At 43.5% G+C, this 124,743-nt stretch overlaps 11 protein-coding genes across 26 annotated transcripts in view; 3 read left to right on the forward strand and 8 right to left on the reverse strand.

The window, feature by feature from the left end:
• The window catches only part of rtn4rl2a (reticulon 4 receptor-like 2 a), a 7,344-nt gene extending 6,435 nt beyond the window's left edge, over window positions 1–909 (reverse strand). The window contains exon 1 of the mRNA XM_012836964.3: window positions 1–909. This exon is cut by the window's left edge and continues 1,406 nt beyond it. The gene's annotated coding sequence lies outside the window, so the exon portion shown is untranslated.
• Window positions 910–6,869: 5,960 nt separating this feature from the next.
• crybb1l2 (crystallin, beta B1, like 2) lies at window positions 6,870–10,960 on the reverse strand. Its single transcript, XM_012836948.3, has 7 exons — window positions 10,340–10,960; window positions 9,654–9,757; window positions 8,973–9,091; window positions 8,484–8,616; window positions 7,992–8,134; window positions 7,459–7,626; window positions 6,870–7,043 (listed from the first exon to the last, which is right to left on the reverse strand). The coding sequence occupies exons 1-7, from the start codon at window positions 10,410–10,412 to the stop codon at window positions 7,031–7,033; spliced, it is 753 nt and encodes a 250-aa protein (XP_012692402.2). The 5' UTR covers window positions 10,413–10,960; the 3' UTR covers window positions 6,870–7,030.
• Window positions 10,961–14,842: 3,882 nt separating this feature from the next.
• Window positions 14,843–19,151, forward strand: cryba1l2 (crystallin, beta A1, like 2). 2 transcript variants are annotated; one of them, XM_012836947.3, is made up of 6 exons: window positions 14,843–14,904; window positions 15,353–15,467; window positions 15,849–15,967; window positions 16,753–16,894; window positions 17,299–17,441; window positions 18,203–19,151. In XM_012836947.3, exons 2-6 carry the CDS (start codon window positions 15,357–15,359, stop codon window positions 18,348–18,350), a joined length of 663 nt encoding a protein of 220 aa, XP_012692401.2. In that variant the 5' UTR covers window positions 14,843–14,904; window positions 15,353–15,356; the 3' UTR covers window positions 18,351–19,151. The 2 variants fall into 2 exon arrangements, with proteins under 2 accessions (XP_012692401.2, XP_042558948.1); XM_042703014.1 differs by lacking the exon at window positions 14,843–14,904 and having other exon boundaries at window positions 15,112–15,467.
• Window positions 19,152–19,183: 32 nt separating this feature from the next.
• On the reverse strand, window positions 19,184–29,335 carry unc93b1 (unc-93 homolog B1, TLR signaling regulator). Of its 2 annotated transcripts, none has more exons than XM_012837068.3 (13): window positions 29,028–29,335; window positions 28,331–28,444; window positions 27,932–28,073; window positions 27,542–27,695; window positions 27,033–27,194; window positions 25,927–26,056; window positions 23,645–23,738; window positions 23,409–23,533; window positions 23,108–23,290; window positions 21,717–22,011; window positions 21,302–21,420; window positions 21,005–21,127; window positions 19,184–20,165 (listed from the first exon to the last, which is right to left on the reverse strand). In XM_012837068.3, exons 2-13 carry the CDS (start codon window positions 28,442–28,444, stop codon window positions 19,902–19,904), a joined length of 1,905 nt encoding a protein of 634 aa, XP_012692522.1. In that variant the 5' UTR covers window positions 29,028–29,335; the 3' UTR covers window positions 19,184–19,901. The 2 variants fall into 2 exon arrangements, with proteins under 2 accessions (XP_012692522.1, XP_031415341.1); XM_031559481.2 differs by having other exon boundaries at window positions 28,331–28,503.
• A 124-nt stretch (window positions 29,336–29,459) lies between these two features.
• timm10 (translocase of inner mitochondrial membrane 10 homolog (yeast)) lies at window positions 29,460–37,519 on the reverse strand. 5 transcript variants are annotated; one of them, XM_031559480.2, is made up of 7 exons: window positions 37,307–37,519; window positions 36,213–36,328; window positions 34,719–35,947; window positions 33,918–34,314; window positions 32,129–33,769; window positions 31,444–31,836; window positions 30,017–30,144 (listed from the first exon to the last, which is right to left on the reverse strand). In XM_031559480.2, exons 2-6 carry the CDS (start codon window positions 36,313–36,315, stop codon window positions 31,505–31,507), a joined length of 3,702 nt encoding a protein of 1,233 aa, XP_031415340.1. In that variant the 5' UTR covers window positions 36,316–36,328; window positions 37,307–37,519; the 3' UTR covers window positions 30,017–30,144; window positions 31,444–31,504. The 5 variants fall into 5 exon arrangements, with proteins under 5 accessions (XP_012692523.1, XP_031415340.1, XP_042558947.1 ...); XM_042703013.1 differs by having other exon boundaries at window positions 33,918–34,176; window positions 36,213–37,519; XM_042703012.1 differs by having other exon boundaries at window positions 32,129–33,766; window positions 36,213–37,519.
• A 135-nt stretch (window positions 37,520–37,654) lies between these two features.
• ctnnd1 (catenin (cadherin-associated protein), delta 1) lies at window positions 37,655–61,907 on the reverse strand. 7 transcript variants are annotated; one of them, XM_031559295.2, is made up of 21 exons: window positions 61,800–61,889; window positions 54,460–54,611; window positions 51,914–51,985; window positions 51,576–51,701; window positions 50,868–51,145; window positions 49,687–49,962; window positions 49,121–49,373; window positions 48,587–48,809; window positions 46,936–47,134; window positions 46,096–46,213; window positions 45,745–45,898; window positions 45,134–45,151; window positions 44,404–44,469; window positions 43,487–43,614; window positions 43,069–43,219; window positions 42,452–42,647; window positions 41,818–42,008; window positions 41,653–41,706; window positions 41,332–41,411; window positions 40,819–40,873; window positions 37,655–40,126 (listed from the first exon to the last, which is right to left on the reverse strand). In XM_031559295.2, exons 2-21 carry the CDS (start codon window positions 54,604–54,606, stop codon window positions 40,065–40,067), a joined length of 2,847 nt encoding a protein of 948 aa, XP_031415155.1. In that variant the 5' UTR covers window positions 54,607–54,611; window positions 61,800–61,889; the 3' UTR covers window positions 37,655–40,064. The 7 variants fall into 7 exon arrangements, with proteins under 7 accessions (XP_031415155.1, XP_031415154.1, XP_012692454.2 ...); XM_031559294.2 differs by having other exon boundaries at window positions 61,524–61,848; XM_012837000.3 differs by having other exon boundaries at window positions 40,773–40,873; window positions 61,524–61,848.
• A 2,091-nt stretch (window positions 61,908–63,998) lies between these two features.
• slc43a3a (solute carrier family 43 member 3a) lies at window positions 63,999–74,321 on the forward strand. Of its 3 annotated transcripts, none has more exons than XM_012836906.3 (16): window positions 63,999–64,458; window positions 64,730–64,848; window positions 65,021–65,141; window positions 65,366–68,332; window positions 68,870–69,616; window positions 69,903–70,032; window positions 70,611–70,657; window positions 70,785–70,861; window positions 70,970–71,062; window positions 71,244–71,383; window positions 71,859–72,013; window positions 72,153–72,296; window positions 72,430–72,537; window positions 72,819–73,005; window positions 73,137–73,257; window positions 73,600–74,321. In XM_012836906.3, exons 5-16 carry the CDS (start codon window positions 69,427–69,429, stop codon window positions 73,744–73,746), a joined length of 1,539 nt encoding a protein of 512 aa, XP_012692360.2. In that variant the 5' UTR covers window positions 63,999–64,458; window positions 64,730–64,848; window positions 65,021–65,141; window positions 65,366–68,332; window positions 68,870–69,426; the 3' UTR covers window positions 73,747–74,321. The 3 variants fall into 3 exon arrangements, with proteins under 3 accessions (XP_012692360.2, XP_031415740.1, XP_031415741.1); XM_031559880.2 differs by having other exon boundaries at window positions 65,078–65,141; XM_031559881.1 differs by having other exon boundaries at window positions 72,819–72,952; window positions 73,600–73,690.
• Window positions 74,322–77,424: 3,103 nt separating this feature from the next.
• cabp2a (calcium binding protein 2a) lies at window positions 77,425–93,191 on the reverse strand. Of its 2 annotated transcripts, none has more exons than XM_031560195.2 (7): window positions 93,073–93,191; window positions 92,175–92,360; window positions 78,918–78,948; window positions 78,388–78,522; window positions 78,008–78,117; window positions 77,665–77,812; window positions 77,425–77,496 (listed from the first exon to the last, which is right to left on the reverse strand). In XM_031560195.2, exons 1-7 carry the CDS (start codon window positions 93,151–93,153, stop codon window positions 77,471–77,473), a joined length of 717 nt encoding a protein of 238 aa, XP_031416055.1. In that variant the 5' UTR covers window positions 93,154–93,191; the 3' UTR covers window positions 77,425–77,470. The 2 variants fall into 2 exon arrangements, with proteins under 2 accessions (XP_031416055.1, XP_012692407.1); XM_012836953.3 differs by lacking the exons at window positions 92,175–92,360; window positions 93,073–93,191 and adding exons at window positions 81,829–82,053; window positions 82,494–83,148.
• Window positions 93,192–99,666: 6,475 nt separating this feature from the next.
• LOC105908405 (prostaglandin D2 receptor 2) lies at window positions 99,667–101,196 on the reverse strand (the record flags this gene model as incomplete). Its single annotated transcript, XM_012836905.3, has 1 exon — window positions 99,667–101,196. A coding segment is annotated over one exon (1,233 nt), but the record flags the coding sequence as incomplete, so codon positions are not given.
• A 5,800-nt stretch (window positions 101,197–106,996) lies between these two features.
• Window positions 106,997–115,450, forward strand: vwa11 (von Willebrand factor A domain containing 11). The gene is made up of 17 exons (XM_031560459.2): window positions 106,997–107,131; window positions 107,813–108,004; window positions 108,251–108,529; window positions 108,699–108,792; window positions 109,136–109,264; window positions 109,711–109,897; window positions 110,114–110,283; window positions 110,964–111,076; window positions 111,226–111,342; window positions 111,512–111,691; window positions 111,998–112,130; window positions 112,612–112,764; window positions 112,963–113,055; window positions 113,168–113,436; window positions 113,773–113,906; window positions 114,056–114,215; window positions 114,439–115,450. The coding sequence occupies exons 2-17, from the start codon at window positions 107,813–107,815 to the stop codon at window positions 114,859–114,861; spliced, it is 2,826 nt and encodes a 941-aa protein (XP_031416319.1). The 5' UTR covers window positions 106,997–107,131; the 3' UTR covers window positions 114,862–115,450.
• A 131-nt stretch (window positions 115,451–115,581) lies between these two features.
• LOC105908402 lies at window positions 115,582–120,911 on the reverse strand. The gene is made up of 4 exons (XM_031560457.2): window positions 120,445–120,911; window positions 119,729–119,868; window positions 119,248–119,353; window positions 115,582–119,104 (listed from the first exon to the last, which is right to left on the reverse strand). Exons 1-4 carry the CDS (start codon window positions 120,707–120,709, stop codon window positions 116,139–116,141), a joined length of 3,477 nt encoding a protein of 1,158 aa, XP_031416317.1. The 5' UTR covers window positions 120,710–120,911; the 3' UTR covers window positions 115,582–116,138.
• Window positions 120,912–124,743: the final 3,832 nt, after the last annotated feature.

Below are 124,743 nucleotides of genomic sequence, written 5' to 3' on the forward strand. Positions count from 1 at the left end.
AGGTAGACAGAAGGGAGGGATGAAAGAGGAGGAAGAGAGAGTGAATAAAAAGAAAGGAATGTACGTGTAAAACAAAGGAAAGAGAAATCAGGATGAAATTAAATTTTGTTCTTCCTCAGCCTCCTGGGTCTTATCTGTGGACCCCTATGCTCAGTTTCCCTCAAACATTGGTCTGAGATCACCTTTGCATGACAGAGAGAGAAACATAGTGACCACTGTCACCCTCTCACTCCCAGCCATGTGGATCAGAGAAGTGAAGGGGTGCACATGCCTAATCTGTATTATAGAAATGATCAGAGGGTATATAACAGTCAGAAGTGGAGAAGAGTTCCTTTTTTATTCTTCATGTTTTGGGGTGAGTATGAGTGTATGAGTGTGTGTTTGCTGTGGAATGTAAGGTGTGGATACTCAATACATTTCCATAGCAACTGGGTAGGATGGGCATCTTCCTGCTCGCCTGTCTTATCTTGAGCCCAGCTGTCGGGGCTGCATTGACATTGCCTTCCGCAGACCAGATATGGGCTTTAATGATGAGCGCCGATGATCAAACGCAGTACCCCTGCTGCCCACAGGCCTCATGAAACCACATCTCCTCTCCCTCCACTCTTGTCATTATTCTCTACTAGTTTCTACCGTATATCATACATCTACATCTCTCCCTCCACTCTTCTCATTATTCTCTACTATATGTATATCATACAATCGCATACACAATTTGCCCTCTCTCTTTAATTACACTCAGGAGGCTCCCTTTCCCTTTTACTCCCTTGCTTCTCTTGCAGGAAAGAACACAGAAAATGTGATCAAAAACACACTGAATAAAATGCAGTGGTAGAAAGTGTGCACGAGAAGGAGAGATAAGGTGTTTCAAAGAGGTGTAATTACGATGTGTTCTTTCCTCACTCAGTTCTTAGACTGACAGCATGCCCCCCCCCCCCCCCCCCACCATAGATGAATGATAACCAACAGTCTTGATTGTAGATGACTTCATTTATCGACTGAGAGATAGGAAAGTCACGCTTCGAAAGTCACGCTTTTTTTTTGGTGCCTCGTCTCGAACATGACAAAGGCTGCATCGAGCCGGCTTTGTCTCTGTCTCCCGTGCTTTCTTCCCAGCACACACTCGCCCCGATTCAAGTCACACTCCATCTTTGTTCTTCCTGTCCCTTCATTGGTTTGTGCCTGGGAGATCCTCACAGTTTGCTATTTACACTGCTGCACCGGAACCTGTGCAATATTTACACTTTTGCACCGGAACCTGTGCTCTATTTCTTTTTCAAGCCTGTGCTAGAACATTTTTGAAAACACTAAATAGCTCCACGGAAATCTTCACTTAAATCTAAATCTTAGATCTAAATCTGACATGCCACATATATGGCATGTTGTTATCCAATGTATCCAATAATGTTATCCAATCATGAGACTGATGATTATGAACCCTATTTCAGAAAATAATTTCTCCATTTGAGTAATTGAGTAATTAAAGTAATGAAGAGCAGAATATATAAGGCCACCAAACCCTTCCCTGATGGTGTTTGTGTGATCCACTCTGGCTTGGTGGTGTTTGTGTGATCCACTCTGGCTTACAAACAAACAAACAAACAAGGCTAACTGCTGTCAGTTTTTTTATTGCACAAACGACTCACTGCAACACATACGTGTTATATATGTAGGCGACACAGGACACAGGACACACACACACACACACGCACACGCAGGCCTGAGGTCGCCGTGAATTCAACTTCTGCCTTTAACCCATCCCGGATCGTCCCTCCTCCAGGATCCTCCAGGAGCAGTGGGCAGCTTCTCAGCGCCCGGGGACCAAGTGAACCGTCCGTCTCGGTCAGGGACGGACAGGAGCGTTCTGTTTTGCATCTTGGTTGCGTTTGTGTGATCCATTCTGGCCTGGTGGCGTTTGTGTGATCCACTCTGGCTTGGTGGCCGATGACTTCGTACACACATGTCCTCCCTTTGTATAACCTGAATGAAAAATACAAACTTGCTAGATGTTTTTCGGGGTAAGACAAATGTAAATATTATTTTTCATGAATGTACCAAAACAATTGCAAATTGTAAAAAGAATGAGAAATCACTGTTATGATGTGTACAATCTACTAGATGGTGTGGAAGTTGAACAAGTACTTTTCAGAAATGTAATTCTCAGCTGAGAAATGTGGCAAAGTAACTGAGAAAAATTGTAAATCTAACCTCGACTAAATTTAGGTAGCTTTGTCTGTAATTGAATTTGCCGTGGAGTGTTGCAGCCTCATTTTCTGGTAACCCTTACCGTGTGACATGTTTTGTCTTGCCTTGTGTGATTTCAGGAAATGGAAATCAAATGAGGAAATATGATTTTCAATTTCTATTTATGCTAACTAACACAACCGTCAACTCATTAACTACTGGATCTTCACTTTGTCATAATAATTAACACACTAAGCATGCTTACACCATGGCTAAAGCACACGGCCAATTATATGTAAATATAACAACTTCAACAATAGAACAACTGTACAAAACAAGTAGAAGCTGTTTTTTAAGCTTTAGAAGATAATCGTTACTCACTCTGGCCAAAAGAGAATGAAATGTGTTTTATCACTTGTACTCAAAGAGAATGAAATAAATATGTTTTATCCCCTGTACTGTTAATACACAAACCTTCAGTATCCTCTTTAGCTCCATCCTGGGCTCAGGGTATCTGCTGCTGCCTCTATCTCTTCTATTCAACCATGCATCATGCTCATCACACAGCTATCCGATCAGGAACCATGCATCATGTTCATCACACAGCTATCAGATCAGGATTCCTGTCTCTGCCACGTAGTTAGAGCTTCTTCTGCTCTGGTATTCTCAACTAATGATTGTGGTTCATGAGTTTTCTTTTCAACTTCAACAGTAGGCAATAAATAATGTTAAGCTTGTTTAAGGAACGCTGGGATGACACCTTCACCTAACAAAGATATCTGAGCTGCTAAGTTTCAAGACCATTCTTGTGTAAACAGCCGCTTTTTCTGTATTGTGTTTCACACTCAATATGAAGTCATGATATCAGTGCTGGCAAACGTGTGTGTTCATAGGTCAATCACAAAGTGGCCTCTCCGTAGCGCACTAACGCTACCTCTCTCTGTTGGATGTGCTTGTATAACAGTAACCCACTTCCTTCCTCAGTTGTGTCCAGTATATCCTGACCTGCATCCCTCCCTCCTCCCTCGTTCATTCCTTCCCTGAGGTAATGAGTGGCCGTGGCTCTCCCTCCCTCTACCTCTCCCGACGTCATCTTCCTCCTGTCTTCCCTTTTGTCATCACCCAAGTGGATTAGTCTGTAATAAACATCGCCATCTCTCTCTGTCACTACCTACTTCTCTCTCCTACTCTCTCTGTTTCTCTTTTTCTTTTCACTTTCAGTTCAGTGTCTTTTCAGTCTCACTCTCACTCTCTCACTCTCTCACTCTCTCACTCTCCCACTCTCTCACTCTCACTCTCACTCTCACTCTCACTCTCACTCTCCCTCTCCCTCTCCCTCTCCCTCTCCCTCTCCATCTCCCTCTCACTCTCACTCTCACTCTCTCTCTCTCTTTCTGACACGTGCTCATCACGTGCACATGCTCTCAATCTCTCGCTTTTCTTGCTCCCTCTCACACCTTCACTCCCCTTACCTGCTTGTTTTCTTGCTTTCTTCTTTACTTTTCACATTCGCTTGTTTGCCTTTTTTCTCTCACAGACACACTCACACACACACACACACACACACACACTCACACACACACAATCAAGCAAGTATACTCCTATTCAAACATATCACAAACATATATATATATATACACACACACATACACACACACAGAAAAAACACATTATCAGTCTTGTGTAGACAGACGCACCGACAGACACATGCACACAAGCATGCATGTCACACATACGAACACAAACTTGCACATGCACGTACACACACACACACACACATTGTCTCCCCCTCCTTGGTCCTGTTGTTATTTTTAAACCAGTGCACTCAGACTCATGGATGACGCAAATCCCAAACACCTCACTGAAACCAACCAGAGCAAAGGAGAGGATGGGGGAGAGAGATAGATAGTAAGGGAAAGAGAGAGAAATATCTCGAAGAATGAAGACCATGGAAATGAAACAGCCAGAGATAGAGTAAAAAATAAGGGGAAATTAAATTGGACAGGAGAAGATAAATCCCCAGAGGGATAGAGGGAGTGAAAGAGAAATGAAGAAGAGGGGCGAAAAAGGGACGATTGCAGCAGAGTTAGGGACATTTGTTTGTTTCAGGCTGTTTCCAAAACAAACTGTATGCCAAATCTATCCTTTCTACAATGCCAATCTGCCAGTCAATCAGTCAGCAAGTCTGGCAGTCAGTCAGTCAGTCAGCCAGTCAGTCAGTCAGTCAGTCAGTCAGTCAGTCAGTCAGTCAGTCAGTCAGTCAGTCAGTCAGTCAGCCAGCCAGTGTGTGCGTGAGTGTGCCTGTGTGTGAGTGTCTGTTTGGATGTGTGCGCAATGTGACAGCAAGAGTCAGGCGGATCCTTCGCACTCTGAAAAGTGAACACACCCACTCACATAAAGGATACGAGAGAGAGGGAGGGAAATGTAATGAATGAAAAGCAACGCATCATTCTTACATCACCAAGCGGAAGGACTTTCATGGACCACAAGAAAAAGAACCGCAGCTCTAGAGCCTCTCCTCTGAGCAGAACTCTGACGCACAAAGACCTGTCAGACAGTGTGTGTGTGTGTGTGGGTGTGGGTGTGGGTGTGGGTGTGTGTGTGTGTGTGTGTGTGTGTGTGTGTGTGTGTGTGTGTGTGTGTGTGTGTGTGTGTGTGTGTGTGCTTGTGCGTGTGCCTGTGCGTGTGTTTGAGTGAGCATGTGTGTGCAAATTAGTTATACATTTGCAACTATTTAGCTCATGCAGAGAAATAGTGCCGCATTACTGTGTGTTTGTGTGTTTGTATGTGTGTGTGTGTGTGTGTTTGTCTGACTTGGTGTGCATAAAAATATCCATATCCCCTCAGGTTTTGGAGTAAATGAGAGAGCTGTGAGTGAGACAGTATGAGGTAGGGAGCAGAGGTTAAAGTAAGAGATACAGGAAGCAGCTCCAGAGCTAAATAATACTTTTAATTAATGCACACACACACATGCACACATGCACCCGTAAGCACATGAGCAAGATAAGGAAGCTCTCGGGAGAATGACGTAGTTTAGTTGCCGTGTGTATATGCAGCTTTATGTAATCACTTTGCATCTGTCTCCTAAGGAGCCTGACAATATGAGGTAGTGTGAGTGAGGAGGACGAGGAGCTGGTTAATACCTCTTTCATTTGTCTTTCCGGGAGAAAAGAGTCTGTGTGGCTGTGTGTGATGTCAGTTTTTACTTTTTCATTTTTCCATTTTCCTTGATACACAACCTTGTACTCCTGGCAGAGTACCTTAAAAGGGCATCTGAATGCGATTCACCTGTCTAGCTTTGGAGAGGGCAGAGATAGATGGAGGGAAATGTGGGGAGCATAATGGGGAGGCTGGGGCAAGCAGTGGGTGCTTTCATAGGGTTTGTGTGTGAGCCCTCTCCTGCTTTCTAGTGGCTGTGAGCTGAACTGCAGCAGGCAGCAGGCAGCACACACACACACACACACACACATACACACACACACACACACACACACACACTCACTCACTCACTCACACAAACACCGTATTGAAGCCCCCCTCCCCGTGATAACCTGAGGATGGGACGTGATCCACCGAAGGAACAACTGATCACAGCTTCAGTCCCAGCTGTCATTGAATCTCCAAGGTTCTGTGCAGTGGCTTGCTCCTGCCGTCAGCATGTACCACAGCTATGGCCCGAGGGGCTTCTGACGTCAATGGGGGAATGTTCCAGATTTAGCTACCCGAGCTCAAGCTGATCTCAATCAGTTCTGCTTCAAAGTCTTTCTAGGATCTGTGCTGGGTTATCTGCCCCTATTACTGTTCACCTATTGTCTTTCATACATCTTTCCTTTTGATTTAAAGTGTCAGATCATCTATGGGAGAAAGGGACAAAAGAAGAGAAACATATTTATAATAAAAAAAATCTATTTTGATTGTGGAGAAAAAAGATATTATTTTGTACACAAAATGTTATCTCTGTGAATTGAAAAAAAGCACACTTCAGTCCTGCTTGTCATTTACATGATCTTTAGGAGAGATGAATATATCCACTCAGATATAACCATGCCTCCAGCTGTGCTTTTGGCCAAAGCGACAAGGGCTCCTAATTTTTCTGAAATGTATAGAAATAAATAAATAGAAAGAAGCTTTCTTAATTATGCTTGCATCACAATTACAGTTTGTCACATCATTAAAGGCAATATTGGCCTGGTAGTTGAGATACAGACAATTGGGTATTTGTCACAGCGGTCCCCTCCACCCCCAGCTGTCAGCTGCCATCATACAAAGGACATGACAAGCCTGATTACCAGATAAAGGGTTATTTTTACTGGAAGCACTGAAAACTATTTCTATGCTTCGTCAGAGTTGAGCAGGGCCTCACCACATGTGTCACAGTTGTCAACAGCAGCAAATTTAAACACAGAGAGCACGCATTGTATTAACCTCTTTTCCACATACATTTTTTTTTTTTTTTACATCTTCCTTTGCAAGGTGATTATTGTATGTACAGATATAGTTAATTAAGATTAAAAGTATAAACAATGCTTGCACCTTGTATACTACTTCATACTATTGCATCTGCGTATAAATAGAAACTTCAATTTTCACATGGACTGGCGGGCAAGTACTTGGGGCAAGTACCTTAACATGTCTCCAATTTATGGGAAGCACAGGAAATTAGTCAAAGAAAACAGGAAACAATGTCATTGGTGTTGATTTTTATTACTGATTGAAAAGGGAGTGGGTTTTGTTTACAGGCGGTGCAGAAAACCCTGCCCCACCCCCCTCCCCAAAAGTGTCCCTTGCCTGCCAATCATCACCTCTGACCAATCTCACAGCCGATGGCCTCTTCATATCGGTTGCTTCACTTTTTAACGCTGGTGAGAAGGGTAGAAAAGAGGATGAGGAAGAGGAGCAGAAAAGGGAGAGTGAAAAGGTGGGGAAGAAAAAGAAAAACATTAGGTGATAAACAGAGGGAGGGGAGGGCAGAATGAAAGAGGCAGTCATCCCACAGATGGTCAGTATGTTAACACACATCTCAGCTATCAGTACTGGTCTTACATTGCTCCTCAGTCTGTGCCCATACCCTATCCTGTCCCTGACCCTCACTACTGACCATCACTACTGACCCTCACTACTGATCTTGTTTTAATGTCTCCTTCCCTCCCTCCCTCCCTCCCTCCCTCTCCTCTCTACCTATGCCCCCCTGCCTCCCTCAGAGGAATGTCACCTCCAGCTGTGGGGCTATGGGGCTTTCTTCCTCTCCCTTTTAGCCCTCCCGGGAGCCCTTACTTGCTGGTCATGGTGTAGCAGCCCTCCTGGTGCCACTGCATGTCACGGATGCGGCGCACGGACTGGAACTGGGGACAGCGGGCGCCGTACTCGTTGAAGTGCCTGAATTCACCCTTCTCCAGCAGGTACTGGCTACCACGGTAACCAGGGAACTGGTAGCCCACAAAGCTGATGGCAGAGAAAGAGAGGGGGGAGAGGGAGAATGAAATACAGGGATAAGGAGATGGAGAATATAAACAGGAGATGAAAGGAAAGGAAAGATCCGGAGTAGTCCGGGGAAGATAAAAAAGGACAGAAATAGCAAAAAGGAACATTTAAGGATCAAAGCCCAGGAAATACACACTCATACTCTGCTGCTTTCTACGTAACTATGACATAGGTAATAAGGGTTATGAGAGCAACAGGTGAAGCTGAGCTTTGTATTTCACATGGCCGAATGGACCGTGTCCAACAGCTGCGTATAGGTAAGACATGTAAGCTTGCCTTAAGTGATAATAGAGATGAGAGTGATTGTGGGGTGTAGCAGTACTCACGTTCCACAGCTGACCATGATGCTGCCGACTCTGTCAGTAAAACCATAAGCAAACAGGCTGGGCACGTCATCATCAATGATCTCCATCTTACGACCCTTGAACTCTCCAACCTCGTACAGACAGATCTTGTGCTTCTCAGGGTCCTGATACAGGAATGCAGGGAAAAGAGTTTGGAGAGGAGAGGAGCAGCGAGGAGAAGGAAAATAGGTCAGGGATAGATGGAGGGAGACAGTGACATGGAGTGACACACAAATTAGGTCAGAGAATGGGAGGAGAAGAAACAAATGAAAAGGGCATTATTCAACTGAAGCCATGATTAAACATGACCCAACACTTCATGAAAAAATGAATTTAAAAGATTTGAAAAAGGATCAAAACATTGGAGCAAATAACACAAGGCCTCTTGATTTAACTCATGGATCAAGTGGATGAAAAGATCAGTGATGGGAAGGAGTGGGGGAGAGGGAGGAGGAGAAGGAGGAGTGACAGTACCATCTTGACGGGCCTGAAGGAGAGCAGGTAGTCGTTCTTCTGGCAGTTGCTCCAGGCGTCCCAACGGGGGTACTCTCCCTTCTCAAGGATGTACATCTCACCACAGAAGTTCATCTGCTCGAAGCCCACAAAACTAGTGAAAGCAAAAGCCAGAGAAGGAAAGAGAGAAAGAGAGAAAGAGAGAGAGAGAGAGAGGGAGGGAGAAGGGAGAGAGTGAGACAGAGAGAGATTAGTGTGTGATTATCTGGGGACACATCACCTCAGAAGGCTTGAAGAGTGAGGGCGATATGCCATTACAACTCTTAAGATTGCACAGATATATGGTATTGAAACTCTCAGATTGCCTCTCTTGATAGGGTCAGGCAAAGAGGTGATGCATGTGTACACATATATACATTTAAATACTGTGTGTGTGTGTGTGTGTGTGTGTGTGTGTGTGTGTGTGTGTGTGTGTGTGTGTGTGTGAGACAGAGAGAGAGAGAGACTCACGGGCCACAGTCCACACGCAGGGAGCGCACTCTATCCATGCCCATGTCACACACATTCATACACTCATTAGTGATCTCGATACAGCGGCCCTGGAAGTTTTCCTGGTCAAACACACACATCTGCAAAAAGAATAAGTAGATAGGGTGAATGACTGTGTCTTGAGAGACATCAAAGAAGAGATGAAGTAGAACACAAACAAGAAGGATAAAAAAAAAAAAACAGTTGCATAAGTAAGACTTTAGGTCGAGAAACTCCTTCCTGAAACGCCTCCACATTTATCTATGGCAACTGCCATCCTTTCATGTACAGTGTTTGAGCACACCCACGCACACACACACCCACACACATTGTCTTGTGTCCATATGTGTCTGTGTCATTTAAGTGTGATCATATTGTACATATGTTTGTTGGTGTGTGTGTGTGTGTGTGTGTGTGTGTGTGTGTGTTTGTTTGTGTTTGTTTGTGTATGTGTGTGTGTGTGTGTGTGTGTGTGTGTGTGTGTGTGTGTGTGTGTGTGTGTGTGTGTGTGTGTGATTGTGTGTGTTTGTGTTATTGTGTGTGTTTGTATGTGTATGAATGCTGTGTTTGATTGTGTGTGTGAATACAAGTATGGGTTAGTTTGTTTGTGGGAGAGACTAGAAAGAGAGTGTTTGTGTTTGTGTGTGTTTGTGTGTGTTTTACCTTGTAGGAACTTCCTGTCTCTGACCTCTGACCCCTGCCCTGGGCGGCCTTCCCATCAGTCTGGGAAGCAGCCTTGGACTTTTCTCCGCTGGAAGACATGGTGACTGAAGCAAAGAGATGTGGCATTTACACAAGGATGTGGTATAGGATAAATATGCTTATTGATCAAAGCTGAAATCTAATTTTGTGTTCAGTTAAGAGTGCAAACTGAGAGGGAACCATTAAGAAAATAATTTCAAAAACATTCACACAGCCCTCAAATAATATAATAAATATTTGGCAACATAGATCAAAATTCAGAGCTAGATTGTGTTGACAAATTAATTAAACTAGAATACTTTTACTGTACTTCTACATCGTAAATTGTGTCAACATGGTGTTACTACTTATAAACTTTACATGTGCCCCCCCAAACTAAAAATCATATGTGCAGTATTTTAGATGTAGCTACATTTTTTATTTTTTTAAATAAGCTACTTACTTAATTACTTAAAATGTAGAAGCGAACAATCCAAAAGTTGGGCTGTGTTCAACAAACTGACCACCATGCTCCACCATGTTTTGTTTATTACTCTCTAAATTATAATTTTTTTCAATTATTTTTTCTTTTCATGGACTCTATCCACTTACATGTGATGGGCTCCCTTGCTGAGTGTGTGTTGCTTGTATTGCGTTGCGTGTCTTACCTCTCTGTGTGAAGGGGAGTAGGTGCTCAATCGCTCTGTGACTGTGTGTGAGTGAAGGTTCGGGGGCCGCCATGCTTTTATACGCTGGCGCTCTGCACGGAGGGATTAGGGGGAGAGAAACAAACCCGCTGAGCTCACAGTAGCCAAAGAATAGAATTCACCCCATCATCAAAGAGAGAGGGGGGAGGGGGGGGGGGGTGGTTGAGTGGACAGAGGATGCATGAAAGGTATGGAGGAGAGGAGGAGTTATAGATGATGGAAGGAAAGAAAAGGAAATGTATTGTGTTTAACATTTTTTTTTTACACTTTTCTTCAAATCAAGCCTGGTTTACCCACTCCCAGCCTGTCCCTGTTGGGACCAAAACGAACTTGTAACCATGCCCAGGTGAGACCAACGCCTTCACAGAAACAAGACTTCATCCAAAAGACCCTCAACCATTTCAAGACCAAACCCACTCAAATAAGACTTTTCCATGTAGGACTTACAATAACAGAACAAAAGAATACAAATGTTTAATTTCAATACTCTAGCTCCCCCAAAGCCAAACATTTGACAATCAACTAGGTTTGAACCTTGAACCTTGGCCACCATAAAGACACTTGCCAGAAAGAGAAAGAGACCCACTGCTGCTATGACAACCCACAACATATGTATATATATATGTACATATGTATATGTAACATCTTGCCTTAGATTAGGTAGCAGAATAACAGCATTTTTCTGCCTTGATGTAGGTGTTGTAATTACACAACAATCACCTCAAACAAGTTTTTCAAACAAGTTCATATGAAGACTACGAGTTCACAACAGACTAACTGCAATAGCAATCTGGAGATAGCTAAAACTGCTGAATGAAAATTCTGATGATTTAAACAATATGACAAAGAATCTTAAAGAATCATGGTAAACAATTGCATGCCCTATATAATAAATAGTTGTTTGGCAAGAAAATGTGGTATACGTCATAACAGCTATGCTGCTGTAATGGCGTTCTGAAAAGAATGGACAAATGTTAAAGGTATCAAACGGCAAATGAATGTATCTATTAATTTCACAGGCAACTCATGTCTTTGGTTGCTGGGTTACTGCATCAAATCCACTTTAAAAAGCGACCTGCTTTTGTTGTTTTTGTGTTAGCAAAGCTCTGAAACATCATATCATCTGGCACACACCGTACATTTGTGATTCACTTAAAATACGAGACTAAAATGTAAGTGGTGGAGGGAGACTGATGTGCAGTGAGGAGATGTTGCATGCCATGTTTATGCGCTCTATATATGTGCAGTCTTTTTTCCCCAAAACATTCTTAATGGCCCTGAACGCCAGTGCTTCTCCACAGGCTTTGTCTCTGTTGTTAGGCTAGTAATTTAGTGAGTGATAAGGAGAAGGTGATGACTGATTGATCACGTCTGATCGTGGTTCCTTAATACCTGATTGAAATGAGAATTTATCTGAAAATGATTACAAAGAATGCGCTAATTGGAATAACTGGAAAGAATATTTGGAGAGAATATTCCTTAAAATGATCATTTCCATTCACAATCATGTATACATTTCTCAAACAGTTTACCATCTCATAATGGTACCCCACTGTCAAGACAGTTTCTCAAAATAATTTAATATTTCAGAATTATGAGACACTTTCTTTAAATTCTGAAATATTGAAAATTATGATTTAGTACATTAGAGAAAAACGAGTTTGTTAAATCTCCACCTGACCATTTTCACGAATACCTAGCAACAGTGTCATGAAAAGATTCCCTTTGACCAGGGCAAAACCTTGAGCCGAACCTGTTTCAAAAGATCTGCCTGGGTGAAAGGCAGGAAGATGAAAGGAAGAGCGTGAAGGTCAGAGAAAAGGAGAAAAGAGCATGAAAAAAACAGGAAGCACATGTGCCTGTTATAGTGATTATACACTGTAGAGTTGCACATTATTATATAGCACACACACACACACACACACACACACACACACACACACACACACACACACACACACACACACACACACACACACACACACACACAAACACACATCTATATATACACCATATATGACCCAAATTACACATTATTAGTATTTTGTCAAGGCAAGGCAGTAGGAATTCATGAAAATATAACAGTCATATCTGGTCTGGTTATGTATCTGGTCTGTATCTGGTCTGGTCTGAGATCCACAACAGCACTATAGTGGAAAGTTATATATATTCTAGTTGAGGACAATGCTGTCACAATCTAAGGCACTATGATAGAGTTTGAAAGACAGAACATAAACAAAAGGCTGGTTATCATAACGTATGGGGACCTTTGGCAGACACAGTTGGGGATGTTTAGTGCGATAACAACATCATAAGGACAAGCTGGCACTGTCTATACCCAATTGAAGGTGTTTCCGTATCATACTTTTTGCCATAAGGTATGGATGTGTCCAGCTGATCTGCATCAAACTGCACAAACTTCTCATTGACCTTGCTGTCTAGTGTGTTCCTGAGACGGTTCTGGACAGAGAGTTTTGATGTTGTCTCTCGGATCGGTTAAATCCACTCTCCCAAACACTACTGGAATCACATATACACTCACTTCCCATGTTCTTTCTAGTCTTATTATATTAGCATATTCAATTCTTCTGCCATCTTCTTCTACTTGTTCTATTATTTCATCATTAAAGTGCTTTTATTCTGGACTACTCAAGCACTCATACCCAAACAACCAAACCGAACCAATATATCAACTGCCCAAACAAAACATCATAATCCATCTAACTGTATGCGTATAGTAATGCAAACAGAAGGACGACTCATTAAAATCTTAAAGCGGAACCAATTAAGTGGGAGGTTGGAAATCTGCATCCCCTGGCTAAGGGCATAAACTGTGGTTATTATGAGAGGAGCGCATCATAGAGGTTTAATGTGTTTTTACGATTGAGTTCACATTAGGCACAGGTGGCAAAGCAGATGGCTGTGGGCTGAATGTCTTTGCACTTTGACACACAACACATCAATACTTTTGAGAAACATTCACACCAAGAGGAGACACTAAGTAATAATTACGAGAATATGTCCTGACCTTACCAGATGCTATCTCATGTGAATCTCAGGTCTGAGTGTCTCAGTCTTACACTGAGAGATGAGCCCATTCCCTAAACCTGATGGGCCGTCAAAATAATGAGAAATATTTGTGACTCTGTTACAGGATTATGTATTTCTTATGTATGCATTAATTCATTTTTTATATTTTAAATTCCCGATCTGCATATATATATATATATTTTCAAAGTCCTTTAAAATTAAAACATAACAGGTGTTGGTATTCAGTGAGATAAATTACAACCTTATGACGTACCTCACCATACCATGACATTAACAAGTGACAGCTGGGTTTGATAGATCTTGCTGCTAATGTACAAATAAAGTTGCACTTATTTAGTGAATTCACAGAAATAATTTTCTGTTTATAGCTATTGTCTTTATTTCAGTTCAAACATTGTAAACTGTACTGTACTAAACTTCGTTGTTGAAAATGTTCCAGGTCAGTGTCATGGGGGGTGGGCAGTGGAGTGTCAGGCTTTGCCTCTGTGTGAGTATGTAGAGGGAGGGGAGAATGGATATGTATGTTTGTGGGGGTAAAGGTAAAGCTTTTCATAAGGTAGTAGCGTCACACCAAAGTGACCTCCCGACCTCCTCAGAGAGATTTTGGGTAAAGGGTCGGATGTGACACACACAGAGGTTATCACACTCTGCAGGCTGTGATCAGGACATGAGAGTAATGGTGCACAGTTACAAATGCAACCCAGCACTTGCTTGACTTCGAGGGTTATTATCAGTGACAAGCATATTTCATATAAAATAATGCATATTTCACACAAAATAATAACTTTGGCCTCAAACACAAACAAGACCATAAGGTATTGATAAAGAACAATGAAGTAGCAAACGTACAAGCATATAAATCATCAGTTTTTCTACAACAGTTAGTAGAACCCATACTATCCCTGCAGTTTAATCCTGATACATTTATAGAAAGGTTTTGCTTTCCGAAATGAGTGATGAGACCAGTGGCCAAGCATACACTGCAACGCTGGTTAGCAAATCCCCTCATTCTTTACCTATAGGCCGTCCATTGTGCGCTATACGATAGACAGTGCTGACATATACGAATGTAACAGCGTTCGTCTATTGTGCGTAACCCATTCACACCAACCGCGACCGCGCAATGCCTCCCCTCTGCTGCGCATTCAGGCCATCAGTGCCAACGGGTCTATGTAAACTATTTCGCTGAGTCGGCAGTAGCCTGCACGATTACATAGGAAACAAAAAGAGTTAGCCTGAGGGGGGAAGAGAAGGGGATGCTATTCGCAGAGAGAAAGTGACACACCCTCACAAACATAGACGTGGACGCGCTCTCACACACGCGCACCGTCACTTTGCGTGGCTGGCGTGGCGACGCGCACCTAACTGTGGCGGCCGGTATAAAACAGAAGCGCCAGAATATCACAAAACTTTACGCAAAACAGGATCAGTGTGTGCCACTAACGAGCCCCAAGGAAGGTGACGATCCAGGTTAAGTAAGCTAACAGGCTCAGTTATTGGCGTTTAATCGGAGCGATTGATTAACTGATACATTTGTAATTACTACAACAAAAAAAGTGAATAACAAACCTTTTGACTGAAAGTGTTGAATCTAAATACCTGTTAATGTTACTTGAATATTTCTCTGTTAGTGGAATCCAAAAATGCTTTCATGCTAGTGGTGTAGAGTGGAATTCAATAATTTTTTGGCCTGCAAGTGTTAGCTTTTACCATTCTATGTTGTAACACAATTTTGAAATGTGGCTATATTTACTGAACCGATTTGCTGTTTGGTATTTACTGAACACACTGATTGTTATTTAGTGCTAGTTTTTTTTTATTTTTAGTCATGGCAGTGTGAAATTTCTTTCTCATGTACTACTCATTTTCTTTTTCTTCCATGTCATAAAATGTTTTCACCTCTAACATTCACCTCTGTCATAGGGAAATGAACAAAACTAACAGGACCTACATGACCCATCCCGTGGGCATGTCAGGGATGGGCATGGGCATGGGCATGAGCATGGGTATGGGCATGGGAATGTCCTCTTTTTTCAAGGTGAGACCCCCCTGCTCGGGCATACATGTGGATGTTTTTCTAATTCTCTTTCTCTTTCTAAGAGACACACACACACACACACACACACACACACACACACACACACACACACACACACACACACACAATATATCTTAAGAGATGAATGACACAAACAAACCAATCAAATCTGACTGACTGCACAAAGAAGCAACAGAGACAGACGAGAACAGGACCCCTGTAGGAAATTCATGTCTCACACACACACACACACACACACACACACACACACACACACACACACACACACACACACATACACACACACACACACACACACACACACACACACAGAATTATGATACACTGTCAGTGATTTGATACAATCTTTGCATTTCTCAGATGGTAGTGTTTGAGCAGGAGCACTTCCAGGGCAAGTGCCAGGAGTTCACCTCCGAGTGCTGCAACATCAACGACTGCGGTTTTGACAACATCCGGTCCATTCGCGTGGAGTGTGGCTCGTGAGTTTTACTGAGAGTGTATATGTATGTATCTCTGTGTATGTGTAACAGAGAAAGGGTGAGTGAGCGTGTTTGAGAGGGAGGTAATAAGTGTGCCTTATGAGACTGCCAATGTGTTTGTGAGTGGGTGTGTATGTGTATGTGAGAAATACAGAATGAGCTGGTGTTTGAGAGAGACCGTCTACAGGTGTCAGAGAGATAGAAGAGACTTTCTGTGGAAAGGACCATGTTTGAGAGAGAGAAAGAGAGGGAGAGAGAAAGAGAGCAAGAGAAAACAAATGGAAAGGAGGTGGAGAACACATGAGTCAATTTGAATATAAAAATGAAAGAAATTGAGGATGTGTCCACCTATGGTAACGAGACTTAAAAGGAAATACGGAAACAGGAGGAAGGAGATGACATGGAAGGCTGCTTTCTACAGACACCCACTGTGTGACTGTAATGGCATCCGCGTGTGACTCATCTGCTTCCAATGTCCCTCCCTATACTACTTGACGGCCTTGGGCGCACTAATGCAGTAATTTTGCCCTCTTTCATTCTCTGTCTCTCTCTGTCTCTCTCTCTCTCAGCCTGGCTAATGTATCACCCCTTCTCCCTACTCACCCCATCTCCTCATTCCTCTCTCTCTCTCTCTGACCCAGTACGTTTGCCTAATGCATCCCTCTCCTTCACCACCTCCTCCCTGTGTCTCTCTATGAGATCTCTTTGTGGAGCAGCTAATGTGTCGCTCCTCTCTCTCTATGAGATCTCTTTGTGGAGGGGCTAATGAGTCTCTTTCTCTCTAGCTGGGTGGGCTATGAGCACATAGACATGGAGGGCCAGCAGTTCATCCTGGAGCGCGGCGAGTACCCCCACTGGGACGCCTACAGCGGCAACCTGTCCTACCATGTGGAGAGGATGATGTCCTTCCGCCCCATCTACTGTGCTGTGAGTTGTGTGTTTGTGTGTGAGTAAATGGCTGACTGATGTGTGATTCTCTGTCACTCACACCCACTTGAAGAGTCATGTAACTAGTAAGACCTTTAAGGGCCACTATGTGAGGTCGCATGTGTGATTCTGAATGTATGTGTGTGTGTGTGTGTGTGTGTGTGTGTATGTACTTGTGTGAGTGTCTACATAGGTGTCATTATATATGTATGTGTGTGTGTATGCGTGAGTGTGTGTGTGTGTGCACGCATGTGTGTGTGTGTGTGTGGATGTGTCTAACAATCTCCTGCTCACCCTCCCTCTTATTCCCACCATGGTAGGTGGTCCTGTATCTTTGAGAAGTTCTCTGGACAGACTGCATTGTGTTGAGTGAACTTCTAACCCCCCCTCTCTCTCGGTCACAGGCCCACCAGAGCAGTCGCATGATGATCTTTGAGAAGGAGAACTTCCTGGGCCGTAGTGTGGAGCTGTGCGATGACTACCCCTCTCTGCAGGCCATGGGCTGGTGTGGAACTGAAGTGGGATCCATGCATGTGCAATGTGGCGCGTAGGTCCACACTCTGTGTCAAAGGCACTAAAATACACACACACACACACACACACACACACACACACACACACACACACACACACACACACACACACACACACACACACACACACACACACACACACACACACACACACACACACACACACACACACAAACACACAGGCATAGCCTCGGCTTGGTGTAGATTCAACAACGCTGAATGCCTACCTATGATTCCAATTTACATTGCCTCACAACTGAGGTGACTGGAATACGTAACCAAACATCAGTGTTGGCAGATAACTGTTCTTTAATTTAATACCCCTACACTTCATGCTCATTCTAACTGATGATAGATAATCCCTGCAGCTCTTTACACTGAAGATGAATGAGATTTCATGCTAGTAGTCTACAATGCAGCACAGTGAGTAGTCCACAGCAGGCTGTGGTACACCACTTCATTTAAAATGACAACATGGGGATACAATTTACAGAACAGCCTGCAATGTTTAATTGATTTCCCAAATATAGTCTCCACACATTCACTACTGAATATAGCAGTATGGGTCTTGTGGAGACTGGGGGCTGGATACCAGCTCTGAGTAAGGCTCCTTCATCTGTCACCTCTAGGTTATTACCAGCTATGGTTCACAGTGTGTCACACACATACCCTCCATCTCATCTAACACCCTCCTCTGTAACCCTCTGTCCCCTATCTCTCTCCATGCCCACCCCCCTCCCTCTTTGTGATTGTTTCTTTCTTGTATTTCCTCTAGCTTTGTGTGCTATGAGTACCCAGGCTACAGGGGTCAGCAGTACATTATGGAGTGTGAGAGGCACAGTGGAGACTATCAGCGCTGGAAGAACTGGGGCTCCCACTGCCAGACCCCCAAAGTCCAGTCCATCCGCAGGATCCAGCACTGAGAGCCATGGGATCAGGAAACCAGGAGTGGGATTGAACAGGAGGGAAGGAAAGAAATAAAGAATAAAAAAAATTTAAATAAATAAACACAAAGTAAAGAGATGGGATAGGGAGTCAAAACCCACCCCCCAATAATTACAAACCACTATAACTGGATCTTATGGTGGCCATAATAGCAGGAGAGGCCTCAGAGTGATGGTGTCATCAGTGTCACACACTTCTCCAATGCAATCACGGCTCCGCACAGATTTCAGCGCGTAACAGGTCTCCAACTAACAAGCAGAACCTCTGGTCCTCCTCTGTCTACCTCACTAAACACACTCAAACGGGTATACAGACACACACAGGCAGCTCACTGAGGACACCCAGTGGAGAGACTACTACAGTTAAGCACCACATGTCTGTACCTAATGGGGCACAGTAAGAACAAGTCCACTGAATCAAGTCGAGACCTGCCCCTGCCTGCAAGTATGAGTGTGTGAGAGGCTGTGTGTGTGTGTGTCATAGTGTGGCTGACCACCCCATGTCTGTCAACATAACACTGCATGACGCAAGAATCCGATATAGGACAGATGGATGTGTGTGTGTGCGTGTGTGTCTGTGTATGAGGGTGGGAGTGGAGAGGAGAGAGACAGAGGGCCAATGACTAATAAACTAATACACACCTCAGACTTGCATCTGTGCTTTTATTAGTGTGTTTATATGTGACTCTGTGTATGTGTTTATATTAGAATTCATTTGGGGAATTAAATATGAACTCTGCATTTCACTGCAGTTAAACAAGAGGAGTGAGCACACTGAGGGGAAATTCATGAAAATACTGTTAAACAACACGTTGATTAAGCAATTTTATTCAAGAATGTGGTTCATAAAAACACATAATTCAATCTTACAAAAACTCCCCATGTACCGTTGAAAACACTGAAGCAAAAGTATTTTTTAAAGGAAGCACATTTTCAAAACACACACAAAATGATGAAGTGCAACATGAATAACACAAAGCCAACAGTAAAAAAAGATGCATGTGTTAAAGTGAACACATTTCAGAAACTCAGTGAAAGCGGAACAGACTACTGCAGCATCTTGACCAGCTTTCAAAGATGAAAACACCTGCCCTGATTAAATGAGACTTCTTCTTTTACACTTCCTGTTCCGAAGAAACACTTTCTTCACTTCTACTTTGCAACTCTCAAAAGCCTTTTTTCCCTTAAAGAGATGTTGGTTGACTGGGCCCATGCTCCCTCCAACATCTCCCCCCCTCTCCATTCCCACTGTGACGGTGGAAACCTTTAAACGTGCACTTAAGACCAAATACCTCTTTAATCTTGCCTATCACTCGCTGTAATATTTATCAGTTTATTTATCTCTGGAAAATCTGTGTCTCTTTACAAGTGTTTGTAACCCCCCCGCCCATTCTCGCATTGTGTTACCACCTGGTATGAAATGCGCCGTACAAATAAAGTTTGATTGATTGATTGATATGATGAGGAAGGCATCTACGCTCAACTCCTCACATCATTCTATCATCCCTCTATTTTCACTTTTCTTTTCTGTCACATGGGTTGAGCGTACTCCTCCCTAGCCCCTGCCTGTTCGTAGGTGTCATCCCGTCGTCGATGACGACCACGTGGGCCCGGTGGGTGTTGGGAGCCCAGTGATGCAGCATCCCCATCTGCTCCGGCGCCGGCCTCTCGTACCTCCTCTTCCTCAGTATCTCTGTCCTCCTCATCATCATCATGCTGCTGCTCCTCGTCCCCACTCTGCTCCATGTCGGATTCGTCTGAGTTCTCCTCCTCCAGGTAGCGGTAGCCCTTCACCTGGTGAACGGGTGAAGCGGGGAGTTCATCAGTCACATGACTGAACAACAACAGAGTCTCTCTACACGATGCTGCTCTGAGCTGTGTGCTCCTGGAGCTCCACTGGTAGAGCGAGGAGCTAGCAACACCAAGCCCATAGGTTGGTTACCCAGGGAGAACGTATACCGATCAAAATGCTGACTTGCAATGTAGTGTAAGTAGCTTTGGCTAAAAGCATCTGCTAAATGAATAAATGTACATGTAGAATGTAGCCATTAGACACCACCATGGCAAACAGACCAGAGACACTGCCTCGATTCCCTTCCCAGCACACATACAGAAAATGATGGCACAAACCTCTCATTCCTGTGATAATACTGAAATCTATTGGATTGTTTGATATGTAATACATAAATATTAAACACATACAAAAATATATTTCGCATCACTTGCATCATGTATCACGCTACTTTGCATCTGTGTGGGGGGCACACCTGCAAAATAATCCATTTTCATAATGTACTAGTCTATGATGCCCTGCATAGCTCATCATAATGTACTAGTCTCTAACTCCCACTATTTTATGACTTTTTCAATCCCTAAGACCCAATAAAGTAAGCTGTCATTTAGCTTGACTCCTGTTCAAGGAAAGAGTTTATGGGTATACGGGTATTTGAGATGACCAGTCTGTTTCAGCCCTGATCGAACAGACGCACTACTGAGCCCAACAGAGAACCATTTGTAAGGGCTAAAACTGAGCAGGGAAATAAAATGGAGACAAGACAAAATATAACCATCAAAAACAAGAGTGATAAAGCCCTGATGCCCTGGGTGGGAGTGCTGGTGCTGAGCTCACAGACCTTGTGCCGTGGCCGGGGGATCCGGGGCAGCCGGAAGGGCACCTTCTTGGCCAGCTGACGCTCCATTCGCCAGTAGCAAAACATGGCCACGAGCAGGGTGACGAGAAGGATGGCTAGCTTCGCCTGGGAAGGGCACGAGTGAGGAGTGCGGAGGAGGAGAGAAATAAATGAAACAGAGAGAGATGGAGGGGTGTGGGTGGAGAAAAAAAGTACATTGGTAGATCAAAAACACACACAGGGCTGTAGTTTAAGTCAGATACACATCAGGCACACAAGCACATAGAAATAGCCTCTCACTCGCATTGGCAGGTTCGACCACAGGTAGACTATGAAGATGGCTATAGCTTGACACCAGTGGTAGATGGTGAAGACAAAATCCAGCCTCTCTTTATCCTCATAGAGCATCCCGAGCAAGACTGAATAAAAAAAGACATGAACAGAGAGAAAAGATGGATGGAAAGACTAAATCAATATGTTGTACGAAGAACATCCTTTGAAAGAGTACCAAAAAGGGAAGTTCATTGTGCACAGATTCAGAATGATCAAACTGTCATTTCAAACCAGAAGGAATGTATAGACATTTGGATTCAATTGCACAATTTCCTGCTCAGACAGAATAATGTCTTTGTATGTCCACTACAAATAGAAATATAAACTAAAAGGTAAGCATTGTGTGCACTTGTAGAAGTGAGCTCCTCAGCTTCTCACTCACTGCTGAGGCTGGTTTTGTTCAGTGCCGTGCCCAGGCCCCACAGGGCGATCAGCACCAGGAGCACGGGCAGCGGGTCAGTCGGATGAGGCTTGATGGTGTCATTCAGCGGCTGGGGCGACCAACACATGAGCCCCACCATCACACCCAGGTGCAGGACGGCACCCCCCAGGAGCGTGAGGTGGCGGGGCACCCGCAGCAGGCAGAGCGACAGGGCGGAGCAGGCGGAGGAGGACAAGCCATACACCAACACCAGCAGCCACACCTTCTTCAGGCCCACAGAGCACACCCCATATGACTGGAATCAGAGCCATGGAAGAGAGACACAGCACATGAGGAAGGGTTAATCAGTTGACATGAGTCTGCTACGACAGCTGCTTGAAATGAAATACACTGTCATTAGATGTGACCATAATGTGCTACACAGTAAATAGCCTGGGCAGCAAGTGGGTTTGACAGTTTTCATCTTTCCTTCACATGACCATATACCATCAAAATGAATCTAAAAACCAGCTAATCACACACTAAAGTTAACAATCAAAAGCTAAGTAACAACAAAACATATATTAAAAATGGTAAAAACAAACATAATGTTGCTTTAAATATGATAACGTGTTTTGTAATGTTTCATTTGTATTTGTTATATTTTAAAATGAAAGAAGAAACCACAGAGAGGGGAGTAGAGGAAAGAGAGAATAGTGTGATGGAGATACATATGCCCACATGGAGTGTGAAACGAGGTTAGACATGGCAGGATATTAAAAAGGTGATAAGATGAATTTTTTTTGCTGGTTTCCATGGAGGCAACCGCTAAAAACAGCTTTCTGTCACATCAATGTAAAATCATGAAACTGTGGTAAACAGATAGTATGCTTTAGGGGTGGGCCATATGTCATTGCTCCACATATAACAATCTCACTCTCATATTTCATATTTAAATTTGAATTATTTTATTATATTATTTAATATTATTATTATTATTATTATTAGTGGCCTCTTTTCCAAAAAATAGTAACCAATTTGGCAATTCATTGAAAGGTCATACATCGAATACACATGATGATAGCAAAATAAAATATTTTTGGTCAATTCACTAAAGCAAATTTGTTGAGAATGCCTTCCGTGAGCATCTCTACTCAGCTCATTCTATGAAGCAGTTGGTGCATCGGCAAGGGTTTAATAACTGTGTACATGCAGCATGTGTTTTAGCATCAAGTTTGAGTTGCTTGTGGGCGATAACCCGTTCCTTTTTGTACTCTCTGTCAGGTCTGCATTAGGACAATATCGGGACATCAACACCTTCGATTTTAGCCCATCATGTAGAGCTTGATGTGCCTTCCCAGTGACACGTGCTAGGAGGCGTCAGTGTATTTGTGCCTCGTGAGAATCCCTACCAGTATGATCCCGTTAATGGCGAAGAACACCTCGAACCCGGAGTAGAAGAAGAAGGGGATGAGCAGGCGGAGGCGGTAGTCTCGCAGGTGCTTGAAGGGCAGCTGGAAGATGTTGCCCCAGCCTATGCTCCGGAGGTCGATTTCCTCTGTGGGTCGGTAAGCAGCTCCACACACTGCCAGGAACTGAGACATTTAAATAATGAACAACCTTTCAGCCAGCACAGAGATGCAATACCTAGGAAATATTTTTGCAGTTGCAAAAGAGATAGAGAGAGAGAGAGAGAGAGAGACACATCCTTACGATGATCATGGCCACAAAGGCTGCTCCCATTAGGACACTCTCCACCTCGATGAGCATTAGAGACCGGGGCAGACTGTGCAATACCGTCTTGTTCAATCCCGGGATGATGCCATGGCCATTTGCACCTGACAGATATTTTATTATTAAACATCTTTATTCAACACCCTCTCATGAAGGACATTTCATGTGAACAAACAGACATTGAAAGGAGAAGTAGAATAGAGCAGTAAAAGTACCACAGGTCTTCACGTTGTAGAGGATGTGTCTGGGCTCGTTCAAGTGCGTATTGAGGAAGAAGGCCATGGGAAACTCAGCAAAGACAAAGCAGAGCTAGACAAGGGATAAAAAAACCACATCACCCTTACAAAAAAAAAAATATATATATATACAGTGGGGAAAATAAGTATTTGAACCCCAGCCGATTTCGCAAGTTTGGCCACTTGCAAAGAAATTTGTGATCTATAATTGTAATAGTAGGTGTATTTTAACAGAGAGAAACAGAATATCAACAAAAAAATCCAGACAACTGCATTTTATAACATTTATGACTTAATTTGCATTTGATGCAGAAAATAAGTATTTGAACCCCTAGCAAAACATGACTTAGTACTTGGTGGAATAACCCTTGTTGGCAAGCACAGACGTCAGACTTTTCTCGTAGTTGGTCACCAGGTTTACACACATCTCAGGAGGGATTTTGGTCCACTCCTCTTTGCAGATCCTCTCCAAATCCTTAAGGTTGCGTTTTCAATGGGAGGGAATGAGGGAATGAGGTTCAAGCCCAATATTCCACGTTACATGGCCCCATCCATAGTCCCCTCGATGCAGTGGAGTCGTCCTGTACCCTTGGCAGAGAAACAGCCCCAAAGCATAATGTTCCCACCTCCATGCTTGACGGTGGGGATGGTGTCATATTCAGCCTTCTTCCCCCTCCAAACGCGGCAAGTCGAGTTGATGCCAAAGAGCTTGATTTTGGTCTCATCTGACCACATCCTGTCTCCCAATCCTCCTTAGAATCATTCAAGTGTTCATTGGCAAACTTCAGACGGCCCTGTACATGTGCTTCCTTGAGCAGGGGGACCTAGCGAGAGCTGCAGTACTTCAAACCATTACGGCGTAGTGTGTTGCCAATGGTTTTCTTGGTGACTGTGGTCCCAGCTGCCTTGAGATCATTCACAAGCTCCCTCTGTGTAGTTCTGGGGTTATTCTGCACCTTTCGGATGATCACCGTTACCGCACAAGGGGATATCTTGCATGGAGCCCCAGACCTAGAGCGATTGACAGTTGTTTGGTGTTGCTTCCATTTATGAATAATCGCACCAATAGTTGTCTGCTTCTCACCAAGCTGCTTGCCGATGGTTTTGTAACCCATTCCAGCCTTGTGCAGGTCTACAATCTTATCTCTGACGTCCTTGGTCAACTCTTTGGTCTTGCCCATGGTGGTGAGGTTGAAGGTGTGAAATATGATTCTTTGGACAGGTTTCTTTTATACACGTCACCAGTTGAGATCAGGTGTACCTTGTTAGGCCTAATGAGGACTAATCTGTGTGCTTTTTGGGCACATAACTGGTCATTGGGAGCCAGAATTCTTGCTGTTTGCTTGGGGGTTCAAATACTTATTTTCTGCATCAAATACAAATAAAGTCATAAATGTTATAAAATGCAGTTTTCTGGATTTGTTTGTTGATATTCTATTTCTCACTGTTAAAATACACCTACCATTACAATTATAGATCACACATTTCTTTGCAAGTGGCCAAACTTGCAAAATCGGCAGGGGTTCAAATACTTATTTTCCCCACTGTATATATATATATGCCATTTATGTGATCACACTGCTGCGTGTCTTACTGTACCATGTGCATTCAAACTGTATATAATATGTGAGCTCTATACAACTCTGTACCCGTGTTTAATTCCACGTTTGCACTATCCCAAGCTAACCGCAGGTATAAAATGAAACATGTTTTAGGGAATGTTTTCGGAAATTAATTCCTACAGCTCCCCTTTCGATCTGCTGTGGTTAGCATATAGGGAGACTAACCATTCTGGTGTGAAATGACCTTGGAATCATTTTAAAGACTTTATTTTCTTAAACATTGTTTCTACATTTGAACTGTAAAACATTTTCATCAGTCAGTTAACCTTAAATGTTTTGTCTTTTTGATTTGATCAGAGCTCTTGTATAAAACATTTAAACATGTTTGACTTCTCACTAGGTCAATCCATACAATGTTTAGGCACAGGTCTGTAGTATTAAGAACTAAGCTAGCTGTCCCTTCTATATAGGCTAAACTGATACTATTGACTGGTTGTAAGAGACTGTGCTGTAAAAGCACTACCATACAAAATTTGACCTTCAGCCCCTTCTGCAACTCTGTGCCCCCCTGGGACACTAGAGAAGTGAGCCTGATACCAGAACAATCAGGAAGTGATCTATAAGCACTTCACCGACGTATTATAAGCTGTGGCTGCGGCCTCACTGTTGTGTGACCACAGCCAACCAATGAGAGCTCACATGAAAGATGATGTAGAAAACGGACTGGAAGATGACAATGTAGGGGAAAAAGGCCCCCTTGGGTGGCTTCTTCTGCTCCTGAACATGGGCTTCCTTATAATTTGTGTACTCATAGTACTGCTGAGCCATCCTAAGGACAGAGATTGAAGCAAGGACAGATAGAGAGAGAGAGAGAGAGAGAGAAAGAGAGAATGGAAGACCGAATCAGAATGTGTGTGACATGGGTCACAGAGACAAAAGAATGGAGGCCAGAGAGGCGCTATAAAGAGTTTAAATAAACATTAACACCATGGCAGCCAAAAAGGCCAGGGAGGCTTGTTAGTTTTCTTTTCATAAGATTGAGATGCAAGGACACGTACAATAGTCTCGCTAAATATGTGAAAATAATTCGTTTGATTTAATTATAGGCTACTCATGGGCTACAGTTCTGAAATTCCTAACTGTAGGGAGCAGACGTAGAGCTAAATGTATGAGTATAATGCTATTGTGTTAAGTATGAGTATAATGCTATTGTGTTAAGTATGAGTATAATGCTATTGTGTTAAGGATAACAATCAATTCAGCTGCAACCCCAGTTGAAAGCGCACCTGCAAAAACAAAATTGTTTTATATCAAGTGATGGGCTATGCATTAATAATTCTCATTAATGCTGAGTACTTTGCCTGCTACTTTTCTCACAGGCAAAGGAGTTAGCCATTGCAAACAACACAAGAAGGTCCATAATGGAGAAAGTCCAGGGGGCAGTCAGTTCTGACCCTGGTGGCAGCTCAGTGTCCACGCTTTATGTACATGGTAATGTACGATTTGTTTATTATATCGCAACCTCAATATTTTTCACCAAATCGTGCACTGCTACCCACACCTATTGATCACTTAGAGTCCACTGGGTCTGGTGAAGGAGGAAGAAGGAAGGAAGGAGAAAGATGAAGCCTGGAGCAGGAGAGAGATCGACTGAGGCTCATTAACAAAAGGATGTTGGATGAGTCAAACATGTGTGTCAGAGTCAGGAAACAAGGAAAAATCTGAATGACTGTTTAGTCTCTACCTTACTTCTTTTGACCACAAATGCAATACAATTATTAAACAATTTAACATCTCCAGCTTACCTTGTGATGTAGTTTCCCAAAGAAGCCCAGAGAGGGACGATAGCTGCACCAATAGCCACTGCCGACGGCACCAGGGTGTAGTATCGCTCCCAGTAATTGGTCGAAACGAAAAGAGCATAGATGCCAGATGCCAAAAACATCATCCACTTGGTGCCCAGAAATCTGAGGAAAGAAATTTAAGGACAAATGTTAGAATCGTGGTTTGCACGAACAGACTGGAAAGAGAGACCCAATAAGGGAATGGATAAAGATGTGATGGCAGCTAGGTAGTGAGAACACATTGATTCTGATGACGCCGAGTCAAGAGCACTGTTTCATGGACATTCCTCCTGGAGGCTTTTTGCGGTCATCCGTAGCTAAACTGAATACTTATGCAACTTTGCAAGCACCTTAAAACCCCCTCCCAAAAAACCCACCTAACCTTTGACCCCCAGCAGAATCATCCCTGTACTATCACTGAAACAGGGTTATGAGAGGTGAGAGATGGTGGATGGATGAATGATGCACACCTGATGAGCACAGGGGTGTATAGCAGGCCAATGATAGGTGTGACATTAATACCCATGAGCATCTTGTTGTCAATGTCTTCCAGGCCTAGGGTACCATACTTCACCTCTCTGTAGGTCTCGTCATAATGCAGAATCAACTGCATCTGCAACAGGCCTGCACAGCAGCAGAGTATGATTCAAATTACTCATCAGAGCAATGTCACCCAGTAGAACCCATTACAAACATATCTAAAAATGTGAGATAGGTCTAAAAAAAGAAACGTCATCACAAAAACATAAATATGCAATATTCATCTCATACTGACTGATACAACATTAGTACAGCATTCTAAAACATCTATATTAGAGTCAAACATGCCAACTGTGAAAAGTTTGTATGTACATGCTCACCCAAATAAACACTGTAGACAATCATTCCAGCTACACTGGCTCCCACCACATTCTTCACCACACCCAGCCTCTTCCGCCTGTAGTACTTCCTCTCTTCCTCTTCCTCATCATAGTCTGGGTGAGGACCAAGGAATTCTTCCACCTGCGATTAAGAATAGATATATTCAGAATGTATCTCTCCATACTCATGATGAGAGAATGGGAGAGCTGTATTAGCAGAATATATAACTAAACAAAAAAGCAATCTACAGGCAAGATCCAAAAAGTGTTAAAGGCCATCTCATTGGTCCATTAGAGGCACCATCGACCTCATTCAACTTCCAAACATTTGATTCATAAGTCAACATAAGTAAGGCAAAACAAGTTTAATAAATGCTGCTTATCTTATTGAGACATCACCTGCTCTTGGATGTTGCCCTCAACTTCGTGTGCTGCGGGACCTTCCACATTTCCGTTGGCAGGTGCTCCAGGGACTTCAGCTTCGCGATATATATTATCTTCTGCGTCTGCCATCTAGTGGTTGTTTGTCAGAGTGCGCAGACCCAACAATACAGGGAGACTTTCTATTGGAACTGGGAAATGACATATTACAACCTACATGAGTTCTATTTAGGGTGACCTGGGGGGTATTCCAAGTAGCCTGGTGTGCAAGCCTGGTAGCCAAGTAGCATGGTTACTCTTAGGTAACACTTACTCTAAAGTAATATACCCAGGTTTGTCAATAAACCACGTACTTGGACTGCCAATGTAACCACTGCCTAACCATATATCCTAAGCAGCAGGATAAAACAACGCACAACTGTCTGGTGACAGTCGCAACACAACCACAATAATACTATATTGAAATATAAATATCAGTTAAAAACGGATTGTTTTTGGAATAATGTTTTTATCTAAGTTAGGCACTCTTTAGGCTACCCCATTACACTAGACCACGCACATAAAATGCGGCATTTCGGGATAAAAAACTACTGAAATGAAATAGTGTAGACCTCCTATTCGATTACCCTACACCTGTTAAAAAAAACTACGCCCACTGGAACCAAATTATAAGGAGAAAATAAACCGACCTCACGTTAATCTTTGCATTACTCACCTTAGAGTCTGTTTGAAACGTCTTCGCCCAAAATGCGTGACGACTAACTCACGAAAGCAGGACTGCACTGTAGCCCATGGGGTGTAACCTCCCAACTACGTGAAATCTTCACTATTGAAGAACATATATTTTTCACACTGGTGCAGACACTATCCAAAATACACCCCATGAAAAGGGAAACGAAACTCCTTTGCTTCAGTTCCCCAAATGGACCTCGCCTCTTAAAGAGACAGCACACATTAGAGAACTATCTTCCAAACCATTGCACATACCGGTAATTTATATTCTACAACCTATATACCTCGAATAAATAAATCAATGTATACCAATGACACATCGTTCTTCTTCAGGACAATATACAAACCATGCATTTTTTTCTGCAAAACCCAATTGCCCCATCTACGACAACATAACACAACGTATTGGCTACTGTACAATGACAACAATTTATTCAAGTCTTACAACAGAAGTTTTCAAAAATAGCATGAAAAGAGTAAAACTTTACACATTTGTACAGTGTCCTTATTATTACTAGCAATTAATAATTAACATAATAAAAACAGACAAGTAAACAAACCAATGCAAAAAAAGTACAACCCATCATCCACTAATCTTCCAATAACATACCCAAAAGTGGATTTGATCCCAATGCATCTAGCATTTACTGAAATACATTATCCGATGTGGTGAGAAAAAGAAAAAAAAAAACAGTAGCCATCCCCCCATTTTTTCTTCCCTCTATTCAAAACTGCCTTTTTCATAACCTTAACAGAAAACATTGATAGAGTTAAACAAAACAAACACAAAACTTCCAACACACTCAAACCCCACCAACCATCCACCCTCTCGACTTTAGCTGATGACATTTTTATAGATCACTGCCACTTTCAAAGTTGTACCCCCAAATCAACATGTCCACTAATTGTTCTTCTATCCGGTAGCCTTGCTCATCATCGCCTCGTCCTGAACGGAGAGCTCGGTCAGCTTGCGCCCCAGTCGCTCATGCAGGTCCAGGTACTTGGCAACACAGCGGTCAAGGCACACAGCCTCACCCTTGGACAACTCTGCCTCCTTGTAGTGGGGGGGCACGCACTTCCTGTGGCATGCGTTGGTCATTCTGCAACAGATTGAGTACAAAAGAGGACTCTGTGATTGGAAGATTATAACTTGCATCGACAGGTAAGATATTACGCAACCAACCACGGGGATTAAGTTGCAAGGAAAATATCTAGTGCACTCAAGCATATGTCAGTGTCCAATTGCAATGTTATAGATAGAAAGAAAAATATTGTCTATAACATTTACCGGTCTGTTATTGCAGCCTACAACCTAAAATTAAGGCATTGTAAGTAGCTATACAGTAGTGTCTGCAGAGGGAGCATGAAGCTATAAAGCTCATCTGTTTGCCACTTTGAGTTAATTTATCAACGTTACGATGGCAACACCACCCTGGCTAAGAAATACAACCAACTAGTTACCTGTGCACAGCGGACACATATCTTTAAGGACTTTGATAGTATACAAGCGTCACACAAATGACCCATGGTAACGAATTAACACCACAATGGAGTCTTTTTGTTGCTATGTGACTACTTCATAATGCGCCCAAGTGTATGAGAGCGGTTCATGACAGCAACTAGCTAGCTAGTATAGCATAAGACCAGCTATTGCATCAAGCAAGTTATGTCTTTTCATCATACTGCTAATAAACATCTAATATTTGCAATACGAAACGGCAGATGTTTTTACATAGAATTCCTTAAAGAATAGAATCCCAAACGTTAACTGCGGATCGAATGGCGCTTTCTCTTACATTGAACACATTTACTATTGGCTAGCTTTCACATTGCTAACGCTGATATTACCGGTTGTACATATCTGCCATCATTTCCACTTCAAGCTCCGCCGCCAACTGTTGTGCTTTCATTGGGTCCATCTTCGCACATATATGACTCTAATTTCTACAGGGTAAACAGCGTAATGCTCTGTATGAGCTCGGCTTCGTAATGACTCCCGACAGTCTAATTTAACCTTCACTTAGCGACCATGAAGAAATCACATGTGTACCTCCCCCCAGTATACGGGAAGCACTTCCGCTCTCAATAAGTGTCCGAATAGCAACTTCCGATCGCCGAATCTTCCTGGATGTTAGATAAAAAAAATGTTTTACACCATATAAAAATAAATAGTAAAATATAAATATTACTCAACTCAAAAAATAGTGTATGTAGTGTTTTTTTAATGAACCATCAGGGACGACTGGGATTTGCAAGTAGTTTCCCAAGGGATCTAAAAACGTCATGTATGCTGGATTGTAACCACAGAAAAACTAGTTAAAATGTAAATCCTGACGGTAAAAATAAATAAGCAAATACATAAAGAAAGAAAGAACACGGAAAAATGTAGTTAGACTAACCTGATATATTGTTCAAGTCCAGGTTGGAGGACAGCGATGTTTAGAACTGAGTAAGAGGAGTTTAATTGATATCCACAGTAATTATATCAACCTCCTCATCCACCTCCTCAGCATCGGATGGTTCTCTGCCAACCAGTCCAGACTCAAACACAGGCAGAGTCACTGGGGAGCCACTCATCACATCCACATCCTCTTCCAGCTCTTGCTCCTCCTGCTCTTCCTCCTCCTCCTCCTCCTCGAAACTTCCTGTTGAGCCCTCTGTCCACTTGTGGGCTCGTGATGCCTTTGACCCAGGCTTTGGACACATGGGCAGTGGTGGCGCCAGTTGGACGTTGGTGTCACCTTTGTTTGCAGGGTATGTAAGGGGCCTGTTTAGGTGCCCCTGCATCTGAGCTAGTGTTAAATAGATAGAGAGAGAGGATACAAACATTAATATAATTACCACTGGATCAATGGAAGCTGTGATTACACCACAAATATTGACTGGTCAACAGTTATGCCCTATTAAAAGTTATAATAAATAAACAAATAAAAATGTAAACTGAATTTTTAAAAGCTTTTAAAAAGCTTTATCAGTGTGACGTACCCAATTCTGTTTAAAATGTTTATTGTCCTAGAAATATTCAATCAGTCAGGGAGATATACCAGTAAAGATGAATGAATACCACAGACATTTCTGAAATACCTTCTTTTGTTTCTTGTTCTGTAGTTTTATCAGTCTTCGCAGTGTCTCCATTTTCTTTTTTTTCCAGACATTCACTACTCCTTTCAGCTTCGGCAGATTTCTTATCCCCTTTCATGTCTCTTCTCCGTTTCAAACTTCCGTTGCGTTCTAGGAGCTCTCTGAACCTCTTTAAAGTCTGCGAGGGCATGGGAGTACTGGTGTTGGTTTTCAGCTCGGGTGCTGAGGTTGGTTTCAGCCGAGAGCTGCTTGGGAATGTGTTCCTTTGGACATTGTTAGCACTTGCACTTCGGTTCTTCTTCACAGCTCCCTGGCTCAAAGGGGCACTCTGTAATTCAGACTCTTTCTGGTTAAGGGCCTGATCTTGTGACTTCACTTTGGCTGAGTTGCCCATATTATGCTCTTGCCTGTTTTTTGACGAGGCCTGAGTCCACTGTTTGCTGCTGAGTGACTCCGAGGCCTGCTGTCTGCTGATGGAGCATGCTTCCCTCACTGCTGTTAGTGACACGCTTGGACTCAGGACTCCAGAGTGTGCAATGAGCTTGGGCGGCCTCCCTCGTCTGCGCTTTGGAACCCCTAGACCTGACATGGACTGTACATCTGCTGATTTACCGTGGCCTTCACCTTGCTTTTTGGCAACGAGTGGTGGGGTTGATCTTTTCCGCCGCCTCCTTTCTGTGAAGATGCTGCTGGGCAAAATATTGGAATCAGTGTTCTGTAAGCCGATCTCAGCAGATGTCTTTTGCCCGTTTTCCTCGACTGCATATTTTTGCTTCACCTCCATGCTCCTTAGACCTTTTCTCACGGATCTCTTCTTTGCATTTTCCATCTCTGGCTCTGCTGTGGCTTTTTGACTCTCCAAACTCTGTTTTCTTGTCACTATAGACTTTAAACATAATTCCTCTTCCTGACTGGAAGATTTCTGCCTGGAAATGCTAGACCCACTTCCAGTTTCAGAGTCTGGAGTAGCACTGTATTGAGCATGCGGTGCTGTTTGGTTTCTCCAAGTCCGCTGGATGACTGCTGGTTGCTTTTGTTTACATGTATCAGAAGGTGACTTGAGCAGAATAGAGTTTAGTGGGAATCGCAGGTCAACTGGTTTGAGAGAGAGCCATGGAGGAATATTAACAGGAGCCTGGCTTTGTCTTTGACCTGATGATGTGGACTGGACTGTGGGTTGGTTAGGGAGACTTTGGGACCTAACAGTGCTTTCATCTTCCGACCGGAGTGGAGAGAGACAGCTGCGGAGCCGCATCTCATCTAAATTTGCCGTGCAGCGGTAGGTGGATGTGCCGTCTCCCTTTGACTGTGGCTCTGTGCTGATGGGCTTTGAGGAGGGTAGCTTTCTCCAAGAGTACCAATTATGGTGGGCAAGACAATGTTCGACAGTGGAGGAGCCAACATTCCCGCCTGACTGGGGGAAGCCAGGACTTTCACTGGACACACTGCTTGCATGTGTAACTTCACGGGATCTTACTGATTTAGATTCTGTGAATTTACATGAGCTGCCATACCTAGGTTCTGTATGATGTTGTGTGAACAGTGATCCTGGATGGTGGGATGATGACTGCTCAGTGACAGACCCTACACATTCAGACAATGAAGTGCCAAATTGGGACACCAGCATTAGGTCAGAGGCTACTGCTAGAGACAAACAGAGAGAGAGAGCGAGAGAGAGAGAGAGACATGAACTGATGGATGAGTATGTGTGGTGTTAACAGCAAATGTCCTCATACACCTATAAATTATCACAGCTAATGATAAAAACATCTAAAATAGTGAACAACCTTACCTTTCTCCATTTGTCCAGATGAACTATTTAAGGTATTCACCATGGATACTTCAGCTTCTCCCAACCAAGGGGTTGGATCTAATCCTGATGGGTCACCAGGGAGGTAGGCTAGTGGCCTCTGCTGGAGCCTGCTGGAGCCTCTCTCTGTGGTCATGGGTAAGAAGATGTTGAGGTCCATCATAATGTCATCCAGAAGCCTATCCATCTGCTCATCGCATTCCTCTGGCTGGAAGTGGGTTGGGGTCTTGTGGTTGGCTGTCTGGGTGAGGGTATGGACAGTGGTTTGGACAAAATTGGGGGGAGAGGAAAGAGGTGGATCAAGTGGTACTGTGGGAATCAGTGAGGGAACGGTGTGTGAAATAAAGCTATTTTGCCTCTCTTCATTGGCAGTGGCATCCTGTGGGGTAAGAATGTGTAAACTGAAATTATTATGAATCCAATGTCATTTTTAAAATACAGCATCTGAGCAGCTGAATATGCCCTGATTGTTTACAAGTAAACTACTCCACCAAAAGTGTTTCTGAGTTGGATTACTTAACCATTCTATAGTTTGACCAAGTTCAAAGTTTGACAGATAGTGGAGGTGGGAGTTGATTGTTTGTAAGTTAAGTTAAGTATCTTAATTCCTAACTTATTTTGAGAAATAACAGTGGCCCACTGTTTTAGCATACTCTGAGATGCCCACTATTTTAGCATACTCTGAGATGGCAGTGAAAATACACAGCAGAACTCAAATGGGAACTTTAACTTAATTCTCATCAGCTAATACAATATATGTAGAGTAAAAAAGTCTTGAATTACCATATTATTCTGCCTCTCCTTCTGAGCTTGAGTGGTCACAGGACTCCTAGAGAGCCTGAGGACACATGTGCTCGTCTCCCTGCAGGTCCTGGAGCTGCTCTCTCCGACCATTATGGCTGGGTCCTCCTCCGTTCTTTCAATCTTCCAGAGAGCATTCTTACACTTCCTTTTAAACTTCATTTTGAGTGCCTTGCTTCGCTCATCCAATGTCAACCCCATGTCCTGACCGAGAACCTTTTCACTTTGACCTCTGCTGGTGTTGTCCTTTTCTTTTCCTCCGTCTCTTTTCTCAGTGTCTGGTGGAGTCATCCCATTCTCATTGTCCGTCATGGTAATCGGCCCTTCACTCTTGCGCATCCTTGATGTCGGTCCTTCAGGAGAGCTGTTCTTTGTTACTTGTTCGCCCGATTCAAGCTTGCGCTCGGTGTCTGCCTCCAAATGCGCATAAGCCCTCTCCTTACCGTCATCTGGGTGAGTTGCTGCTGTTGAGAAAAAGCTGTCTGACAACATTTCAAAGGAGGGGTTGAACGTGTTGGATGGATCGGTGACAGGAGAGTGTGGTTGCCTATCACACTGGATAGAGGGGGAGGACATCCGTGATACTTGGCAAGAAGCGAAGTTGTCATTGCTCAAAGGGGGATCACTGGCTGGTGTTAAAATTACAAACGTAGATGCGCCAGCGGTGGGTGAAACCTTAGCGGTCTGGGTTATGGGTGAGGCCGTGCTCCCATATCCATCTGACAATAGGGGAGGCCACATGCACTGATCTGAGGCCACACACACGTCTTGGTTCAAGGTCTGCGTGGCAGCATGCACTATGGACTCTGCCTCTGTCTGGGTTGCTCTATCCATCATGTCCTTCGCTTTCAGAGTCTGCACTCCAGCACTGTTCTTTTCAATGCCCACCTGCACACCCCCTTCCAGTTCCAACTGCAACCCTCTGTCATTACTTCTCCACTGTCTGCTGTCCTCTTCAAAGGTGTGGATCAGGTGACTCATGCCTAATCTGATGAATGCAGCTTTGACCTCCTCATGCTCCATTGGGCCCAGCCCCTTCATCTCTCCAGAGTAGAGGTAACTTATCAGCTTCAGCAGGGCCTGGGCCCCAATGGTCGGCACCCTGATCAACCTTTTTTGGCCCACAGGGAAGGAAAGAGAGGTAGAGAGTTCCCGATAAAGGAACGGACTGAAAGCAGCCAAGATGCAGCTATGAACGGGCACAGACATACCTGTGGGGGGGGAGAAGAGTGTATGAGGGAGGGTGTGCACAGGGTGGGTAGATCATGGGATTCTAGATCACTGTGCATGTTGCTTGTTCCTGCCTTTTTTTCATGCTAGTGATTTACAACTGTACAAAATTTGTAATCAAATGCAGGCAATTACTGTAAATTCTGATTTGTGATCCTAGCAGAGCATTTGGGGCCAACTGATTGGTCACACCAGAGCAGCTTCAAAGTCAGACTTTTAACTCATTCATCCCCTCTCTCCCCTCACCCTCTGTCTGTAGCAGTGTATCACATAGGATGTTGCAGTGTTGTTGTCTCTGCAGCTCCCCAAGCAGCTGGAAGGCCACACCGGGTTCCGCGTACCGCCACATCTTCCCAACTTGTCTAAGGGGCATGGAGAATGACAAGATAGAAAACAATCATTTTGGTGTTGAGCCAGCCAATGTAAAAGATATGACCCGTCACCTGACATAGTAAGAGTAATCTGGGCCAGATCTGTCAGTCATCTGCTCAATGGTCATTGTTACAAAACCTCGACATTGCAAACTTTCTTTTCTCAAGCCTGCTTTCATGGACCAACACTGCCTCCCTCAGAAATTCAAAACACAGAATGTGCTAATTAATGTTCTCTAATCATGTGAGTACTTCCAGGCGCGCTACAGGCCTTTAAATGATACACTGCTAATCAGTCACGATTATGATATCGTACCTGCAAGTAGCCAGGTCCGACCAGTATCGAATTGAATGATAACGCAACATTCATGATCTGATAAGCAACAGAGCAGTTTATCCACCCATGACGTCAATAATCCGCTGCAGTGACAGCATTAGTATTTCAGACAAAAAAATTACCCTACATTGGAATTTAACAAAAGACAGGAAATGAATCCCGTCTAGATACTTAGAAAAGGTGGAGCATGTTGACAATGAAAGGAACATGCTAAGTGAACAACGAAAGTGATTCAACAAGTGAATAACCAGCCTAGTAGGGTATATAAAACAGAAATGGAAAACAAATCCTACATGCCACCTAAATAAACTAAAGACAAAGGGAGCATGTTCATATAGATTTCTTGTCTAAATAAAGTTACTTGGTCCAAAGGATTGGTAGAGCCGTCACACTGACCTCTTTTCAGTAGCCACAATCACTTGTGCTACCAAAATGCACGTGTTTTCTGTATAACAAGCGCAGTTTGAAAAAATCTTGAAAAAAGTGTAAAACATTTGAAATAACTCCGTTGATTCATAATATAACAAAGACATTGCACGTGTAAAGATTACTTAGCTGAGGGCGTTCATTTGGCTAATATTAGCTGAATGATTGAGCATCTTTTAAATGTACTTGCTAACAAAGTTACCTACCTTTGAGCTTTTGTCCTAAAAGCTCCCTTTTGATGTCTTATCAGCTATTTTACACCAGTAGGAAAAGACTCAGACAAAGCTCTCTTTGACTGTGCTCCAAATTTACTTTGAAACTACCTGACATTTTGCTAGGGTTTTACACGTGCTGACGTCTGTGACCCCATCAGTCACTTAAACCGTTTCTAGTTGCTTGTAGTTGACGCTAGAGGGCACATGTCAAACGACTTGTGGCAACAAAAAAAAAAACGACCCCCCCCCCCCCAACCAAATCAGCTACGGTCAATATCTTGAAACGTAACCCATTCACATTAGTAAGTCTACATACAATGAACTAATAAAGATCAGGGATGTTGAAAAAAATCACTTTTTATTAAAAACAGTATTGCTAGTTACATATTCCATCCATGAAAGAAAGGTGCAACTTTTAAGAGCCAAGGCAAACAGAGATTACGTCTTTCCTCTGGAATCATGTTCAGATTAGTGTTGCAGAATCAGAGCAATAAGGACTGACGAAAGGTGACATGACTTTTTTCTTGTTTTGTCTTTAATTAAAAGATATAAACCATAAATGCATTTAATTAAAAAATAAAACTGATTGCATATGCATTCACCCACAGCACCCTCAGAAAAAATATCCCCAAAATCATAATATAAAAAGGAAAAGGACATAAAACCAAGAGGAAAATAATTAAACTTAACAAATATTCTCTTGTATATATAGTTAAATGTGCTTTTATTTTTAATCTAAATACCAAGCTAGAATCGAAAATCTTGCCCTTGCCGCCATCTGACTGAGTGTTATTGCATTTTCCATATTAATTCAACAGATTCTTTAAACTCTACTTCCCTCTCCACACCCAGCGTCACTCTGCCAGTGGAATAGTCTCCACATCACTTTCAGTAATACATAAGAATGGCCATCATTACACAGCTTGCTTGCTCTATGTGGGTCAAATGACTAGTGTTAAATACAAACATGACTGAAAACATGGCATTTCCTTTAAAAACAAATAAACAAAACAAACCAAAAAAAGAAAAAGAAAAAAAAGAAAATCAATAAAAAAAAAAGGGTAAAAACAACACAGTAAAATATTCCCCAACTCCTAGTGCTATCCATTCAGTAATTATCTACATCAGACTTTTTGTTACTGTGCATTTGGATTATGCAGTCTAAGGAACAAGCACTGTACTTCTAGGAACTCAAGAAATAAGCAGGGTTACACCCCTCTCATCTGAAAACCACCAGCCACTCCAAAACAAAAATGGCTACTGAAGACAGAATGCAAGCAAAACCACACATTAGGAGCAGTTGTAAAGCACCCCTGTCGTGCCCTTCAGAAAACCCTTTCGCACACTCACACACACAAACAAACAAACAAACAAACAAACAAACAAACAAACAGAAAAAAACAACCATCCGTGAGTGAGGCACTCAGACATTACAGCGGATTGTTGGATGCGGTCACATATTTACACATTCATGTATATTCAGACTTTGGAAAAGAAAGCATACTGGGTCAACAATCAAATCTGCTGTTTGCCCTTGCATAAGACAGAACTGCTTAAGAAAAACTGAGACTTAAGTCCCGCATCATCAAAGCAGCCAACGGCTGTAATCCATTGCGTTGGCGCTTTTCTCCCAGTGCCTTCCTTCTATCTCTCTCATTGATGCCCTTCTGACATGGTCTCCTCAGAGACAATGGAATGTTGGGCAGAGCTCCTCAGGCGTTTCCATGACAACAGCTACCAACACAGCTAACCAGTTGCAAGGCAGGAATGGGTTGCAGTGGTCATCTGGACTGAATGGGGGGGGGGCAAAGGCTAAAATTACAACTTGGCCCTTGCTTCTCTCCCAATATATATATTTATATATATATTAAATGTAGTGCGGAACCATGAATTCAGTTTTGCGAGTGTTCTATGTACATTTTTCAACCCAGCGCCAGCAAATGTAGATAGCCTTTGGCACAAAGCCAGTCATTGGTGTGACTCGGAAAGCCAGATAAACCAGGACTAAATTAGCAATGCAAAATTAACACTATACAACTAATCGATACACACTGTAGTAGGTTTCTAATGACACTCCCAACCACCGGGGGAAAAAAACAACAAAAAAAACAGAAATGACAATTAAAAAGAAGAGAAGGAGGATTGTAAGATAAAAGGAACTTTTAGTTTCACATGAGGAAGGAGTCCCTTGTGATTGGGAGTCCCTTGTGTGTGTGTGTGTGTGTGTGTGTGTGTGTGTGTGTGTGTGTCACTGTAGTGGTACAAGTTAGAGAGTTTGGTCATGGTAGTCACAGCTCAGTCAGGAGTCATCTTAGTGGAACAGGTTGTGAGTCAGTAGTGTCACAGGGCCCTGTGTGGAGTTAACCATCCGTGCAGAGTGTGGCATCACTGAGGGAGGTAGGTTGGGGGGGGGGGGGGCTTTAGAGTGGTCATGACTTAATTTTTCATTGTTGCTTGCTATAAAGAAAACTTCAATAGCAGTTAGGAGTAATGGAGAGGGACAGAGGAAAGTGAAAGAGGATCTCCACCTCCTTAGTGTTGTAGTAGGTCTGTCCTTAACTATTCATATGGAGTTCTGTAGATGGTAAAAAAAAAAAAAGAAACAGCAAAGTTTTATAGTGTCTGTGTCTTAGACAGTGGTCCTCAATGAAAAAGGGGATTGGCATTTGAAATATATGGAAAGAAACAGAGACAGAAAGAGATCGAGTGTCTTGTCTTGATTCATTACTGGCTGTTGTCCCTTCAGAGTTCAGCAGGGACAATAGGCAGGAAGGGGGCGCTCTCCTCGAGTAATGCAGACAATCAGTTTTTCTGTGGAGAGAGGAGAATGATTAGTATAGAAATGAGAGAGATAGAGAGAAAGAAAGAAAGAAAGCAAGAAAGACTGATAACAGGGTCTACATCAAGTGTGCAGGGTTGAGTTGCACAAAAAAAAAAAACTAAACTCAAAGGAGCACCTAGGCAACTAGGCAAACAGGTCATGAGGAAGTTTTGCCTGTCCTTTCTCAGAATGTGCATATGCAGTACAAATGCACAGCTGTAGCCAGTCTTCCACTGTCAGCTACAGTCAACCAGGCAGCGAAAGGGGATAACACAATTATAAAGCATGTGACTTTGCAGGCCACATGACCTCAACACAACTGGCCACACGCTGTGAACAAAAATACAAAACAAAAAAACTAACAAAAACACAGCGACACTGCAGGACCACGGCAGACACACATACGCACCAACACAACGCACACAGTAGGGAAGGGAGACACGTGTTAAAAACACAGCGATCAGGTTAACCACCACAATATGGAGGAGGATTGACAGAGGGAGGACATCTCTCACACACACACACACACACACACACACACACACACACACACACACACACACACACACACACACACACACACACACACACAACGAGCCCGTGCAGTGGAAAAAGAGGCTGGTGAGACACACATACCATGCTGGATCATGCACTGTTTGGGGGGGAGGGGGAGTGGCCTAACCGTCGTAAGAGTCCAGCAGAGGCATAGAGCCACGCCTCTCCCCATACATCCCTCCCTGAGAGGGAGAGAGCGAAGGAAAGAGAGCGAGAGAAATAGAGAGAGAGAGAGGAGGCGAGGGAAAGAGAGACAGACAGAACCACAGAGTGGCAGATGATAGTGTATGACATGCGAGAGTGTGAAAGTAGACATAGAAATAGAGTGTGAAAGTGACAGAATGAGATGTGAAAGAGTGAAATATGAACAAGAGAAGTGAGAACAAGTTAGAAAAAGCATCGCAGAGTAGAGGAGAGACAGACAGAAAGAGAGTTGGGGAAAGATAATAGGTTGTGGTTATTCTGGTTAGTTACAGTGCAGTTGTAAGGAGTGTTTGTGCAGGATAGTAGTGAATAAGGAGTCACACAGTTCTGAAAATGATGCATGCCAAGTGTCTGCATGTGTATAACTGGAGCATCAGGGTTTCCAATTGAGCCTTTTAGGTGGATGTGCGTGTGTGTGTATGTGTGTGTGTTGCACCTGTGCGGTGTCTCTGTCCGTGTCTAGGGCGTTGTCCAAAGTGTTCCTCCTGCCTCTCTGGTCCAGTGTAGAGTATGCGTCTGATGAAGCAATTACAGAAGACATTCCAAGTGTTACATTTGTTTTTTTTGTGTCTGTGTGAGTGTGTGTGTCTGTGTGTGTGTCTGTGTCTGTGTGTGTGTGTGTGTGTGTGTGTGTGTGTGTGTGTGTGTGTGTGTGTGTGTGTGTGTGTGTGTGTGTGTGTGTGTGTGTGTGTGTGTGTGTGTACGCGCGCATGCATGCATGCATGTAGCATACGTGTTAGCAAGGTAAGACAATCACCTGGTCCCATGTCATTCAGTGGAATCATATCTCTCTCACGGTCTTGCTTGCCTCCTGAAAAGATGTCCAAAGGAGATAATTCATTTACTTCCCAAACTGTGTCTGTGTGTGTGTGTGTGTGTGTGTGTGTGGTAGTACACATTAGACGGGCTGGTTGATCCTCACCCCTCTCGATGAGGGGCAGCGTGCTGTCCTCATAGCCCCCGTTGCTGCGCGTGGTGGTAGGGGGGTTGAGGTTCACCATGAAGTCGGACTTCTTCCAACCGTCCTTCTCCAGCGTACGCCGCAGCTCCTTGAAGCCCCACACGATCTGCAGCACCATGCCTGCACCGCGCACCTCGCGCTCCGAGCGGTTCCTGGGGAGGAGAGGAGAGGACAGGGGAGTCAGACACGGCCTCTGCTGCAGCAAGCCTGCCCTGCTTCACCAGCTCCCCTGAGGAAGCCCAAAAATACTTAGAAAACACGGAGAGAACAGGGTCATGGCCGAACACTTACACACAGAGCTGAGAAGCCCTTCTCTAATCTTTCATACCTCACACTCACATTAAAGAGACTTCCCTCTTCTCACCAATGTGCGTCCTCATAAAAACCCAAAAGTGCACACACACACACACACACACACACAAAGCCCATTCATGTCCTGACTGGACTTCAAACCAGCACCAAAAAAAATTGTCACACACACAAACAGAAATTCTTGTTAATGAGTCCTACAAACACACACACACACACACACACTGCTGAACTGTCTTCTGTACACACACACACACACACACACACACACACACACTTTTCGTACCCGTCCTTGTTGATGAGCACTAGCCTCTCGATACCCTGGGAGGCGCGCAGCGTCTTGGCGGCGTCCAGGCTGGAGCCCAGCACCTCGGCCAGCGTGCTGAGCACCGACACCACCGTCTCCTCCGTCAGGCCGCGCACCGGCTGGCTCTGGCCCCCGCCTGGCAGGTTGGCAACCAAGTGTGGCACCGCGTGCTTCCCTGCAGGGAGGAGGGGTGATGAGAACCAGTGGCCAGGAAACATAAATGGCCCATGATACAGGGCTCCCCCCCTCACCCACATACATGAACAGGACCCATAGATAAACCACAGCAGGCAGAAGTCGCTACAGCGGCCACGTCCACCATCTGAACACGTCAGTGGCACTCTTCATGAAATGAACACACCGGATTTAGTTCATCAAGAGCATTATAATGACACGGATTTCAATCAGGTATGTTTGGGAATAGAAGACATGGAGAGCAGGGAGGTATAGGATTGCGAATCCCTGGCGTAATGCACACATGTTTAAAGCAACCATGAACTTCACTGTTCAAGCCATGTAACCACACACACACACACACACACACACACACACACACACAGCTGTGTCTGTGCTTTATGGAGGAAGGGGAGACTAACCAAGCAGGTCACGGTTGCGGGCATCGATGGCCAGGTTGCGGAGTGATCCAGACATGGCCCGCACCACACGGTCGTTGCCATGAGCCAACAGTTCTGTCATGATGGGCAGACCCTTCTCCTGTCGCATCACTGCCCGGATATACCGCCCATACTGAGGAAGGGAGGGGACAGAGGTACAGAGGTACAGTCAGATGTGAAATGCAGAAATGAGGCAAAAACACAGCCAGAGGCCAGGAGAACACACTAGAACGATATCTAGAAATCACAAGAACGGACTATAAAAAGATTTCTACCCTATATTTAGTAAAGCTTCCTCATTTGAGTCATTTCCTCAGAGGCATGTTACTATTCATATCTATGGTGACATTAAGCGTACACACACAGGCACAGGCCCCGGCCTAGCAACGAGGGCACTTACACTCCAGCGGCCGGCACACAAGTTCTGCACGGCTCCAGCCGCGGCCTCCAGCACTGAGGGGTTCTTGCTCTCCTTCAGCAGCGAGGTGTAAACACGCACCACCTCCGGCTGGTACAGCAACTCATAACCTACACAACACCGCCACAGAGACAGAGTGGAAGGGGTTACTTAGGGTTGGGGTTCTCAACCGTTTAGTCTCCAGGGGTCAGTTGGTTAGTTTAGGGCAGGGTTTCGCTGATGGCCATAATCATATTATCAAGGCCAACATAATTTAATATGGTAGGTTAATGACTGACTAAGCTATTCATATGTTCAATCAGAGTGATTTTTAGGTCCTGTTTGTGATTTTATGTACAAAAAATAACATAATTGTTTCTCCATTTAGCCCACTCAGATTTCCCAGGGTTTGTGTGGGAAATCTGAGGGGGCTAAATGGAGAAACAATTATGTTTAAAAAACCTTTCTGCATTTTGGTACGGACGCAGAACATTTGGAAAACGGTACGAAAACAATAGTGTGAACGGAGATTTTTTGTACATAGAATCACCGTTTTCAAATGTACCCAGCTTAGTGTGGACGCAGTTTACATATCACCTAGACAACAGCCGAGAGTCTGGATTACATTGCCAGTGGATGCATGTTACCAGAAAATACATAAAAGTAGCTCACTCTCAAATTCTTAAGAGCATAGTTCTTAATGTAGGAGGTCCAAAACTAAAGCATCCCATCCTGCACAAAAGAGCTCTGTGGCCCAGCCAGGGTCAAAGCCCGACAGCTGAAAAACAGAAATAAATGACTGGACCCTAGTTAACTCTTAAATTGAGTGCAGATGAGGAAGTGCTGAAATGAAAATACAACACACCTCGACCCCTAAAGAGAAACAGAGTGCCCTGTGAGGGCGACATTTCACAATTTACCTATAGCAGGGCTGGTCCTCTTTGGAATTTCAATCATGTCAGAAGTTCCATCATCATCCTTCCTCCCTGGGCGGGTGAGGAAAGAGAAGGGGGGAGAGGAGGCGTTTAGCTGAACATCCCAGGTGAACATATACAATGCCTGCACAAGGGCAGGGGTGAGTTCGACTACCACAGATCCCAGTTTGCTTGGTGATGTGCACTGGTTACACAGACACAATGAAACTAAATGCAAGAGAAGGGTGTGTGTGTGTGTGTGTGTGTCTGTGTGTGTGTGTGTGTGTGTGAGTGTGTGTGTGTGAGTGAGTGAGTGAGTGTGTATGGGGTCTTAATGCTCATGTTTAGCTGATTTTATTATGCGCTCGGGAATAACTGAGGTGGCGAACACCATGGCATATAGGCCCAAAACTGATTAAATTAGACAGTTAGTGAGCTGGCTTTCAGCTTAAAACAAAATGTTTAAATCAATCAAACCAACAGAAATCTTCCATCACCAAGAAAAAAATCCATTTAATGCTATTAGCGTGTGATAGCTGTGACTTAGTATACAGGTTGACTGCGTGGCATCAAAACACAGCATTGATCTACAATTAACTGATGTGACGTTTCCGTAAATGATTTCTCGCCGTTTGTATGTCAGAGAGGTTTACAAATGGAGAGTGTGAATGGCAGCTCTGCAAGCATGATAAAGAAAACAGACCCCAAAAGTGGAGATTTCAAGACAGCAGCTTACCTTTGGAAAACCACTCGTCTGGATCAGGAGCAGATGGAGAAGAGGCAGAAGAAGAGGAGGAAGAGGGGTAGAGGAACGCAGGAGAGAGGGAGAGACGGGGCGAGAGAAAGACATGGCAGGGAAGACAGTATTTCAGTATGGAAACAAACCAGCAGCAGTTCTCCCCAAGCCACCCACACAAACACACAAGCAGGTCTACAAAGAATCCACACCAATGCACTGACCCCAAGAACCTGCCCCAAAGCATGCACACGCCCAGAGGACCCCAGAAACGTGGAGCTGGCCATCGGAGCATAGCATTAGAAGAGCAAAGTCTGGGCCATTCAAAGATATTTTATTTCAAATCCCCAGCTGGAGGACACATAATTACGTGCAGTGGTTCACTAGACTGGGACTGAAAGAAAAGCTTCTGCTGAAATTAATCTAAGTGGACACTTAAAAAAAATTATTAAATAAAAATGTCACCATACATACACTAATACAGCTGTAGAGAAAGACGCAGGAAAGGAGAGCTGATGCTTTGCCTTATAGATTTTTCATATATATTCAGCATGGTCCTATCAACAGTAACACACACACACACACACACACACACACACACACACACACACCTTTGCCCTTGCGGGAGCTAAAGCATCCGGTCTTCTGTGTGGGAACAGGCCCTTGGTTGACTGGCTGAGCCTCCTGGTAGCGCTCACAGTTGGGCACCTCTCTATGCACCTGATAGGACAGGTTCCTCAGCAGACACACACTGTTTTCTATCAGCTGCACAGGAAAGAGGGGGAGAAGGAACACACCCATATGTGAGAGAGCGAGACAGTTAGGACCGCTCCAGACAACTACACATGAACATCTAGGTGCAATGGTTCTGATGGAGGTCAGCAAAATACAACATCGGGGGTGCACCCGCATTAATCCCAATCCCACCAAAAGTATGAAAAAAATAAACAAACAGGACGAACTTTGTTGTCGACAGATTTCATGTCGATCTGTGATTGAACGATGTACATGAGAGAATCGACCAATCCGTTGCACTCTCGCAGCTTCCTCCTGGCCTCACTGCGCTCTGAGCTCACGTTCCTGGGGGAGAGAGAGAGAGAAAGATTGCGTTTTTTAAAACTTCTAAGGAAGAGAAAGGGGAGATACATCGATCTACAGTAACAATGACGATAGACAGACAAACGGGGAGAGGAGGAAGATGGAGGGTGGGGGGAGACTACTTTGGGGATTAGAGTATCTGGCCTTGTTGGGATGTCATTAGAGTGAAGAGCTTTGGGTGCAAGTGAAAAGAGTGGTTTCCAAAGCCAAATACCAGCAGCGGAGAGAACAAGGCTCCCTGAAAGAGGGGCACTCAGGGGAAATAAACGGATTCAAAAGATCACATTTCCCTCTTTTGTCCCACCATACACTCCCTTTCTCCGCCTTTTCACACAGCCCCAGAACAGGACCCTAACACACACAAACAGCTCTTCTCTCATACACACTCATATACACACACACACACAGGCCATTAACTCGCTTGTGACAGGCCAGAGGCATTTCCTCTTAGCCTTCTTCTATTTCCTGTGTGGTGTAGTTTTCACACATGGCCATACAGCGACTCTTCCGTCTAGTGCCGTTTATCATTCCATTCTTCCTACGATGACATCATACTCTCCATCTCTTCCAGAGGGCAGCACAGAGGCAGCTTCAGTAATGCCACTCTGTTGTTCTCTCACCCTCCCCTCTCTGTCTTCCCTACATTCTCTCCATTCTTTTACCCCAGCCAACCTTCTGTCCCTGCCCCACCCCACTGCCCTCACCTCAGGCAGCCGGCTGTGTTGGTGAGGGACGTCTCCCACTCCAGGTGTCTGGGCTTGCAGTTCTCCTCCCCCCCTCCGCCGCCGCTGCCCCTCTCCCAGCCCGAGTGGGCCACCATCACCTCGTCTGAGAGCGCGTGCAGGGCGTGGTCCACAATCTCCATCTTCACAGAGTCGTGAGACGACAGGTTCCACAGGGTGCCTGCGGGGACATGAGCTCAGAGGTCAGTGCTGTGATGCTACATGTGGGAAGTATGGTATCAACTGTCAGTGGTTTCGTGTCAATTAAGAATGATGTCCCTTATATGTGACCACACAACTCATTTTGAGTATATAGAGTAAGAACCAGACATTGTCACCTTCCATTCTGTGATTGAAGCTAATGAAAGGCGAGATCAAAGCTGGGTTTAGAGGAGAAAATCTTTTGGAAAGAGTACCAAATCTGCATATTTGGATGACACGGCTGGCGTAAGATCAACCTCTGCTATGAAGAGGCCACTTAAATACTCTTCCTGTCAACTGGTGTGTGGGTCAGGTTTCATGACACAGTTTTACAATCCTTGCGTAATAAAACGGCAATGACTCACAAACTAATAAACATGGATTTTGCAATATGGGCCATTCCATGCAGCTGTGGTCACAAGTGTGGCATGAGGGGTATAGTTCTCCTGTGTTGATGTCACTACGATATTACAGGTGTTGTGATGGTGGGAAGTAAGGTGTGGTTTACCGGTGACGGTTGAAGTAGTGCTGAAGTGAAGGTGTGACGTAAGATGGAGTAGTAGTAGTAGAGGCGAGTCATAAGGGGATATCTGATGTCAGTCAGGTGTAAGAAGTGCGGTTTACCTGTGATTATGTGAGGTCAGGTATAAGGGTTGTCTGGGTGACCTGTGATGGTGGGTGTTTTTCAAAGTCAAAGACGAATCCTTCGCGGCTGCATTATCAACGATGCTACGACATTAAATCCTGCCCAAGGACAGTTCCAATGTCTAGAACGGGCCCGCCAAGCGATTTCATCCAGCCCACCGGCTCCTCAGAACTTTGCAAAAAGTTCCATTGATTTGAATGGGCCACCCCAACGTTTACAGTACAGTAGTTTACAGCTGCCATTGGCAACAGGTTTTATGCTTCTAATTCACATCTTTCATATCATTCCGCAAGTAGTCCAGTCATTTAACGTAATGGAAACTTAATTGAAGTCAGCAAGTAATGGGTTGCTTCGCAACACCTGGAACTTTCAAGATCTATCTGCGTGAAGAACTATTTTTTCTTAGCGGAAGTCAAAAAATGGCAACAAAACCATACAAAAATAAGTAACCGAATAATAAAAAATTTAAAAAAAAAGGAGATCCTTCGTTCAGAGAATTTTCAAGGATGCAGTTGGAGTACCCTCTGCGTTCTAAAAGCACCCACAATCTTATGCTCACATACGAGAGCCTTTAAAAAAAAGTAGCACGGAATTTGAAGGCGGGACCTTTTCAATGACGCACACCTGCATACTCGCTAGAGTGTTCCATTGTTTGATCTCAGAATGATAGGAAGGAGTCTTGACTAGCTTCTGAAGGACCAGACTTGGAAGGACCCTGCATCAGTCAAGTGTAAGAAGTGTGGTTTACTGGTGATGGTGTCGGTGAGGTGTAAGAGTGTGGTTCACCTGTGATGGTGTCGGTGAGGTCTTGATCGCGGGTCTTGCGCAGCAGACGCACCAACGCAGGGATGCCGTCGCAGTTCTTGATGGCAATCTTGTTGTCAGGGTCGCGGCCGTACGAGATGTTCTTGAGTGCACCACAGGCGGCGTGGTGCACCTCCTTCTTTGGGTTGTCCAGCATGGAGACCAGCGCAGGGATGCCCTTCATGCGGCGCACCTCTGTTTTCACCTGGGAAAGAGAGAGCCAGAGAGAGAGAAGAGGCAGAAACAGAAAGGGTGGCACGGAAGAAGAAAAAAAAAAAAAAGGGAGAGAACAAGAGTGAAGGAAAGGGCAAACAGAAAGAGCGATAGAGAGGGTGTGACAGAAAGGAAAGGAGAGACTGATTAATCCCCTAAGTATGATTACAGCACACACATGCAGCTTGATAGAACTGCATGAGAAACATTAATCATGCTTATATGAACATGAATGTGAGCACATTTAGTGAGAAATGCGCTCGAGGCCACAGATGTAATGCTGCGCGCTCATTAGCGCTGTACCTTGTCGTTCTTGAAGGTGAGGTGCTGCAGATAGGCGGCGGCGTTGCTTTTGACCGGGTCCAGGCGGTAGTTGAGCATGGCGATGACCTCAGGCAGCTCGGGCTGTCGCCATGTGGTGGGGGCGGGTCCCTTGCGGAGGGTGCTGTCCAAGGAGGCCATGCTGCCTCGCTCACCCTGGGCAAGGGGCGCGCCGCCCCAGTAGTACATGTCCCCGGCGGCGCTCATGTCCCCGTCCAGGGTGCCCTCATAACTCCTGATACACACACAAGGCACACACAGGCAAGACGTTAACTCGCAACCATGAGAAGATTTGAAATGTGTGAGCAAAAGATTTTAAATGGCAATGGAACACTTGTTCACACTATAATCGATTCCTAACACGTTTAAAATACACACGCTAAAATACAGTGCCGCCAAAGTTGTCACCCCCGGAAACACATTCTGATCTCATCTTAAGCGCGTCCTAAAACATCCACCCGAAATAGAGATTCAGAACCCACTTGTATTTTAGTTTCAATCATGAACATACATTTCCTTTAACCCTCACCACACGCACACTTCCTTACCCAGTTCGGCGTGGTGGTTGGGCGTGCATGGGGATGCCATGGGCTAGGCGGGGCATGGTGCTGTAGTGCATAGGTGGGCCCATGCCGTAGTCTGGGTCGTCGTAGCCCAGGCTGCGCTGGTCGTCCTCCAGGCCGTAGGGCTCGGGCACAAAGCGCTGCAGGTCCAGGGCACTGCCCATGCCCATGCGCCCTACCTGGGGCTGCGCTGCGTATGGGTCCAGCTGAGGCCGGCTGTGCGCCCGGTAGCTGGGGTCCAGTGTGCGGTAGCCATCAGGCCTGAGGGACAGAGAGCAAGCGAGGCAGGCAGGAGAAAGGAGAGGGGGAGACAGAGAGAGAGGTAGGGGAAAAGGGAGGCAGGAGGAGGGAAAGGGAAAGAGAGGGAGCGCAAGAAAGAGTGACAGGACAGGAAGAAAAAGAGGAGAGAGAAAGAGAGATGGGGTGGGATTTAGGAGATGCTCTACTGTAAAGCTATCGTAGGAGTTGGGTGAAGCTTGGGATGAGCTTAGGGTCCCAACTGGCTCACTGTTTGTATGAGAGCTGGAAGTCCAGTCCTAAGACAGCACTGCAGCCTTACTATTTCAGGGTGCAAGCAGTGAGCGAGTGAGCCCTTTGGGACGGAGCCTCAGCAGACTGGGCTTCTACAGCTCTACTGCATTTCTATTGTTTCAGAGTGAAAGAAGACACATTCAGAGTCAAGCCACACTGTTCCTTCCATTCCTTTAGGGACCTATACAAGCTTTAAATAACACCTGACACAAAGAGCACAGTGCAGACAGCAATTGTTATATCCCTATCTTTGCCTGATCTGGAGATGTCCTGCTAATGACAAGGCAGAAAGATATGCAACACCTTCCCTCCAGCTCACAGTCTTTCTACCAAAGCACGAAGTCAAATCAACACCTCATCTCACACCTTTGCTGGATCCAGACCCTACCAGGGTTTCATTTCACTACTTATCAGCTCAATGTGAGTGAAACGTTCTCTGAATAACCACCCCTATTTTAGGTACTGAGATTTAGTTTGTTCAGAACATGTGTATCTAGAGTCATTTGCTTTGTACCATCACAGAGCTGATGGGAATTGTTTACACGCTACATACTGCACACACACACACAACCAAGGGATATACTGTGAATATAATTGTTTTCAACCACACACATATACACAGACTGGATGCCAACCTGTAGTTGGGGTCCATACGCATCCCACGGTTGAGGCTGGCATAGGTGTCCGAGGGTGGGCCGCCACGGTAGTCGTCATAGCCTGCTGGTGGGCCGTAGTGGTAGTTTCGGGGGACGGTGGAGGTGGGGTAGTCTGCTGGACCCGGAGGCTGTCGGTACATCGCAGGCTGACCGTAGCCCCCCATGCCAATCACAGAGTTGCTGCCATCCAGGGACATTGTGTCCGACACAGACGGGATGACTGTGCGTGTGGTGGTGGTCTTGGTGACCTTCTTGACCTAGTAGAGGTGATACGGAGGCGACAGGGAAGCAACTGATTAGACAGTACCGATTATAGCTGCTCAAATCTGACTCAGTGCCAAGGTCAGATTGTGTCTATTGTTTATTTAGACATGGCAGTGGGCATTTCAGTAGTTTATCTGGCTTTGCGTGTTTGATAGTGAGTGATGTCATTTCAAGGATAGTGGTGCGACAAAGCCACTGGAGTTCATTTCCTGTCTTGTTTCAGGCCCTGTCAGCACTTTAACTTGGCTGTGGTAGATAATAGCCAAGAATAGCACTGGCACAGAGGATAAAGTTGTCCTTATCCGCAAATGTGCGTCTGTGTGTGTTCGTGCACAGAACATCCATGTGTGTATGCATATGTAAGCCTGTCCTTGTGTGAACCGTGAGCCCAGTCAGTGTTTTTCTGGAGGGGTGGGGTCTTACTGTGGTCTCAGTGCGGCGTGTGGATCCGTCGTCGTGGGTCTCCAAAGAGACGACAGAGGGAGCCTCCTGAGGTTCCTCTACAGTGACCGTTTGCTCAACGACATGACCTGGGTCTAACATCCTGTACTGCAAGACCAGAGAAAGAACAATGCTGAGCCACGGCCAAGCGCAGAGAAGCATTTCCCTCCACACACTCTAAAAACAAATACACTTTCCAACACACACACATGGGCAAAAAAGTGAATGGACGTAAGTGCACGTATATCGACGTGCCAAACAGCTGGAGACAAAGGAAGGAAACCACACACACACGCACACACAAACACAACTACACCTACCTGTGTCCCGTTGATATATCCCTCGCTCAGTTTGAGTCTCTCTAACTCCGCATCACCAGTGACACGCCCGTTCTACAGGAAAGAGTAGGGATAAGTGAGCTAAGAGAGCACACACACAGGATTATACTCCAGGGGTGTCACAACAGCCAGTGACCAAGCAGTTCCAAACAGGTTACTGTTGGACACATCAGCCATACACAGTGACAGCAGCTCACACACACACACAGTGACAGCAGCTCACTCACACCCACAAACAAACTCGGTCTTCAATTCCATGCAGAGGGTTTGAAACAGAAGTACGGACGTCAAGTGAACACACAGAAAGAACGGAGAGACACATGGACGGATGGCTGATGGGTAAATGGATGGACAGATGGTGGACGTGCGCCAGAAGAAGATAAGGGAGTCAGGGGAATGCTTGCAGCAGCTTCCAGGGAAATGCTCTTTGGTCTGTGTGGTAAAAGGCATGCGGCCACCCACCCACCCACCCACCCACCCACACACCCACACACCCACACACCCACACACACACACACACACACACACACACACACACACACACACACACACACACGTTAAGTCATTCCAGCCAACATTTTCAAGGGGAGGTGCTGGCCTTGCCACTGTGCTGTGTGAAGTCACATTGCTTTGCTACGAGTGTGTGTGTGGGTGGGTGGTGGTGGTGGTGTTTACCCACTCACCAAGACTGGCGGTGAGAAGGAAGGGGGTTAAAATGTAATAATTTAAACTCTGCCCAACTGGGTCATGAATTTGCAAACACTACTGCTGTGTGATGAAAGCATATTTAAGAATGTTTTCTTTAAACTTTAGCGCAATCTCTCATCATGCCCAGTAGAAGGTTGGACTCCAGTCGGAAAACCAGATGGCAAACAGAAACAACCAAGCAGATCTTCCCTTTCAGGGCAGAACATTCTGAGACCAGATTCCTCCTCGTGCCTCCAGCACTAGTGTAAGGCTCTCAGAGCAGGGAAAGTGTGGAGTGCTTGCGTGTGTGGACCTGCCCACAGGTAGGGTCTGTGAACTGGCTGGCATGTTAATGCTGTTTAACTATGTCAACAAAGTGCAGATAAGGCTAGTGGCATTCCACAGCCCTGCTGGCCTAACAGGCACTGACCAGGACTTCGCTCTATGCAAAACGCACTTGGAATGTATGTGTATGCCACTGTGTGTGTGTGTGTGTGTGTGTGTGTGTGTGTGTGTGTGTGTGTGTGTGTGAGAGAGAGAAAGCACCAAAAAAAAAAAAAAAAAAAAAAAACGACAGAATGCAATTAGGTTTCTTTGAATGGAGGATGGTAGAAACACTGTGTTTTGTATTTGACAGATACAAAAACTCTGTGTGCATTTGCGTGTGTGTGTGTGTGTGCGCGTGCGTGTGTGTGTTTGTGCGATAACTGGGAAAGTCAGGGTTAAGCAGGAGTGTAAGCCGGTAGTTGGTGTTTGTGTGGGAGCTGGTGTAAGTGAGGTCATTCACACACAACACACACACACACACACGCACACACACACACACACACAGATAGGAACTGTGGGAGGTGTCACCACCAAATCTTGGGAAAAACTGGGCGTGGTCAACAGTTAAAACTTGAGGGGCTGAGTCGGCCGTCACGATAAGCCCAGCTGAGCAAAGACAGACAGACAGGCCCAGGGAGCCTTCTGAGAAGAGTTGAGCAACATCCTGGGAGAGGGTGAAGGGCCTCTGTCTCACCCCCCTCAAGATAATGGCTCTGACTAACTGAACCGGTTCTCCTCTGCCTACGAGCTGTACCATAGTGGTGTCAACAGAGTGTCAGGGGTGGTTGAATGGAAGAGGAGAAGGGGAGAGAGAGAGAGGGGGGGGGGGGGAAGAGGAGAGAGATCTGTGTTTTGGTGACATCCAATTTTTCTCATACAAATTCTGTAAGCATTTGAAAGTTGCCAGGTTGACATTCCAAAGCAAAAAGCATCCAAGGCAAACTGCCAGTTCTGTTAGGAGGTTTGTCATCACACAGAGTAAACCAGCGGCATGCAGGCGCAGTGAGTGAAGATGACCACCACAGAGGGTGGAGGGGGAGAGAAGAGAGTTCAGCGGAGCGGATGGAGGAGTGTGGGGTGGAGACTGGATGGGAAGTGATGGGTGTCGTTTTAACAGTATATGCTGAGCCAGCATACTCACTCAACCTGATCCACAATCACCATGACTGCCGTTTGTGACGGGTCAAGACAGTGGTGGGAGTGCAGTGGTGGGCGATGACAGACACACACTGAAATGGAGAGCGTGGATGAGGCAGGGGTGGGGTGGGGAGGTGACATGGAGAACAGGTGACGATGGTGAAATGCTGATATGGAGGGTAGAGCGGAGCCATGAGGATTGGGGGGGGGGGGGGGGGGGGGGGCGCTCAGCAGTAAAAGATTCCCTAAACTGGGTGTTACTAAAGGTGCATGGAGGGTGGTGTTGGGAAATGACGGAGCAAGATGGAGGGATGAACCGGATGGTGGTGGAGGCCGATGGAGGGGACATTTAGGGGGCGGTGGATGAGGGGTGTTACCTGCAGGGTGGGGAGGGGGCGAGGGAGGGTACCCGATGGTCCCACGCTCCTCCTCTCCTCCTCCAGAGCCCGAGTCAGACGCTCAAACTGCATCTCCTGCTCCCGCACGGAGGCCAGGAGAGACGCTGCATTCTCACAGTGCTCCATACACACTGAGAGAGAGAGAGAGTGTTACACACACACACACTCACTCACTCACACACACACATACAGAGACAGAGCAAGCCCCGACACCAGTGGACAGACAGTGCGCTAGGCATACAGCAGGCTTACCACATACTGAGATATAAGTACAGACAGAGCAAGAAGTTACTCATACAGAGTAAGTACAGATCAAGAGTGAATTGCCCAATTATGAAGGAAAGAAAAATCCCCCAACACAAGAGCTCCGCAGACAGAGGGTGCATGACACAGACACGCAATGACTCAAAGAGCTCCATTCACCCACCCACACACACACACACACACGGGACAACTAGTAATGCAAGACTTTCATGTGGTCTCCCATACACATTAACCCTCATCCCTACAGACTGGTGTCAACTCGACAGACACAGAAAAACAGAACTAGAGTCTCACACTCACACACAGCACGACAACGACAAAGGCACTACACATAACAAGAGAGCAGTACAGTCAGAGAAAGACACGGCCAGCGCAACACACACTAGGGAGGACAGGGTTAATGTTCGAAGCCAGACCAAGTGAAAAAGACAAAGATAGAAGTGTCAGAAGGTGGAGAAGAGTTGGCACCAGCGATGCGCTACTGTGGAGAGAGTGTGAGTGCAAACAGCCTACTGCAGATAGAGGTGTGGTAACATAGCGCTGCTGCAAAGCACCTCAGGAAGACGAAGACACACACACACACACACACAGACTTGGAGCATATGGCTCATGTTGAGCATGAATAAGATATGAGCCTGGGGCTGGCTAAGTGTGCATGTCTATGTATGGGTGTGTAAGTACGTTGGAGTAAAAGGGTGTGTGGGTGTGTAGAACCACGGGTCTCATTTCCAGCAAGGAATGAGCTCAGACCACACCACTCAAGCCAGTTCCGGTCCATAGCTACTTAGTGACTTTTGCCATTTCCTCCATCATAACCATAAATGTCCATTTAAGAGGTCAAGGCCGCCATTTTGCTTGACCTAAGAGGGAAACTATGAACTGACAGCTCCAGTGGCTCTCTTGGCTAATAGGAAGAATATCACCTTACTGTTCCTATTGTTGCGTTTTTGTGATAACACTCGATAGGTGTGTGTTATAACTACATTCATTAAAACAAAAACAATCAACAGAACACAACACTACCGAACTGGACAAAAGGTTTTGCCTCTCCATCCCAACAGAACATCGAAAGCTATAACACTGATCCTCTTACTGTCATAATGCCACAGTACACATGTGCTACACAAATGTACTACGGAACAGATGGCAGTGTGTCCAACAGCTATCAGAAGCAAACACAACTATCACAGTTAGCCAGGCTAACTTGGTCCTTTTTGTCGTTGAGTTTTGTCTCACAAAGTAATAATAAAAAGACTTACGAAAGTACCCAGAAAAAGAACAAAATCAGGCAGAGCATATATTATCACCTCTCAGCTTGCTGGTGCAGGACTGTACACAGTGCTATTTGCAGGTGAAAAAAACCTGTCGCGTGGAGGGGAAGCACCTCAGAGTTATTCTTGGCTCTGTCAGGAGCTGCTGGCACAGAAGGGCTCAGCTGCAGTCTCACAGGAGACACAAAACTTCAGCCGAACTTCCGTTACACTCAGCCCCACATTTTCTACACATCTGACATGCTGATTTATTAGGATAAAAATCACTCTGCTGAAGGGAACAACCCCCGCTCCTGCCCGACACCAGCCTCTGGTTAAAGCACGCCCACAGTCGTGCATGTCAGTCCCAGACAGCATGACGGCACTCCCAGGGAAATATGAATGCCGTCACTTGCTGGTAGGAAGTTGTGCTGATCTGTGATGACAAGTTCAGGAGGGATCTGAGCTTTAAGATCAGGGGTGAAACCATGAAGTATGCTTCTGAATTACACGTTACTTTCAAATCAGCTGGGGCAGAGCGCTACTGATGTGTTCAAGGAAAGCCCATGGCATTCTAGATACCAAGACCAATCTTGGCCTTTTTTTAGGCTACATTGTTCACCAACCCTTCCTCATTCTGTGTTCCTGGTAGGTAAAGTGTCTTTTGGCCCTGCAATAACAGACAGTAAAACGAGGACAGACAGCTCATGTAAGTCTGATCAGGTAATCAGGTCATGTGTGCCTGTGGTTGAGGACACTGGTCATCTTCTACCGAATAGGCTGGGCGACAAATCTCTCCTAGCCATGGGAGTGACCTTTTGTTTGGATTTCAAAAGCAAATAACAGCTAGTGTAGCCTAATGGCACGATGTGAGGAACACAGCAAAATGGCAGCAATGGACTGAGAGGAGCAACTCTCGAGACAAACGAACAAGACAAAACCATCAAACACAAACAACACTCACAGAGCCACTGTGTCAACAACACTTCCACACTCCCAGCGTGGAAGACAAATAGACAGTCCCAATGGCACTGCAAATACCCACAAGAGGCTTGGGAGACCAAAACAAATCCCACATCAGCTTAGAGCTTGACCTCAAACCAAATCTTAAAATTAAAACACTACAGATTTCAAACAACACTGGAAACACCCCAACCAAGGCCAGACAGGATGACTGTTCTGAAACCACCCCTCCCTTGCCAGTGCGAGTAATGAATATTATACTTCAAATAACTTCACCCCAACTCTTACACACACGGGAAATATTTGCAGCTGTCCGCGTGGCGTGGGCCTGAAAACAATGGGATGTGTGTGTCAGAGTGTGTGTGTGTGTGTGAGACAGAGAGAGAGAGCGAAAGCAGGAGGGGGGCTGATGCAGTTGTCCTTGAAAACACAGACACAGCAGTGGGTTTCGTCGATGGCTACTGAAACTGTTTTTGCACCCGCCTTCCGCTCCCAGAGCAAACACACTCACACTGAGAAAAAGGCAGGAAAACACACACACGACACACGACACACACACACACACACACACACACACACACACACACCCACTGACACGCATTCCAGCTGAAACTGTGGCATGTCAGATCCTGTCTCAGCTGCTCTGGATGACTGGGAAATCCACCCCTTTTCCGATTAGCCCCTATCCCTCTCTTCTCTTACAGATATTTCTCTCTCTCTCTCGCTCTCTCCTTCTCATACACACACACACACACTCAAACTACTTCACTATGAGAAGGTGAGTCAGCCTGCATTGTCTCTGAGTCACTGACTGGTTGCATCTGATGATATGATAGTGTCTTTCTCTTTCACACACACCTGTAGTAACCTCTGTCAAGACCCCACATTTCCACACCTACTTAACCATTTAAGGAATGCCATCCAGAGATGACACTGGTGCTGTGTAAAGCTATAGTTTCTGACCTCTTAAGGCAAAAGCTGCCGTACAGAGACATGTAAACGGATCCTGAACATGATCTAATACCAATTCAGCTTGAGCAATGAAACACTCAGGGTGGTTTGAACAGCCTATTACAAATGAAACTGACAATATTAGAGGTCTTGTGCTTAAGTCGCTAAAGAATGGTTGCTGGGGAGGGGGAACAGACTGCAGGGGAGTGTTAAAAGTACACATCAGTTGGGAGCTGAAACAAGACATTAGTTTGTTGGGGTTTTTTTTTTTTGGGGGGGGGGGGGGTCACTTTTGTAATGCAGACCTACCTATGTAGTGGGGAACACCTGCTGGAGCAGGGTTCTTCTGGCATCATTATCCAGCTTATGACAGACAGACAGAAACACTGGTATTATCACTAAGCTGTAGAGGACCAGAGTAATTCAGAGTAATTCAGAGTAATTCATTGCCTGAACACTTAATCATGTGTCTCCTAATGGGATGGCGCTGGCATTAGATTGCTAAGCCACTAAACAGACAAAATGACCAAACACCTAGCATAACCACGCAGTGCTAGCACAGACATGACACAGTGCAAGCACAATGGCTGACAGCAGCTGACATATGTTTCCTTCCCACACAATAAGTGAATGCGGCAGAAGCCTCCACGCTGCATACCACACCACACATCTGCAACAGCCACTCAGCAAGGGTTAGCCCTCACATTCATAACCAGCTGATATGTCTGAAAGCAGCTGCGCCAGACCACAGGACTACTCAGGCTCCAGGCAGAAAGTAAGCAACCTGCATAAAGCCCACAGATAATTAGGAACTCTGAGCCTTCCATACAGGTGCAGGGAAAAAAGCCACGCATGGACACAGAGGACAGTACACACACACACACACACACACACACACACACACACACACACACACACACACACACACACACACACACACACACACACACACACACACACACACACACACACACACACACACACACACACACACACACACAATATGCACTACACCCCAGCAGTCCTGGCCAGACCATGGTGGACAGAGCTAAAATGCTGGTGTGGCTGGCCCAGATCACCATCCTGCTGACTAAGGGCAAATTTGAACGAGAGGAGCCAAACCGTTAGCCTTGGCTTAGCTCCAGACTAAAGCCTGCCTGAACTTTGGAACACAAACTTCCAACGCTCCTCGGCAGTCAGTCACCCAACAAACATGTTTGTCCCTCACACACTAGTGTCATGTTAACATCAGGAAGAGAATACAGCCCTGGAACTCCCAGTCAAGTCCAGGCGAGTAAAAGTTCACTGTTGGGGCACTAATGCATGCGACTTGTTAGCCATGCTTCACTTTGGCATATCAGACGAAGCAAAGCCAGCTGAAGCATAAGAGCTGTGGCTTGTCAAGGTGAAGTCTGACCAGGAAGTAACGGCTGTCCTCTCAGCTGTGTCATCTGAATGAAACAGCTAACACAAAGCTGACATTTTTTAACTCAAACGATGAGGTAACCAAAGAGAGTCCAGAGGTGAACGTTTCTATTCTCTGAGTCGCCGTCTCTTTTCAAACCAAACAACTCCCTTCCGTGTAGGACGGACACACCCTTCTCGTAACTATAAACCTCTCATTACAGCGGTTCAAAAATGATACGTCTGCCTTAACGGGCACACAGCGTACCAACACGTTACTTTTAATGAAATTATATCACAAGTTCTATATAGGTTGAAGACATGCTGCACAAAACTCCGTTTAGTCCTCTTTGCATGTTTTTGTTGGGGGGGGGGGGGCATGTAAAAACTCGTCCTCGCTCCCTATAGAAAACCTAGGTCAAAGGAGGCACGCCCGCAGGACATGTGGAATGCACAAAAATCTCAACCATCTTTAACTGTTGTGCAGACAAAAACAGCTTAATTTCTCGGATTCAGAAGAACAAGTCAGTGGCGCCGGATCATACTGAAACTCTCGGTCAAGCGCAGAAGTACCTGTGCAGTTGCCATCATCATTTGCCGCATTCACCCAAGTTGATTTCCACTAACGGGTGGATTATGTGTAATGTTAACAGGGGGTTACGGCGGCCCTGCACGAGTGGTTCCATTTAAAACAGAGACCGGACCACGCCTGCCCCTTCCCCCAACCACACACACCCATTCAACAAATACCCACTCAACAGGTTCCTGTCTCGCTCTCCTCACCACCAACACAGTACATCCAAAGCAAGGAGCCGTCGAGTTTCGCCTTACAATAAATTAAAACTACTTGTAAGCCCACTGCGAGTTTCTGAACACTGAGCAGTCTCGCAAACATGTCATGAAGGTTTTAAATAAAAGTTAGTTGAAAAGCATATGGGTTCAGCGGGAAACGAACTCAGGTGGAATATTCATTCACGTTAAAGGGCTTTCAAGGCCACAAGAACGACCCAGAGCGGGGCATATCAGATACGGCGAGAGGTAGCTAATGTTCTGGTGTCATTAACTAACTTACTGGTTAGTTATTATGTCAACAAGTACTATTATCCCAGACAAATCCAGCGACTACAAACACATTGTTTCGTTACACCAAAAGAAAAAACATCCAACACTGCCCAGCTTAATTAATGAGCTACCTGTTGAAGACCTGCACCGCAGTAGTTACATTTTCAACTAGCATAGGCGTGCACTTCCGCGAGCACAGGTGTTCATGGGCTTTGACCTCGCCTCGATTTTGGTCGAGAGCTCAAGTCAGCCGGTGCTCGAGCGGGAGAGCGTGTAGGTGTTCAGTAAACAACTGTGATACAGTGTTAGTCCCGCAACAATTTTGACAACAAATGACTTTCTAACATACATAGTTAAGATCCCAAGGTAAACTTTATGCTCGCTGTACAGCAAAACTCTTAAAATCACTCGTGAAAGCAACTACGAAGATCGTAACAGTGAATAGTAACACACTATCCCATAATGTCTCTGAACATACTAGCTGTTGCTATATCTGGCATTACTTCGCAAACGTTGATTCGGCAATCGGCAACAAGAATTAGAGGTTTAATACAAATATCAGAATATGATATGTTGGGCCCTTTTAAAAGGGGTTTGACAATTGAAAACTTAAACACGTCGGCAACAGTGTATGGCTAATTTCAATAGCTTATAACTAACGTTACCATGAATTACAACCTCAACGCTTTCTTTGCAATGTTAGCGAGATAACACACTGGGTATTTCTCGTGATGAGAACGAATAATTGATATTGACTCGCGAATGGTACGACAACCTTAAACTTCTTATCAAGACCATCACATACGGATAGCATGCTTAAAAACACACAATTGTACGGTTGCTTCACATGGACATACAACGATATATGTGGGGCTATTAAGTGTAGAGCTAGACTGAAACAACTAGCCAAGAGCGTAGTGCTATCTGCTAGCAATCAAAAGTATGCGTTGCGGTAACCACTTGCTAGCTATAGTTAGCTTGCTATCGCTAGCCAACAAGCTAGCTAGCGCAAACCCAACCAACTTCATCGTATGCACGCCAACATAATTACATTTACGGCGAGAAAGTTAGCGGCAAATTAGCTTTTAAAGGAAAATCAAACAAAAAATACACACAAATGACTACATTTCAGCCTCTTAATAAGTCTACCTTTGTCTTTTCGTGCAAGTCCGGAGTGTGGTTCGGGTCTCGGCCTATCGAAACAGGCTGCTATTGCCAGATACTGATTTCCAAGCGGTAGGAAGTGATTGTAATTCCAAACGTTGCTGAACGAAATTAGGGCGTTATAGCCCCTTCGTTCATTCACTGTTTCAGTGCAAATCCTTCAAAATTCTTCTCAAGTGTGTAACACGTTGAGCCCATAAAAAGTATTACAAAAATCGAATTTAAATGAACATGAACTTTTGTACTGTTTTTTAAACCCACCTTCCTAGCTATCTTCCTCGCCTTGTTCACTTCTCTTCCCTCTTCGTCGCGACTCCTCCTGTCCTGTCTCCTCCCCTACTTGGAAAAACCACACACACACTGGCAATGGGAGGGGTAGACTGCTACCGTAATAACAGAAAGCACCCATCGCTTTCATTTTCCCTCCTGCGTTTTGTAGGCCTATCTTCAAGTTTGTACATGTGCTGGTCTTTCTATGGTTAATAGTGAAAATAAAACCGACGTGAGCCTAGTATGATATGCAGGGACATATAAAAGAAAAATGCCTGTTTAGTCTACATTAGGCTACAATGTCACTGCACAAGTGCATCACACCAGTGTCCTTATACTTCACGTTATGCCTATCAAAGACAAGTTCCTGAAAATGCCCTCTATGCAAGTCTAACCCAACGGCAATCCATCTCCAAAACACACCTTGACATTTGGCTTGCACGCAAAAGGCTCTACCTAATGGTAAACCAAAGCCACTGAAGTGAGCACATTTGTGCTTTACCTGACAGTCCAGATACACGCATGTCCCATGCTCTCTCATTTGATAAAAGAAAACGTAAGACGCTGTGGCAGCTCAAAAAAAAATTGATGAGCACTTAGCCTACTAAGTATATATTACAGATGTAATGGAGCAAACCTCATCAGCGCTGGAATATAACAGCCAAACAATCTTAGTTCCCATTGCTATTTCTCAAACCTTTTGAATGAATCTCACTGGGAATCATTTCCTATTATGCAATAACTGGAAGAGTAGCCTAGCCTATATTGACAATTTACCTGGTCTTTAGAAACATTAAGTAATCTTGAAATTTCAGCAATGATCGTGCTCAGGGTCTGATGTTTTCACTTTAATTTATAAAAAATAATTGCTAATTATTTGACCGTTTGCACTTGGACATTTGGTACATCATTGTTTGTTGACATAAACAATATTTAGTCAGCAATGGTATAGCGTAGGCTTGCATGCAAAGAGAGCTGTTAGTTACAATCTGAAAATATGCCAAAGTAAAATGAATGAAATAGACAGAAATAGGTAAATGCTCTGATATGTTTCTTACATTGTGTTGACCACCTATGCTTATTTATTATGAATTACCGTATATAATAATTATTAATAGTTGATCAAAGCAGATGTAGATCAGTATCCAACAAGTTATGTGACACAACTTACATGGACTCAAAATGTCTGTCATCTCTGATCAGTCTAAAACCAATTGACATTCTCTTTACCACCAATCCAATGACAGATGTATTACAATTTCACAGTCTGTTCGTTTGACTGGTTTATGCAAGAGGTGAATATAAAAGCTGTGTCTTTTTATGTTTGTATCCTAACATTCTGTTAAAATTATTAATGATTTGTGTAGAAGGTGAATCAAATACTCAAATAGTATTGATATTAATTGTGGTACCATTTATGGTATGTCATGAGCCTTTTCCATATGATCAGGAGAAAGCCCTGCCATATGCAAATATCGTTTGTTTACCTCTTTTCAAAAATGCTGCTGCTGATGATTTTTATTATTATTATTAGAAGTAGTAGTAGTAGTAATTTAAATTATTATTGAGAATATATGATTATATATGATTTGGGATAAAAGCGTCTGGCAGTAACTTAACTATAAATAACTGAAAATAAAAAATATAAATAAAATATAAATTGCTATGTTTTTATCTTGCTGAATCAGTATATAGGCCTTGGTAGTGATCAGGGTTGGGAAGGTTACTTTTGAAGTGTAATAGGTTACAGATTAGTTAGCCTGTTCAAATGTAATGACTAATGTAACTAATTTAATTACTTGTCAAAGTAATGTAACTTATTACAGTCGATTACTTTTGATAACTTTTTGATTGTAAGATAACCAATCAAAAACCATCCTCAAAAGTTGAGCCTATACTTCCAAATGAATAGAGCCTGTCTCTACAGCGAATAGATGCAAAGCAACAGAATGAATGATACATTGTTGGCTACATATAAGCTTTAATACTTTTTAACAAAAATAATTTATTCCCCTCTGTACCGGATTACAATTAGATGTATTTTGTAATTTAATTACGTAACTCTGTTACATGTAAGTAGTGTGATTAATGGTAGTGAGGACGAGCATACTGGACCATGGCAAATCCCAGTCACCTCTTCTCAGGAATTTACGGCACGTGCGTAATAGTAATAGCATTTGTGTTCTGTGTACGCATCATGCCAAGTTGAATCGCTGGATGTTAGTGTTCCCTACATTTGTGTTACTTAAATCAGATGCTGGGTGGCATTCAACGGCGTATCTCAACTATATTTCCATCTGATTTCGTCTCCGAAGTCAAAATCCACACCTTTAGTCTTTTACAAACATAATGATAGAGCTAGAGCTTTTCTACAGTCAGTTGTCCTCCATAATGGAGGTTCTGGTGAAATCCGCTATAGCAGACATCGGGAAACTAATGGAGGACTATACAGCTTCGCTTCTAGAGACATCACGAGGCCGGAGTGAAAGTGTGGTTGCAAAGAGTATCACTATACCGCCAAAGCAGAGAGATAAAGTAGCATCTCGAAAGGAATTTAGCGTTCTTGATAAAAGACAGAAGGAGAACGTAAACTGCAGAAGTGACAGTGATCACGTGGCAACTCATCTCGATTGTGACCGAACACTGCATCGTAAGTTTGAGATTTTATACCTCTATGGTACAGGCAGCACATTAATAAACATTTACTATTAACAAACTCGCCCTTGTGCTCATTTGGTACTAGGCTACTGGTTCTCTCATTTTAGGCTATACGTGGCTATAGCTTGTTATCTCTTAGATGTTTTGGCAGGTTTTGGGGTGTCAGTGGGTTAAAATGTGAAGTTCATGTAAAGAAATGTGCTACTGAGTGATTAAGAATACCTCCTAGTCATCAGGTTTCTCATTGCATGCTCATTCTCCAGAAAACAAAGATAAGAATAACCATGGACAGACCTCTTTGCATCAGGACTGCCGGGTGTGGAATGACCTGCAGTCGTCAGAAGAAAGCTATCAACAGCAAGAAATATGTGTCCAAGAACATGTAAGCATTGTCATTGTATGTGTCACAAAAGGTGATGACAGAACAGGATCCAACTTAAATGATTTACTTGTACAGAAAGAAACATAGAATTATTCTTTTGTGTCATAAGGGTAAACCAGAAGCTTTTAGGAATTGAGCAGTGAACTCTATTTGTTTATTTTTATACATGTAGATTAGTTTAACCCTTAAAGAGGAGCACAGTGAGCCTTTGCCGTGCCTCATTAAACAGGAGATGCAAGTGGAGGATAACTTGTTGAACACAGTCCCTGGAGCAGAAAGTGGCTGGAGTGAAGGTAAGAACGAGAGCCTTTATCCTTAATGTAGTAATACTTAAAAATGTCAATATAATGTATACATCTGTAAAGATATGTTTAGGAGGGAATAGCACAGATTGTTTTGTAATGGTAGTAGTATGAGTTGCATGTTTTTGAAGTGTTATGCTGTTAAGTTCTGAGTAAGTCATAATGGTTCTCCTGATAGTATCACTGAGTTATATTCTCTTATGTTCTCACTGTAGAGCAACATCAGGTGTGCAACATAAAGATGGAGAGGCTAAACACCTGTATTCAAAACTCACCAACAGGGGACAGTACAGAGCCATATGGCATTTCACTCACACTACATCAGCTGAGTCCACCTCAGTCTGTCCACCAGGTGGAGTCAGAGAGGCAAGGTCCAAATTCAGATTTGGATACGTTGGCATCAGGCTTGCATATGGGGAGCTTGGGCAATCCCTTGCCAGACCACTTCCTACACAGTCTATCCTACTGTGACTCAAACCTTCCCCAAAATTGCCCTCCGCTGCCCACGGATCTTCACGTATCTGCTGAGAAAGCAGCTCCAGGGCTTGGGTTCACAGCTGGCCATGGTGGTGAGGTGGCAGCAGCACGGAAGCCTAGAGACTCATCCAAGCGTGAACGCTACGCGTGTAAATACTGTGGGCAGGGCTTTCCCTACCTCAGCCAACTGAAGCGGCACATACCCAAGCACACCAAGGAGCGACCGTTCGGCTGCAGCCTCTGTGGCTTCCGCTTCACCCGGATGAGCCACCTGAAGAGGCATGAGAGGTCTCACACGGGTGACCGCCCGTATGCCTGTGAGGTGTGCAGCCGATGCTTCATCCGCAAGAGTCACCTGGATCAGCACCTCAAAACTCATCGTAGAACTGCACTGCAGTACAGTGTACTTGGCATATAATAGTTTACTGCCATGGAGAAAAAATGTATAAATTCGGGATGAATTTTTTTGTGTATATCCTGAAGTTTAAAAAAGGTGTGCCCTTGATTATGCTGATGTAGAGACAATAAATAGACCTTTACATACACACTAATCAATGATTTTTGTATGTATCCAAGTGCTTTCTATACATAATAGGGGACTGTTCTCATCACTACTAATGGATGCGACATGTCACACATTGGCTGTCTGGTGGGGAAGTGAGTTTAAATTTAGGAGGCCCCGAATCTGCAAGAACCAGATTATCAGAATAATGCGTTTACTGCCCCATTCATGTTAGGTGTCTGAGGATATTTTGAAACCACGGACAGTTAAAGGAAAACTTGGAAAATGGCTTACAGTACAGTCAGGGCTTTAACTTTCTCTTCCTCCGGTCTCAGACATAGCACCCCATTCAGCGCCTGTAGTCGTTTGGCTTGGAGAGTGGTGCTGGAGTGGGCACTCAAAGTAGAGCGCCTCCTTTCGATAATCGACTAGAGGCACCGTGTGGGGTGCTAGACCGGAAAAAGACACTGACTGTATAGGTATCCTTTTCTACCGCTTCTCTACAGTTATTGAGGTAAACAGACACAAGTGTATATCTGTAGGGATCCTTTCCATGTTGTCAGACCTTTATAATAACATGTATGACCCTGTCAGTGGTGAGAACAAGTAGCTTACTTTGACCTGCCAGCTTGCCACATAGGATTTAATTGTATAGCCATTTTGCGGTTGCCAGTTTTAGTGTTCTAACTCAATACTGGACTGTTTGATCGTTACTTGTCCTAAGTAAAAGTTTGGACCCAAAAAGATATCAAATTAAAGTCCATGATTCTCTTTATTGTCTTGGTTTTGCATCAGGCACAGCAGCAGTGTCCCCATCACAGGGATCTGCACAAGCTACAGGATGAGGGTCACCTATAATGACATTAGTTTTCCCTGTAAGTCTCTTAACCAGGTTCGGCCTGACCTAAACCTCTTAGTCTGCCATTTGGGACAGTATGATGTGAAGGGATCTGTTTTTGTCAGAATCATTAATGTATTCAAAATTCCTTATTGTTTGTATAGTCAACTGACATTCCGCTCTAACACACATACCTACCCCACCAGACGTGCCACCAGAAACACAGTTTCTAAATCTAGATCACAATCAAAACAGCACACAGTATTGTATCTAGCCATTGTAAAATAGAACCCAGCTCTGATTGCTAAAGCACACAATGAAACAGTGAAACAACACCTGATAACCCTAAGTCTGAAACCATATTTTGTACATTTTATATATATATGAATATCAATATGTATAAACATGTTGTAGGATTTCAATTTGTATGTATAGTTGCTCATGAACTACATGTGTATTAGTATGGATAACTGAATATGATTACGAACATAGTGATGTGTTTGTGAGATGTTGAGATATTTGTGAATATTTTTTGTTATACTTTTCTCTACTTATTTGTATTTCTTGTGGTTGTTTTGTCCTACCTGTTGTCATGTTTTTATGTTTTGTGTGGACCCCAGGAAGAGGTTCTGCATCAGCTAATTAGGATCCTCACAAAATCATAAATCATTATATGCACTTATGGAAACTTTAATAGTTATTTTACATATCTGTCTTGTGCTGTAACAGGAATTCTTGGTTGATTTACTGAACGTAACTCTGACTATGTGAAGGCCGCCTTTGTTTTAATACCTCTCTTTCCTGGAATTATTTGCACACATGCCACAAAATGAATGTGTAATTGAGGAGAGTTATTGTCTCAGACAGCTTGTATTAACATATTTTGTTACTTTATGTTTTGTATCCTTTTGATTTGGGTCAATTTGTTTCATTTTAAGTTAATGTTATTGTTTGTCTCTTCTTGATGTTTAGAAATTATTTTTTATTGTTTATGTATTTTGTACTAGGGCTCACTTAAAATGCAATCTGAATGGGTTACCCCCCGGATAAATTAAAATGATTTTAATAATTTAGTAACGCTAATATTTTCCTGCTACTGTGTTGATTCCTTGTTCTGAACTTGTGGATCAAATGTGTGCATTGCTGTCCGTGCATATAGCATTTGGTGGTAATTAAAGTTTAATAACTATGACGGACTATTCTTATCACAAAACGACAACAAGAAACTCAAAAAAACTGGTGCGTCTGACAGGATGCGCACGCGCTGACGGTAAAGTCGGTGTAAAAGTACAATGTAGAGGAATGTAACGCTCGACGTCGTTGATGTCGCGAAAAGGAGAATTGGATTGAACTTGATCGGGCAGAGTAAGTGTGGATGATAATTGTTGTGTCACTTTAGGTAACTGTTTTGTTAGATCGAGAAAATTGGATAGCGACTACTTCTATATATTAGCCAATCACGTGGGATAAACAATTTGGCCCCATACTGTTACTGCCGATTAACCTGTTTCGTCTTCATATTTATAGAATATTGATTTGGAAAGCTCTTGGTGGTAATTGAAATAGGAAAGGACTCTATTTCTTTCATGAATTTAACAGTAGAATGTTCAGGAACAGACTGTAGATTAGATACTCTAATCTGGATTATCCAGTGTAGCAGTCTAAACGTGCGCCCCTATAACAGTATATGCAGAAACTACGGTCCTTGAATGTCCTAGAACTATAGTTCTATTTATCCTAATTTTACAATTCAGGGTGAGAATCAAACACTATATCATCTGTCCTTCTGAAAAACAAAGACTTTCTGTTTAGTTATATTAGGTTACTATGTCGTCAGTGTAGAGCATCATCATGATAAGACTCACCATGGTGACAATATTGTGTTGTATTTTCTCTCAACAGGTCTAGGATGCAACGTAGCCATCAGCATTATGTAAGACATAGGCCTCTGAAACCAACTATTTTAAGCAACGTGTGATGTAGTGAGAAGGAAGTGGCAAACCCTCAGGAAGTAACTACCGTTAAAGCTGGGTTAGACCCTTCTGAAATGACTATTACAATTGCAATAGGTCCATAATAATCCCTTTGGTCTTCAGTTTTGTAATTTATTCCCATAGTTGTAGTAGTAGTATTATAGCATAGTATTTATCAATATAGCTGTTCAGTCTTGAAGTGTGCTATAGTTTTTGTAAAGAGAAGCAGTCTTTGTCCCCAGTATCCTGTCCCTGGTGGACATTTCCTCAGTTTCCCCTAAGGGACTTTGTGCATAGACCAAAAGACCACAACACTCCAGTGACATCCAAACCTGACAGTAAAGAGAAAAGAAAAGGAAACTGCAGTGAGTGATACGTGAACGCGAGGAGTGTTACAGGGGTGGGCCTGAACAGGTGGAACACTGCAGCAATTTCCACTCCATTAGGAAACTCAAGGGAACCCAGTTTCAGGTGTTGAGGAGGAAGATGCTTGGGTGTGAAGAAGGGGCGCGGCTGCGCTACAGGTTGACCCTCGTGTCAGGGCTGCTTGAATGCCTCTGTTTTGCTGGTGTGGTGTTCGGCTGGGCCTCGCTAGCATTTGTCCTTAAAGTGGATGGCTACTTCATTGACCTCTGTGTGAACGTGACGGAACCCAACAGTACTCTTCTGAATACAGGTGCCTGCATCATGTACCCATCACATCACAGATAAAACCTCCTGCAGAAAAAACATAATACCCGTGATCTGATCAAATGAGTTGTGCCAGTGGTTTAACCTTGGCCATGTTTGCCTGGTGAGGGCTTTTTTTGTACATGTTGTAATATCTGTTTGCAATTGGGCAACTGTACTATTTTTATGTTTTTAATACATGGACAGCTGAATATTCTGCTGATTATCTTTACTGTACCTGTTCCCTTTTTATTATTCTTTCCTTTCACAAAAACACACACAAATCTGCACAGACTGCAGTGGGCAAGATGAACAATTCTCCTTGGTCTTCACCATTGCTTCCTTTCTCAACAACTTTCTCACCTTGCCCAATGGCTTCATTTTTGACCGCTTTGGGACTCTAGCAACAAGACTCGTGGGAATGTAAGTTCACCTAAAATGTCTGCAAGGGTGTGTCAGACAGTTAAACAGACCAACACATGGAAATGGCTAACGGAGAGTGTATGAGATGGTGTAGTTGCAAAGATAAACACATTAGTGTGTGTGTGTTTTGAAAGATAAGGGGCATATATGTTAAAAACTAAATGTTACCCCTTTTAATTTCTAAAACTAAGACATTAGAAACTGAATAAGATAACAACATGACCACATACCATCTAAATGAATTTGAAGACTACCAAAACTAGTTGCTAATGAAAACATACATCAATAAAAGGGCAAATTGCTGCATACTGTTGCTTTAAGCTACTGTATCTGTTATACTGCATTTGGGCAAAACTGATTTAAACTTTACCCTTCTTTTGTTCGATGGAGGACTTTGAAGTTTTGTTGGTTATTGATTTATAGAGAGCCCACCAAGATAATGAAATTCATACATTTACTTTGTGCATTTCACAGAAATGTGCACTGGCTATCCAAAAAGATGCTGCCAATCCATGTATCTGTCAGACAAAGCACCCCCAGGGTCAATTAACGTGTGATCTTTTCCCTACCTCTAACAGATCCCTTTATACCACAGGGACACTGTTGGTGGCAGCATCCAGTGCAGGTGAATCATCTGAATTTTTTACAAAATGAAAAAATATATCTGTTTTAGGTTTTTAATACCTTCCCATAAGAATGAACCTCACAGATCTTTCTCCCCCCCCCCCCCCCCCCCCCACACACACACACAGCGCTGTCCTACTTGCTCTTCCCAGCTATGTCCCTCATTGCCGTGGGTGGCATTTTGTTTCTCATAACAAACATGCAGGTATATGTTTGCTTTAGTTGCTGCACAACACATTCATCTGTATTACTGTAAATCAAACCCATCCTCTCGGCCCCTAACAACCTACATCTCCTCCCCCTGCACCTCTAGGTGGGGAACCTCTTCGGCACACACCGCTCTACCATCATCACCCTCTACAACGGGGCCTTTGATTCCTCCTCGGCTATCTTTCTTATTATCAAGGTACTCCCAGTTCCAGCCACAAGTAAACATTGCATTAATGATTAATGTTTTAAGAGAAATAGTGGCATTCTAATAAAGACTGAGAAATTGAGGTTGTATTGTTTCTAATGTTTTGATGCCTAAATGTAACAAAACATTTTTTTATAGTTAATGTTCATATCATTACTCTCATTCCCCAAAGGTGCTGTTTGAAGGTGGAATCTCTCTGCGACTCTCTTTCCTTGTCCTCTCTGCATGCAGTCTTGTCCATGTTCTTCGCACCATCTTTCTCATGCCCATAAAGCACATACCTTACCCCGTTCCAGTGGGCTACACATATGGGTGAGAGAAACCACAATCTCTATACTAGTCAGGTGCAGTTGGGCACCCTGGATGTAGTCTGAACACCCGGCTGTATCCTGGCACTGGATGTTAATTTTGACTTGGGATGAACTTGGTTAATAAATAGATGAAGTCCATGACCCCTTGTTTATGTAGAGCACAGAGCACTCACAATAAAGATTCTTTACTACAGGTAATTTATCTTCAGAAAGCAGAATAGTGGAAACAACACGTGTAATAATCTAAGGAAACCACTTTTCCCCTGTCAGACAAACCAAACTCATATAACTTTGGGGAGTGGAGTCAAAAGGGGAAGCAGGGCAGACCTAAGAGAAATTTCAAACTGATAGGCAACACTGAAATGGATCATTAAGACTAAACGGTAGTGAAGCAATCACACTTGCCTAGGTCTAGAGTCTATCTGTAAATCTCCCTGGTTCTTACTGACCACAGTATCACTATGTTGATTGAATAGAACAAGCTGTGGGACGTCAAGCAGCTACAACGTGGAGGAGTATGAGAGCACCCAAGTGGCCGAGCCGTCACAGGGAGCCAAGGGACAGAGGGAGATGGAAAGTCTTCCATTAGAGCCAGAGGATGCTCACCAGTCTGGGAATGCTCCAGGGAAAGGTAGTGATTGGCCATCAACTTCATACTAGAATGAAGGGACTACCATCAGGTAGCGACAGTCTCAACTAGGTATCATATTCATACTAGAATGTGAGTGGGAAAGCCCATATGGAAACTAGTGTCTCTTTCCTGCTGTCAGAAACAAGTTTTAGGTCCTGCTTCCTTTCCTGGTTCTTCTTGTGGCATCTGCTCTGGCTCTCTGTCATGCAGCTTCGGCACTACCTCTTCATTGGCACCTTAAACCCAATGCTCAACCGACTGGCCAACCAAGATCCCACCCTGGGTGAGCAAAAAAAAATTTCTTTTACATTTTGCAATCAAGTCAACATTTTATAGGCAACAGTGTCTTAAAGTGTGCCATTATGGAGAATGTGCCTCCAGACTTTGTGCCCTATTTGTCCCTATTTGTATTCCAGTGAGTCAGTATACCAACGCCTTTGCCTTCACTCAGTTGTGTGGAGTTCTGTGTGCTCCCTGGAATGGCCTCCTTATGGACAGACACAAGGGCAAGCCATTGCCATCAGGTGAGCACTAGATCTATTTTCATGAAGCAATAGATTAAAGGTAGATAGATACCTCTTAGTCATGGGTAAAGGTTACGTTTTTTAAAGATACTGCTTCAAGTGGTTTGGATAACTAATTTCATGAACCAGTTCCTCATTCTGTATACCTTCAGATGTCTCCCCACCAAATCCCATGTGATCATTTTGCTTTTCTACAGAATTATATGAGGAATTGAATATGATAAGTAGCATCACATTATCTGCTTCAGCTAACCCACGTCTCCCTTTGTTTGCCTCTACAGGAATGACGGAGAGGGAGGCTGACCTGCGCTCCTCTGTTCTCTCCCTCTTCCTGACCTCCCTCCAGTGTGTGCTGTTCTCCATCTGTGCCACATCCCCGCTCCTCCCGCTCCAGTACGTCACCTTCATTTTACAGGTCATCAACCGATCCTTCCTATATGGTGGAAACGCCTGCTTTATCAGTATTGCGTGAGTAAAGAAGTACAGTTTTGTATAATTACAATTTTGTCAGTAGATACAAGATTAATGCAACATGTTGCTCCAAGGGGAACCGAGGGACCTCAGTTACCTCAGATGAACATAATCATAATTACCTTCAGGTTCCCTGGCCACCATTTTGGGAAGTTGTATGGCCTGGTGATGTCACTATCTGCTTTAGTGTCGCTTCTTCAGTACCCCTGTTTCGCCCTGGTTAAAGCACTAGATGGGGATCCCTTATATGTGAGTATTGTGCATGTTTTTTCTATAAAGACATAGAATACCATGCATGCTTTGTAGAGGGGAAAAAAGGATTAATTAACATCATACACGCCTTTTAAAGAAAGAGACTGAGAGCATTCCTGAATAGATGCAGTAGAGTTGAGAATATAGCTCAGTTTTTGTCAGTGCAAACCTTCTGAATCTGCAATGGAGAGAGAATTTTAAATATTTCAAAATGCTTTCTCTATTCAAGCATGTCTGCCTCAAATCAATTAGTTCCAGACCTCAGCACACTTTTCAACCACTTGCTTGATAACTGCCCGTTCACCCTCATCCCTGTAACCGCTGTCCATCTCTCTCCAGGTCAACATTGCTCTGACGCTCCTCACTTCAGTGGCATTCATCCACCCTCTGTATGTCTACCTCCACTGCAGAAGGCTTGCCAGTGAGAGAGAGCAGGGGACAGGCAGGGCAGGCTCTGATCTTCCGTTGAGAGAGGCCAAACTCTAGAAGGGATTCAAATGCAAACCTTGCAAAAACCAACAACAGCACAGTTGGCACTGATAAAAGCTTATTGGCAGGCTAGCGGGTGTATTTTGGTAATGTAGTTGGCAATGACGTGCTGTGAAAGCTACATTTTAGCAGGGACCCCAGAACTACATAGTACACTAGCCTAGTGAAATAGTGAATAGTGAATAGTGACTGAAATAGTGTACTATGCTAGTGGGAATCACAGTGTGTTTACATTTTGAAGGAAAAACCAAAAACAAGTTGCCTATAAAAACATGCCTCAAAAAGTAGTCAATTCCTGCATAGTGTTGCTTTAAATATGTTATTATGAGAACATTTTCATTTTAGCTCTGGTTTTGACAGCTGTTCTCATCAAATGTTTTGATATGCAGTATATTTTAGTATTTTGTATTATTCCACTAGAACTGTGAAGTGCTGGTCTTACAAGCAATACACTCATCATCAAATGAGTTTTCTGGATTTTTACAGCTGTTTTATTATTACTAAGTGTTTGTCAGCTTCATCTGTGATGTGTTATACAAAATAATACAAAACATTATTATAAAAAATTAAAATCTTGTCATTTTCATACATTCACATTAAACTGACTTCACTATCCCAGATGTAGTTGCACTATAATGTCAGTGTCTCAGTAGTAGTAGTAGTAGTAGTACGTGCAAACCCATGGAAAAGGCACTGAAACAGTGCCCTAAGCAGCCTAGGGTTAATATTAATGTTAGTATTTATTTTGCTATGAAGACATTATGGTTTATTTACTATCTAAACAGATTTAGCATTTGATAACTGAAAATTAAATGGAACCAAGTTCAAAATGGAGCCACCACTGGAGTCCAGCCTCAACACTGAAGGTTAGACTTTTGAATCACCACAAGAGTGAAGCCAACAAACCCTGGAACACAACTAAGGGATTACGGCTCCAAATGAAACAGCACTGTGATGGTATGATGTCTTAGTCGCTTCTTCGTCATTAAACCTAATGCTGGCTCTGCCTAGATGCGAGTTCAGTTTCTTTGCATTAACATCATCAGTGTTACCCCACACTAAATTCTACATCTTTTTGGACACAAACATGTAAATGCATTAATGCAAATGTGACACTGAGTTTAATGAGCAGGTCTTAATCCAGACTTATCTATTGAATGAATTGATTGTTTAACTGTAATTTGCAAAACACTATAAGGCAAAACCAGCTTAACTGCCCCGCAGTTGGCAACATGTTACAAAAGAAGAGAGTATTCAATTAATCCTTAAATTCAATTTAAAAGAAATTTTATAATTTAGTGGCCTACACAACTCACAACTCCATTGAAGAATTCTCAACACAATAGTAATGTGTTAGTGATAATATAATGACCTAAGGCACACTAACAACATACAAAACATGTGTATTTGTCTTCTATTTTTCCTTTTTATGTAAGGAATGTTGATGGTTTTTAAGCCTTTTTATAATAAACCTGAGTGTATTTTATAGGAGTGACTGAAATGAAGCACCTTCCATTATGTGATGGCTCTGTCACATTAGCGACGTGCTAAGTGCTACGTGCTACATGCTTAATGTTGATTGGATTGATCTATATGTAAATATTACATCACTGACACCTCTGACCCTCTGGATAGAACAAATCAATTTAGCTGTGCACAAACCATTTAAATATCTAATGTCGAAAATACAAAATAATAAAAATTCTCTTTCCTGATACTGGTATTAAACAGTGTATCATACATTCAGTATACTGCAATTCAGCATGTGTAGTTTTTTTAATGACTGTTTGCAAAAGTAAGATGTTGTGAAAATCCCAGTAAACACACACTTGAAGAGTAAATATGACATCATACACTCACTCACAGTCACTTGGTAGTTTATTTAGGGTACCTAATCATTAAGTACGGTATATTGAGCTACTCGAATCCTCAGGTACCACTTCATCCGAACCCTTAAATATATTATAAAACACAAGCAAGCAACATAACACAACTTGTCATAAACACAGCAGGATAGATGACATATGCTTTAAAGAGATTTCAGAAAATGTTCATGATAATCACATACTTTTTAATGGCTATGATAGGTTATTATCACATGATATGGGCTGTTGTGGTATATGACACTGGCACTGAGTCTGACATGGCACTGTTATATCATTTAACATTAAATGTCATGATGAATAATCACAATTGATTTGCCACAATTGTCATGATGGAGGGTTCAAGTGAAGTGCTATCCACTTCTTTACATACAAATTTGTCAGTAGTTTATGTGTGGGAGAAAAAAAAGATTAAAATGATATGTAATAACATGTATAGGTAATCTCCCACAAGGTCTGGTTCAATCGTATAACCACTCACTTCAGAGATGACCGCAGCCGAGTTCAGTCTTTTCTAGGAATCAGACACTATGTCAACTTGTCACAGGGAGGTGAAATGCAGGTCATACCATTCATTTACATTTAGAAAATACAAAAAGAATCTACAACAGTATTTACAGAATGTTTCTTTTGATATCAACACAGGGCGAGAGTGCTAGAAAAATACAAACAACATGAATTTGTACATAGAACAACATAACAGGTTTGACACTATAAGGTAACCCTTCACTGGATAATCTCTCAGTCAGTGCTGGGTAGGGAACGGAATTGCAGTGGATCGACTCCTTGGAATCGTTAGCCAAAGTCCTTAACGATTCCGCTATCGATTCCAGTGCCGTTTGCGAATGCGCGATGATGCCATACACACGCAGCCTTGTTTTGTTTAGACTGCAGCCAACATGGCGTCTAGGCAGAGGTGTTCAAAGTGTGGTTATATTTCCCGCGAAAAGATGACCACAGGGCCACTTGCAATGCTTGCGAAACAAATTTTGTCACGTTTTTGATGCACTGCGGAGTGACGATAACATTGAATCCCAACAAAGCAACAGCAGTGTGGCTAACGTTAGCACGTCATCTGTTAATATCGAAGGTAAACTCCTCCAGACACTGTCTATTGTGTTAGTGCCATTTGTTTCATTACTATTTGTTTATGTCAGTTTTATTTTTAGTTCAAGGTGAATACACATCACTGTAATTGGCATGTTCAAATATTATTTAGCACAGCGGTTCTCAAACTCTTGCATATCAAGGACCCCTAAAGTGCCTCTAAAGTGCCACAAATTAGACCAGGGATTCTTTTCCAGGCTCCCCCATCTGATAAGATTTTTGAGTTTAGATGATGTATTACAAAAATTGTATGAAACCCATTACCAAATCAGTCATACATTCTGTTACTTATGGTTGGAATTATAGTCAAAACTAATAATTTGTTTCTTTCTGGGGACCCCCTGGCACCCCATCAAGGAAAAGGATCCCTAGGCTATGGGTCTCTGGACCCCACTTTGAGAGTTTGTCGACCTATTCTTAGGTTTGTTTTTGGTTAATTAAAATATGTAAATGTATACATACACACTGTATATGCTGTGCATCATCTATTCAGAGAATATTATATAAAAGAAAATTAATGTTAATAAACCCGTTTGTACTCTTCTTTTTTTTTTCCTTGCCCAATGAGAATCGATAAGAGAATCGATAAGGAATCGGATCGGTAAGCAGAATCAACAATGGAATTGGAATCGCTAAAATCTTATCAATTCCCATCCCTAGTCCTGGGTGTGCTCACCCCTCATCATGCCCTTTCCCCTCCATCTTGGCTTCACACATCTGGGTGCAGGCAGTTAGCGGGACATCATTCGAACAAATTCTGTGGATGAAGAGTGAGAAGAAGTGTATGAATCTCAGAGATGTGCTGAAAAGAATCGTTAATGTAACTTGCCACTGAAAGACCAGTAACTGTGCATATATGTCTTGAATTTCTTGTTATTCTCTCTCTCTTTTTCTCTCTGCACTTCTGACTCTTTCTTACACACACCTTCAAAGTCAACCAGGCCATCCCCATTAAGGTCCACATCTCTGAGGATCTCGTCAATCTCTCTTTGATTCAGCTGCTCTCCCATCAGCTTCTTCATGGCCTCCCTCAGCTCCGACAGGCTGATCTGACCATCCCCGTTAGAGTCAAACTGACAGAAGGAGAGACAGAAAGACAGACAGAAACAAAGAGAAAGAGAAAGAGAGAGGGGGAGGGTAGAGAGAGAGAGAACACTGAGATAAAATCGGGAGTCATTTTTCCTCTTATATTTACAGGACTTATTAACATGCCAAGAAATATAACTGAAATAAGCATTTTAACTGAATTAAACCTAATGGTGCCCAACCTCTCTGAAAGCATCTCTCAGCTCCTTCACTCCTATCATGTCTGCTGTCTCAGCAAGCATCTTAGGACCCATCAGGTCCACAAAGTCCTCAAAGTCCACTCTACCACCACCTGGAGGGTAGGAGGAATCACTGCATAAGTCAGGTGGTGCTCAGCTCTCAAGCACAAGCCAGCGTACCTTGATTTCATTAAAAAAATATCACTGAAATATGTCCTGTATGAACAAATAACTGCATTTCTAACAATTAAACATATTTTTAAGAGACAAAGTGGTCCCACTGGTATGTTAGTTCTAAAAGCTAAGTTATAAAGGTTTTCCAATGTGGTTCCCTTTGATAAGGTAAGATTCCTGTAAAATTGGTACAAAGCTGTGTGACGCACAGATCTGCTGGCTCAGTTCAATCAGCTCCATCTCTGTGGGCATGTATCCCATGGTCCTCATGCACTCGCCCAGATCCTTACAGCTGATGAAGCCGTCCTTATCCTTATCAAACTCTGTGAAGGCCTCCTTCAGCTCTGATCAAAGATAGAGCAAGGGACAGAAAGCAGAAAAGAACAGGGGAACCAAAGTTTAACATTTCGTTTTCTTGTGATGGTCAAAGGATTGAACACTGGTAATGTTGTACACCAAGACAATCCCAATCAGTTTTAATGACAGATAGCTCCACCAAAATAAAAATAGACATTCACAATGATTTGGTGAAAAAAAACAAGAGATGATAACAGACACAGAGGATAGGCAATAAAGAAAAAGGAGGATTCAGTTGGTAGGTTATGGAACAGGCTGATGTGCTGGTTTGGATGGTTAATCAGAGTAGAGTCAGAGCTTAGGGGATGTGGGGCATCTTAAGTCGGTACATAAGGTAGGGAGGCACATATCAAGTCACTCTGTGTGACATCTGTATCTGTACCTTCAAGCTCCTCCGGCCGTAGATCCCTGTCCTGCAGTGTCCCAGTTTACAGAGAGACACATAGAAAAGCTGATGGTGAGGCAAGGTTAGGAAGCAGCAGACAGTGACACCCTGGCATTTCATATGGCACAACACAACAAACTAACTCATGCACAGAAGCACAGAGACAGACGGACACACACACACACACACACACACACACACACACACACACACACACACACACACACTGAGGCACTGAAAGACAAACAGAAATGAAATGATGGCACAAAGCATATTCAGATACAATGATACAGAATGTGCACAAATGCAAACGCAAGTTCTGCTGTGTACTAAACATGTCGTTTATTATAGACATGGCATTACAAATGTACTCAGTAAGTGTATATTTTTGAGAGCAGATGGAGGCAAATTGATACAAGTAAACACTTGGATGGTTTCTTTTAGTACTGATAGTCTGTCCTTTCAAAAACAATCTGTTATGATTTCAATACTTTAAAAAAGGATATTATGCAATCAAGGCTTCCATTATTAACTGACGGACTTAGGAAGACTGACAGAGTCTACATTTAGATTCATATCTGGGGCCTCTGCTATGCATGCATGATGTCTGTTTGGACTGGGCAAGTGGGGTGTACTATCAGGGTCAGGAGTTACTATGGTGAACAGATAAAACATTCTGGACTAGGGTTGCCAGGCAACAAATGAAGATCAAGAGAATCTGGTTTTAATCATTCTGATTCTCTCTCTCTTTCTCAAAATTCACACATTCATTAAATTATTCAGTTAACATCTCCAGCTGCTATTAATGTCTTTTTCTCTATTGAAATGAACCTGAAACGGTAAATGGTAACAGTCGATCTGGAATGATGTGTTGTAAGCTTAAATTTTAATGTCATCATAAATCACATGATGCACGTGCCTAATTCCAAAATCTGTGTGGCACAATAACTAAAGCAGGATTGGAATTATTCTCTGCAAAGGTGGGATAGAGTACATAAGGGTCTTAGTCAAGAGACGGGACAAAGATTATATTATCACACTGAAATATAAGTCACTAAGCTTATCACGACCATTTAAGTGTTTCATCTGCCAGTACCTTACTTGTCCACTCAACAGCTGTCAAAAGATTGAAAAAGAGAGGGACAGAGATTGATAAAAAGCGAGAGAGAGAGAGAGAGAGAGAGAGAGAGAGAGAGAGAAAGACAGACAAGAGGAATAGTATAATCTGATGTGGGAATCACAGGAGAGAGAGAGTGGGAGTACTTCCACATCCATGCAAACAGGACTCTGGGATTATCAACCAGATGTGGACATCAGTATGAAATATTAAAAAGTGATTAGGCATTTATCTCACTTTCTATTCCATATTGACTGTTCACTCAGTCTATCCAGGAATTATGCATCATTCGTTCTCATTGTATGTATACGTTAACAAATGAGAAAGGGTTTACTTTAAAGAACACCACTTTGGTGCTGATTTTCTGGTGTACTGCAGATATCAGCTGCAAAAAAACCTGTTTAATCTAATGTGCCAGTATAGATCAGAGGTAGACACAGAGTGTTCATTTGGTCATTTGACTCAACCTTTAATTAAACCTGTAATGAGATTAGCTTAGACATTTGTCAAATTTGAATGGTTGTGCACACAATAACCATCAGTAAATCAAGAGCCATAACTCAAATGACCACACGGAATCACAGTAAATACAGTATATACAAAAGAGAGGTCAAGATGATACCAATACCTTGATGTTTTCTATTTGAGTTTATATTTTATGATTTTATATTTTATTGTGATCTAATTGTACAGCACTTTGGTCAAGTCGTGAGTTGTTTTAAAATGTGCTTTATAAATACATTTGACTTTGACTTTGACTTTGACAATAAAGTATGCGTGACTCAAGATGTCCACCCGAACAGTCCTTTCCCTATTGTTCTGTGAAGGCTGCCCTCTGCACTCACTTCAAGGACTCAGAGAGCTTTGACTCAACTGAGAAATGTTGTGCTAATGGACAAGAGCAATTAGCGAGAGAAGACATGATAGCCATCATCAGGATATTACACTGCGGCAACCGGCTAGCTCCATTGCAGTGTTGGGCAGCAATTTAGTGTCATCAATCTGGGCCGAGTGGGTATCTGATGATATTCAGGGGAGCGGCAAGAATTTAACATCTAAATTGAAATCTCATGAAGCAGCTAAGGTATCATTATTCAGCTTCACTTTCACTTACACACATTTGTGTTTCCTCGTAAGTTTATCATGGTGCAGACGCTAAAGCTGCCACAAAATGAGTCCACCATCAATAGAACATGCATGTCATAATGCCACACTGTATGTTCTAGAGGCTTTACTTAAAGCGACATCATAGAAGCTAAATTTATAAAACAATTGGGTTCTATCGAATTCTTTAGCTGTTTTGATTAGCCAGAAAAACACATTATTTTGCACATTATTGCCACTCCTTTGTGACACGTTGTCCAGAGGGGGTAACTTACTAACTCACTGAGATAAAGATAGCACCACAGCGTCCGCCATTCACACATGGTGTATGAGAGTGAAGATGATGGATGATGTCATGGCAGAGATGTTGGAGCTGGTGATTTTGAGGAAAGGAGGGCTGCATGACTGGATTAGATGGTCATGGCGGCTTTACTGGGGAAGGATACAGAAATGCAGTTTATGACAGCTAGATTGCAACACAGAGTGGAGTTCCACCTACTGTGCCTGTTTACAAGCATTTTTTTTTTACTCGTGTGTTATATGTACGCTAAAAAGAGTGGTTGACTGTGTATTGGATGTAAATTTTTTTGCTGTTGTCATGTGTCTCTGGCTCTGAATGAGCGCATTCTGGCATGTTAGCATATGAGGACTAGGGGCTGTTCTGTGTGTCTGTCTGTCTGTACGTACAATCTGTGACTGGGCAAAGCCCTGTCTGAGGAAGATGCAGGCGGGCCCCACTATGTTGTGAAGCACGGTGCAGTTCTGGACCAGGGCACACAGCGGCTCATCAAACTCCTTCTCGCGCCCAGGATTGTCATCCCCTTCCTCGTCTGCCCCAGGACCCCGGACACCACCCAGCATAGAGGCTGCCAGAGGTGCCCCACTCCCCTGCTGGGGAAGTGCCACTGTCCCCTTAGAGAGGGACCAGGCAGTTACCAACCAATGCTCTACACAAAACTATCTTTTAGCAACTCAGTATGTCAATCAAGTGGTTCTCAGTTCATATGACATACTGTATCTCTGGGCTCAATAGCGTAAATGTCTGAGTATAGTATTGAATATGTAGCACATTAAAAAAATGCACCTACACTAAGAATTCATGAAACATCATGAAACAGCAGTTATACTGACATAGTGTCATTGATAAACAAAGTATTCATCTGACTAAAGCAGGACATATAAAATATAATTGAAGTTTTGCAATAATTGTGTAATTCCTAAACATTTGACTGCTGATTGCCTTGACTCAGTGATTCAGTCATAGCCAATGCAATACCTGAGCAAATCAAGAATACACTCCTAAGCACTACCTGCAGCCTGTGATAAGTCAGCACAAAAGCTTTGTCGCTTACCTTCTTCATGCTGTTTCTCTTTGAAGGCTTTGTTCCCATCACCTTTCTCAACTCTCTTTCTCAGCCTCTGTCTCTTCGCCCTCTGCCTTCTCTGCACCTCTCTCCTCTCTCTCTCTCTCTCTCTTCTCCTCCTTGCACTTGCTTGCTTCCTCTCACCCCCCTCTGCAGTCGGATGTTACATAAACTTTTTATGACAAGTCCTCCGGCAGGCCAATCAAATATCCCAAGAGGCCAAGCTGCTTAAGTGTGGCTGATGGGTAATCGAATCAACTAATAATAATAGTGTTAAGTCAGGCGCATCTCTCCCAGCTGGACTCTGAGCATGGAACACACCACAGATTTGACTGCAGCTGGACTGCGGGGGCTTCCTAAATCTTTGCCTTGGTGTCAGCGGTGGGTTATGCTTTGCTGAGGTTGAGCAACAGCCATCTTCACAGTTTGCCTCAGTCCCTGAAAGCCCTCTGTCCCTCTTGCATGCTGCATCTGCTGTCCATTTTGTACTTAGTGTTGCTCTCTCCTTCCCTGTCTCCTATATACAGTATAAGCGTCTGGTGGGTCTTGTGCAGTATAATCTCATCATCCAATCCTCTCTCTCCCTTTTTCTCCCCTTTTCTCCCTCTCTCTCCCTCTCTCTGCTGGACTACGTAAGTGCCTATGCTGACAGAGAGAGAGAAAGAGAGAGAGAGCAATTGAGAGGTAGGGGGATGGGGGTATTAAGGACAGCAGGCGGTGGTGATGTGTGTGTGTGTGTGTGTGTGTGGGGGGGGGGGGGGTTAGAGGGGTTGGGGGGGAGTGGATGTCTTTTTAATCCTCAGCATGTCAGATTACACAGGGAGCAAAATGGGGTTGGTTGCACTGGGCGAGCAGAGAGCGGATTGAAGGAGCTGCACAAGCGAGCAGCACGGAGAGCCAAGAGAGCAGTGAGGGCGAGAGAGAGAGAGGCCACTGGGCAGTGGGCTGTGGTCAGACTGTCAGGACATAGGCCATGTGCAGGACGGAGAAAAAAAGGGATAGAGAGAAAGAGGGAAAGAAAACTAGATTGAGAGTGATGGCTAAGTACCACAGGTGGGATACTAACGAGTGTTGTATTTTTGAATCCTTTCACTAGATATTCCAATCCACTGGCATCCCTCTGAGCCTGCTGTACTCAGGAGGGAGGAGGGGCTGGAGATGTTGAAGGTACAACACATAGGCATGGGTTCACATGAAGTGTGGTTATGTGTAAGATATTTGAAACAGAGTCGCTGAAAAACAAGATACACGAATTTGTTGAAATGCTGTATCTGTCAGATGAGCAACCAGAATCGCTGAAAAAGGAATGATGATAGTGCATAAAATCATGATAAAGGAATCAAAAGCTCTGCGCAAGCAGGACCAACAACTCATAAACATTCTAACCCCCCCACCATGTGCTCTCTCTCTGTCTGTCTGTCTGTCTGTCTGTCTGCATCATGCTGTGGCAGCAAAACAACAGTCACTGCAATATGAGAGACAGAACCTGCATTGCAATCGAATTGTTACTTCGATTTTCCAATTTCAGATAAGTAATCACAGCACCAGAACTGTACTGCCTCAGACTTTGATGTAGGCCCTTCCCATTCAAAATGTGATGTTTGCCCTGTTATCCCCCACCCCAGCTTCTTTTCCTGGGTAGGCCATAGATGAGCTCCTCTGAAAGATAAAGGCATTAGTTCCCTAAGAACCCAAACCCTCCAGTAATTCGCCCTAATCCACCCCTACGACAGGATAGCAGCGGCTAGCGGCTGACATCTCTAAGACACACAGAAGGGCCTTGAGCAGGAATGCAGAGATGAGTAGAACATTGGGGCAGTTAATGAGCTATGTTTGTAATGTTATGCTATTATACGTTATTAAAGTTGAGTGTTAAAAAGCTTCATTCAAATTGAGCAAGATCTGGTAAAGGCTCAAGCTCACAAGCTGTGCTCAGATGGTTCATTTAGAGAGTGGCTCTCTGTGCATCTCATACGCATCTCTGTTTGTCAAAGGCATTTCACATATCACCCCAAACTGTTTATCGCTTCTGTTTTGGTTGAAGAACAGCTGTAGCTGAATTTGGCCCACTCTCAACCCATTGTATAATCCATGGCTGTTTGGTTTGCGGAATGAAAATGAGGAGAGATTTGGGAAGATCAGAGGAGGTCACAGAGGTATTGTTTTTGGCCATTTCTGTATCTCCAAAAGAGACCCCAGTGGCACAGTTGACTTCATTAAAGCACTGATACTCTTATGCATCAAAACATGCACTTGAAACACAACACTTCTGTTACTATACTGTAAACATCCATATTCACTGTAATAGAGCATGTGCATAATATGTACTTACACACTTGCATATGATGCCTATACCCTAACCCAGGGGTACTCAATTAGAAACCCAAAAGGTGCACTCGCCAAATTTCCATTCAGTCCAGGGTCCGGCACAGTGATGGTCAAAATCCAAAAACATAACTCCAACAAAAACGTTCGAACTATGCACAAAAGGTGATGTGGTCTGGCCTTATTTGTGTGAAAGGTAACACCTTTTTGTGCTTTAAACTTGGGCATAAAAGGTGTGAAGGCCAGGCGGAGGCACTGATGTAAGTGTTCATTAGTGAGTGTGCTCCTGTATTTGTTTTTCACCATATTCATGGTTGAAAAGGCAGACTCACAACAGTATGTGTGGCTGATCTAACTATTACACTGCATGTTGCTTGGTATGATGAAAGCAGATGGTTTATTTTTCTGGCCCTTACCTCAGAGTTCTGGGGGTAAGTTTGTTCGAAGTGTGCATGCTTGTTTCATAGTGACGTTTCACGTTAACTACCACTTTTGACAAGGGCAACCGTCTCTTTGCAGATTAAACACGTCGGTTTTGTGCTCCCCACAGGCTGAGGCAGCACAAATGCATACGTTTCAATCCACTTCAGAATCAACTTTTCGTCGGGTTTAAAGCACGCCATGATTTTCGTTTACTGAGAAACAGATATCGTTCACAAATCGATCTGCCCGCGTTGTTGCAATTGACACACACAACCTGAGTGACCCACAGAGCTCGCGGCCAACATTGAGTGAGTGAGTTGTCATAGTGATGTTGTTATTACAGCTACTGATTGGACTTCTGGATTGGACACGGAAGATAGAAACCACATCGAGTAGGATACAGATATATAGTGCGAAATCACGCACCAATGAAAACTCGCTTGGATCATTATTAAATTAGAATGTTGATTTTGGCTTCGGTCCAAATTTGATTGCGTCTGGGTCCGGATCCGGACCAGAGTCCGCCTATTGAGTACCCCTGCCCTAACCCAACACATATGCCCCTATGCTTCCATGGAACCGCTGGAATGCAGGAGGTGCTTGATTGCTTGCCACGCCAAACTCCCTGGACAAAGCACTGTACATGTACTGGTGTAATGCATGCAAACTGCCACTAAGTGGCAGCAGAGTGGTGCAAACAGTCTCACTAATGCATGCAAGTGACCAATATAAGGTGACCAGACGTCAACGGTTTCAGGGGACAGTCTCCGTTTTTGGTGGCCTGTCCCCGGCTGGAGCTGTCCCCTGAAATGTCCCCGGTTTTTACTGTGATCAACAACAGACCCGGGATACAAATTAAAAAAAAGAAAGAAAGAAAACAATGACCAAACATTTAGTTGCGTAGCCTACACGCCACGGGCTCAAGCAAGCCAGCCAGCAGCCAGTGGGACAAGCTCTAGCTCAGAGCTCAAAGATGTTCTAGAATGTTCGTCTTTGTAGTATTTTAATTGGTGGAATATGCAGCGTGGTAGAATCTTTGCCCTTAGCTTCTACTTGTTTTATTCAGAGAGATCGCGTCCATTCATTCATTCAGCCAACTAGCTCTGGCAAATCGAGTACAAGACAGGACAGCATTGGGATAGGCGATTATGTGTACATGTATGTAGCCTATGATCCACAATTTGCAACAATGTGAGTGTTAAGCAGCAGCTATCTGTCGGTCAGGTGTCAGCCACAGCTCTACTTGCTAACTGACTTTGTTAACTTTTTAACATGAGCAGTGATACTAACTACAGTACTATGACATTTCAGTTTCATTAGTCTGGGTTACTATTGAGAGGTAGTTGGCAACTTGTCAATAAATGAAACCACTTGAAAGTAAGAAAATACTCCTTGAACTCGCTTTCCGTACATCCAGTTGCGCTTCCCGCTTGTTTGTGTGATAATGACAATAAAGTACTTTGAACTTTGATAGTTCTGTGGAAGCAGTCTCACCAGTTCAATTTTAAGCAGTGGGTTTCAATGTGCTAAAATCTTTAAATGAGTCATGTGCTTAGGCTACATAGATAGACAATTACAGGTAGCCTAGAATAATGGTAGGCCTACATTACTTAAAAACAAACACAAAAAAATGTGTTCTTGTGGTGGTCTCTTAAAAGACACTAATGAAATGTCTTTTTCCCACCTTAACTTCACATATTCTTTATCAACAAATATGTCAACTGGTAGTGTGTCACAGAACTTGTTATTTTTTTTTAGATTATTCAGATATCCCTCCCTCACCTTGACATTGCTTGGATTTAATTACAGTTTTTACTGAAATTGTATTTGGAATCTTTTTGTTTGTTTGTTTCTTAAATCACTTTTGGTATAGTAATACCTAAAAACAATTCCAAAGATCCTGGAGTCTATGGGCCTGATCTGTATGTTCATAGTTCCAGCTGATTTTCACACAGAATATAGGAATACAATTCATTCAGTTGCCTCAATGGCCTTAACATTTTCTATGCTGGAAAAACCTACACCTGTCACCCATCCGTGCCCACTTATCAGCCAAACACAGAGGTTAGGCCTACTGCAAGGAAGCTTGTGCATGACGTCAACAAAGTTTTTATCACTGATATTGGTTCTTATTATCTGGCAAAAGGTTGTTACCTTTACTACTCTTCATTTCAGCCACTTTGTGATTAGTTTTAAGAAGAAAACTATTTGTTTGACATTCCCCTTGCAATTTACAAGAACAAGGGTAAGATCAACTACTTTTATTAATAAGGGCCCAGTCAGTGTCCCCGTTTTTCGATTATAAAGACAAAAACATGACATGTTTTGGAGGTGTTAACGTGTCTGAACTGAAAATGTCCCCGGATTTTGTCTCAGAAATCTGGTCACCTTAGACCAATACTGCACTTCCTCTGTGCTGTCAAGTGGCATGCTCTACATTGCTGTTACGTTTCTTGCTTTGAATTGATTTAATGATTGAATGATCTGAATCTTCCGTCTTACGAGTGAGAGACAAGTTCAAAGTCTTGCTGAAGATGTGATATTGAGATGGAATTAGCAACTGTCCCCTCTTGTTTTGTAAATGCAACTTTCTTAAATTCTTAAAGTCAAAGTCAAAGTGTGTTCATTGTCGCATGCACCAAATTGCTTCAGCGCAGCAAAATTCTGAAGACTAAAGAAACATTTCACAAATCTAAACCAAATTACACAGCGGGACCGCAAGGTTTGCAGATTTTACATTTTCTGTACAGTGCCCCAGGCATCTCTCTCCAGATGCAATGTTGCCTGTAGGAGGCCTGTCAATTAATAACTGCAGAGTGCCTCTGGGGTCTAACCGCATTTGGTCCACACAGAAATACTTTTAAGCATCACAGTGAAAGAACTCGAAGTGAACTGTGGATGGAGAGTTACATGAGACGAAGCAAGCACAGGAAAGCTATGATCATAAGGCCATGTTGGTGTCAAAGTTCAAGGGGTTTTCATGGTATTGCAGTGCCTTGCTTACATTTGTGATTAATTGTATTGTATAAACTTCAGTGGGACTATACAATGGAGGAACTATAGAAGGATTCAGACTAAGACAAGATGAGTTGATGTGCTGCTTTGGTGCACAGAGGAAGTCTTTCCATATCTACCACATCTACTGTCCTTCTTCCTGTTCCACCATCCCAACACACACTGGCACACACACTGGCACACACACACACACACACACACACACACACACACACACACACACACACACACACACACACACACACACACACACACACACACAAACACAAATATGCATTTGCTTAAGCAAATATTCCCTTTACACTCACGAAAACACCAAACACAAAAATACTTTTTATGGGTTTATGGAACAGCCCAGAGAAAACATCTCCATCTCCATTCAAGTCAGTCTCTTAACCTTTCCAAAATAGTTTTGTACTTCTTACTACTGAGGTATATCAGGGGGCTGGCTTACAACAAAAACTACAGTACATCCTCTGCCTTTTAGGACGCAAAGTGCATACAGACTCAGTGGCCCACACTGTGAAATGTAGGTTTTGTACATGTTTTGGATCTGAAAACAGACATTGTGTGTCTGTGTGTGTGTGTGTGTGTGTGTGTGTGTGTGTGTGTGTGTGTGTGTGTGTGCTAAAGTGATCCACGTGTGTACAGTGTGCATTTGTCAGAAGCAGTAGGAAGTTCGTAGGAAATAATGCATGAATGTGAACGCTTGTCCTGGTGTTGTTCGCAGGGGATAATGGTACTCAGAAACAAGCTCTTGAAGGGACAAAATGTAGAGCATGGCTTTATGCCATTTCCTGTTATGTTTTTTTTTTTTTTTTCATTTACCTCCCACTAATGCCATTTGTGCCTTTGTGTGTCTGCATGAACAGGATTTTTGGATCACATGAGAGATTTGGCCGTGTCTAGATTATGGCTCAAAGAGAATGGAAAGAGTGCATAGATGAAGTGAAAAAAGACATCATGTCCTGCACTCGTCTCACACATTGTCGCTCACCTACATTTTAAATATGTGTGTTATGCAATCCTCATTCAGTATGCTAAGGTTTCTTAAGGATGAGTTGTGGTTGTGAAATTGTGTATGACTGTAATGGTAAAATGTGGTGGTCGCCAGGCTTGTCATGTACTTTCTGAGAGTGAATCAGTTTCTAACGGGATCACCTCATTTTGTGAGTTGTTAATCTGGCCCAGATAATCCCTCCTCCACTTTCCAATCAATCTTTCTTTTTCTCATCCTTCCCTTGCACCATTATCTCAGTACTTCTCTCCTCTTTTCTCATCCTTCTCTTGCTCCGTTATCTCAGTACTTCTCTCCTCCTCTTTTCTCCTCCTTCTCTTGCTCCGTTATCTCAGTACTTCTCTCCTCCTCTTTTCCTAGTTTGTTTGCATTTCATCTCTCCATCTGTTGCCCAAACAACATGGTGCATTGTGATTGGTTGACAATATCTGAGTTGTTATGGCCTCTTGTGCAATGACACATGTGTATTGAACATAAAGTAAGTAAAATACTTACATTTCAGTTCATTTAACTGCCAAATACTTAAAGATTAGTAATCTCTATACTCTTCTAACTCGGAGTAGAGGTCTGTATTATATTCCATACTTTCTTTTACAAATAGATTTGTTTTTACAATTTTTAAAATTAGAATATGTTGCACATATTGGAAACACAAATAATCAATTAACAAATGTCAAAAACAACTATATATATATATATATATATATATATATATATATATAAATCAAATATGAAGATAGCAACATATGCATGAGTCATCTATAAATCCTTTGTATCTGTGGAATACAAACCAATCTATGCAATCCTGCCAGAAATCAGTCGCATACAGAGATCAGATCATAGACATCCAGCCATCTGCTGCAATTCCACTCTCACTCCCCCCACGCCCCTCTCTCTCTCTCTCTCTCTCTCTCTCTCTCTGTGATCCCAGCATTTAAAAAACACAGTAATTACTCTGCTGACTACAAAAGACTTATCCAGGTAAAAGATCACATTATTTTTGGAATCTGAAGTCATCAGTCTTTCGTACATGACTGATATGTTATACTAAGACAAGACAAAACAAGACAAAACATTGTGTATATATTTCTTTAACATTAGAACAATGAATATATGTAAAATGATCTTGTGTTGTAACATTGTGACAACAATTATTTCCTTTATGAAATGTTACCGTTCTCTGAAAGCATAACACACACAAAGTCAACTTTTGTATGTGCTTATATGCATGTGTGTATGTTTGTGTCTGTCGGCGTGTGTGGGGTGGGTGGGTATATGGGTGTGTTCTGGTGAGTATATTTTGTGTGTTGCTATGGGTACTGCTTTTCCTACAGACAGACAAGCTTTGAAGAAGGAGTATTTTGTCTACCCTTAGAACACCCAGACATTACGCTGGGTAATCATGATGATGAAAGCAATTGCATAATGCTGGATGGTGGAGTGTGCTGTAAGCCTTTAATTACAGCTTCCAGAACAATCCCAATCCCATTGTTGGATGTTAGAGGGTTTAATTAGGTGTCTAACACTGGTACCTACACAGCCTCCAAGTATACGTTGGTACATGATCGAAGTTACCCTTCATACATACCCACACATTCTTACAGACACACCCACTAACCCCATTCATGCCTAACAAATACATAAGACAGACTGTTGAACATTCACTGTGCTGTGTGTTTGTGTGTCTAACAATCTCAATGAATCCTATCACACAACCCCTGCCCTGCAAAACCAACTGGAAGTCAAGCAATTCAAAAGGTTTAAAGATGTTTCAGATAGAATTCTGCCAAAGCCTAAATGGCACATCTTGTGGGATTTGTTTGATACCCTGTAAAACACTTTGGTTGTCACTTTGGTTCTGCCATAGAGAAAATCCCAAACACAGACAGATAGACAGCAAAAGTGATACTCAACATCTGCCTCTGTACTCTGCCTCGCATTTTCCTAAGTAATTAAGCAACCTCTCAGATGTTTATACACATTATGTAATGCAACAACATCTGGAGGTTAGAAACGGTGGTCAAAGCTCACGGCTCTGTAACCCCATGCATGCAGATTGGACTAGGACTTAATTCCTCCTGAAAACAAGTCTCACCAAGTTTGAGCGTACGTGGTGGTTGCCTTATAGTTTTTGCAGAAGCCTCTGAATATCTGTCTCTGCATGATGCATCCCTATTGGACAGGGGAGCTGAAGGTTTGCTTTGATAGTGATCTCATGAGCACAACATACGTAGATGTAGTTTCAGGACACACAGAGATACTGAAATGTCCCTTTAAACCTTTAGCTTAACAAATGCAAGTTGACAAGAAATGTGTCAATCAATCACAGAAATGAATGCAAGACAAGTGTCAGTTGATAAAACTGTTCCATTGGATGGGGAGGGTGTAAAGGCAATCCAAGACGAAAGGGTAGCTAACTGCCCTATAGCATAAATGACACGGATGTGATAGGAATAATAACAAATATTCTCACTGACCAAGGCACACACACAGTTTGAAATGACACATATCACCTTAGAGTAAAGCAACTGTCATGGCTGCATGGGGGTAGATTTTATATAATGCATTAGCATTAATGCTCACAACTGAACTTCGTAGTACTTTCTAGTATCTCACAAAGCCATTTGCACACGAACCACACTGTTCCAGTAGTATCCAGCAGATTGCTGGCTCAGTGAAATCCCATTGAAGTCTTGGCAAAGGTTCTAGAATATAATGGAAGTTATTCTCTCTCTGGAATCTTGGTTCTATCTGGTCCCTTATGTAGTTTGACACCCCATAATCTGTTGCTACTGCATGACCCCAGTTGAAACCACACGAGAAGCCTTTGTTCACTGAGCCACAAACCAACCAGATTCTAAATCAGGCTCTGACCAGGAGGCGCTTACCTGGCCAAACACGGAGGCCACGATGGGTCTGAGCCTGCGGCGCTCCCTCTCCCACTCCTTCCGCTGGGGCTCATCCTCGGTGGGGGACGCCAGGCTCAGGGCCTTTGAGGGTTTGGATGGCCTCTTGAAGCTGCCGCCAGAGGTGCTCCATCTTCTAAGCTTCTCAATCTTCTTCTTGATCGAACCCTTGAGAGAGGGAGGAGAAAGGGAGGAGAGAGGGACAGAGAACGAGAGACAGATTGTTGGTATGGTTGGGTCAGAGGACAGGAAAAGTAAAAGTTGAGAGATTAAAGAAGACCATGTCAAAACTTAAAACCACAAAACGCAGATGTAAAAAGTCATTAGAATAAAACATAATACATACAAGATAAGGTTGCATTCTGGGGAGCAATACCCTGTGTTTATTTAACATTGTGTATAAGTAAAGTCAGGTATACCTGCCTTAAGTATATGTACTCCCTGAGAATTGAACACACAACCTTGTTGTTGTTAGATCTTTGCACAACCAGTGGATCTCTTGAAACAACACTGGCAGCCGTTAATGCTGTGCCCTACGACCCTTAACTATCAACTGGTTGTATGTTTTGTTTTTGCAGTTTGCCAAAGATAAACCTGACAACAAAGTGCTGCAAACACAGAGTGTACAGAAAGCTCTATTTTACATGAAAATGGGGTTCCTGAGTTGCATCAACAGATATGGACTGGTGCCGTGCAGCTAGTCGCGCTTACAGAAGTTCTGTTTTGTATTCTGTATTGTGCAGTATGACTATACACAATTCGATTAAAAATACACCAGATGCAATTGAAGGAAATAGAGAAAAACTGGCAAAAACAGTATAGTGGCCCTGCCAACTTCCCACCAAAGCAAAAGCACACACATGAATAGATGATGGTCTACCTTTTTGGTGATCCCCTCCGGAGGCAACTCCATCGTTGTCATGCTGCCAGCTTCCATAGTGAACCCCTCTGCATAGATCATCCACAGGTCTGTGTCCTCTCCTCTCTGCCTGCCTGAGCTGTTCTCAGCCGCTCCCTGACCCAGGGACCCATCTCCCGCTTCCCTCAAAGCCACTCCCCTTTCTCTCTCTCTCTCTCTCTCTCTCTCTCCATCTCTCTCTCCATCTCTCTCTCTCTCTCTCTCTCTCTCTCTCTCCATCTCCATCCCAAGCTCTTTCCATTCATTTCCCCACATTCATTCACTAATAGAAATTGTTTCCAATATGGATTTTTGTTGATTAGATGAACCTCTTAGATTTGTCTACGTTGACTATATTAGTTATCTGCTATACCCTCTGTTAATCTCTATTTTTTGTTTTTGTTTTTAGGTCCAGTGGATTTCAGGAGGGGTACAAAACTCTTTTTTTTGGTAATCTGACGTTGACGTGATTCTCTCAGACCTGTTTTATACTCAGACAACAACAGTCCCTGTCTCCCAGCTCATTCAGTGTATTTCCTGTAATCCCCCATTCTCTCTTTCTCTCATTCATCTCTCTCACTCACTCATTCTCTACCAATTGACAATCCTCTTAGACTTTCATATTTCAAACAGTTGTTTTGGCTACCCTGCACAGTATGTGTGCTACCCACTGACCCTGACCTGCACCTCATGCCTCTTGCCTCACAGGAGCGGAGCAGTGTCACAAGTCATGTAGCAGGACTCTTGCATACTTCTGACAGGTTTGGAGAGTAAGTAAGAGCAGGTCTTCAATAATGAGTTATATCACAACATGACATGGTCATTGGTGGTGCCAGGTCAGATGTCAAGGACACAATGCACTGTGGGCTGAGAACCTCAAGTTAGCGGATACACAATATGCGTGGTGACGAAACCTCTCTGATGTCGATTTAGACACTGGTGGTGGGGTTTGTTTTCAGAATGAAGGTTAGTACACGGAAGTTGTTTCAAAGCCCAAACTTGTTCTTGTTCTTTGCGTGAATATGGGCCCCCGTCCTCCTTTCATGTTTATTTGATACATTTGGTCTTCTTCTTGTTTGAGCACATTTTCCTCCTGCTTCAGGTCTTCCTCTTCCTCTACATCCACCTCGACCTCAGCCTCTGGCATGGCCTCCGCCTCTTCTTCTTCCTCCTTCTCCTCCTCTGTGGATTCCCCCTCTCACCCTCACTCTTCTTCTTCTGACTCCTTCCATTTTGGTTGAAGACAGATGAACTCATCTGCTGCATTTCTATAGTGCTTAAACCTGTTTGGTGTGTCTACAATTAAGCAGTCATGTGTTTGCGCACTTGATGGCTGTGTTTATTTGACAGGCTCATAAGTGTGGTAATTTGACAGTCAGTGTTTTGGAATTGAAAGGAAGTGACCTCTTGATATACTTCTGTGTCTAAAGCATTCAAGTGTGTTTAGTGTTTTGCAAATCACTTGTGTGTATTGTTTTGCAAAAAGTGTGATGTTGACATGTGCTTATAGTGGTGCAAATCTGAGCCGTTGTTTTGCTCCTTGAGTAAAGGCTTTGATAATTGTGTAATACTTTTGATTTTAGTGTTTATCCAATCGTAAAAAACTGTAATGTTGCTGAAAAGCTGAAAATCTATTGTAGTCCATGCAGATAACTAGATGTGGAATGTTCTGATTCCTTGATAGCAGAGTATAGTATGTTTTCGTGAGAATAAAGTATGGACCATGCATATGACCCTCTGCTGTTATGTATTTCCACATTCATACACATGCATGCACATTTACATGCAAACATGCAGATACCCCCACACACACAGAATGGGTTCTCATGTAAAGTTATGCGTTCTACACCTTGAAATAGATTGTTGGTGTGAGGTTGAAACAGATTCAGTGTCACAGCTTGGGAGAGCTGGAAATGATTAACAAAAATAACTTGCTTAATAACTGCTTGATGAAAATGGTGCTCTTTTTTACAGTTTTTTACAATCATTTTCATACTTGTCTCAATATCATGTACACTTTTTCAAAACTCAAAAGTGACTCATGCTGCCATAACTATAGCATATGCTCTCTGCCATTAAACTACATTATCACTCAATGTACAATAAACTCAAAGACACAGATAACTTGAAGAATTGCAAAACAGCTCTATGCTACATTCTCTGTGGTATACCATAGTACAAAAAAAACACACTTTTCATTCCCAGTACAGTTAGTGATACAACAACACACAAGACTACCATTAGAAGTGTCCTGTAGCCCTAATGCTGATCCGTGGTGACCTCTGAATTTAGAACGTTTAAATACATTTACCTTGAATCATTCAAAAGAATTTAGCGCATCTAATCCACCTCTAAAATCCCCATAATCCATGAATATTCCGAGGCAAGCAGTAGTCATGACACCATCAACAAACTTTTTTGGTCTGTTGGTTTGTCACAATACTTACTTACCACATGTGCTCAATGGTGTCAGTGGTACATGTGCTCAATGGTGTCAGTGGTACATGTGCTCAATGGTGTCAGTGGTACAGTGGTTAGGGTTGTCGTCTAACAAGTAGCTGACCTTGGTCCAATTCCTGGGCAATGCAAGATGCTATTGTAAGTCATTTTGGTACCAGACCTTTGTTGTGTTTTTGGGTCACTTTATCTCATTGCCCATGACACACATATACAGCAGTAACAGTCGGAAAACAGCGACAACTACATCTATATTGTTCCCTCATACCTGCACCCCTTTTGTATAATTGGCAACAAGGCTGCAAACAAACAAAACAAAGCAGAAAACTGAATGCATTTTCAGCAAAAATTACAGAATAACCTGTTTGATTTCAAGTGTATAATTTCATTTGTCTGTTAAAATACTGCATCTTTCCATCTAAAATGTGTCCGTTTCTGACCTGAAAGTTAACTGTTTTGAGCAGAGTATCTAAATGTCTGCAAAAAATGCTGTAGTTGCACAGAGTTTTACTGGTGGTGAACATTGACAGGTATCTATGAATTTGGTGAATGAAGTGGTCATTGAATGCATTTTGTATCTAAACAATGCAAAAGTATCCGGAATTTAGTTCACATAGTCTACTGATATGGTGAATGTGTTAAGTGTTGAGTGTAACATGAAGAGTAGACATTGAGTAGGTATTTCAAAATTAGTTTGACAATCAATCAATGTGTAATCCCTGAAGGGGGTAAAGTCAGCAGAGCATTTAGCAACTTTAGTGATTCAGTTGGACTTATTCCAATTCTACCCTGAGTGGTGTCTGACAAACACAGCCAGGAGGGGAGTGTGTGGTGGCCAGTCATAGCTGTGTGACGCACTCACTCTCTCTAATTCCATGCTGAAGCATCTGCTGTATGAGTAATGCCCTGCATTAACCCCATGAGAGAAAAAAGAATATGAGCCAATGTGGGTCTGAAAAGGATTAGGGATTTTTCACCCTGGATCTTCCCTCTTTAATATTCTCAAAATTACAACATCCTCAGTTGTAATCCCATGGGGCTGTGCGTACAATTGTGACAGTTTGTGACTGAGTGAGTGAGTGAGTGAGTGAGTGTGTGTGTGGGTGTGTGTGTGGGTGTGTGTGGGTGTGTGTGTGTGTGTGTGTGTGTGTGTGTGTGTGTGTGTGTGTGTGTGTGTGTGTGTGTGTGTGTGTGTGTAGAAAGCTAGTTCCAGGTCAGATAATTATTTTCTTATACTTATATTTCAGGTTGTGAGGCAAGTACCTTGTATGTGTTTCTGCCCCTGTCCCTGCCGCTGATGCCATTTAGGCCCCTTTAGACAGTATATGCCATCTAAACCTGCAAAATATGGTATAAAGATCTGGGCTGCCTGTGATGCGACTTCTTCATATGCTTGGAACTTACAAGTCTACATAGGGAAACCTGATGAGGACGCCCTGAGAAAAAATCAAGGAATGAGAGTTGTCCTGGACATGGCTCAGGAACTCAGTGGACACAACATCACATGCGACAATTTTTTTACGTTTACAAGCTGGGACAGGAGATGACCATGGTGGGAATGATAAGGAAAAACAGGTCTGAGCTCCCACCCCAACTGCTACCTACAAAGAACAGGCCTGTCAACTCTTCCAAGTTTGTGTACACGACTGACACGTCCCTGGTATCCTATGTGCCAAAGAAACGCAAGAATGTGATACTCATGAGTACACTGCACAGGGATGGGATAATCTGTGGCCTGGAGCATCAGAAACCAGAGAGCATCATGGATTATAATGCCAAAATAGGATGGGTGGACAACATGGACAAGCTGGTGTCTGCCTACAGCTGCAAAAGGAGGACCCTACGCTGGCCACTGGCGACTTTCTTTAACATATTGGACATCTCGGCGTACAACACCTTTGTCACCTGGATGGCACTGAACCCGGAGTGGAAGAGAGGGAAGCTCCAGAGGATCTGCCTTTTTCTCGAGGAACTGGGAAAAACACTGGTGAAACCTTAAATCCTGAGAAGACAACATGTTCCAAGAACCTCAGCCTCTGCAGCCACCGTGAGGATTCAGGAGGACAATACTGGTGCCCCATCAACCCATGTTGTGCTATGTAAACTAACCTGATTTCAAATGAAATTCAATGAAATTCAAATAAATAAAATAACTATGAAAAACCTTGCTTCATTTGTAAATTTGTTGAATTGTGTCCACTCATATCTTGATTATAATTGATTTTATAAAAAAAATAAATAAATAAAAACGGGTAGCACTTAAATTCATAAATGTGATATAACAAAGTTAAAGGGCAAATATTAACCATATTTGCTGTTTATATTGCTTCTGATTGGGATGAAGTAAACATCTGTTGAGTATTTGATTTGATTGTGTTGAATTAAAAACCCAAAAATACAGCGGGTCCACCAGACCCACAACACCGGTTGAGTAACAAAAAAAATGAACACCATACAAGGGTTAATGTGGCCTCTTGTGATGCTGACATTTGCTGATATTCAACACATTGCTTTGCATTCCCTGTGAGACTGATGTATGAGAGAGAGGGAGAAAGAGAGAGCGTTGACATGGAGAGAATTAAAAAGAGACCAGATGAGATTGTAAATATGCTTCTTTTCTAAAAACAGAGCCAACAAGGTATGACAATGTCACTGACACAGTAAAACTTATAATTCCTCTGATATTTCAACGGACCCTACATCTGACAGAAATCTTCAGGCTTGGTTATCAAGAAGCAGACATGAAGCAAGAAAGGTACTTGTCAGGAACTTGAGAAATACTTAGGTATTTGTTCAGGCTGCATCTCTCTCCTCTCTCCTCAGAAAAGTGCATTTTTTTTTATCAGAATCAGAATCAGAATCAGAATCAGAATCAGAAAGATTTTTACTGCCAAGTAGGTTTACACCTACCAGAAATGTTCTGTGGTACATTGGTGCAAACAATAAACATACACAATAAACAATACACATATTAAGTTATTTTTCAAACATAGGAAAAACAATACATAAAATATATTAAAAAAATGTACAGAATATGTTAAAGGGAAAAATGAAAGAGCTGTGCAGTCTATGCAGGAGTGTGCAAATACGAGTGCAGGATAAGAGTCTGTGTTGGGGGGCGGGGGTCCCGGGCCTTTTTGATGAGGCCAACCGCAGACGGGAAGAAGCTGCTCTGGTGGCGTGAGGTTTTGGTCCTGATGGACCGCAGCCTTCTGCTGGAGGGGAGTGTCCAAGGAGTTTGTGTCCAGGGTGGGAGGGGTCGGCCATAATCTTCCCTGCACGCCTCAGGGTCCTGGATGCATACAGGTCCTGGAGAGATGGCAGATTGCATCCAATCACCTTCTCAGCAGAACGAATGACACGCTGCAGTCTGATTTTGTCCTTGGCAGTGGCAGCGTACCAGATGGTGATGGAGGAGGTGAGGATGGACTCAATGATGGAGGTGTAAAAGTTCACCATCATTGCCTTTGGCAGGTTGAACTTCTTCAGCTGCCGCAGGAAGTATATCCTCTGATGTGCTTTTTTGGTGAGGGAGATGATGTTCAGCTCCCACTTGAGGTCCTGGGAAGCGGATGGACTCAGGGTGATGGGGGTGGGTGGGGCTGGGTTCTTTCTAAAATCTACAAACATCTCCACTGTTTTCAGAGTGTTGAGCTCAAGGTTGTTCTGTCCACACCAGGTCACCAGATGATCAATCTCCCACCTGTAGGCAGACTCATCCCCACCAGAGATAAGCCCAATGAGGGTGGTGTCGGGGAGCTTGACGGACTGCTGACTGGAGGTGCAGCTGTTGGTGTACAGGGAGAAGAGTAGAGGGGAAAGAACGCTTGAGGGGAACCGGTGCTGATGGTCCAGGGGTCAGAGACATGTTTTCCCAGCCTCACGTCAGACAGGAAGTCTGTGATCCACCTGCAGGTGGAGTCAGGCACACTAAGCCGGAGAAGCTTGTCCTGTAGCAGAGCCGGGATGATTGTATTGAAGGCAGAGCTGAAGTCCACAAACAGGATCCTGGCATAGGTTCCTGAGGAGTCCAGGTGCTGGAGGATGGAGTGGAGGGCCATGTTTACTGCATCGTCTACAGACCTGTTAGCTCTGTAGGCAAACTGCAGGGGGTCCAGTAGAGGGTCAGTGATGGCTTTGAGATGACGCAGCACAAGGCGCTCAAATTACTTCATCACCACAGAGGTCAGGGCCATGGGTCTGTAGTGATTAAGTCCTGTGATCTTTGTTTTTTTTGGGACGGGGATGATGGTCAAGGTTTCCAGTGAGGTGTCAAAAATGTCTGTGAACACCGGAGACAGCTGATCAGCACAGTGCTTCAGGATGAATGGAGAGACAGAGTCTGGCCCGGTTGCTTTGCGGGGTTCTGTCTCCCGAAGAGTCTGTAGACGTCCCTCTCCATAATGGATAGAGTCGTCACTGTGGTGGGGGAGAAGGGGGGGTGCTCTGAGGTGGGTAGCTGTGGAGAGGCGCAGGCCTTTGCTGTGGTGGGGGAGGTGAAGCTGATTGGCAGTCTTTGCGGGTGTCCGATGTAGGGCACCTCTTGAAGCTGCACTCGTTGACTGAGTCCTGAGGGGAGAGGTTGAGTCTGGACAGGCCAGGGGTGTTCGGGGAGGTGGGAGAGTTGGGCGAGGAGATGCTGGAGCCACCCCCTCCTGCTCTGCCAGTCCTCATCCTTACCAGGCCCCCCGCCACAGACACGGGGCCCCCCTCCTCCACCAGGCCCTCCATCAACGCGGACAGGCTCTGCCGGACGCGCGTGCAGAAGTGTGGGCAGCTGAAGGCGTACAACACCGGGTTGAGCACAGGGTTGAGGAAAGCAAAGGTGGTGGCCAGGGGCAGGCCCTTCTCCACCAGCAGGGCAAAGCGCTTGGGATGGTACTGGGCAGCCACCTCCAGCAGGCAGAAGACGTGGTAGGGCCCCCAGCACAAGAAGAAGGCGGCAATGACTGAGGCCACCATCTTGGTGAACCCACGGGAGAGGCGCACGGAGGTAGCTCTGCCCGCCAGGCTCATGCAGCTGTTCTCCCTCTGCCGGCGCCGGCGCCGTGCCAGGAGGCTGAGGCCGCAGTACACGTAGCTGCCCGCAATGATCATAAGTGGTGCAACAAAAGCCAGCAGCGTCTTGGAGACAGCAGTGGCCGCCTGCCGCACCCGGCAGTCCCGCTGCAGCACCGCCTGCGAGGAGTACAGCGCGAAGTTGTGGTAGCAAAACCAACCGCCGTCTACCTTAGGCGTTACGGAGCGGAACAGGAAGTAAGGGAAAGCATTGGCAGCCGCCCACAGCCAGCCAACGGCACACACCTTCCAGGCAGCTGCCACCGAACGGTGGTTCTGGCTCCACACGGGCCGGGTCACCAGCAGGCATCGGTCTAGTGAGATGGCGGCCAGCAGGAAGGCCGATACGAACATGTTGAGGAAAAAGACAGAAGCCTGGGCCGAGCAGAGAGGTGCACCCAGCTCCCAGCTGTGGTTCACGTGCAGGTAGTGTGTGAAGAGCGGCAGCGTGAGTGTAGCCAGGAAGTCGGACAGGGCCAGGTTCAGCATCCAGACGGCCGCCACAGTCTTGCGGCGCAGCCGTACGCCCAGCACCCACAGCACCAGCGCGTTCTCCAGGATGCCCAGGCAGGACACCAGCCCGTGGATGCAGACCACCACCTGCGTGGCCTGCGTGTTGTTGCTGGGCCGATGGAGGCGCATGCTCTGCAGCAGTGGGCAGTAGAGCTCAGGGGAGGAGGCTGATGTGGAGGAGTTGGAGAAAGAGGGATCCATGACACTGATGGGAAAGAGAGACACTGGATGTGTGAGAGGGGGAGAGAGGGAAAGAGTTTCTTCCACATCAAAGCCTTTAGCAGACAGATCTTAACACACAGGAAAACAGGAAATAAGACTACAAAGTTAAAGCTAATCAAATTAACTCACTGTCAGCCCAAGCTCTTCTAACGCAACAGCATTGGTTTGAGCCTTATTACATTTGCACTGATATTTGGGGAAAGGACACTCTGTCTGCATGCCTCTCTTCCCACACACTCTGACGGCAACCTCTCTGTGTCACTCGGATGTGTGGTGCCACAGTGGCTTTCTCTTAACATTTGCAGCGGTTGCTCCTCTATCTCCAACAACAAGGTATGTTCTAACCTTATGACGCAAGTTAAGTGTATGAGTGTGTTTTGATATGTGGCAGGAGGAGAGCCAGGATTTGAGCTCAAGTTATTACTCAAGAAAAGGCAAAGAAATGATGAGAAGATACACGATGGAAGACAGAGGGTCATGTTTGATATGTTTGTGTGTGTGTGTGTGTGTGTGTGTGTGTGTGTGTGTGTGTGTGTGTGTGTGTGTGTGTTTGAGTGTGTGACTGTGTGTAGTGATGATAAAGCTGGAAATAAATGCTCATCTTAACTGAAAAGCAAAACAAACGTCTAAATCCTGGTTCTGTAAGTGATGCTGATAGGAGGCATGTGTCATGTCTGTATGCCTTCAGTCTGTGCTGTGGTAATGAGACATGGGGGACACTTATTGTCAGGTTGTCATTATTGTCATTGTTCAGGTGCTTCATAGTTAAAAGAAAAGGATTTTTCAACCTGGGCCCTTTTTTTTAATCTATTTGGGTCCATATTTTTACTATGGATAAAAACTATCTAAATTGGTCCAGTATTGAGTTAGACTGCTAAAACTGGCAACCACAAAGCAGCAATTCAATGGAATCCTAAGGATCAAGCAGGTATGTCAAAATAAACCACTTGTTTTAGCCACTGACTTGCCCATGCATGTCATTATAAGGGTCAGACGACATGGAATCGATTCCTACAGAGATAAACCTTCTGTTTACTGTAAATGAACTGTAGAACATTACTGTTTGGAAAGTCAGTGTTTTACCGTTCTCTTCTTCCAGTCACTGATGTAGTAGCACCATATTCAGCCTACCAAGTGGTGCTGGAGTGGGCACTCAGACAGTGCCTCATTTGGATAGTCAACTACAGGCACTGATCATTTTTGTCCCTGGTGAAAACTTTGACAAAAAAAAAAATCTCAAAACAAGTCCCAGGTTGAAAAATGTAGATGTTTCCGTTTGAACTCTGAGGTCAGTAGAAATCAGTCAAATATGTATGTGTCTTCAGGTACAGTGGAGAGAACTGTAAAGGCGAATGGGAAAAGACATGGCACAGGACATGATACTGACAGATTTGTTTTGTACTTGTATGTGCATGTGAGTTGGAAGAGGAAAAGAAACAGCTTTGAGTAACAGAATGAAAAACTGAGGTGGTGTACTGCCTGACTCACGGGGGAAGACTGATAAAGTGCACTCTCGAAAGCCTCAACTGGCAGAGAAAAAGATAAGTGAGAGTGAGAAAGGGAAAAATCCCTGACAAGGATCAGTGTTCTCAGTGGGAAAAAAACAACCTTTGTGACTATGCAATATTTTCATAGGCACAGACCGTTTACAAACCATACTGATCAACAAGACTTTTGCAGTATTGCATCACTTACCATCACCTGGCTTGCCTCAGGCCACCGGGGAGCCATTCATCACACCGGGCTGCCATAACACAGAACCCTGAACCACGCTGTTAAAATGACATACTGCTAACCAAACAGTTTAGAGGAAATAAGTCCTTGTTAGCCCTTATTAGATGTTGCGCTGTGCCACAAATGCTGTTTTTCAGTCATTCAGTGTTCTTTCCCAAAAGCCATGTTTTAGTTATTGGTGCTTTTCAGTGTCTTGGAAACATCAGTGTGAAGTAGCGTAGAAAATACCACTCGTAAAATCTCATCATAATGCCGTGACAACAGCATGTCAAAGCCTGTCTCCATCAGCCAACTGCATTCCGAGGAATTTCATGCTTAGACTGTTCTTGAAGGGTGTGCAAGATAAACAAACACATTTACAGACAGACTAGCAGGTTATATCTGCTCACGCTGTACATCTGCGTAAGTGTTATTTGTGTAGGTGTTGGCATGCCGTGTATCCAAGCATATGGGTGCATTTATGTTTAGATAACTAACACCTACAGATTTAATCCATGCTCTACCTCACTCAGTGGCAGCTTCACTTCCGAGATTGACCTATCTGGTCGTGACATCAGTTCCAGAACAGTAGCATCAGCCCCAATGAAATACAGTGCAAAGCTTTGCTTATTTGACTGAGGTAGTGAGACCTACTTCATATAGGATGTCTTCTGAAATCTCCCATTCTAATTTTGTGTTGCGGATGGACAAGAGGACTGAAGAGGTGTGCAATGAAATTATTCTGTCTGCTAAACCTGTCTGCTGACCCCAGCGTCCTAATTTACAGGTGTCCTGTCTGCTGACCCCAGCGACCTAATGTACTGGCTTCCTGTCTGCTGGTCCCAACGTCCTAATGTACAAGCGTCCTGTCTGAAGTGAAACCCCCTAATCTAATTAACACCACCCCCCCCCACTCCCCTTCCGCACACACGCAGGTAACATAGTTACGACGCAGGCTATTATGACAGGCCCTAGTCAGTGGCGTAAGGCAGTGGTTCCCAAACATTTTACAGTCCCGTACCTTCAGACATTCAATCTCCAGCTACGTCCCACCCCCCGTATCCGCCGCCGCCACGCCCCCTCCCCCAGCGCACATATTCAGCCTATAACACTTGAAACTGTCATGGTAGGTCACTAACCAAACTTTAGATTGACATAAATATGTCTATGGGCCACAGCGACCGCACCTGCTGCACCCCCTATAGTTACGCCCCTGTACACACACACACACACACACACACACACACACACACACACACACACACAGGCACACACACATATGTTTACTAACCTCTATATGCGCAAGCACTGTATCTATTCCAACTGTTTCTGGGAAGTGACTCTCATTCGGTGTCGTATTTCTGGTTTCATCCGTGTCCTCGGCATGTTACCCCAGATGCCAGCCTGGAATGTAACAGGTTATTCAAGTCATCTGCTCAAAGTTTCTTTTTCTTAAGAAAGCAGTCAGAATGGAAATGTCTTAGAAAAAGGATTTTTTAACCAACAATGTCAAAGTCTGCGTTGCTACTCACCTATGTGGTCATTGTGTCTGTCTTCCTCTTCTCTTTCAAATGGTTTTATTCTTTTGGGCGAAACTTTCTCCCTGTCATTACTCCTTTGATCTATGTGCTCCTCTGTCCCCCTCTGTTCTTCACGTCTCATTCCAGTCACTCTTGACACATACTTTACCACTCATCATGATGATGAAGGAGGAGCATGTAGACAGAGGGAGAGAGAGAGAGAGAGAGAGTGTATGTGAATAAGAGGGAGCAAAATGAGAAGTAGAAGAAGGAACAGGAAGTTCATGTGCATGTACAGTATGATATCTGTGTATTTGAGTCAGCATTATGAGGAGGGGATGATGAGGAGAATCAACAGCTCAGAGTGCAGTTCACATAGGGATCAGTGTATCTGTATGACGTAGCGAGGGGGACAGAAAGCGAGAGAGCGGGGGGAGAGTGAGAAATGTATTGATCATGACAGTTTGAATCCTTCTGTGCCTACTTAACCTTGGCATGTGAAATACCACATTCTGCCTCCAGAACAACAATTCAGTAAGAATGTAAGATGTAGGGTTGTACAGGCTTATTCCTCTGGCCCGTCCGAAGGAGTATGCACTACTGCACTACTCAAGGGTGGCCGCTAGATTATGTAAACGTAAACACAACATTTATTCACAACTGTCATAGTTTTGTGCCTTTTAGGAAGCAGCTACAGACACCTAAACTGTCATATCCATGATATGCTGTATGCCAGTAGTGTTTTGGTCATATCCAAGATATGCTGTATGCCAGTAGTGTTTTGGTCATATCCATGATATGCTGTATGCCAGTAGCGTTTTGGTGTACAAATATTAAATACCTCAAAAGTGATGTGACACATTTTTATGGCAAAGCATTTCAGTCCAATAAAGAGTTGATTGTAGAGGTGACTTGAGAGAACTAAACATATAGCTATCATGATGTGCGTATTTTTTAGGATTTGTGAGAGTCATTTATTGGATCTACACCAGACCCTTGCTTTTAAAGAACTGAGAGCAGGGATAGAGAACTTAGATGGGGAAGGATGCCAAGACCACTGTGCCAAGATCGCTGTCTTAAAAAACGACCACACTGAGACAAGAAATAGATAATTTTGTGTACCTACCTTAGTTCAAGCCTAGAGTAGCACATGTATAAAAATGTATAGATGTCTGGATAGATGTATAGATTTAGGAGAATCCACAGGAGATAGTGGAACGTGAAATACACAGGAGAAATACTTAAAGTGTCAATATGTATTTTTATTTACCATTTTAAGATATGTTTTTGTAGGCAACACCATCAGGTTAATTTCAATGGAACAAGGTAATTTTGTCTTTTCGAGATAAACACTCCCGTCCCACTACATGCCCAGTCTTTTCACTATGTAGTCTTGTGTCTGCCTTGAAACCTGGCAGATTTGTTAGAACAGCTTTCACAGGGTGACACACCCAAATACAACACTGAAATACATTGCTGCAATCTTTTCAGTGACGGCTGCGCTGTTGTTGGGGTTTGCAAGTAGGTTGGCTGTTATCACCTTATCTGAGGTAACTCAAGGTGGAAAGAAAATAAATGATTTTAGTGTGGGTGCTCCCGGGAAAATCTAATCCACAGCCTTGGTGTTGCTAGAACCTCATAAGCACTGAACTAAAGGAACAACAATCAGGGGATTGATTGTCTCAGTTGGCTTAAAGCTGTCTAGATTTGGCAGGCAAGGGAAATATTGGTTTTGACATCATTGTGTGTCAAGGTGTTCAAAAAATGATTTCAGAAAATGAGTTTAGTGATCCAGAAAAATAAATGTTAAGAGCAATGCCTTCATCTAGTGGCAGAACATAGCCCCTGCAACCATTCCCTGGGGTTCTTATGGTTTTTTAGGTTCAAACACAATATGAAATCATAATTAGGGAATGTAGGAGGGAAGGAATAAAGCCATGTGTGATGTCATGTATGGCTACACCTAAAAGCAACCTAGCCTCTGACCTGTGGACCTTGGGACAGCCTCTTATAGGTGGGGATCATGATTCCTCAGTGAGTGGAACTTTGAAAGGTTCTGCACCTTTAACATTGAAACCAAAAAAGACATCATGTAGAGTTGCCATGGAAAATAGCTTGTGGTCAGAGACAGAAGCATTAGTTTTGAGTGAAACCTGAAAACAATGAGTGAAATGTGACAAAAGGGACAGTGTGACAGGACTTCCTTACTATGTTATGTGTTCTCATTCATTTGCAAACACTCCAATTACACAATATTGTAATGTTCCTGTGTAGCTAACACAAATGAAAAAGGTGTGTTGGGTCAATCATTGACTAAACTCTCCTATGTTGAATGCAAAAGCTTGACAGGTAGGAATTCTGTTTATTCCAGAAAGGGGTTCCCTGAATGGTCAATGATAACAGGATATGAGCTACACTTCTCCACCCAAGCTATGTCATAAAACATCAGATATGACAGATACGTGTACATACGTACAGTATATAAATGCCAAAAGCTGTCTTAGAGGCAGTAGGCTGAAATAGGAGACACATTGGAGAGTGAGGTGCTGTAAACTGAGGTAGGATGATTCTGATCAATGTTACCTTGAGTTTAATTTATTCTATTTGATGTCTTTCTTTAACTCTATTTCATATTTAAAATTCTTCATCATAGCTATTGTTAGTGTTATTCACAAAAGCCTATTAAGTTCTTTTACATAACAGATTATGGTCAGCATGTACTACAAAAACTAAGACCCAACACGTCCAATTCAACCTGTGAATCATATTTAAACTTTACACAAAAGTGTAAGATTATTTGAGCATGGATGGGACTGTTTTGCATTATTTCTGTTTTAATAATGTGTTGACCGTAAAGTTGACCGTACGAATGTATAATTATTTTACTTTTGGCTGGAAGGCTATTTTCTTCTAATAACCTTACCAATATCCTTGTTTTACTCCAGTAGAACTGTCTTTTGCTAAACAAATAAGCTTTCATTCTGAGGAAACCTTATAATATAATATCTGCTGAGGAAAATATATATTTGAGCACAAAAAGTCAGTTTCAAGAAGCAACAACATCTACATTAAATAATACATTCTAATGACAGCTTGTTGTGAAATTCAGCTATACATACAAGAAAATAAATGAAAGGCAGTTATTTGATTAAAGTAGTAATGATTAACTAGGGTATCTTGAGGTTACTGTTTCCTTGAGGTCATGAATGTGAAGACACATTGCTCTTTTGTTACTGTAGATGTTAATGATGTCGTCAACCTGCTGTGTGGCTCTTTTGGTGCTGGCCCTGTCTGGAGTGACCCAGGCCTTCATGCCGGTTGGTGGGGGCACCTCCACCCATGCCACCATCACAGGAAGTGCAGTGCTCAGTAAAATCACTGAGGTGTGTCGGGCTGTAGCGGAATCTGAAGGCAGGGAGTTCAAGCCTACGGTGAGAAGCTCTGTCTGTCTGTCTGTCTGTCTGTCTGTCTGTCTCTGTGTGTGTGTGTGTGTGTGTGTGTGTGTGTGTCTGTGTGTGTCTGTGTCTGTACAAGTGAACTATTAGGCAGTGTGTATGAGTCTGTGTCTGTTTTCTTGTATGACTGTCTTTCTTGTGAATTAATCAGTGGTGTGTAGCCTATACGTCAGTGTGCGTATGTGTCTGTCTGGTCACCACAAACTTCTTGTGAATCTTCAGGGTTCATCAGCAGAGGAGCTGTTGAGAGCGTGTCTAGGCACGGCCACTGGAGAAGTGTCAGCGGCAAAGTTCCGCACGGCACTCAACCAGGTCTACATGCAGAACGGCCTGGTGGACCGTGACTTGGCCAACAGCCCAGCCCACCATGTCAGCAACGAGGCCTTCATCCAGGCCCGCACTCTCATTACTGAGGGAACCTTTAGTGTCAAGGCCAATGTCCGCAAGGAGAACTTCCAAGCAGCAAGAGAGACACTAGGGCGAGTCTTCCACACCTTACAGGTAAGGGTACAGAGAAAGAGGGAAAAGAATATAAATAAGAGAGAAAGAGGGACAGAAGGCCCGAGGAAGAACATGGGACACGGGGTGGGGGGGATATGTGACCAAAAAAGTGTGGGAAAGAAACAGTTGTTGTAAATGTTGTAAATGGATCACCTATCTACATTTGCAGGACTTTTACAGCCATAGTAACTGGGTGGAGTTGGGGAACAGAAGTCCCTACATCAACCTCCTCCGACCAGACCTTCCCATCGACAATGTTGCAGGTACATGGTTAATGGGATATGATGTTCTCATTATGATATCATATGATGTCATTAAGTCATAAAACACATGCTATTATTTGCCCCTGATACAAACAGTGATTCACCTTTTGCCTGGAAAGCCAACCCTCTGCTGGTCATAAAGTCAGGGGACTAAGCCTAAAACAGGGTCACCATCAGCACAAGGGCTTTTGGTGTGGTTTCTCAGAAGATATCCTGTCTATTCGTGGGAGGGCACAAATATGGTGTGTGATTGTATGAGTGTGTATAAACATGATTGTGTGTGTGTGTGTGTGTGTGTGTGTGTGTGTGTGTGTGTGTGTGTGTGTGTGTGTGTGTGTAACAGATATTGAAACTCCTACATGTAATGACTGTGCCAGTGGTACATGTCCAAACCCTCTCTTGCCTGACATCCTGACTCAGAAGAAACTCACCTCAGGATACATGGGTCTGCTCTCTGCTACCAAACCTAAAGGTACATATCACACACACATGTGACATAGGTGGACACATAACAAAATTGTACATATACAGTATATCATTTGTTTTACAGTTGGGAAACACACTATCATGATGAAAATGAGTGAATGGAAAAAATGTCCAAAAAGTTAAACATTATAACAAGAAAATATCCTTGAAAATTAACAGCTTAAAAACAAAAAGTAGGCATATACGAATAGCAACATAAAGAATTTAAATGTAATGAATATGTTAATGTAACAGAAATTCAAGTAAAGTATCTAGTTGTAAGATTTGTAACTGTTGCAGCATGATAGGACATGCTGAGTTTGACAGGACTTTCGTCTCAACCGTAAAATATTTCAAAGCCCATTAAAGCTTCTGCAACTCTGCAGTTTATGAGAGGCCTGTGCAATAAGGTTATCAGGATGTGTGGGCGGATAATGGTCCTTCTGCTGATAGGAAAGTGTAGCCATGGAGGGGCGTCTGACATGACCAGCACCCAGGTCCCCCGGGGAGGCATCAGCAAGGACGAGCGCAGACCAGACAACGCAGCCCTACACGATGCAGCAGTCGCTGTTGCAACACAAGCCACTCTAGAGCTCCTGGAAGACATCCGAGGGGCGGCGGGCAACAATGAGTTCCTGCGGTAAGGGCGAGGTTACCAGGGAAGTGTCCATGACAACCTTGCCCATTCTTGAATTAGTCCTGTGTGAATTAGACTTTCTTATGAATTAGTCCTAAATTCAGTGAAAGCCCAATGGCTAATTCAGGCATATTCATCTCAGAGCAAACTCTTTTTAAAGTTCCTGTGTTAACTCTCCATGTCTCTCTCTCTCTCTTCATCCTTCTCTTTCTGTCTCAGACTGATGGGCATTGCCCGCTCGTCTGTCCTCTGTTTTGTGATTGACACCACAGGCAGCATGGCTGACGACATTGCTGAGGCAAAGAGGGTCGCCACTAACATCATCGACAGCAAGAAGGGCACAGTGGATGAGCCCTCTGAATACATCCTTGTCCAGTTTAATGACCCTAGTAAGGACCCATCCCAGCCAATTGTTAAGGATCCATCCCACCTTCTCTTATACTAGCAAAATGGCTCTAGAGTCTACATACAAACACATGTTTACATACACATAAAAAATGTGAATGTGAACATATCTGTAAATGTACCAGAGGGTTAATAAGTGTATATTATATTTTATATATAAAAAAATGATACCACACTGCATTGCTGAAAAGGAAGAAAAAAACTCTCTCACACTCTTTGATCAACAAGTAAACATTTTAACTTGATGTGACTGTTTTCACCAGTCAGGAAACTTCCAAAAGCATGCCAACTAATTTGCAAGCACACAGCACATTGAATCATGGACATGTACCCCTGTGGTGAATCTGGATACGCAAATAAGCAAATTGTATAAAATACAACAGATTCAAATAAAGGAAATCAGCACGTAAAATCTTATTACAACATCAAATAAGGACTTATATAAGGACTTATAATATATCAACAATGTAACATTAAAGGGGTCCACAAATATGTAACACCTATATAACATTATACTAAAGTAACATTTCTCAGTGCTAATGCATTTTCATATGTCTGTCTGTCTGTCTGTTTATCTGTGTGTGTATGTGTGTATGTATGTGTGTGTGTGTGTGTGTGTGTGTGTGTGTGTGTGTGAACTGTGCACATGTGTTCATTATTACAGAATTTGGCCCTCTGATTAGGACTACTAACCCAGAGGAGATGAAAACACAGATCGCTGCTCTTAAGGCAAACGGGGGCGGGGACATTCCAGAGATGTGTCTCTCAGGACTTCAGGTACAGACTGGAGATGATCACCATATAGGGAAAATAAATGACAGTTATATAACATATGCATTTGAATATATAAATTACAGTTACAAGTCCTTTAAGGCCCTTATATCGTTCTCTCGTTTCCTAACTCTTGTCATTCATCTCTGGTGCAGCTGGCTCTGACTGGCGCACCTCCTTCCTCCCAAATCTACATTTTCACCGATGCTCCCGCGAAAGACATAGACCTGGAGAAGACAATCATTTCCCTGATCCGCAGCACAAAATCAACAGTACGCTTGCTGGATTAAAGACTATGTTAGACAAAACACACACACACACACACACACACACACACACACACACACACACACACACACACACACACACACACACACACACACACACACACACACACACTTGCATATTCTCAAACGTCTCTTCTGATTCCTCCCCATACAGGTGAACATTTTCATGACAGCCTCAAAGAGGAGCTCTAAGTATGCTGGGCGCACGCCCCGGGCAGATTTCCGTGTGTACTATGACCTGGCGCTGGCCTCTGGTGGACAGGCCATCGAGGTTTCAAAGTCCAGCCTTCCCCAGGCTACCGATATCATTGTGGACTCCTCCACTTCTGCCCTGGTCAGCTGAGTTGCCCCTCCGTTCCTGTGATGTTGTGTGGTCACCATCATGATTCTAATGCTCTGTCCGACTGCTGAATGAAAATATATGATTACGCAGCCATTGAATCAAATAAGACTGAAGTGATAGCATCCAGAGCAAATATATATACCTCAAAGAATTCATTGTTATGAATATAATAAGATGTTGAATCTTCACTTAAGAGGATAAAGAATACATTTTACACAATACAGCCATAACACATTTAAGGTTCTATTAACATGGTGTTCCTCTCTGCCTTTGTTTGATTGCCTCTCCATGTCTCAGGTGACAATTCTGCAGAGAGCCAGAAACCCTGGAAAAGTAGAGACCTTTCCCTTCCTTCTGGATGAGTCTGTTTCCAATGTGACCTTGTATATCACTGGGACTTCACTGGCGTTCACTCTACGAAGCCCCAAAGGTAAGACAGGAGGTTTGATGAACCAACATCAGTCTGCAGCAGATTGTACCACATTCTTTAGAAATGATGATTCATAGATCAAAAGTATATTTCAAATCTCTTATGAAAGCTGGCCCTCACATTCAGAACAGATACTTCAAACACAGAAGGATTCTAAGTTTAGAAACTTAGATTTTTAAATTGCATACCTCTTGAGGCAGTTACCTTATTCAACACAGTTTCCCATACCTCAACAAAATGAACTAATTTGGCAATGAACTATGATTTTCATTAGTTTAAAAATATATATATTTAATTTAAAATGGACACAGCAAGGCACACTTACAAGGAAGTGAACACTGGGCATTGCCATAAATGCTATTCTACTGTTGTAATTCATTTGTAAATTAAATAGATTGGCTGTTGAGCTCAAATATCAACAGCATTTTCCAGAATGCCTGACTGTGCCTTCAAATGACTTTCCCTTTCTGTCTCATCTTAGGTGTTTCTCAGAGTTCAACACAGACAACTGGACCTCTGGGAACAATTCAGACTGTGGGCAATCTGAAGCGAATCAGACTCGACACCCTAAACCAGACGGGATTATGGGAAATCCACATGAACACTGGGAGTGCCTACACTGTCAAAGTAACCGGTGGGTTTCATTTTAAAACTGCTTAGTTTAGTAGTTCATAGCTGTCCCCACTGCTTGTGCTCCGAGCTGTGGAGGGGAGAAGCCAAAAGAGAAGCCACATGTATGTATGGTGCATGTATATATGTAAGTGTAGTGTATGTGTCATGGATCTGCATGTGTGTGTGTGTGTGTGTGTGTGTGTGTGTGTATCATCTACAGGTCAGAGTTCCATCACTTTTGTTTATGATTTTGTGGAGACATTTGAAGGGCCTCACCCAGGGTATGGAGTCATTGATGGACGCCCACAGGCAGGTAGGAGAAGTCAACAACAATCACTGAATTCACTTGGATCTCTCTTTCCATCATTCATCTCTTCTTTTCCACCTCCCTAAACATCGCTCCCTTTCTCCAACGCTCCTGTCAGGTTTGCTAGTCAAACTACTGCTGACACTCACCGGCCGGCAAGGACCAGAGAGTCTGAAGGTGATGGAGGCAGCCCTGGTGGAGGTGTCTGGCTCAGGTGTGGCCAATGGAACAGTGGAGGAAATGGGAGGTGGAGACTTCCTGGTGACTGTGAAGAGTGCCCCAGCAGGTGAATTTGTGGTTCTCCTTAAGGGGGAGGACATGTCCACCTCTAGCCGATTCCAGAGGCAATCCACCACACAGATGTCCATGACTCCAGTGTCAGTCAAGGTGTGTAGAATTCTCTCTACACCATATAGCCTACTTACAGTGGGGTGGGTAACTATGTTTTTTACATTACAGTAACTGAAGGCCGTGGAGTCTTCACCATCAGCGGTGTTCACATTGAATTTGAAAAAGCACACATCTGTATTTTGCATCATTAAGCTCCTACGGCCTGTCTAACCTACACTATTATGCCCTGTATGAGTAGTCTGATACAAAGCCTAAGTTAATATAAGTTCGCACTGTCCTGACACAATGCCACAAAATAATTTTACATGGCTTCTGTTGAAACTCACCAGTCATCTTTCAAACTGTTTCCCTTACATGTTGTCTGTACTGCAGGTTGTTGCTGACAACAACATGGAACCAGGAAAACCATTTGACATACCTTTCACCGTCAGCAGCAGTGTGGCGAAGACCAAGTTCAAAATTCGTGCGAGAAATGACAAGAACTTTGCCATGAAATCTCCTCCCAGGTGAGCATATTTTAAGGAACAAGCTAGCAAACACAAAACATGAATATATATAATGATATTCATACAATGGTGATAGTTTCTCAGTGCTTCCATCTCTGGATTCTCAATTATGCCGTGTTCATAGTATTTATGTCTCTTTGTGGCCACAGCATTGACAGTGGGAGTGGCACCGAGGCTGAAGGGACCATAACCATCACTGCCCCGACCAACACTGCGTCAGGCACTGATGTCACCCTGACCATTGATGTGGAGTCTACAGGAACCTCTGATTCAAACTACGCTGTGGTGCGCCTCTCTGTGATGAAAAAGGTGATACCTTAACAGTGACCAGTCATCTTTACAAAGTGCAAAGGAGTAGTTTGTTACCATGCTGGTTTGAGATATTATAACTATACTACAATTAAACTGTCAAAGAAATCACTGTGGTTTGCAACACTCAAATTGCTGTGATTAAAAATGGCACGCTGTTGTGTGAACAAATTACCATCATAGGGACGTAACTGACTCTTTGGCTTCTGTAATTCTCCAAAAGGTAACAGATTTCACCTCACCAGTATGTAATGTGATGAACATCAACAACAGCTGCCCAGCTAACTGCAGCATGGCTTCGTGGTACATCTCTGTCAACATCACTGACGGCAATGGGACGGGAGTTGAGAAGATCTGGATCCAGCAGGGCGAAAGTAAACTAGTCAGTATGAATGAAACTGAGCAGGGTGGCGTGACAGTGTTGCAGAACTCCTACCGCACCTCCTGCTGCACCCCTGTTCTCAAGCTGTCGGTCCTGGACAAAGCGGGCAATGTTGGCTCCTGCATGCACTCCATCATTCTGCCAACCACTACGCCAGTGCCTCTCACTACACCCAGTGGAGGATCCTCCTCCCTCAGTTTGGCCACACCCCTGTGGTTGTGGGCACTACTGTCTGCTCCCGTTCTTGCTCTAAGATTGGCATAAATCAGCATACCCATAATGCAGTCCCTCCAGGATTTGACGATGTTGTGTTTTCACAAATTCACAGAAATTCAAGGATTTCCCAAAATGACGGGGTTGTCATTTTCTCATAATATGTAAACATTAAATAAAATCATAACACACCCTCGCAACACCATGGAGTGACTGAAAAGGGAAATGATTTCAGGTTGTTTGATAAGGTCCAAAATCAACAGTGCTGCTGACTAATAAAGATGTGACCCATAAACCAATGAGAAGTTGATTTAGTAATACTGCCGAGGCATTGAACATCCCACAAATACTGCCCCTGTACCCTTTGTGTGACAGGTGATGCACAGTGAATGACACCTGCACATAGTCATAGACATATTTCCAGTACACATAATTTCCAATCACGTAATTTATGTAATGATTTGAGACATTCTGTTAGTTTCTGTAATCTATTTCCGGCATTAATCTAATTAATTGCTATTAATTCTACTGTCTAAGATGACAATTCAGAAATTAGACCACTTATGTACATTTAATTGTTTTAAGATATGTAAGAACAGTTTTAATGCTATGAATTAAAACACATTGCAGAAACATTAAACATTCTTGTGTCTGTTGTTACTTCATAACCCTATGCTATAAGTGCATACTGACTGCAGCCTGATATCATGAGCAAAACTTCAGTAAGTTATCCATAGGTGTCTTTGAAAAGGTAAGAAAAGGAGAGAGGGATACAGATATACACAGTATTTATTTTTCAAGTAATTGAAAAAAAGCAGCAAACTCAGAAAGAGCAAGCTTGCATATTTTACAGAGCAACACAAGCTTTATAAGGTCCTTCACAATTCTTTCATAAAAAAAGAGTTTAATTTATGTATACAATGCCAGCCCAAAAAGGTCCAGTTATTGTCACAGTATCTTATTTGTATGAATCCATCTCAAACAATGACTGTTCATTACTATGACACCAATCACAGACTGTTAAAAATTACCTCTGCCAAGGCCAATGGTGTACCAAGACCAGCAGATGTCAAACAACGCCCTATCTCGCAATGTTAAAGAAAGTTAAAAATCCCTGGATCTGGCCCTTGATCTGGATCCGCTCCAAAATTTCATGGGCTCTTCCTTGGCCCATGCTACACACCTTCATGAAAATTGGCCAAGTAGGTTTTGCGTAATCCTGCTGACAGGCAAACAAACCGACAGACAAACAAACTGGACTTGGTGGAGGTAATAAAAACCAACCATCTGTATATACAGCATTCACTACTAATCTATAATTAATATAACTAATGCTGTGTGTTGACATGTTTCTTGAGGTGTGCTGACTGAGTGAACCTCTTGCCACAGACCTTGCATTCATATGGCTTCTCCCCAGTGTGAATACGCTTATGCCTCTTAAAATTGCCAAGGTCCACAAATCCCTTGTCACAAGTTGGGCAGCTGTACCGCTTCTCCCCTCTGTGTCCCTGCATGTGCATGTTCAGTGCCATCCGGTGTTTGAACTTCTTCCCACACAGAGTGCAGCTGTAAGGCTTCTCTCCTGTGTGCATGCGCATGTGAGTTGCACGGTCCGCCTTGGCCAAAAAACGCTTGCCACAGACCTTGCAGGGGAATGGCTTCTCCCCTGTGTGGATGAGCTGGTGCTTGGTAAGAGTGAAGTGGTAGACAAAACTTTTGCCGCATTCAGGGCACTGATGCTGCTTCTCCTCGGCGTGGATCTGGACATGCCGGTTCAGGCCTCTCACACTTGGGAACGCTTTCCCACATTTGTCACATGAGAACGGCCTCTCTCCAGTGTGAAGTCTTGAGTGGTTTTCCAGTGCAGAGGCATTGCTGAGGACCCGGTCACACACCTCACACTGGTTCTTGCGTCCTTGGGACTTTCCAGGCTTGGCCAACCTTTTCTGGTCGATCTTTTTGCCATCCTTTGCTGAATCATCGTTAAGAGAAGCCATGTCATTTTGAGAGGCCATGTGTCCTTCTGCGTGATTGATGGGCCCCACACTTGATAGCTGATGCTTGCTTGTTTTGGGTTCTTCTGAATCGTTCAGGCTATCACTCTGTGTCTCAGACTGTCTAGTCCTGTTGGATTCTTGACGAGTCTTGAAGTGTGATCTTAGCCTCACCAGGACAGAATCAGTGTGCCCTTGGCCTTCTTTTTGTACATCACTTTCAAACGTGGTGGAGCTTCCATTACTTTGGTGTGCTGACACATTAGGTGGATCTGAGCATGTGGGAGAGTTCCTGAATTGTCCGTTTGGGTCCACATTTGCTGAGGGTGAATGAGACTGTTCTGACAGTGTGAGGGACTCTGAGTGGGTTGAAGAGAACTGATCAGATGTGATGCAGGGCGTCTGGGGGGGAATGCCTGGTTGGCTTAATGATACACATAGCTGGGATCTCACAGAGGACAAATGTTCTGATAGCATATTCACCTGGTCAAACATGGGTGGATGTAATGTTGTCAAATCTGGTTCTTCTTCCAAGTCGTGCATTGGGTCAAGGGAGGCATAGAAACTGTCTAATGGATAGGTCAACGGGACTTGTGGAGTTTCATGTGCTGACTGAAAAGGCATTGGGATAGAATGGACAGGAGGTAGAGTTGGAACTTGGTGTACTGGAGCAGAAGGCCTAGTTGCTGATATTGGAGTTGGAGTTGAATTCTGGAGTAATGCAACAAGTGGCATATTTGATCTAATTTGGCATGCAGAAGGATTATGTGGAACTGGGCATGGAGCGGAACTTAGCAAAGGTGCAACAGGTAGCATATGTGATGGAACTGAGCAGGGAACTGGATTTCCGGATGGTGGACCAAGGGGCATAAGTGATGAAACTGGACATGGAGCAAGATTCTGTTGGAATGGAGCAGGAGGCGTGCTGGATTGAACCGGGAATAGAGATTGAATTTGGGGTAATGGACGAGGAGATACAGTTGACAGAACTGGAGATGATGCCAGAGGAAGTGAACCAGGTGGTGGAACTGAAGTGAGAGTAGAGGCTTGGGGGCATGGAGAAGAGGACATAGTTGACTGTAATGGAATCTGAACAGACGGGAGAGGGGCAAACGGAATGAGATTATGTGTTGCAGGAGGCGGTGTCCTCATTGAATTGGGTGAGATCATAGAATAGGACTGAGGTGTTGTAACGCTGCAAAAAGAAGCATGAATTGGAACTGATGGAGCCAGCATATGGGTAAATGGAAGCAGAGTCTCAGTACATTTTGCTGTATTTTGCTGACCTTGTGGGCTGACTGGAACTGGAATGTGAGTTGCTCGAGGCAGAACCTGAGTCTGAGTTGGTATTCGAACCTGTGGGGGTGGGAATCGATTAGGGTGAGCCTGAGACTGAGCTGGTGGTACTGGATGCAGCACAACACAGGATGGTGGAGCAATAGTACTGACAACTGTAGGCAGAGATGGGGGCACAGGAAGACCTGAGGAGACTGGCATACGACATGGCTGAAGTGGAGATGAAACTGATTGGAATGGGCTTATACCGGCTGGAAGCAAGACCTGGCCTGCTGCGGCAATAAGGTTTGGTTGTGAATTAGGGAACTGTGTTGTTTGGGGAAAAACCTGAAATTGAGGAGCTTGTTGCTGAGATACTGGCACCAGAATTGGCTTACATTGCACCTGGCCTTGTGAGACCGGGTGATTGACAGGTGAGAAATTAAACTGCGCTGAGGGATTTGTTATATTAGTCACATGATTTGGAATCAGACCTGGTAAGCCTGGTGTTTGAGCCGGGAGAAAAGGAACTGGGGGAGGTGGGGCCGATTTAAGAGACCGCAGAGGAGGGAGAGTGAGAGCTTTGGAGACAGGATGTGGAGCTGACTGAACCCTAACCTGGGAGGTTTGAATCAGGACTTTACTTTGTGTGCATATAGGCAGCGATGTTGAAACTGGGACCTGGAACTGCACTGCAGTGCACTTGGGAGGTTCAGTTGGTTGGGGAAGCTGGACAGCTGAACTCTGAGCAGATATGGTTCCAACTTGGGATGACCTGAGAGCCTGTGTCTTCGTAGCAGTTGTCAGAACAGGAAACCTGTCTTTTTCTTCTAATGTTTTTCCTTGTTTAGCTTCTCTACTTTCAGACTCATTTCTCACTCTTTTATTGCTTCTGGTTTGGGCCTCAAAAGTGCAAATTGGGTGCTCCTCTGTATCCACTCTGGGGCCTGTTGAAGTAGTTTCTGAAGGCTTTCCAGAAAGGCTTTTCTGTGTTGTCTTTCTACTGACTCCTGAGGAGAGAAAAACTAAAAAAGAAAGAATAAAAGTGTGAAGAACTGAAGGAGAACTGAAAAAAAAAAAAAAATAATGACAATAAAGTCATCAAATTGAAGAATGTTCACACTTGTTGTGTTATTGTTATAACTATATTAAAAAAAGATTTTCTTACTTTCTGGAGGAATATCCTTTATATGCTGCTTCCGGATAAGCTTTGCCTCACCATTCTCTTGTTTCAGCAAAAAATACCCAGTGCTATGGTCATCAAAGTCAAGCTCCTGTGAAACAGACAGACAAGCGCACAAAGACAGAGAGAGAACCACGGAAGCACACACACAGAGACACAAAATGCACAAAACCACAGTGAGCATGTGACACAAACTAACCACAAACTGTGACAAACTTTGTTTAAAAAAAAGGGAGATAGGTGAACTATAAGTATAACGGTAGCCAATGGGTAAAGTGCTGTGCAGTGAGTAAACCTCACTCCCGACACCTTTATAGACGTGCTTGCAACAGACACTGTAGCCCCATGGGTTTAAGCCTCCTTGCTAGCACGCCTGCGTCCAAAACTTTGTAAATTTGAGATTGTAAATTTGAGTCCGATGCAGGACAGTGCTTAACCACACAACGCAGGTTACATAAGCACTGACCTCTTGCTTGATGAGCACCAATGCTAACTGGCGGTTTTCCTCCTCTGGGAGACTTGGGCACAGATCTTGAAATATACTCCTTTCACCATCTTCATTTTGAGAACAAGGGCTGCAGGATCTCTCCACCGTTGTTGGCCTGGCTGACACAGAGAGACCACATGCCATTTAGCATATTCATAGAATCAGCTGTAAATGTGTCGTGTAGGCTATAGCTTATTAGATCATATCTCAAATGTCCACATAATTTGTATCTGAAGTGCAAAAAAACTCCTATTTAGTATCATATGCAAGTGTATGCCTGCCATAATAACTACGCATAGTTTTACAAAGACAAATTGTGTCTAACTATTATGTATTGATAAACATGTTAGATAGACAAAACAAAGCAGTGAAAACCCCTGTTTCCTTCTTTCCTTCTTACTATGAGTCAATGTAGACCTGTCTCTAAGCACCTGTATTAATTTCAAAGTAGAAACCCAAGGGGGAAAGTTAATGTTTACATTGATACATGTTTAATGATTTAACCTACCTAAAAGCTAGTGCCTCACAGAAGGACTACAAAACACACACAAAAAAAATGTGTTGTTCTTTCGTGAGAAGGACAAAGGTGAAACAAGGACTGGTCTGGATCTAGCCACTACAGGCCGAGGTTTAAGTCAAACCAGGAAGTCTGTTGACACATCACATTGAAATAATTCACCAGTATCACAACTTACCACACTGCACACCGATGTCACGTTTATCAGGATTGTCTTTTGAAGTCGGGATATCGTTTTTTCCTGGGTCCGAACATAATCTCGTCTTTTCAAAAAAAGAAAGCTTATCATTTAAGTTGTCGTTCTCTTTCCTGACTCGGACTATTTCTGCTTTTAGTTCCTCAACTGAATTCTCGAAGAGTTGCATCGTCTCAGAAACAGTGTTATGCAGTAGCTTCTCCATAACAGATGGAAACTGCCGTTGAAAGTCTCCACGATTTGTCATTATTACACTTTTGAAGCAAAAAGTTCTTGGTTAATCATCTTCCAGGGTAGGCAGCTCAACGTGCGCAACTGGCTTCTTGCCCTCGGTTTCACAGTCGTTGACGCAATAACTCAGCAAAGCAAAGAGACCAATGTTCACTTCCGCACGCACTAGTCTGAAAGCAATAGAGGCGTGACCAACGGGACATTGTGATGCTAGTGTGGGTTAAATGTCTGCTAGGACTTGAATACTTGCTAGGTACGTCATAGACCGTGTTGCGTTTGTGACGTTTCGACTCCTCATTTGTCAAAGGAGTATTACATTACGCTACTTTATTGGTCAGAATGTATTTGCTGGCCGATTATTTCAATCAATCAATTAATTAATTAATTTGATCAAGAGGGACAGTGTACATTCATGAACATTAAAATGTAAATGCACCCTAGCCAAAAGGCTAGTTTCCATTTGCAGTCCCCTACCTATTTGCCAGTAGGACCCCGTAAACAATTAATTACGACTATTGAGTAATACAGTACCAAGTTACAATGCATTGCAACTATTTAATAAAATAGTACTCTTTCTTTAGATAATACAATTACAAATAGTAAGTTTTACTGATGTCTATGTTAGCTTATTAAGAAGTGTGCTTGGCTATCTCAGACTGCATCACTGCATTCAAAACCATGGTAAACTCTGTAAAACCAACTTGGGACGTTTCAACTTCTGAAAAACGTGCCTTCACCTGATCAACTCGTGAAACAAAGCAGATTCCCCCAAAACATATGTCGTCTCACTTACATGACTTCTGAAGTTAGTTAATCTTACATTAGTATTTTTGTGCGTTTGAATCGTATGAATAGCCAATCATTTTCATATCAATCAAGCAAGCTCGATTAGACTAGTTGGCCAATATCAATCACTGTGATCACTTTTCTTCTTCTACAACCCACTTGTTCGCCTCATTTTAGAAAGATTTGCTGTGTAAATTCGACCAGAAGCTAGAAAATGTCAAGTGAATCCACATCACCACAAACGTTTTTTCAATCCAGGGATTGAAGCAGGGGTGGGGTTGCGTGATTTAGGATTTTTTTTTTTTACTTTTTCAACCACCCTTATATTGGAAGATGCTATCTCTGTTCTCTCCAGAACTGGTGCAAGTCCAAGGGTGTGTTTACAAATTGTAGATGTGGAATATGACTCGGCCTCGCCATAGTTTATTACAGTACAACAGAATGCTGATGTCTGCAGAATTCTGTTTAAATCTTGTAAATTGGAGTGATTGATGTTTCCCCCTTCTGTTAATGTGTATTTTAGTAAGTGTTTAGAGGTGTGCTGTATAAATGCCCTTGAGCTGCTTTGGACTGGCCCCCCCGTAGCCTCATTCAGTTATTACTTAGAAACATTACTTCTTGTGGAAACCACTTGTAATAAACCGAAGTTTGTTCGAATTGTTTACTTTGATGAATATGCTAATCGCTAGCGCGGTCTCTATGGAATTTCTCCTATAAGTAAGCATTAAGCTAACGTAGTTTCTATCACAGTTAAACATGCAATGCTAAGTGATTGTTTTTAGAAACGAATGTTACGATATGAGATTACTAAGATGTATTCTGTATGTCTGCTCAGTTTTACAGTGCTTCTTAAGTAAAGGTTTGAAAAGAACTTCAAGCTTCAGACTTTCTCTTGGGGAAACTGTTATCTATCTGCCGAGCCAATGTAGCAGGCTAGAGTGACCACGCCACACACACAGAAGCGGGGGCAGAATAGTAAAAAAAAAAAAAAATTGGTGCACTTGGAAGTTGTTTGCCAGTTAAATTAATTAAATTCCTAACATCTGATACAGTTCACCTGAACTGAGTGATCAAATTTGAAACACATTTCCTTGATAGAATACCATGCACTTTTAAGTTGTTGCAATTCTATTCAGTTCCATGCAATGCACTTTGTTGGTGGAGAAACATTTGATTCTGCCTGTCACTCAAATCAGTTTAATCTTAAATATTGAGGATAATGTTGTAATTTCTTTATTTGTTAATGTGATTACTCATATCCTCCAGCCCCTGACTTTACCTCAGTTTCATGAACCGGCCCCAGCTCCAAACTAATTGAAGAGCCCTGCCCTGGTGTGATTTCCCTGGTGTTTCAGTGTCTTTGTCTGCCCTGAGCCTGTATAATGTGTCTGTGTATATAAGCCCAGAGAACCACTGCATCAACAACAGCCAATTTGAGGAAGCCAGTATGCTGTCGCTACAGACAAAGATGCCAATGGCGGAGGAGATCTATGCAGGGCCCGGTGTCCGTACGCAGAACCTTGATGTCACCACTGCCGAATCTTTCCACCCAAGCAGCCACCTCCGCTGCCAGCAACAGCCACCCCGAAGGGCTGCACCGCTTCTAGCCGTCACCAGCTGAGACCTGGCAGGCCATCAAGGAGCTGTACCAGCTGTACCAAATGATGGAGACAAGCATCTTTTAGCCCAGCAGTAGCCCAGGGGCAGCACCGGTGCCCTGATGAAAAATGATGACGGCACCTGGTGTTTTTGCTCCTTACCCCGCATTGATAATGCCCTCGATGTTCATTTAAGATTTCACTACAATAGCCAGTCCGCTGCATCGACTGATGCAGAGAGGGCAGCCGTTCCAGTGGGGAGAACAGTGCACTGTTAAGGTGGTAGCTGCTCCGCAAACACTGACAGCATCATCCCAGTCTTTAGCAGCCGTCAGTGAGACCAGGTTTGAGATTCCGTCCTCTCCCGGGTCCAGTCCTGGGTGGGGGTGGCTCAACAGTATCATCTCAGTCCTGGATCTCAAGACCAAAGCTCCACATTCCTTGTGACCCTGTTTCACCATGCAGGGTTGCTGTATCAATGCTGCCAGGCTCCTGGGGGTCCGTTGGCCATCCTGGCTCACCCCGAGGGAGAGAGCACAGAGACCGAAGGCACACCTACCCCTTTCCCACAAGCGTCTGATGTGCCCATGTGCTACTCATAGCAACTTCGCAACTCCCGGCACACCTTAGAGAATTTGTGTTGCAGCCGTGGATTGAGGGGACTGACAACTTTCCGGGTGAGGACTATGTGGCGTGTAGCTGGAGTGATGTGTGAATAACTGTGTACTTCCTTGTTGTGATCATTATGTGGTGTCTCCCAGTGTACCACTGATGAATGCTGATGTCTGCAGAATTCAGTTTTATTGTTCTAAATTGGAGTGATTGGTGTTTCTGTAGTGGAGAAGATAGCAACTATCTTTCAATCCCACAATCAAGAGTCAAAAGGCTGAATGGGTGGATCTGAAGTTTATTACATACGTACTTCTAAGTCATCAATAGTTGGTGTTCCATGGAGCATCTTGGAGTAAAAACTGCTGCACATTCTCTTACTACCTAACCTAACCTACCTAACCTAGTTCCTCCCATATTCTTGTGCGTGGCTGTTCCTGTGGCCAATCAGAATTAACTCTGTCTTTTGATTTTACTCAATCACAACTTGTTGCGTGTTTGGTACCACTCCCAACTCCCAGGATACTCACGATGAAGTAAATTAATCTTTTCTATGAAGTGGCTGCCTGTATCACACCAGTCAGCCTTTTGGTATCAATTGACAGCCAAGTTGGTCCATGTTCACCAGATACACAATATTACCATATTTCCCCCTTCTCTTAATGTCTATGTGTATTTTTAGTTAGCCTAGTGTGCCTTAGTGTAGTTTTCCTGGTGTTTTAACATCTTTGTCTAACCTGAGCCTGTAAAATGTGTCTGTGTAAATAAGCCTGCTCCATTTGCCATTCTGTATCAGTATCTGAATGTCTGTGCCTGACTTCAATAAACAGCAAGAAAGCAAAAGATATGCCTGACTGTAAGGTCGCTACACTACTTTATAAACCCATTAAATGGGGGAGAAGAATCGCTGCCTGCGGCTGGTGAGCTGTTGACCGGCTAATGCAGTTGCATCCCCACTGGGTTAAATAATTGAGCAGAGGAAGGGCTATATAGACCAGAGGGAGAGAAATCCCCCTGACAATGGAGAAGAAACCACATGACTTCTTCAGTAAATTGT

The sequence above is a fragment of the Clupea harengus genome, chromosome 22, assembly GCF_900700415.2.
Source record: "Clupea harengus chromosome 22, Ch_v2.0.2, whole genome shotgun sequence".
Classification (NCBI taxonomy): Eukaryota; Metazoa; Chordata; class Actinopteri; order Clupeiformes; family Clupeidae; genus Clupea; species Clupea harengus.

Coding starts and splice junctions, on each gene's coding strand:
- crybb1l2 (XM_012836948.3), bottom strand. CDS start 10,412: ATGGCGGCCCCCGAACCTTCACTCACACACAGTCACAGAGCGATTGAG. Junction 9,092..9,653: donor AGACAGGAAGTTCCTACAAG/GTAAAACACACA, acceptor TTCTTTTTGCAG/ATGTGTGTGTTTGACCAGGA. Junction 7,627..7,991: donor ATCATGGTCAGCTGTGGAAC/GTGAGTACTGCT, acceptor CTCTGCCATCAG/CTTTGTGGGCTACCAGTTCC.
- cryba1l2 (XM_012836947.3), top strand. CDS start 15,357: ATGAACAAAACTAACAGGACCTACATGACCCATCCCGTGGGCATGTCA. Junction 15,468..15,848: donor GAATGTCCTCTTTTTTCAAG/GTGAGACCCCCC, acceptor TGCATTTCTCAG/ATGGTAGTGTTTGAGCAGGA. Junction 17,442..18,202: donor ATGCATGTGCAATGTGGCGC/GTAGGTCCACAC, acceptor TATTTCCTCTAG/CTTTGTGTGCTATGAGTACC.
- unc93b1 (XM_012837068.3), bottom strand. CDS start 28,444: ATGGCAGACGCAGAAGATAATATATATCGCGAAGCTGAAGTCCCTGGA. Junction 27,195..27,541: donor TACACCCCTGTGCTCATCAG/GTGTGCATCATT, acceptor TTCTTTCCTCAG/ATTTCTGGGCACCAAGTGGA. Junction 26,057..27,032: donor TTGGGAAACTACATCACAAG/GTAAGCTGGAGA, acceptor CTCTGTCCTTAG/GATGGCTCAGCAGTACTATG.
- timm10 (XM_031559478.2), bottom strand. CDS start 36,339: ATGCCCCTTAGACAAGTTGGGAAGATGTGGCGGTACGCGGAACCCGGT. Junction 33,770..33,917: donor ATCTGGACAAATGGAGAAAG/GTAAGGTTGTTC, acceptor GTTTGTCTCTAG/CAGTAGCCTCTGACCTAATG. Junction 31,837..32,128: donor AGAACAAGAAACAAAAGAAG/GTATTTCAGAAA, acceptor ATTTAACACTAG/CTCAGATGCAGGGGCACCTA.
- ctnnd1 (XM_031559295.2), bottom strand. CDS start 54,606: ATGGAGCACTGTGAGAATGCAGCGTCTCTCCTGGCCTCCGTGCGGGAG. Junction 51,986..54,459: donor GCCCCCTCCCCACCCTGCAG/GTAACACCCCTC, acceptor TCTTTCCTGTAG/AACGGGCGTGTCACTGGTGA. Junction 41,707..41,817: donor GCTGCCCCTCATCGAGAGGG/GTGAGGATCAAC, acceptor ACATCTTTTCAG/GAGGCAAGCAAGACCGTGAG.
- slc43a3a (XM_012836906.3), top strand. CDS start 69,427: ATGCTTGGGTGTGAAGAAGGGGCGCGGCTGCGCTACAGGTTGACCCTC. Junction 72,538..72,818: donor GGGCAAGCCATTGCCATCAG/GTGAGCACTAGA, acceptor TTGCCTCTACAG/GAATGACGGAGAGGGAGGCT. Junction 73,258..73,599: donor TAGATGGGGATCCCTTATAT/GTGAGTATTGTG, acceptor ATCTCTCTCCAG/GTCAACATTGCTCTGACGCT.
- cabp2a (XM_031560195.2), bottom strand. CDS start 93,153: ATGATCTATGCAGAGGGGTTCACTATGGAAGCTGGCAGCATGACAACG. Junction 92,361..93,072: donor CGGAGGGGATCACCAAAAAG/GTAGACCATCAT, acceptor CCCTCTCTCAAG/GGTTCGATCAAGAAGAAGAT. Junction 77,813..78,007: donor TGAGAGATGCTTTCAGAGAG/GTTGGGCACCAT, acceptor TCCTTCTGTCAG/TTTGACTCTAACGGGGATGG.
- vwa11 (XM_031560459.2), top strand. CDS start 107,813: ATGTTAATGATGTCGTCAACCTGCTGTGTGGCTCTTTTGGTGCTGGCC. Junction 108,005..108,250: donor GCAGGGAGTTCAAGCCTACG/GTGAGAAGCTCT, acceptor GTGAATCTTCAG/GGTTCATCAGCAGAGGAGCT. Junction 113,907..114,055: donor GCCATGAAATCTCCTCCCAG/GTGAGCATATTT, acceptor TTGTGGCCACAG/CATTGACAGTGGGAGTGGCA.
- LOC105908402 (XM_031560457.2), bottom strand. CDS start 120,709: ATGACAAATCGTGGAGACTTTCAACGGCAGTTTCCATCTGTTATGGAG. Junction 119,869..120,444: donor TGACATCGGTGTGCAGTGTG/GTAAGTTGTGAT, acceptor TCTCTGTGTCAG/CCAGGCCAACAACGGTGGAG. Junction 119,105..119,247: donor AAAGGATATTCCTCCAGAAA/GTAAGAAAATCT, acceptor TTTCTTTTTTAG/TTTTTCTCTCCTCAGGAGTC.